This window comes from Chiroxiphia lanceolata, chromosome Z (assembly GCF_009829145.1).
Source record: "Chiroxiphia lanceolata isolate bChiLan1 chromosome Z, bChiLan1.pri, whole genome shotgun sequence".
NCBI classification, from domain to species: domain Eukaryota; kingdom Metazoa; phylum Chordata; class Aves; order Passeriformes; family Pipridae; genus Chiroxiphia; species Chiroxiphia lanceolata.
Genome location: NC_045671.1, coordinates 19,852,563 through 19,996,741, shown reverse-complemented (window position 1 = coordinate 19,996,741; position 144,179 = coordinate 19,852,563). Strand labels below are relative to the sequence as shown.

Below are 144,179 nucleotides of genomic sequence, written 5' to 3'. Positions count from 1 at the left end.
TTCTAAGCATCCCCCTATCAAATTTTAATTTAATTTAATTTCAAAGATGTATAGTACCAGACTCAGCCCTACAAAGCAGCATCAATTAATTCTGGCCAGATAAGAAGAATGGAGGTACCAAGAGGTCTGCCTCTCACAAAAAAAAAAAAAAGAAGTCTGCTTCCTGCCAGACATCACAACTTCCCAGTTGCCAAATACAAAAAGAGGGAGAGAGGTAAAATTTTAAGACAATATGGGCTGTCACTTAAGAGTATTTTTGTTATCAGTAACATCCTTCCTAGGCGTGAATTTGTATGGAGAAGACTCTATGATAGGTTTTCTTACCAGGTACTTGCCACGACAGAGCCTGGATGGTCTGTCCCTGGCACAGGTAGGCGCAGGTCCTAAAACAGTCAGCAAGGTCAAAAGCAGTGAGGTATGCTTTTCTCTTTAGAAGCCATAGATTTATTTTTAAATGTTGGAATTCCATTATGGAGACATTAAACGTTATGACTGCAGTAATATTAGAACCAGTGTCCTGAAAATCAAAATGTCCAGTAAATTATGTACTATACAAGGTATTTTCCAGCCCTTTGCACCACCCCTGAAGCCTTCTATATATTTTGTTCCCTCATTTTCATATATATTATGTTGCTCATCAGTGTGCTGTCACGTGTTGCAAACCAGTGACAGCTAGTGGTGTTCTGCTTGGAGGCAAAGATCAGACTATAAGCATGTGCTCTGTGTATTCTAGCTTGTGTATTTGAAATAAGTTTCCTTTGAAAACTGCAAACACTAATATTCTCACTTTAGGTAAATGTCTGCTGAAGTACTGCTCAGTTTGCTCAGGTATTAGGGCTCCAGTAGTGCCTGAAAATCTGAAGAAAAGGTGGTCATGGAATGAAAAAAAATAAGGATGGCTATTCAGAAAAAGCCCCCATTCCTTCCCTTAAAAAAAAATCCCTAACCTGCAAGGTCCTTAGGTCAGAGAAAGCACATGTCACTGCAGTGCATTCAGGAATATGGCTCCATAATATGTAACGGTTATCTGGACACTTGGGGCAAATTTTTAACAAGCGTAACTAAACTCCCTAGAGTCAAGGACACTAAAAGAAGGTAATTACAAGAATAGTAGGTGCTAGCTTAAAGCCCAGCTGAGCATAGCCAGACAGGTTCTTTTAGGCTTTGAGGTGTAAGGGAAACCTTGGTTGCCATAGAGCAGGCTCTAGGCTATACTTTCATGTGGAAAAGACCTTTCTGAGTGATGCGGGAAGGTAAGGGGTTGAGCAGGCCATTTTGAAGATTTCTCTGCTCCCCTTCTCTAATTAGAGAAGAATGCAAAACCTGAGCCCTCACTGGGCAGCCTCCTCATGTGAACAGCCAAGACATCTTGTCTTGCCCTTGCTGAGACACTATATTTTTCAAGGGCTAAAATCTTGATGAAAGATCCAGCTGAGGTAGCATGAAGCAGCTCAAAGATCCTGGCTTAGGACTGTCTTTCTCTGTCAGTCCTGCTTATGTTCAGTGAGAATCAATGGATCAGATGTCCAAGCACAGCCTTAGGGAGAGCGGCTACTTTGACAGCAGCCTTCACTATGAATATAATGGAAAATTATAAGTGTTGGTTAAAACTTAAGACTTTACTTCAGAGCAAGGCTTCTCAAACAGGAGTACGTGGTTTACATGATCTGGCACAGAGACTGTGGTGGTAAGTATGTACCCGAGCTACTGCTTTCTGTATACTGTTGATTGTGGTATCTAGTAGAAACATATAGGAAATTGCTTTAAAGCTGCGTCAATAGCAGGATGAAACAGCCATGTAAAAGCAAGATTGGAGTCACCAAGGGAGTTCTTGAGTATTACCTATAGCAGACCTGGTTAGCACCCTACATTTAGGAATCTACAGATTGCTCTCAGAAGACCTTGACATACTAAGGTGGATTTTTATAGGAGCCACTGTGAAGATATCTGCTTGTTTAGGGCTTGAGCAGACAGGTGCAACCTGTGATTTGATCACTTTTGGTAGTGAGCAGTTTGGTGTTAGCCAAGCCAAGCCACAACCTACTACTTTATTTTCTTCCCTCATTCTTTCCTCATATGTTTGTTCATCTACCCATTCTACGCCTATCATTAATCATAAATTCAATACCAGCCCGCCTGCTAGCTGGGAAGATTGTGCTGGTGCAGGGTTGTTTTAAAGAGCTTGTTCAATAAATCTTTATCAGGATCTGTTATTGTAATTGCCAGTTGACCCCTTTTCAAAATGCAAGAAATTTTCCTTCCCACATCAGTGTTACCTCTTAGTTGAGTGGAAAAAGAGAAGACAAAGAAAATAAAAAATCTCTACTAGCATAAGGTAGAAGGATAATTTATAGAAATGAATGGATCTACTGGAAAATACAATTCCTTCCCCACTGATGATGTTTACATTTCAAGATTTTGGAGTCAGGTTCCTCCTTCTCGTCCATCAGCCTGTTGCCTGTAGAACCATACTTCAATCACAGTCCAATAAAGTGCAAGTTTTGTCACAGGTTAAATAAAAGAGCTTTCATTAATTTACAAACTAAACCATGATATGTTTCAGTAGCTTTCAACATTTCAACATTTGCTTAAGAAAAATTTACTGCCTATATATTGGGTGTTCTATCCATACAAAAGCATATTTCAGGCTGTTAACTTTTAAAAAATAAGAGAGTGAGAAAACTTGCTAATTTCTCATCTGTGTAAGAAAAGATAAGAAAAAATATTAACGCACTGGATAATAGCTTTCTGAATAGAATTGGAAGAGTTTGCAAGAAAGGAGTCCTAGACATTGATCCTTTGTTAGAGCTGGAATGAATTAACTGAAGTCAGTGTAATACATTATTCCCAATTTTGGGAATGATATGTTTTTTAAGAAACATTTAACAAAAGCTAGATTCTGCTTTGATCTTCATGACCATGGATCTGATATAGTGTCAGTATTAGTGTTGTTTCTTGGTTGCATAAATGTCAGTGAATCAGAGTCACTGGGCAGGAATCATCTACAATCTGCCTCCCCATTTCGTAGTGACACTATAATGATAGCTGAAGAACTAGTGAAAATCAACATATGGCCTGTATAGAAAGTTGTACTTACAGTGATAAGGGAACAGACTTTGGCCTGTTCAGGACACTGGTTCAGAGAATCCCCTGGGAAACAGTCCTTTATAAGAAAGGGGTCCAGGAAGGCTGGACATACTTTAAGAAGGAAATCTTAAAGGCATAGGAGCAAGTCACCCCTATGTGCCAGAAGACTAGCCACTGAGGAAGACTGGCCTGTCTAAGCAGGGAGGTTTTGTAGAAATTCAGGGAATTTATGACCTTTGGAAGAAGGGGCAGGCAAAACAGGAAGGGTACAAGGATGTCATTAGGTCAGGTAGAGAGAAAATTAGAAAGGTGAAATGTCAGAGAGAACTCAATCTGTCCCCTGCTGTGAAAGATAATAAAAGTTGCTTTTATAAGTACATTGACAACAAAAGGAGATCCAAGGAAAATCTCCATCTTTTTTTGGACATGGAGAGGATCACTGTCACCAAGGATGAGGAAAAGACTGAGGTATTTAATGCCTTCTCTGCCTCAGTCTTTAACAGTCTTTAACCAGTCCCTTGAGCTGCTAGACAGGGACGAGGAGCAGAATAGACCCCCTGAAATCCAGGAGGAAGTAGATAGTGACCTGCTGAGTCATTTAAATGTATGGTGCTGGCTGGTATTCATCCAAGGGTACTGAGGCAGGTGGCAGAAGGTCTCGCCAAGCCACTCTCCATCATTTATCATCAGTCCTGGCTAACCAGGGAGGTCCCAGATGACTGGAGGTTGGCCAATGTGATGCCCATTCACAAGAAGGGTCAGAAGGAGGATCTGGGGAACTACAGCCTGTCAACCTGTTCAATCCCCAGCTGCCAGAACAGTGTACAACAGGTCATAAAGGAAGTCTAGGTGGGAAAGTGTTCCTCTTTACTTTCTTTCTTTGGAAAAAGATGCTTCTTTGTTGTATTTTTTTCTGCCCTAAGTACTTTCTGCTCGATACTTTTCAAGCATTTTGAAATCTCTGGTAGTTTTTATCTTTGAATTTAGAAAACCTTTGTCTGAGTAAAATCTCTGGCTAGTTAAGCCTGTTATCTAGTGAAAAATGATTAGTTTTCTTTTGATTATGGGAATGACCTTAAACAGACAATTTGACAGAGGCATGTTTTTCGAACTGTCAGTCATGTTTTCCACCATTAATCTGCTTAACAAGAAGATGAGATTTTATTTACTTGTTTTCTCGGAAGATACATGAAAAGGATTTTAGAACTTGGTTCTCCTTGAGTTTGTACTAAAACCTTCCATAGAAATTTAGAGTATTGGACAGAAACATCTTTTTGGCTTAGCCTGAACAATCAGGAAGGTAGCAAGGAACAATTTACCAATAAGGAAGGGAAAATGGTGGTTTCTTACTACAGCAAAATGTGCCCTCTGAGCTTGTTTCTGACTTCTCCCACTCCATATTAATCATGCCAGGTCTTCAGGAGAGTCGCTTTGAATTTTCCCCTGTATGAAGGAGTTTCTGGCCCCTATCTTAGGCAACATGAATTGTCTTCCTAATTCAGATTGTCCTAAATTGAGTCAAGAGAGTTAGCAACTTAGCAGTCTACAGTTTACCAAACTCTGACATCCCCGTGCAGATGCTTCTGTCTATGTGGTTCACTCATGGCTCACTCACGACCAGAGGAGGTGAGTGGGACCTCCAGGAATATGACTCATCCTGTCTTGAAGCATAAGTATAGATTACCTCAGATGAATTGCTGCCTGAGTCTGTGCTTAGACCACAGTGGTCACTTCAGATGTTTGGGATGTTTGGTCCAAATGTTGGTGTCACACCACATAAGCCCTCTGAGAGTGTTCACAAGCCTGATGTCCCTGGGGACCTGGACCCAGTGTCTCTCCCCAACCCCACAGCCCAGTACACCATTTCAGCCCACTGATAGCGAGGAAAGAGATCTGGCCACCCGCCCTGGTGAGAGCAGGGGTCTGGGGACACAGAGACTGACAAATTTACCTGTTGGGAACTGGAAGAGGATCCTGTGGCCAGGTGCTGCCATCCTGACAATACGGCCAGTGGCTGAACTGTGATGGTGAGGACCCTTCTTTCACCTGCAACCAGTGCTGCCAGCCGTCCTCAGGGTGGTAGCGGTAGCCTGACCCTGCATCTGTGGCTGCCAAGTCAGCCAGAGGATAGACACCTGTGCTGCTGCACCTCAGAGGGACTGTATTACTACCCTTGGGATGATATGACAACATAGATTCTGCAGAAAACCTGTGAATACTTAATCTGAAGAAGGAACCTGAATCTTCTTCTGTAGCCCTGTCTAAACTGCTTTCCCAGTGCCCCTTATTATTGTGGAGCTCTGGTATAACTTATTACTGCATCCCCAGTATCACACTGTGTGAAACACTCTTATATCTTACACATAAAAGGAGCCATAAAAACGTAATTATATTCTATATCTGATGTTAATATCAGATTCTTTCAGCTAATGGAGGACTTTTGCAATGCCCATTTAATTTCCCTAATGCTAACTTTCTAGACAAATTTAGCTATGGTTCAAAGGTTTTATGTGGAGTAGGATTTTTTCTTATAATTTCCTTCTTGTCGTCTCTTTTCACCTGAAGGTCTGATTCTGTAGTGCACATTATTGTCCTTGCTAGGCTAAAATAGCAAGAAGCTGAAAGAGCGATGAGGCCTCCTGTCTTCACCTTGACTCCTATTGCAGGTCTGCACTTTTTCTAAGATGGAATATTCTCGCTCCAGATGGCTGTGGACAAAGAAATACCCTTTTTCCTCAAGAGTCCATTGTGATGGAGAAATTTATTCACAGTACATTGCTTGAAATGCATTTAGCCAGTTGTTAAGTCCTGCCTTTAAGTTTATTTTAAGAATGAGGAAGTGTTTACCTACTTCATCTTGACCATCTGAGGGCAGTGTCACCTAACACTTGCTAGAAGTGATATGCCTGATCACTATATACTGTCTGCACTGCACCCACCCTCTAAGGACGTAATCCAAAACTTACAGACATCAAAAAGAGTCTTTCCACACATCTTAATTGCATCTTGAGCTTGAATATATTGCACTCACTCTCTGGGCCAATGTCTGTTGCTCTAAATCTTTAATGGCACTGAATCCAGTTTGGGGCATTCTACCTGATTCTCCCATCTTGACCTGCATCTCAATGGGACCATGGCCAACCTTCAGGTCAGAGCTCTCACAGATAATGTGACACAGACCACTGCAAAGTGCTTTTTGCATGATGCAGTTTATGCTGGGCTCTAGCATGACTGAGAAGAATATCCAGTTTTAAAGGCCTCAACTGATAAAGAATCTAGGGCAGTTTTTGATAAATTGTTCCATAGGTGATCAACCTTACTGTTAAAAAAGTCCATCTTATCTTAAACAAAAAATGTTAAAGTTCTCATTCCACCAGGTAATCAGTTAGTCTGAATAAGTTGTCCTTCACTTAATTTTGACTTTGTTGTTAGTACTAACTGTATGTTGTGGAATGCAGCAAACTATCAGACCTTCTTTTAGGTGGTTTCTATTAATTAGACGCATGCAGGTAGCTCTCTCTTTTCCTTTAATTCCATCTCAACCTGAAACAAAGACTTCTGTCTGTGGTCAAAACAGTTATTGTGGGTAGGAAGGAATGGGAATTCCTATGGAAGGGGCATCAATGAGAAAGGAAATCTGGGGCTTCTGCGATGGATAGATTCTTTCTAGATTTTCTCCTCTGGACTTCAGGTGAATAGGATAGGGATGATGGAAAAACATGGAAGACAACAGAATTGTGGTGGTTTATGTCAGCTGAGAACCTGACCTTGTGCTTATGCTTTACACTGTCTAGTTGTGATCCCCTGCCCAGTGGCACGGTTCTGTTTCAATTCACATACAGAGGCAGTGGCATAGAATAGAAGGTACATTTATGCAAAGACATACCTCATAGTCCTTCTTGTCTTGCCCAGAATACTTATGTGAACACCACATAGTTATAAGTTCTGCTTTAAACTGTGATAATAACCTTTGCAAATGTGATTTCTTCTGGTGGGAAATGGCAGCTTATATTGACTTTGAGGAGGTAACAAAAAAGATAAAGTAATAAGGCAGTACCTCTTGATCTTTTTCTAGCGACACAGATATTAAGTGGCCAAGTTCTAGATAAATGTCAAATAATCAAGGATTATTTTGACATAAATTTGTAAAAAACCCTAAAGGCTACAATGATCAGCACAGCAATCCCAGCATGTTAGGAATTTGTTCATCCCAAACCTGTTATCACCTGTGAGGGTTCCTTCTTTCATGATTCGTGCTATGAAAGCTAGGTGGTGGCAGCAAAAGCATGGTTGTAAATACAACACATTGAAATACACTCATTTAATTAAACACCAGTGTACAAAATGAGTGTTAGTGGTTGTTTAGGCACTAGTGACCAGCTCTGGGCATTAGGGGTGATTCCAAGCATGCTGGAGAACAATTTTGGAAATGTAAAAAAATTGCTGGAAATTTGCTCTCATTGCTCTCACTGCCATGATCTCCTTGCAATTACAGAGACATGGTAGCATAGCTTGCATTACTGGATTGCTGTCAGGGATGGATACATACATTTTAGGAAAGGTAGGCCAGCAAGGCAAGATGGTGGAGCTGCTCTTTATGTGAGAGAGCAACTGAAAAGTATTGAGCTCTGCCAAGGGATGGATAAAGACTGAGTCAAGAGCTTATAGGTAAGAATTAAGAGGTAGGCTAACATGAGTGACACTGCTGTGAGTGTTTGCTACAGACTGTCTGATCAGGAAGAGAAAGTCAATGAGGCCTTCAAGAGACTGCTGGAAACAGCCTCACAGTCACAAGCCCTTTTTATCATGAAGGACTTCAACCACCCATCTCGTCAAAGAGAACAACAGCTAGGCACACATAATACCAGAGGATCCTGCAGAGCACTGATGATAACATTTTGGCACAGTTGGTGGAGGAGCCAATAAGGACATATGTGCTGCCGGACCTTATACTGACAAAGGGCTAGTTGAGGATGTGAAGTTTGGGGGCAGGCTTGACTGCAGTGACCATGCAATGTGGAGCTGTCTGGGCCTCCACATCTGACCTAGCTTTGTTTCATTCTACTAGCCTCATCACTAAGTAGGCACTAATGGTACCCTCCATTGTGTCTCTTTTGGTTAGTGTTGTGGTTTAGGAATGGTACTCCCCAGTTCAGTGGCCTCACTGAGACTCTCCCAAACCAGATGCCTCTCTCTTGTTCCTCCTTCCCCTCCTCCTTCCCTCTTCAATGGAATGGAGTTAAGAATTGGAGCCACAAAAGGTGAAGATCATGATAAGAACAGAAAAGAACAATTTACTGGAAATAGCAATGAGATGAGAAAAAAAAGAGTAACAGCAACAAAACGAAAAATATACAAAATAGAGGGTGATTCACCAGCAAAAATGCTCATAGAGGACCCCAGACTCTGTGACAATGAGAACTGGCGGATGGCTTTCCTCCTTTCCCCGTATTTTTTTGACCAGAAGTCACACCCTTTGTTCTTGGAAGCCAGAGAGGGTCCCTTTCCCCTGCCTCTGGCACGTGAGGTGGTATTGAATAACATCAAAGTCCTGGCTGAAACTAGGACAATTAGACACTGATGATTTTCCCGCCTCATAACTTCTTGCTCTTCCCACCACAGCAACGATGTTCTTACCACTTGGCCTAACCTCTGGGAGATGAGAAGTCAGATGCAGTATTGGCTCAGAAACTGAAATGTTTTTAACCTCATTACCACGAGTAATGATCTATGGCAGGTGTAAAAAGGTGAAGCTGAAGAAAATCCCAGGTGATAGTACCCTTGCAGCCGATGATTTATGTTTGTTTTTTCTAAGAAAAAAAATAGAAAGAAAATTAATTATGAAACATCTTCCTAAAGGTGTTATAGGTTATAAATCCAATAGGGGAATTTTTCTTCCCCTGCTCCACTGTAAGAAAACGGTGTGAGTGGGGGAAAGGGGATCAATTAGCCTTGCAAAAGAACCTAGCTGGCCAGACCGCATTCCTAACGGATGGCCCATCAGAGGCTGGGGGGAGAGGGGAGGAGTTTTGGGAGGGAGTGGCTGACTCTTCTCAGAGGGGAGAGAGGAGACTGCAGAGTTCTCTCTCTGGGACAGAGACAGGGTCTGTGTCCGGGCATTTTTGGAGAAAAGACCTGGAAGCTGGTCTTTCTGGCTTTTTGTCCTGGTGAGGCCTGACCACTGGTCTCAATCAGCTTGCGCGCTGCCTCGTGACTCCAGCTGGGAACTACTGGGTTTTTTTCATCGGAGAGTTGTGTGCTTGCTGGGAGAGAAGGGAGGAGCCTTGAAACACCGTCATCTGAGAACAACAGTGAGTCCCGTGGGGGTGGACTGTTTTTTTTCCTTCTGCCCTTCTTCCATTGGGGGAAGGGTCTCTGTTTTCTTTTCGGTTTCTCCCACGATCCGAGACCACCCCCCAGAGCCCCCTTCCCGTGTGGTGACCGCCAGAGCCCGACAGCGCCCCCTGCAGGTCAACACAGAGAACGAACGGCAGCTCTGCACCCCCAGCGATCCAACAGCGCCCCCTGCCGACCATGATCAGAACTGCGCTGAAGGACAGAGAAGTATTCAGACCTTTATCGTTTGTTTGAAGTGGACTTTTGGGTACAGGACTATTGTCTAGTTATTTTTTTCGTGTTCTGTTACTGTTCTTGCCAACATCTTTTAATAAAGGGTTGTTATTTCTTCTGTTTTTTCCACACTTCCTCGATTAAAGCCCCTTAATTTTGAATTCACAGTTGCTGAGAGAGAGGAGTTTGGTTTGTCTCATAACTCATGCTCCTTAGCAAACATTCCAGTCTCTTCAAACTGAGACAAAAGGACATACTGAAACACTTTATGCAGAGTGCATTACCTGCACACAGAATAGGATGTGTACACCAATGTGAACCACTGTGCTCTTGGGACTTCACACCATATTATTGCCAGGTTTTCATATTGTCTGGAAGAAAAACAGAAGAATATGGAAGGACAAGTTAGACAGAGACCATTGGCACCAGACGGAGAAGGCTGAGACACTGTGCTGGAGCGAGATATGAGTGCAATATTTCTTCTGTGACCATCAGAGGGAGTTTCAAACCAAAAGTTGTGAAATGGGGTCATGAACTGGCCAGAATGAACCATGTCTTCACTCCACAGTACATGGAAAATTAAGCTAATCATATTCTGTCTTCATTGTGAGCAACCTCAGCCGTATCTTGAAAAAGGTGGAGGGGAGAAAGTGCAGAGGGAATCCAGAAGGCAAGTGGGTGTGGTTTGTATGTGCTTAGGGAAGCTGTTTCACTGCACAGGAAAGTATCTGATTGCTGACAAGGAACATAGAAAATAATTATGCTTATTTTTGAAAACCTCATCACCACTCCTCAATATTTCTTTTATCATATTTTTTTCCGCAGAACATAGTAACAATAATCTTTCCTGGACAATGGTATAGTGGTTGTGGCTTGATCTGTCACCTACTTATGTGGCAGGTGGCACTAACCAAACTATTAGGAAACAGAATCACTTTCCTGATTGGGTCAGAAGTCAAAACACAATAAACTCTATTTTTGATATTAAAGATCTTTGTTTTTATTGTTGTTTATGCACACAGTTTCCCCCTAGAATAACTTTGGCTTATTTGTCATTTCTTTTTTTTTTTTGGTTGGTACACAGGATTTGGCTATTCAGCTCTCTGATGTTCCAGCAAATAGTCAGGTATTTTTTAAAATAAATGTTCCCTTAGAGATTGCATATTTTTTCTCCTGTTGATTTCTGGATCTGGGAAACAGAAAGAGACTTCAGGAGTGGCCCAGATTTATTTTAGAAACAGAGATATGTTTGCCATTCTATTTTTTTTCTGTGTACTACAGTACTGTTTTCTTGATTTCATTCTTTAGACTTTCAGGATTACTTAAACGCTATTTTTTCTGTATCATAGAAGTCAGAATCCTTTTACTGCCAGATGACTGGTGTTTACCCATGTTACTTAGCTGGATGGTTACTAGACACTACATGTATTTAATCTATAATGTCCTAGAAAAACCTTTCTCCTCTCTCTCTCTCTGTGTCTCATTCCTCGTTCCCATGCTCATTCCTTATGCAGACTTTGCTTCTATTGGTCACTATGATGACTTTTGAAGTAGTTTGTCAATTTAAATCAAATTTGTAGTACGTCAAGAAGGAGGTTCCAGCACATTTCATGAAAGTAGAAAGTCTATTAACAGATGGCTGCACTAACAGTATTGGTCCTACTCCCATGTCCTCCTGCATGCCCTGTGCAGCTTCAAGCACAAAGAAGCTTTGCTGTCCTCAGGCCTGAATTCTGTGGTGATTCCAAGCTGGCTGAAATGTAGCAGTGATGGCCACATGCTCTGATCTGTGCTGTCAGTGCAATTGTTGTCTCCTACCTCAGGCTGTGGCTACCACAGAGGAGACGTGCTGTGCAGAGGGAAAGGAACTTTCAGGGAGAAGATGCAGAACTCCACTAGCTGGCATTGTACTAGATCTGAGGATGTCATCACTGTCTGCTGCGTCCATGCCAGCTTTCAAGCTACTGACAGATGTAGCAGAGCCTGCCTCATGGAGTGGAGTCAGTTGTCTCTAGAGAAACTGCAAGGATCATATGACATTACACAGAGCTTTTTTAAAAAGAGAATGGCAAGAGTGTCTACCCAGAAAGCTCGTCGGCACATATATGTATCAGAGAAGTGTTAGAGCCAAATTGGAGCAGAATATAATGCTCTGCATACCGTTACTATACCGTCACTGAAACACTAATACACCTTCGCTTAAGGCTCAGATGGCTAGGATGCACAAACATGAAGTGAATCTGTGCTCCTCAGTCCTTGGCATACAGTTTTGAACGGGCTTGAAGTCTCCCCATCTTCCCAGTACTTTTAAAGAAACACTCCGTGGTGTGAAGGGGCCATGCTGCATTGCACCCAGCAGCCTTTGGAAAAGGCGTCCAGAGTTCAGCACTTGTGTGTGGGGTGTAGTGCCTGCAGCCGCCAGTATGGAAGCCTTGGGTAGCAAGGTGTGCCTAGGGGTCCTATGCTTTTGGGAAGGATGGATGTATCATGCTGCTAACTTCTTGGGCTTGGAGCTGGCCAGCATAACTCGGATGCCTGGCTTTGGCACCTGACTTACACTCGGGTTTTAGGCCCCTTGGGAAGCAGTATTACTGAGGTGTCTGTGGTCCCTGCCTACCGAGTGGGCAGAGGCAGGACTCCAGACTTTGTCAGACAGGATACTCCTGGAGGCTTTCAGAAGCCATGACTTGCTTGGTCTACAGAGCATAGGTATTGACTACTCGGTTCTTCTCTCTTAAGCAATTTAAAGTTGAAGGCATGGTAGGTTAGTTGATTTTGGTGCTGCTTTATTAGTTAAAACATTTTTTTGCAGACCAGCATTTAAGTGCAAGCAGGCAGACCAGCAAGCAGAGGAGTGCCTCAACACATAGGTACACTCACAGATGAAGGCACTGCTGTAGGTTTGGGTGAAATGTGCTTTTTCATTACAGGTAATTTTCCTATCACCTCTCCTAAATCTATCCCTTAGCTGGGGTGCATGGAAGCCTTCAATGTCTTGACTTATCATGAAGTTTATTTAATAAAAGGAAGGCAGTACACACGTCTGTGGCTCCAGGTATGCTTGACAGGATGCTGGCTGCTCAGAAGGTTTTATTTAATCCTAAAGAGTAGGAAAAACTTGAAACATTTCTAGCCAATGGATTTTCTTTTTTTTTTAGATGTTATCACACCAATACGAAAAAGAGGCATTGAAAAAGCAGATATAAATAGCAGTGAGATGTGCTTATTCCTGATATTCTTGCCGAGATTTTATGATGTATTTTTTAGTCTTGATTATACACCTAAAGGTAGAAAACTGGCTAAAGCAGATTTTTTATCAATTGTGGAATGAACTTTACTTTATTTCTTTGGTCCTACTTTTGTCTTTCAGAGGAAATCAAAAAGGAAAAAAATACTTTTAGGGCCTATAATTTAGCAGATAGCCTATTGTAGTAAAATGGTCTTAATTGCTGTGGTTTCTGATATTTGGCATTCATTGCTAGAAACATTACAATTTATTTTTCATTCTGAATCCCTCTCATTAAAAAAGTCAAAACACATACTATTTCTAGTCCAGTTTTGAAAATTCATGGATACACAAATTCACATATGAAGCTAAACATCTGCTTAATTTTTTGAGTAATACCTTTTTATGAATCCCAATACTTAATATAACTACTTAATTTTAATATGCTTGTAGGTTCTGCTGTTTGATGAATACATAATGAATGAAGTCACTAGCAGACTTTTCCTGATGTTTCATGTCACCTCATGGTCAAAGAAACAAATTGACAAGGAAGTTTTAGATGGTATTTGTTTGAGGTTGGTGGACTGAATCTAGATAAAACCCGTTAGTTACTGAAAACCCAAAACCATAAACCACTTTTCAGTTTAGATTTTAGAAAATTCTAAATATCAAGGGTATATGTACTCATCTTACAGTAATATCAGTTAGTTAATGTCTGTAAAATATGTTGAAATAAAGAAGTATGAATCAAAATTTAATTATAGCAAAATTTATTTTTTAATTTTAAAAATCTTTTTTTGGGGCCAGTAGAAAAGCATGCCAAATCAAAAAGCATACCAGAACCCAGAATTAATCTTACAGAAACAATAGGTCAATGAAACAAGAGAAGAATATGGACTAAGGGCCCTCTAATCATGAAAACTAAGCAGAGGTAGACCTTGCTTCTGGAAGACAGTGATGAGGAATGTCAGAACATGAGGATCACAGAATCACAGAATATGCTGAGTTGGAAGGGACCCACAAGGATCATCCAGTCCACAGGACCATCCCCAATAGTCACACCATGTGCCTGAGAGTATCATCCAAACGCTTCTTGAACTTTGTCAAGCTTGGTGCTGTGACCACTTACCTGAGGAGCCTGTTCTAGTGTCCGACTGGGTGAAGAACCTTTTTCTATATCCAGAGTAAACCTTCCTTGACACAACTTCAGGCTATTCCCTCTGGTCCTGTCACTGGTCACCACAGAGAAGAGATCAGTGCCTGTCCCTCTTCACCTCATGAGGAGGTTGCAGACTGCAATGAGGTTTCCCCTCAGTCTCCTCTTCTCCAGGCTGAACAGACCAAGTGCCCTCATCTGCTCCTCATGCTGCTTCCCCTCAATGCTCCAACTGGCTTAAATTTTTACTGGATCTAGTATCTTCACAGTGGGTAGTACCTTCCTGTATCCTGCATTTCTCACTACATATTCAGTATACTAAAGGACTGAGTAATTTAAATAACTTCTGTGTTTTACAAAAACTCCAGTTTTCAGTCAAATATTAAATAATAAACACAAGTGGATTATAAAATATAATGCCTGTTTGTTGTTCCTCTGTGTAACAACTTACATATGATAGAGGCTCTGTGGCCAAATTCTTACTTTAGAGAGAAATATCCTCTTGAAGTGGAACATGTTCCATAGACAAAAATACCTTCCATTTTGATCTTTGGATCAATTCACTTATATTGAGAAGACAATCCCTAGATAAAGAATAACATGAATAGAGGATGTTCTTTTTGTGTATGTGTGTGTGTTTTGTTTGTTTTTTTAGTCCTACACACTGTCCTCATCTTCAATTGCACATGAAATAGCAACACTTGGGTTGATATTAGTCCAATAAACAGGTCTATCCTGACAGTAGCCTGAGGCTCCATCATGCAGAATGGAAAATGAAAGGTAAGGACAAATTCAAAGGGAATCTACGGCCCAAAGCAGGAGAAAGTTACTTAGTAAGGGTTTGTAAGTGATACAGTTCCCGAAAGTGTATAAGCATGCTAGAAAAATTATACAACCTCTGGGGCCACTGTCTTTTCAGACAAGAGCTTAAAAATTCACTTTTTGTGTCTACTTTTTGTCTCCATATCAAGTATATCTTCAGACATGAGAAATGAGTTGGAAGGGTAGAGAGTAACAGATGACATGTACTCAGTAGTGATATATAGGAGTAAAAAAATAAAGGGAGAAATACAAAGATTACAGTTAAAACCCACAATGTTAATTGGAATTGAGATACAGTGCTTTCTTTCTTGGAAAAAGAGCAATTTGTCTTCAGCTTTGGCAGAAGAGCGGCATGCATAAGAGCAAATAATATCTGAAAGTAGAACAAGCCAACATGGCATAGAATGAGAGAAATGCTTAGCTCATAATCATTAACTTCTGGCCTAGCTACTGCTTTGCATTGCCAAAAAATCAGGATTTGGAGAAGAATTATATAGGCTACAAAAAATAGTTCTGAGATGCAGCATCAGAAAATAGTTGCAACTTTATTTGCCCATGATCATTAAAATACTATAACACTAAAGAAAAAAAGAGCATCTCATTCTGGGAACCCTAAATCACAGATTTTTCTGGTAGCTACTATTTTTTGCTGCAAAAGTAGCTAATGTCTTTGTTATTCACAAACCAAGTGCCTGCTTCTGTTGGCCAATCTTTTACATCACTACCTGCCTGAACAGAAAAGCCCTGCTGTTCTTAGAAGGGAGAGAAAGTGGCTGCAGCAGCTTATAGATAACAGATCAAAAGTGTTCTGTACTCCTACCTCAGCATGAAACTGATCTACTGCGTTAAGCCATCTATTTAGCAAGATAACCTGGAATAGGCTTGATGAGGTAATGGTTTTATTAATTTCTTATAATAAATAAGATGAGGAGATGAGGCTGACTGTGGCATTCAGATATGAATATTTGACTTTACAAAATCATCTACCTTCATTTCTGGTGCAAAACCTGATGATTTTCAGTACATACAGAGGCATTACCAGATGAATTTTCCCAGTGCTTTGCAGTGAGCATGGGAAGCTCCAAACTTGCTTTTCACATGTGCCAAACAGGCTAAAGCAAGAAAAAGCTATTTCCTTCAGATTCTTCCATTTTCTCTACACTGAAGAACATTGCATGCTATCAGCATGGTCTTCTAACTCTACTGAAGATTTCTGAAGATTTGCTCGCTCTTGATCAGAAGAAGTTATAGTTTTCCTCAGTAGCTTGTCTAAAAGTTGCCACTGACACTGTTTAAAAATGGTGATCTCTTTCTTAGTTGCATTTCCATCTTAAATTTCCATCTACTAGTTTTACCTGTGCCTTTACCTTGAGCTTAAAAGGGACTCCAAGGAATCAGCATCCTCACTGTCTAAAGGAAACAGAGCAAAGCACTTTGCTTTGCTGAATGTGCAAATCAAACTCCTGAGCTTTTCCCTGGGCTGCTTTTCTTCCAGTCCTGAAATAATTTGTACGGACTCTACCTCCAAAATCTGCAAGTTTTCAGTGTATTTTTAGGAATGAGGATGGTAGAGGTGGAGAGGATTGCACTGTGAGCAAGGTTGATTGTATTAATGGCACAACAACAAGGCAGAACAAAGTTTTAAATAGCTGAAGAGAATTGAAGGTAAATTTAGACTCTGTAATAAATTCAGTAGCTAAGAGCACAAGCTGAGGAAAAGGAACTCGTGTTCCTGTAAGGGCATGGTAACTTTTAAGAGGTAAGAACTAAAAAGATATGATTATAAGACATGAACAGCATTTCTTATGCATTAGATGGGAGGAATGTTGAAAATGCTGCTACCAAATAATATAAGAGTATCCCCTTTCTCTGTCTGCAAAAATAAACTCTAATAACATTGTCCGATGTATCCAAGGATTATTTTATGGACATGTCTGCAGGTGTCTGCAGTCTCAGTTGCAGAATGGCTAACAAAAACCTGCTCGGTAACATATGTGTTTTGTTTGCTTGTGTGCTCACTTTACCCCCATCGCTTCACCACTGTGAGTTTTTCATATTGAAGGCTCCATTTGCCCCTTCACTTTACTCTTCTGATCTTCCACTGGAATGCATGTTGGAAAGCACCAAACCCAAATGCAGCTGCCCCAGGTTCCCTTGGCCTTCAAAGAGCTCAGTAGATTGCTCCTGATCATTGTTGCAGTGATTGTCAGGGATATGGCTGAGAAGCTGTGAGTGACTCTGACCTCAGTTATTCTTCTTTAATTCTGCCATCCAAAGCTCAGCAAAGTCAGATGCTGCTCTTTTGTACATAGTAAATGGGTTGTCCTCTCTAGCTGGTCTGCAGGTCCCTCCTCTGCACAGGGATTCCTTAGTCTTGGGGTTCAATGAGGGTTGGGCAGGACCACAGACAATCTCTGGCTGGGGTCACTGTGTCCTGGTGACATACTGGGAACAAGAGCTATGCACACCTCTTGGTGCCTGCCTGAGGACACCACAGTGACCTTTACTGGTGTGCAGGAGGACACACTCAGCTTCAAGGCATTCAAACCAACTTTGGGCATGCTGCAGTGACTATAGCAAGGGAAGGAACACTCCCACAGGGATAGGTTTTCCCCAAATTTTCCAAAATATATTCTGAACATATGGTTCATGCCTTATTCATGCATTAAGTTTAGAGCTGCTGAAACACAACACTTCCAGAAATGTCGTCTCATCAGCTCTGTGGGGAGGCATTTCAATTAGAACAGGGAAAAGGACTAGAGAAATGTTTAGTGAGAAGGACACATGGCAGAAATAGTTGAAGGAGAGTCATAGCCTCTTGTCCACCCTCATAGCCAGAGGAGTGGAGGAGCTGGAGTTAGTGCCACATGGGCAAGGTGGCACAACTGTGTCCTTTCTTTCTCAATAGAGACCTTCTCCCACAACAGTCAAAAACTTTAATGGTGGTAGAAAGCATGGGCACAACTAGGAAAAGCTATTAAAAAAACTAGCAAGGGAAACCAGGACTTGTCAGCATTTACTGAACAAGCTGACAGAGAAAAGCTGTTAAAGCTGTTAGGACAAAACCTAGTGCACTGCACTGCCATGCTCAGTTATGGGGTGAGGAGAAATTATGATGCTCGCTAGAGAGCCAGTGTGATAACACCTCTGGCTGCCATGCAAGTGTCCTTTCCTTCAGCTACTGCTGTGACCTGCTCTGTGGGATGTTGTTTGTGCGGTTGCTCCTCAAAAAGGTGTGTGCCTGGCAGCATTGGGAAGGTGTGGATTGCTTTCGCTTTTGGAGTGTGTCCTGTGGGTGTCTCTAAAGTGAGAGAGCAGGCAGGGAAAGAGGCAAATGGTGTACCATCCCCAAGTTGCCTGGTCCGTAGAAGGCCAAATTCCCGGATAAACATATGCTGCCTCTCCAATCCCTTCCTGGCTTCAGTGAGAGCAGACACTGTTCTCCCTCCCTCCCTCCCTCCCTCCCGGCCACAGCAGACCTGTTTCTGCAGAAAGCTTCTTCTCACAGGAGCTGCTTTTCAGAGTTCTGTACATAGCCTTGCATATCCCTCTGGAAAAGGTGACTTTCCTTGGAAATGGTGACTTTCCTTAGAAATACAGAAGGCCACCATGCACACATGCCATGCTTTGCTGCTGAGCAGAAGCACTGGGGCTTTCTATTAAAAGCTTTCATCTGTGGAAAAGCATAGTTTGCTTTCGTATTACACCCATTTTGGTTGTGACGCTAAGGAGAGGCAGAGCACACACAGAGATACTCCCAGCACTAAGGGTTAAAATTATATGGGCTGCTTGTAAATAAATACCCTTCAGTGAATAGCTATTAATAGTGCGAATGTCCTGTTTAGAGGTAACTGAACCACACTTGGAGAGGAGGACCCTGCATAATGTGGGTCTCTTTGTACATGCCAGGATCTCTGGGACTGGGACGCAGCTGGGCGTGCCTATCCTCCTGGAACTTTCTCTGGTGGCTTCTTGAGGAGACCAGCTTGTGGACCCACACTTACCACTTCCCTTACCAGGTATTGAATTTATTCTTTTCGTGTGCCCATGACCTCCCTTGACTTTGTTTCCTCTATACTTGAAGAAGAAGCTGTCCTTGGGTGGAGGCTGAGCTCCTTCACCTCTTGCCCCAAAGGCAGCAGGGTGGGCATGTACTGCCCGTTAAGCATCTCGTGGAGGGTGTGGCGGAGAATATCAGGTCAGCTTCTGTATCTGCCCAAGTTAACTGTAACATCTCCATTTGCCTTCAGTGTCTCTGCTGGCTGCCTGGACGGCACAGCCAGACAACCCTGTGAGATGGCCCAGGGTGTCCAGACCCCCAGTAGCCCTATGGGGTCCATGCCGGGGCAGCCGGGTGTGTGTGTGGGGGGCAGGGGCAGCAGGTGACCTCCTGCCCCTGAACGTCTTACAGGTGTCAGGCACCCGGCAGCTGCCCTCAGGGTCAGCCAACAGCAGGAGTCTCTTGGGCTGGCTTGCGCCTCGGGCTGTGGGATATCTGATCGGCCTTCTCATGTTTCTCTGCTGAAACTGTGCACGTGCATACCAGCTTTGGTCTCACCCGTGCTGCCTGATGGCCAGCAGCACAGAGGAGCTGCTCTGTTATCACAGACATAAACACAGAGGAGGCTGATCACTCTAGCTCCTAATTTTAATCAAAATCACATGTAGCTCTCTGCAGCCCTAAGGATGTGCTTTTTTTTTTCTTTTTAATAAATAAAAGCAGAGGTGATGTTCCTATAACAGTTCTTAGAAAAGGAAACCTAGCGAATAAGTGACAGAAACCAGGCATGTTTGCACAAAGTTGAAACCATTTTAAAATAGCACTGATCAGTTCTTGGGAATGTAATAATAAATGTGTCATCAAAACCATGGGGGAAACCCCAGAAAAAGCGATTTCTCTAATTTTATTATTTTTCTGTAGACTTTTCTAAAGAATATTCTTTTCTCTCACAGTATATTTCAGCCCTATTTTAGTCTGTTCTTTATACAGGAACTCCTAAACTACAAATACCAAATCTGTGTTGCGAAGTTCTTGAAAGACAGGACTTGATTGCTTAGTTTCTGGAGGGAGATGGCTATTTTTTCTGTAGATGACGAAATGGATCTGATTGCAGTATCATGCTTGTGGTATAAATTTTACATTCCATATTTTAATGATCTAGTGTAGTTATTTCTTATGATATAACTCCATTAGAAGTATGTTTTTTTTAAATCTTCGCAATATGGTGGAGCTGGAAGATTTAATGCAAAGGAAGTTTCATTAAAACTCACTCTAACCTTGCACCTCTGACGGAATTTCTGTTAGCTGCTGTTTCTAAAAATGACTATATCAGTAATCAAATTATGGGCAAGGCAGAAATTTATCAGTTTACTGGATCACAACTGAAATTATTTGCATAAAAAAGTGCATGTGATTGCTAGAATAATAAGAGGAGATAAAGTAATTCTTCTTGAAAAAGAAATAAAAGATATATCCTTTTAAAACTGTTTTTTAAACATGGAAGTAAAATGTTGATGTAATAATGCTAAGTCAGCCTGCTCCATCAGGGAATCTTCCCCATGTAATTATACTCAAAGGGATGGATATTAATCTATTATTCAACTGCACAAAGTTCAGTAGAATAACTGTTCTCACTAATTGCTAATGGGCAAAATTGCTGGTGCTTATAGGAGATATTCTGGTAACAGATAATTAAGCAACTAAGTAGTTGAAAATGTCAGGAGAGAAAGATGATCTTTTCACCTCACTGAGTTCATTTTTAAAACAGTGAGCTGAGCTCACTCTGCTCCATACAGCTAGCCTGCTGCTCTGCTAGGGAGATGTGCTATGGCCACCAAGCACACAGACAGAGGGCAAAATTAAGGAAATGAAGGAAAACCTGTTTTCTTGATCCACCTTTAACACCTGCTGCTCATGCTCAGGGAAGAACTTCAAATCTCCGACAAGTGTTACGTAGTCCAAATGTAGTTCTTGTTTTCATTGACTTACAGAAATCAGGCTTCAACCATCACTTGTTTGATAGCTGAGGGATGTTATTCATTTCCACAAGCCATGTCCCTGTAATATTGCATCCAGAAAACTCTCCTCTGTCTCTGTTGTCCAGATATAATCCTAGAGCCTCTCCTTTTTGAGGAGGTCCAGAGCAAGGATGAACACGCTGTTGACTCTACAGATGAGGAAAAACCACCTCTCAGCCTTTGCAACACGGATTGGAGGGAGAAGATAATTCAGTCAGTAAGTGGGGACAAGATCCTCAATATGTTATTTTGACTTCTCCACCATATTTGAAATTCATCTCTCAGTGTTCCTAGGGAGAACAAGAGAACAATTCCTGAACGCTTGGAGCCTTGGGGCAACACAGCAAACACCTGGGCCAGCAGTGTGGACCCAGACACCAGGACAAAGCAGACCCAAGCAGCACTTTGAAAGCTGAATTATCACCCCAAAGCCTCAGCACCTACTTCAAATACGTCACTCTTTTTGGGATTGAGTCCAACTGGGGGCTCCTTCTGCTCCCACTCATCCTCATCGCAGCCCCAAGAAGACTGCATATGAAACACTGGCTGCTCTCCAACTTTACAGCTTTACTGGCAGCAACAGAATGCTTTTGGTAGCTATTTCTGCACATCACGAGGATGCTCTGAACCCTTCTACCTCTCAGGTGCGAGCCTGTCCGTTTTTGCACCTCTATGTGGTGTGACCCAGCATCCCTTTGCAAGTTCCTGTAATCCAGATAGGGAAGAGTGGAAAATATTTCCCATATTTTGCTGCTGGCCACAGACAACTCTTTCTGATTGTGTGTTAATGAGTTTCTAATGAATAGCAAGGCTCCCAATGAACAGGCCTTGCATCCCTATCTCTGAGATTCTATCCCTCTGGATATCACTCAAATTCACCTCCTCCTGCAGCCCTGGCTGCCCACCCTGTGCTAATGGCAAGCTGATGCAACAAGGAGCACATGTCTGCTTAACAGTAAGTACTACAGTGAAATATGATATTGTATCAATATTTGTCTCCAGGATGGCCACAGAAATACTAGCACACCCGTGCCCAAACACTTGCGTTGTGCCACTCAGAGCTTTGCACTGGCCTTGAAATCTCAGACTGGACCACTGGATGGCATTAGTACCAAGTTGGAGTGAATTTTCCTCAAGACTATGGAAGTTAAAAGTTTTTTAAGATACAAGTTTATAAAATAGAGGAATAAATATAGGCCATTACAGATACAGTTAAAAAAAAAATCTATTTTGCTCATGTACAGCCAATTTCAAAAATCACTTAAACCTTACTAAAAAGGAGTTTTCTCCCAAAACTCCTGTCTCCAGTAATGCTTCAGCAGGACACGTGAGAGCCTGCTGGCTTAAGTCCTGCACGAAGGCAGCAGTGGGCTTTAAGTCAGATCTGTATTGATTCTCACCCGAATAAGACACGAGTGACTTTGCAGAGGTCCTCTATACAATCAGAGGTTGAATTTCTTCTATAAACAGAACTCCTAAAAACAGAACTCTTTGAAAATGTATTAATGGGTAAAGAGGATAGCCTGTAGGTCAGTGGACATAAGAACTAGACTGCAACGGGGGATGTAGGAAAAATTTAAAGAATTAGCTAAATACATATATGTTCAGTAGACCAAACAGCTCAGCAGTTGGAAACAATTTTGCTTGATTACCTACAAGACTAGGTAGAGGATTAATGAACATGCAGGATCCTCAGGATCCAGGGCAGGGCATGTTCAGGAAGCTGCAGAAGAACCCAAAAGCTGTGGGTACACCAAAAAGGGAATTCTGTGCCCACTTTGGTGTGAATGGCAAGTTGAGGTGTCTGCTATAAGGGCTTGGGCTTTTGTCATGTCTCACTGTTTATAGCCCAGAGCGGGTTTGCTGAACCAATGTCTACTGGGCTGTGACTTGTGCAGGACAGCTGAGTGAAAAACAGGCCTTGTAATTGTGTGGCTAATAAAACCCCCAAACTGTAGGAAAATCACTAGACAAAATACAAGAAAATTTGGTAATTTAGTTGAATTAATGCCCAAGTGCTAACTGACCTGTAAAAGATGTTTCAGTTTCATTTTGACATTGCTTAATGTTCTCAAAAACATTTTTTCCCATTTTAGAGAAGGGGACATCTGGATCAGTTTTTAAGTAGAGAAAAGTATTTCAAAATAAGGAGTAGAAAAGTTTTGTTCTTCAATGTCAAATGAAAATCACAGAATCATAGAATGGCCTAGGTTGGATGGGATCTTAAAGATCATCTAGTTCCAATTGCCCTGCAGAGGGCAGGGACACCTTTCACTAGACCACGTTGCTCAGAGTTCCATTCAGCCTGGCCCCAAACACTTCCAGGGATGGGTCATCCACAACATCCTCAGCCAAACTGTCCCAGTGCCTCAACATTCTCACACTAAAAAATTTTTTCCTAATATATCCTCAAAACCTTCTTTCAGTTTGAAGCCATTCCCCCTTTTCCTGTCACTACACACAAAAAGTCCCTCTTAGTCTTTCTGATAGGCTCCTTTTAAGTACTGGAAGCCTGGAATAAGTTCATGCCAAAGTCTTCTTTTCTCTACGCTGAACAATCCAAGTTCTCTCAGCCTTTCCTCATAGGAGAGGTGCTCCATTCCTCTAATCAACTTGGTGGTGCTCCTTTGGACTAGCTTCAACAGGTCCATTTCCTTCCTGTGCTGAGGACTGAGGACTCCACAGCTGGATGCAGTGCTCCAGGTGGGGTCTCACCAGAGCAGAGCAGAGGGGTGGAATCCCCTCCCTTGACCTGCTGCCCACACTGCTTTTGATGCAGCCCAGAATACAACTGGCTTTCTGGGCTGTCAGTGCACACTGCTGGGTCATGTCCAGCCTCTCATCTACCAGCACCCCTGAGTCCTTCTCAGCAGGGCTGCTCTTCATCTCTTCATCCCCCAGCCTGGATTGATAACAGAGGTTGCCCCGACCAAAGTGCAGTGCCTTGCATTTGGTCTTGTTAAACCTCATGAAACTCCCATGAGCCCACTGGATGGCATCCTGTCCTTCAGGTGTGTCAGCTGCACCACTCAGCTTGGAGTCATTTGTAAATGGTGCAGTATTTCTAAAGCAAATTCTTAAATGTTAAAACCCACAAAAATCTTGAGCTTTGATATAATTGTGCCATTTTTCTTTCTCTTGTTAATTTACAAATTATGACACAATTCTTTCAAAAATACATATTTAAGTGTTTCTCTTGTTGACAAAAAGACTCCTTCCCCTTTACTAAGAGTTACAGCCTGTGACCTGCAGCCTCACAAGTTAAGGCTCTCTGACTGGGGCTGTAGCTGGCTGGTTTCTTACCCTGACATAAAGTCACCAGTAAGCCTCATAACTCAGGGAAGTACAAAATTGGTTGAGCTACACAGCTCTAAAACCAGAGCCATTCAATGGGCTCTAATTTCACACCATTGGAGAAAAAAAAGAAGGACCTTAAAGTTAAGTAAAATCAGAAGAATCCCTCTGTAAATTGTGTCTGAGGATGTTGGAGTGAAAAGGACAGATAGCAAAGGAATATTTAAGGTAGGGAACTGAACCAGCTCTGGTAGAAGCTGGTATGGTTTTGACCTCACTGTTTTTCTTGCAGCTAAAGAAACTTAGTCATGCAGGGTCTGATCCTGAGATGCAAACAGGGTCTGGAGCCCTTGTACCCTGACCTCGGGCACTTCAGGCTCAGTTTGTTCATTGTCTTGGGCTGGGTGCTAGAGAGGTCTACTGGCTGTTCCTTGCTGCCCACAGTGTTTGACAGGCTGCTGACAAGGCAAAAGTCTCAAGCTGGCCTCTCAGGTGCTTCAGGAGTGTAGAGGCACAGAAGGCAGAACATGCTGTGGGTTGCTGTCCACATTGGCACAGGCAGCGGGAGATGGAAAGGCATGAGGGGTCCATGGGATGTGAGACCTTACCAACACCTGCTGCTGGAAAGGATCCTCCAGCAGGGAGGGCATGTAGGGGCAGATGGAACTGCTGGGAAGAGGAGTGGCAGGTTAGGGGATGGGGGAACCACTCTGCGGGGAAGCTGCAGGTTAAAGCAACCCTTCCTGTGTCCCCCCAGCACACAGGTGTTATTTTCCTGCTGTGGCACCATTTCAGCAGCTTCTGCTGCAGGGGGCTTTCTTTGTGCAGCCTGGAGAATGCATGAAACCTGCACAAGTCCTGCCTAAGGAGTTCACTCTGTTATTAATCCATCACTTGGCACCATTGGCCAAATTATGCTCTTTTTTAAACTTGCATAAAATTGAAGTAGCTCCACTAGAATCTCACCAATAATGCAGATTTATGCTCTGCTAATCAGGAACAGAGTTTGATCTTGTTGTTTTGTAGCACCATGACTGCAGTTTTACCAGTTCTTGAGAGACAGAACAAAATATTTGTATTTACTTGGTCTGAATTTTAAGTGCATTTTTCTGTGCTACCTTAACTAAAGCATCTTTCAGATGTGTAGATCTCTTAGATCAATATATTCTACTCTGCCAGTGAATTGTGACCTAATGACCTAAGATGTGTAGGACTCATGAGTTGCCAGTCTATAATAGCATTTCACCTCAGTGAATCTAGCAGCTCTCACCATGTTATATACAACATTAGTCCTGACCTTCCAAAGGACTGAGCAGCCAGTAATCCCACCTGTCTGTGGGCTGCCTTGCTGACATGCCAGCTGGTGGGTAACTTACTGTCTTGTCATGACATTCATGTTTTCCTTTGGTGAGGTATTACTGCACATCATCACCTTTTCTTGGAGAAAGGAATCACTGCCAAAAAGCCCATTAGTGTGTTTATTTGGTGAAAATATCTGGAAACCCATTTTTCCTGCTCTCGTGAATGGTTCTTTAACAAAACAAGGTGAATTTTCCCTCCTGTGGGTAGCTGTTTTGCAGCTAATGAGGTGTTACCTTGTCACAATGTCAAAGTAGCAGAAGGGGGACTTGCCACGTGGATCTCTTTGGGAACATTAAATATTAAAAGTGCTTGGACCACCAACCATAAAACTCCCTATGCAAGTAGACTGCTTGGGTCAGAAAATTCACTTGGCAAATATGGAGATAGGGACAGCAGGTGTCAAGTGCAAGTAAGGATTTTTTCTTCTTCCTAATGCTGTCTTATTCCAACTTCGCAGTCCAAAAAGAAAAGAATGAAAGAAAAAGCTTTCAATCCAAGTAGGAAAGAGATTTCCGGAAGGATTAAATGATGTCCTGACTCCCGAGTTCTGGTTATACCTCTAATCATGCCTTTGTGACAGAAACATTCGCTGTTGCGATCTTTCTAGAAAATGTGCTCCAGCTGTAGCAGACAGCCTTAAGCACCGAACACTGAAACACACCACACAAGTGAAGAACAGAGCAGAGAAATTAAAGCCCTCCACTGAATACAATTAGTTTATAACAAGAAACAAATTTGTAATTTAGTCATGGTTGAATGTTGCCTATTTTCTCTCAGCATTCACAGCTCCTTCTTTACAACTGTGCTTTTGTGGAAAGAAGAGTTGGAATTCTCCAAAGTTTTGGGAATATCCTCGCTTTATCCTGAACGCACTTATCTGCTCCCTCCATGACACAGCCTCTAATCCTGCTGTGGATGCAGCGAGAGGAAATGGGCTTCTAATTTCATAGTTGAAGTCAGAAGAGATAATATCTACTCAGTTCTCTGTGTAAAAATTGCTGTGTAACATAAGCCTCCTGGAATTCTGCTTTTGTTTCCTCAAAAGGATCAGGATGTGAAGACCCGTATGGGTGTGGATTATCCCTGTACAGGCTGAAAAACAGAATAGTGGGGTTGCTTGATACTATGTAAAATTTTAATAAGAGATGAATCACATAAAGCTTTTCGCCACATTCCCCTTTTATTCTTAATATATGCTTTAGACATATCTGTGGAATATAGGTTGTCAGTGTATGTAGGTACAGTCTGATTCATCTGACTTCTTGTAAAGATCAGGGAGGTGTTATTTAGGCAGCTGCAAGGGCAATTCTCAGAGAGTGGGAAGAAACACTTCCAATATGAGCTTTGAAGGGTTACCTCGTTTGTGCAGCATGTCCAAAGACATCAAAACCAAACTCCAGTAAGAAGCAGAGTCAAGAGAGGGTTAAGGAAGTCAGTGCTGCCTGATGTTAACATCTTTCTTTTTTTTTTCAGCTTTGTAAAAGATAAATGTTTCAGATTTCAATCTGTGGTTCCCAGCAGTGCTTTGGAAACACTGCAGTAGGCCCACAAAAATCGCTAATGCTGGGCCAAGCTGAGATAATGCGTCTCAGCAGGAGTGACATAATGTCCTAAAAGAAGACTATGATGTAATGCATATCTCACAAATCAGAGCCAATTTCCATTAGGAAGCCTTGAAGTCTAGCACTAATACTTCAGTATGCAAAACTTTGTGGGTTTAGATTTTTTTCTTTTTGTTTTTTAAGAATGACTTTGTAAGGCTTATAGCACTTATGCAGTCTGTCTCAGTTACTAGAGAAGCTTCTCTCTCATTCCGTCCTTTCTTGCAATCCAGTTGCTTACTGAAAGCCATTAAGCATTTCACCTTGGTTGAGGTGCCTGGGATATGTTAATATGAAAACTGTAATTTTTAACATTAGCATGGATGTTTATGCAGGTGAGGTATGAAGCACATATAATATATTACAGTAAATCCCCTATGCAAGGACTTATTAGACTCATTGATGTCTCATGTAAAAGTTAAGAAGTGTTTGTGCAAAGCTCAGTTTTTCTTCAGCTGGTGCAAAACCTCAGTTCTTGGTGGAGTTTGGAGTTACTCCCCTGGGTGAGCCAGATTTGGACCTGTGCAGTTTATAAACCATCACAGTTAGTTTTCCTCTCTTTTATTAATAACCATCTCCACTCCTGCTGCTCAGTGGTCCTGTGGTGCATGAGGCAGTGGGACCAGAAACCAGAGTGCTGGGAGCTGCTGCAGGCCCTATTTCCAAGCAGGGCATCTCTGAGTAAGACTGCTGGGGTCCCATACCTGCCCCAACCCCAGCCACTCACAAACTGGTGGGATGTTCTGAAGAGTCTCACTGTCCCCTTGACCTTCACGATTTGCAATAAGGAGATCACAATGATTCCCAGGCATGTAGCTGCCTCTGGAGATGTGGTCTTGCACCCTTCATACATGCTTTTGAGGCGGAGGGCAGAAGTTGCTGCTGCTGGCTGGCTCTGTTCCTTGGAGGCAGGACAAAGCCAGGAATCTGAGTCTGCAGCTAGGGGAAAGCCCCTATAGTTTCTGGCATTAGATGGGATGGCAGCAGCTCATGGATGGTAGGATGTGTCTTTGGCTACCTGTGCAGCCACATCACCCTGCAGCCGTAATGTAGCAGGGTATACCCATTCATTGTGCCTTCATCTCACTATTGTCATGTCATTGGAGCTGGACCTCACATGCCTTCGAAATACCTCTAGTTCTCCAGAACTAGTCCTAATCAGGGCTGTGCATTCAGTCCCTGGGGTGGGATCAGGGACCAGAGTAATTTCAGTCCCATCCCAGCCAAAACAGGGATCTCTGAGCCAGAACTTGTCTCCCAGGAGAAGAGAACTGTATTGCATCCCCTTGCATCAAGTCATAGTGATATTCTCAAGAATGTATCCTGTGCATCAGAGTCACTTTAAGAGAGTTTGCAGTGGAAACCATAATCTTTAAAAAAATGACCATTGAAGTAGCTCATGCATGACAGCCCTTTAATAGAGCAGGCAGCCATCAGCACGGTTTTGACTGCCATGGTCTCTGTGACAGAGAGCTGATCTGTGCTTATCAAACCATCTCATCTCAAGCAACTGAGGTATTAATATGTAACTTTGACTGGCTCTTGTAAATTTGAGGTTTACATTTTTGCTTCCCTCTGTTAAGAAATATTGGGAGTGTCAGATACTGAAGGCTTGTGTTTACTTGCCTACAAGATGCGAGGAACCTAACTTACATTCAGCAGGCAAATAAACTTGTGACCTTGTTCTAAAAATTAATAAAATACCAGCAGCACCTCAAAGGGAGGGGAAAGCGGGCATCTACTCCAGTTAGTTCAACACTGGACCTGCTTTTCATTCAGCATGGTCTGACTGCAGGTGGAGACTGCCTTCTAAAGGAGACTGACCCAAGATGCATGGCATCATTAAATTGGAAATGATGTTGGACATGCACCACAACTACACAAGTGAAAGGTGAGTTGCTGTGTCAAATTGTTTTAAAAACTCATTATCATTAATAAATACCAAGCTGTGTTACATGCACCATTTCATTAAAAGAACATAGCTAGAAGGAGAGCTTAATTATCTAGCTCTAGCAAAAAGCTCTAGGGGCGAATGGGAAATGTATAATTATTGTGCCAATATGGCACAAAATTTTCAAATTTTACACCTATATGTATATATATCCATTTTTAAAAAAGTATTTGCCACTCACTTTTAACAACGGTTACATTGTTTAAATAATTTAAATATAAGGCAAATTTAAATAAAACGGAAGCTTGAGGTTGATATGCTTAACAAAAAGAGAAGCAACTAGAAACAGACTCTTACAATGGAAAATATTGTGCAGACTTTTTAAAAGGAGGTGCCACCAGTTCTGTCTGAGGTTATAAATTACTCATTTCAGCCTTTGAATCTCACGTTTCACAGGACTGGCAGTACAATGCCTGATGGGGAATGGGCAGGTGGTGGGTGTCCCAATAGGGTGTCAGAGCACCTTGTCACAAGTAATGGTTTTGGATGGGGAGGTCTGGGTACCCCTGTCCTGGTGACACTGAGGAATTGGCTGCTGTAGCCACCACCGCTCACAGCCAGAATCCTCTCCAGCACATAGCAGAACTGAGATGCACAGTTTTCTCTCAGCTGAAGCCATCCAGAGTATTTATTTGATCACTGACATGCTGCTGAGAGTCTCCGTGTCCTCAGAGGCTCCAGTCTGTGCCAGGGATCCAGAGACATATGTTTCTCCTAGCTGTTGTACACCAGGGTTGACACACCTTCTTCACCTGCAGCTGCCTGTGCTGCAGTGTACTGCGGCTTGGGTACATTCAACTCCCACCAGAAATGCAAAATGAGAAGGTAGATTGTGAGAGCATTGCTGTGGGACTGGGAATAGGTTCTGCTTTAAGAAATTAAAGGGGTGCCCAAAGGCATCCTGAGCTGCTTCTGTCGCTGAATCCTGCCTGATCAGGACATGGTGTCTCAGGAGGCTGTGATCTGCTCAGCTCTGCCCTCAACACTACCGCCTGGAGTTGCAGTTGTGATTTATTTTTTTCTGCAAAGCTGGGGGCAGGTGAGTCACGCTGCAAAACAGCAAAGGAGTGAGAGGCCAGGCCTATACTCAACTATGCCCAGGTATACCCAGGTCTGCACTGTTTTCAGGTAGCTCCACTGGCAGCCAGAAGCTACTATTTCAGTGACCTGCAATAAGAAATAAGCAGTCATGCAACAGGCAGCCCCTCTGCAGGGGCACTGGGTACACAGAATGTTCATGTGTGAATCAATTTTGCCTCAGCAGGAAACTGCAAGCCATTGGGACAGTCACAGAAAGAGAGAGACACATTGTAGCTTGCTGAATTTACAGAGATTCTGCATGCAACGACCCAGAACTTCCAAACCTCTCTTAGGCTGACCTCTGAGGGGCTTTGGTCTCTGGGAATGGAAGGAAGGCAGGAGGGCTGCAGTGCTGCTGTTCCAGCAAGTAATGTTTAGGCAGTGCACAGGAGCAAGATGGAGTTGAAAAGGAAGAAGGATCTCCAGACAAAGCATGACTGAGGTCACAGCCTTGCCACCATCCGCATCACAGCAGGTGTGAGGAGAGGCAGGAAACAGCCCACTCCTGCACTTTAGCAACTCTCCACCTTTCTAAGAGGATACCTCTGTCATCTATTATTTTCCAACTGACTTGCTCTAAAGTCCATCCAGAGAGTTAAGAGGTACAGAGGGAGGAAACACAAGCACAGGGTGAGATGGCCCAAATTCGAACCTCCAGCTTCCCAGCCCTCCAGGTAGCGGTGACACGATTGGTATAAGCTACATGGTGCAGCAGAATTGTGCTTGGGCACAGCTAACAAAAGACAGTAGAGATTTCAGCTGCAGGAGCATTACACTGGGAGCAACTGGAAGCAATTCTTAAGGTGCCTTTAAAATTATAGCAGAGGGTGTTTTGAGTTCCCTGTGAGCAAAGATAACAGGAATCACTTTCCTTCCTGTCTCAGTTGTGTAGAGTACATGCATTTCACAACTGCTACATTAGCTAACAGGATCAGACCTATCCAGACATTTAGGTACTGACTTCCTTCTGAGTTCAATGTCGTATTGGATATACAAATAAGGAAGATCTTGACGTGTAAATTCCCTTTTGGATCTGACTTCTAGCTTTCCCATTCCAATGTTATCCCATTTGCTCTGACCTCACACCTCTGGAGATATAAAGACTCAGAAGAAGAAAAAAAATTAGATACACTCAGCCAGTGGTGCAGTTCTCCAACAGAGGTCCCACAGGTACCCCCAGAGGTAATCAGTTGCAACTCTGCAGAATGAAATCCAGCCCTGGATTATCTTAACACTAGATAAAGCCAGTGATGATTAAATAGGCCAATGTTTTTTAAAAATCCATTCACACATCCTTTACATTGAATGTCTGCATTCATGAAGACTACAGGCTCTCTATTCAGTGTGAAAAGCAATATCGTTTGTAATGCCTTCTAAATTTAATGTCATAGATATCTATTGTTCAGATACTATGGGATAAGGGGGCTCATGAGCTCTCTCTCTCCTGCTCCTCAGAATTGGAATACCTCACTCAAATGCTTTTTAACTCAGCTCCTTGCTCAGTTAGGGACAGGCTTCACTGGTCGTGGGTCTTGTAATTTCTCATCCTGTTGAATATTTCCATGAAGACCAGTTCTTTTTCCTAAGTAGATCTTGCTGTACCTTTAAAACAGGATTATATGGCCCACAGGTCTTACTACCCCTCAAAGTGGAGATGAGAGATTCAGTCAATGGGCAGTCTTGAGAGGCAAAAATGGGAAGTGCTAAAGGTAGTAACTGTTCAGGTAAAAAAGCAGGATGGCAAGACTGAGGTCTCCTCCAAGCAGTACTGCCACAAAAGTGGGACCACACAGCACATTGCTGCACCAGTGGCACAGGAAGACAGCAGGTAGCTCAAAGCAAGCACTGGAATCAGAGCTGCCAGGAATGCTGCTGTGTTGCTTTTCCTGAGTTAAGATACCCAGGCAAGGCAGTTCACCGCACTAGCACTATACTGCACCCAGAATACATTATTTTCCGTCATCTGCTAGCCCAACAGAGATTACCCTCCACCAAATAACAGCAGGCAACCTTCCTCATTGTACTGTACCAATGCCATTGAAAATTCCCTTGGCACTTTCGTAAACCCATAGCACTTCTCCACCAGGTGAGATGCTTCAATCTCTACCATGTAATGTAGCTGTTGAGATTAATTAGGTGCACAAAGCAATGGACTCACTGCCAACTGCAGGTTATCAGGATACAAGCACTACATGACTGAACAGGAGAACACTTCTGGGACAGAAGATGGCTGGCCAGGTCTATCTGGTGGTGCTGTTTTATCTGGAGTGGTAGCAGTAGCTACAAACATAAGGGATGTAGGTAAATAGGCCAACAGTACCACTGGATACTCAAAGATTGTGGTCATCCTGGGCTGGTTCGTACTGCACAAACACATTTTAGTTATAACCTGACTCTCCCTGCACTGATTAGGAGAGGTACCACCCATTGCACTAAGTTTGTAGTTGTAGATATGTTGTAGACTTCATCTCTTACCAAAATTAGTCCTATGTGGCTGACAGTACCAGCTATGTTAGTTCCTGCATGGTTCCAGGACTGCTGACATGGGGCAGTTTCACAGTGTGGCTGGGTACTGGCTGCCATGGTCTTAAACCATGCAGTGCCTCCTTAGCCAGTGTAATCTTGGTTGTTGAGTTCATGTCAGATGGGACAGGGTGAATAGGTATTTAAGTACACAAACAGGTATCTAAGGTAAAGAGGAAAAGCCAAAATGTGCTTTTGTGTTGTGCCCTCTGGAATGGGAGTGCAGACAGTCAGCACAGGGAATTCCACCTTTTTTGTGCAAACCTGTCCAAGCTTCAAGCCCTGGCTCAGTGAGGATCTGCTGGAACTACAAATGAACCTGGCTTCCCCGCAGCTCCAGCTGCAGTAAGCCCACCAGCCCGTGGCTCGTCAGGGAAGGCGGGGAGTATGGGACGACCCCCTCATTCCCCCTGCCCCACCATATTTTGATCCTCCTGCTGTGGTTATCCCTTTTCTTTGTCCCTACTGTAAGAAGTGAGTGTACAGCTACTGGCCATACGTCTCTTCTTCAGACCCAGCCACAGAGTGGGTTTCTACCAGCCGAGCTGGAGATGGGGCACTGGCAGAGACTGAAAGCAGTGGATGATATTTTGAAAGGGATTTAAAATCAGAAAGAAAACAAGCAGCTGATGCTTTGCAACAGGATGTTTGCTCATGGGAAACCCAGGTTTGTGAGTTCTGCAGCTTGCAGACCAGCTTCTTGAAACACAAGATATGAATCTTCCCTACCTTTGGCTGACTAGTGGAAATGTGAGAGTATGACTTAGAGAGGAGAGGATGGAGAGAAAAAGCTGGCTCCTCTACTTCCAAAAATTATTTGCATAAGGGTGTTTGCTTAGGTCAGTGTTAATGATCCAAGGGTTTGGATCCTTGGGTTTTGTTTTCTTTAAAATTCCCTGATTGTAAGTAATGTCTGTATGTAAGAGATGTGTACTGTCCCTCAAGTCTCTGTGCTAAGAATCCATCAGACACGGGAGGGCTGCATGCAGCAGCAATTGCCAAGAGTCTTGTTTTTGAAGATGGTCTTAAATCTCTTCTCTGCCATGCTGCAGCTTAATTTGTCTTTCACCTGAAGCTTATAACATATGTGTACTACATCTGCATGACCAAAAGACACTTGCCTATGGTGTCTGGAAGTGGGGGATAAGCCAGTACATTGCCCTCCAGCAGTAAATCAGGTCCACCAGTTGCAATAAGCAAGGAACACTATAGCCATGTCTTTTTCCAACACCTAGCAAAATGAGGTTTACTCCAAGACTGGACTCCAAGTCAGGCTTAAGTTGAAGTAATAAAATAGTAATATATAAAACCAAATAAACCTTAATGGGAATAAATCCATGACTCTGAATTTACCAATACCCAGTGTAGGTTCACAGGAGAGGATCGCATGCTTGCTGGGATTTGGTTGAAGTACCAATTTTTTCAAGCACCAGACATTTCAAGGAAACAATTTTGAGGGGAAGGAACTGAACACACAGAGGTATCTCATGGTTTATTTAGGGTAAAGGTGTGGACCGTCCACACTGAGTGTTTTATGAATAGGAGTAGTTGTCATTAGTAGTTGTCATTAGTAATTGTCATTGTCCCACAACCCAGTTAATTCAGAAAATGGGATGAATGGGATGGTGAACTCCTTTTGAGGCCAGACATTTCACCTGCAGTGATGCTGGCTGGGGCTTGCAGCTCACTCCTCCGTGAAGCTCTGGATGCCTCATATTACTTGTTGGCCCGAGAAAGGAAACAAAGAAGTCAGGCTCAACCAGACCTGAGAGATGTAAGGGGACATTGTTCAGTGGTAGCAGCTAGCAACCTTTTTTTTGGCACTGGTCCCCCAAGTCGTAGGTTCTGCTAGATCTGCTTTGCCTCTCTGGACTCTGGAAATCCCATTGGACTTGCCATCTTCTCTAGGCAATCTGCAGTCCTTCATTTATTTCATCATTTTCTGCACCCTTGCATCTATTTTGCATGTGAAGCACAGGTTGTCTTCCTCCATGCTGTTGCAGCATTTGACACAAGGAGGTCCAGACCTCTTCCGGGCTCCTGCATTACAAAAATAGAGTTTGTCCCTTCTGCTTGTTTTTGCAAACAAAAATGCGTTATACCAACTTCAGTGGAAACATGCTTCCTAAGAAATGCGGCCAAAAGGAAAGGTCTTACTGCACTTCACCAAAGTCTAGTGAAACTAATGCTTTGTTTAGGTGAGGAGTGGGTGCTCAGCAGGCAGTGGTACAGCTGTACTTTTTGTGCTTTTGGCTTCCCAAGAGGTATCCTTTGTTGACTAGATTTACCACCTACTCATAAAAGTAGGGTTTAAGTTAGGGTTTAGGTACTTCTTGCTGTGGAAGTAGCAAGCTAGTAGCAAGCTTTTGTCCTTCTCTTCCAGCACACTCCCAGCACGAAGCCAAAGCATGACTCCTGATAGAGGCAGGTTGGGGATGTTTAATGGAGAAGCCAACGTGAGACAGGAAGCTCTGGTGCAGCAGCAGCTGTGCTGGCACAGGACATTCAACAACACCACAGTGTATGTGTTCCTGGATATGGCAGGGGACATTAGGCAGCTGAGTACCTCACTAGGCAAATTGCTGAGAAAATCTATTCATGCTCCAGGACAGCTATTGAATTTTTGAAGTCTTCCCTCTACCAAATGCTTGCCCAGGGCTATAGCTGGACTACTGACAGAGAAGTAAAATGCCATATTAGCACTTCCACACAATTCAGTCAGGATGGTGTGGCAGAATGAGTGGAAGCTGCTACAATACAGCACCTTTACTTTCTGCTTATTATTCTTTGGGCAAAGGTGGATGGAGAGCTGTGCTCCTGTGCTCCCTCACTATTGAGTTTGTAAGTGCCCGGCTGGACCTCCTTTGGTCCTTTGGAGAGAGTGCACTTTCTCCTCCAGGTAAATGTTTGTCTGTTTTTCATTTAAATATTAATTTGTGCTGTCACAATGTCATATGTAATATTGCCACTCTCTGTGAGGATTAGAGTTATTAGGAGTCTCAGAATTCACTTTAATCAGTCAGTTCAATACTGCTGAGATTTACAATTTACCCTCTCCCATGCAACAGCCAGAGTTTTTGACATGCTAACAAAGTTGAAATGAGTTCCTTCATCTTAGACAAGGATAATTAATCTTCAAACACTGTTTATCTTAGCCCAAAAATCCCCAGAATTCAGAACCAAATTCATTTAAAGTCTAAATCTGCTTTAGCTAGTAACTGGTTAATCAACAGGCTTGATGTGCAATTATATGCTTTGTTCACACTCCTTAAAGTCTTAAAAAGACCATCTAATACCTATGTTGCTTTCGTTCCTATAATTAGACCATGTGACATGCAATGCTGTATGTATAGTGAACAAATTCTTTTCTAGAATAATTTCCCTGGGACTGTTTCCTACAGGTGAATTTGGTATTCTTTTTTAACTTGAAAAAAACTTTCATATGATTTCTTGGTTATTTTGGTTACCTGTGGCTAATTTAGAGATTGTGCAAAGAGTTTTATGATTTGAATCTTTGTTCTCTGCCTGTTACTGCAGAAATCTACACTTTTTTTTTTAAAAATTTCCTTCATTTGCATATGACATAGCTGTAATAGTGAAGAGATCCTTGCTCCCTCCGAATATTGATAGGATGAGGAAAATTCAAGATACTGTCATTCTTCCTGTCTTTCAGAAGAGACCAGCCACAAAATCTATTAGTTGGTGTTATTTTTCTGGACAGAAATTATCATTGCTATTAGGAATAGAAGTCTGAGGATAAATCAGATAAGGAAATTGTGGTCTCTTTAATACAGAGTTGTGGGCCATCTTTGTTTAGTGGATTCTGTCATAACGCCATTGTGGTCAGTGGTCAATGGTTTTCATATTTCTGTTCACAGGAATTTCCATCAGCTTCATGAATACGTACATACTGGTAGAGATTAATATCCTCTCTTCTTCAATAGTCTCCTTGCTGAAGCGTATTAAAGCCCAGCATTTAATTCTAAACTATTTAATCTATTTAAACATGGTTTAACTCTATGCATACCTAAATGTATTCCATCTTTCATTTTTGTTAATAACATATAGATTATAACTCCGAGAAACATTTCAACCCCTTTTCCTTCTGGTGAATGAGATGCAGGAGAGTTTGGCTGGCAACACCTTACTGATATCAGTTCTTAGAGGACAGCGGAATATCGGGTTTAGAAGTGTTTTGGCCCAAACCTCTGGATATGCATGGATACATCCTGCTATTTTGCAGTGTTCTTAAAAGTGGAGCATTTGGGTATCTGTAAAGCACTTAGGGCCTGTGGGTCCTTTCTTTTGATACCTCCTCATGAACTTCAGCAGCATGGAGGAAAAATTAAAAGGGGAGACTGCTGAAAGACTTCAGATGAGCTACACCAGATGCAAAGGGGAGGCAGCAGGGAAGCCTTTTCCCTTGTTAACAGCCAGACAGCTCTAACACACACATCTGCCCTCAGTCCCAGAAGCGTGGGGCATGTGAACTGCTTGGGGTCTGAAGGAGAGATGGAGGCCAGTGAGTGGCCTGGAGCATCAATTCCCACTGTAGGCATTAGGAGATGCTATCAATGGCCTTTCTGCATGTCCAGTAGCTCCCGCATCATGATGCCGTAAAGTGAAGCTGGTGAATTAGCTAGATGTGTCTTGGTGAAATTTCTAAATCTGTTCAATATCAGATTGAGAAATGAGCAGCAGCCTGGGGGTTGTCGTTGTTCTGAGTGTACCCCTCAGCCCAAACTCATCAGTCAGGGACTGAGTCAGCTTTCTTGGGAGAAGGACAAGGTCAGGCACACCAAAGGCACTGCCAGAAAGAGTTCTTCCCTTCGGGAAGCAACATTTTTTAAGATCTTTACCCATTAAAAAGTTTCCTAGCGATAGATTTCCAAAGGTAATGTCAAAGCACGTAATAGATCAATAAAATAATTGCAGCTACCATTTAAATCCCTGCAGCTGAAGAGGTTTCTCTCCCTCTCTACCAACCCAATGAATCCTTTTCTGACCATTTGCTATTGTATCATTATTTTTGCTAATCTGACAGTTCTTCTTGCTTACCCTCACTGCACTGTATCTCCTTGCTCCTGAATGCTAGTATATGTGGTAGCCCATGTTTCTCTCATTTACTCATCTTGCCAAAAAACATACAGAGAATTTCTCTACCTCCCCCACCTAAAGAGTTGCTCCTTCTGCCCTAGTGCTGAGTCTCATCGAAGTCCCTGGAAAAGGTGTCCCTGGGCTTGCAAGGAGCCATATTTTTAATCTTTCTCCCAAGCAGTGTCACAACTAGGAGCTCAAAGTTTTAAGCAGAGAAGCAAGTTGGCCTTTCCTAGAGGTCCCCTCTGCAGCCAGAGGATAGAAGCAAGTAAGACTCAGCAGCTCTGAGTTGCACCTCCCCAGACACACTTCTGAGGCTTCCTCTCTGAGGTGTCTTCACTCTCCAGTGGGGAGGTTACAGGTCTGTTAAGTGCAGTGAGAATGATAAGCAGAGAAAATCAATTTTAAAGCTCGGCGTACAGGAATAAATGTTTGCTCTTCTGAGCAAAAACCAGAATTTTCTGCTTGTTTATGGTACTGAAAAATGCAATACGGAGAAAGAAATACAAAGGGATTTTTTGGAAGTGTATGGCTCTACTGTGGTGCCTCTCAGCTTTACAAGCCCAAGCCCTGGGGCTGGCACTAGGCAAAGATCTCAGGACATACTTGGCTGCTTCCCTGGACTGTGAAGTGGAGCCCCAGGTAGAGCCTCTGCCTGCAAAACCCATGTGTCAACTTTCTCTTGTCCCGTTTCACCATGTGTAGCACTGGCTTTGGAATTACAGAGCTGTAAATCTGTATTTCCTTTTATTCAGTTGCCAGCTTCTGAGCCTCTATGAGTCACATTTTCAAGCTTTTTTTAATAAACACTGGGATAAAAATCATTCTTGAAATGTTCTTAAAAAGACTAAACAAAGCAAAACACAAATGACAGCTGCAGTTCTGTAATTTCCTACCTTGTGTAGAGAAATTCTAAGAATATACAACTGGAATATGTGCTAAGATCCTGGAAGATGGAGATGGCAGAGAAATTATATTTTGCTGGATTTCATGAGTATACAGTAGTCCCATTCAAGCTATTAGGAACAGAGAAGGAAGAAATATTTTGAAATTTCTGTATTGTTTCTGTAAGAAAACAGTTGAAACTAACTTGCTTTGACATTTTCATGATTTCACTTTTTAAAGAAGATATTACTGGCATGTTTCTAAGGGTGAAAACCCTTTATTCTGGCACGTAAACAAGTTGTTAAGAAGGTCAGTGGCATCTTTATGTTTATATAGCAGAAAATATTCACAAAATATTTCACTTAAGCTTTGTAAAGAGGAAAAAGGGTTTCTCTCCCTTCTTCTTTTTGAAAGGTGATATTTGGACTCAAGGACCCTTCCAGCTTGAAAAATGGTGTGCGGAGTGATCTCTCAGGAGACCTGGGATTTCATTATCCAGTTTTCACTCTGCAGCTTCACAGTCCCAGAGCAACCTAGGAAGACTTCCTTATTTTTACCTGAGGTACATCTTGCAGACACTGCAGAGCTTAAAGTTTTGTACCTACAGGACAAACGTGTTCAAATGTCCCTCATTTGTGTAGGAGGCTAAGTCTTGTAGAAGGGTACACTTTGGAGACTTAATCCCATTCCCATGCAAATAATAGAGCAAGGAGAGCTGAAACAGGACAGGTGGATATAAAACGAAACCATTCAGTGAGGGACAGGACGAAGGACCTTGACAGCCCATTACTGCTCGAGCAGATACCCAGATCCTTTGCTATGTTGGGCCCTAAACCACTCAGTAATTAAAATATTTCTGTAATATACAAGGAAGCTTGAGCTACTCAGCATTTCCCAAAGTCTCAGTTCATTCTTACCAAGGAGATACTAAATTAAAACTCCTAAGGACAGGCTATCTTTCCAGGGCTCCCTCTATTAGACAGAGACATGCTTTGAGGACAACCTTCCCTTTGCTCCTTAATGTTCCTATGTCCCACCTAGTCACAGATGGGAAGCTACAAGCTTGCAGAAATTACCCCTCTCTCCCCCAAAAAGTTGCAGCATCTTCTGATTAGCTGGCTCTTGGGTTCAGTTTGAAATCCCATTCCTTGCTTAACACTCTTCCCCACTGTATGGTAGGTCTTGGAGAGTTGGCCCCTGTTGTGCAATCTCAGTATGACTCATGCAAGCACCTCCACAGCCTTTGCCTTTGGGAGCCCTCTCCTTTAGAGTTCTGGTTCTGTGAGAGCTCATACTTCTCAAGGCTTCGGTGTTACCTTTGGAGTGACAGCTACCACAACGAACATGCTTCTGCAGCACAGCATCTCTGCAAACTTACAGTGTCCTTACAGTACACAGAAAACCTGCAGAAGAATTTGGATACAAAATAGTGAATTTAATTCTGAAAAAGAATCACCCAAAATTTCTACTTTTGACAGCCGCAGTGTCTCTAAGCCCATTTTCCTTGGAGATCCTTACACTTCTGTCATGGTTGAAATGTCTTAACCTTTAGGCTTTTGTTGGCCTCTGCACAATGATCCTCCTTAGAAGCGCAGAGGTGTTTCTGCTTAATTATACAAATATCCTTTGGAAAGTGTGCTTCTTTCCCTCACAAGTTCAGCCTCATTGTAGGTCCAAATTTGCAGATGGAGGCAAGTACCTTACAATGGTGATGACTGATAACTGAGGATTTTTTGTGTTCACAGCGTTCCCTAATGTAGGCCACTTTTCATCATCTAAAGTTGCGTGATAATGATGTCATTTTCATTACTTGAATGTTGAACCAGCAGCCACATATCACGGAGCTAAAATTACTGTTTACAGGGCAGCTAAATTGTGTTGCTAACCGTTTAAGGCAGCGTTTGCTTTGCTTTGCTTCTGGGGACAAAATGACAGTTGGACTTTCCTAAAACTCATAAAACAGGGATGAGAGTGCCAAGAATACAAATCTGCACTGTAGTCAAGGTGGGGGGGAAAAAAGGGGAGAGAAGAAAAATGAGAGAGCTATTTTTGTGTGAAGATGTGGTGACCATCAGATAAAAATGACAATGTTGTACTTGTCAGAAAATAAGTCACATTGTTGATCACCGGATAACTTTGATGTCATATTCCACAATAATTTAACTGAGATTCCATGGCAAGATTAATGGTGAAATTTTTAAAACATGCATGAAGAAGATCTTTCTTCTAATATCCATCTGTCAGACAGTCCTTATCTGGAGCTTATGTTGATTGATTATTATTGTGATTGAACTAGAACTAGAACATGACCTTTAAATAATAAAGAAAATTATGTAGATTCGAATGTGAATGGTTAAGCTTTTGGGTCTTTAGTAAACATTTTGAAAAATATTTAGGCCCTCAAATGGTTGTATATATATATGTACTCTACATTAATACATGCCTTTGCAGACTCAACCCCATTAATATGAAAAATCAGCAAGAAAAATCACCAAAATATGCTGTCTTCTCTATCACAAAAGACTGTGAATTAGGTTTAATGCATATTTCCAACATACAGGACTCACACTGGAATGAGTTGTTTATGAGATCCTATGTGATTGTAAGCAGGGCACATGTTTTGACTGAATGCAGAACAATTTGCTTTGAAAAAAGTGCTAGTTTCTAGTGTATGACATTGGATAAATGATTATACATACTTTGGAATGAATGGTGAGCGTAAATCTCACTTTGGACATCTAGTGAAATATTTGCAGCATATTTTAAACTAGCATAGTTGTGCCAATTCTTCTCTAGTTCTCACTGCCTACTTTGTGTTTTTATGGGGCACTTTGACAATGAAAGAAAGTTTGAGTGGTGCTGGTCCCTACAAGGCTGCAGCCAGCTGGAGACACCCTTTTGCTCGAGAGCCTCTATTCTGCAGCTGAAAGATGAAGAAATGCAGCAGGACTTTCAAATTTTGCCCTCTATTAATCTCCTCCGCAAATGAAGGAGGTTTACAGCACTATTGTGTGTTTGAGTCCACTGAAAATGGACTCAAAGTATTGAAAGCATCTAGGAGATCCTAACTCTTTCAAAGCATCTCATCCTGAGCAAGGTGATCAGGTCAAGTAGAAGGTGATATTCACTTCTATATTGTATTGCCTTGCACAGCTGAGCCATGGAGCATTGACAGAGGCAGATGATGGCTTAGAGGTCACAGTGTGTCTGCAAATTGATGGGTTCAAAAAACATGGATTCTGCCTTTCACGTGCCCTGACCAGCACTGCATTTCATTTGTACTCTGTCTTCTCTGTGTTTTGCTTAAAAGAGACTTTTTTTCCCTTCCCCAGAGCTATCACTAGGAAGTTTATGGAACTCAATTGCACCTGGATGAAATCCTGTACCATTATGTTAATCCCTTAATTGAAAGTCATAGCCAGATGAGAAAAATGAAACAGGAGACAGGCTTGGTCTATTAGGAACTGGATTGGTACTCCGAGAATTTGAAACAAGAATGCACTACCTCCCTATGGAATGAAGCTTCAGGTGCCTCCAAACCCACGCCTGAGGTGAGCTGAGTAAGATAGCAGACACCTTATTTTCATGTGAAATTCTGCTCCCAGCTCCTCACCTTTTTTCAGTGGCCAGTTACAAAAACAGAAGAGGAAACGGAGAGGCAGTAGAAATATTTCCCCGTTTTCTCCCCAGGAAAAAAGGCAGGAGTAATGAAAGCAGAATTCCCCCTACCTGTTTAAACTCTTGTTTCTTTCCTCAGGCACAGTGGTTTTGGCAGCACATGTTTTTTTTCCGTCCATAATAAACCCTGAAATTCTTAAAAGGTTGCATTTAAAATAAGAGATTTGTCAGTCCAACAAAATTTTAGGGAAGGGTTTACAAAATTGATAAAAATATATTTATTTCCTCTTCTTTCTCCTGGATCTTATTCAGGTTTCCTTTTTTTGCATTTTGATCTTATCTGGGCTAAGTATAAAGAAGGTGTAAAAGAGAGCAAATAAGACTTAAGGGTTTGTAAGTGAATGAGTTGCATGTAAGTGGGAGATATTGTGAAAAGCCTGATTTTCGGAAGGGAGTGTAAAGGGAATGGAGGTGGAGCCCTGACACTTCCTTTTGATCCTGGGAGCAGAGGCTGTGCAGCATATTAGATGACTTTTATGTGGGACACACGTAAAGGTGGCATAAACCAGATCCAAATGGCTGAGCTTCATAAATTCTGACATGGGTAAGGCTGTTCATGCCATTCACTCTCAACAGTTTTATAAGTCATATTTTAAGCTATTGGAATTGCTTGGAAGAATTGGACTTGAAAAATTAAGTAATGTTCAATCATTTAGGTTAAAATGGAAACCTACTTTTTAAAGTTAAATATCTAAAGACCAAAATTACATTTTGTATGCAATATGGTATGGGAAACAGGCTCTCTCAGCGTCCTCGACAGCCCAATAGGAATGAGGGTTTGGACACTTCGATGTTAGGTGTAAAATGGAACACTTTATTAACATGGCTCCTGCCTTTTATAGGGCAGGAGCAGAACTTGCTGGAACAAGGGGAGTAACTGGGGAAGAGCAAGGGTGGAGTATGCAAACTACGACCATATGGGGAGAACAAGGGGAGGAGTATATCTATGTAAGGAAGAAATGGCCATATAGGGTTGGTACTCCAATGCAGCAGCAACTGGCCAATAGAAATGCAGGGTTCAAAGGCATAGGGAAAATAAGGGAAAATAGGGGTACGATGAAAGGGAATAATATAATAACATAGTATAATAACATTAAAAAAATCCTAAAACACACTTTCTCAGAAACTGGATCCCAATAATATGGGAAAACATGAAAATAATAGTAAACAACCCTGTACAGCAATATCTGCAATTGACTTCAGAATATTGCAAATTATGTAGCTGTAACCAGGTTGTCATGAGTTTTAATGGCACAAGGAAGCATGATAGCACAGATTTATATCAAAGTCTGTTATAGCAGAGTCTTACAACAAGAGCAGAATGTATTTCTGTCATACTCAAAATGTCATCTCAGTCACAGACAAGACTGATGAGGAAAAATGATTAGATGCAGCGATTTCATTTATCTTTCTTTTCCGGAATGGGAATTTGATGATCTTCCTTTAGGTTTCAATACTTAAAACACAAATTTCCAACCACCACTGTAACACAAAGGAGATGAGCCTTCGTTTGTCTGATTTTCCTTTCATTTTTTACCCAACCACTGGAAATCAATGAATTTTTACTAGCAAAACAAAATATTTTTACTCTTGTTTTGCTCCCTGCCATAACACAGTACCACATTTCTCTGCTTAGTTATGGCCTGAACATGTGTCTCAGTTTGAAGAGACTGGAAAGTTTGCTGAAGAGGATGAGTTATGAGACAAACCAAACTCCTCTCTCTCAGCAATTGTGAATTCAAAATTAAGGGGCTTTAATCGAGGAAGTGTGGAAAAAACAGAAGAAATAACAACCCTTTATTAAGAAATATATGCATGTTGGCAAGAACAGCAATAGAACACAAAAAACCCCCCTAGGCAATAGTCCTGTACCCAAAAAGTCCCCTTCAAACAAAAGGAAAAAAAAAACCAAAAAAAGGTCTGAATGAATACTTCTCTGTCCTTTAGCGCAGTTCTAATCACGGTCGGCAGGGGGCGCTGTTGGGTCACCGGAGGTGCAGAGCCTGCAGTACCCTGTGTGACCTGCAGGGGGCGCTGTTGGGCTCTGGCGGTCACCGTGTGGGAAGGGGGGTCTGGGGGATTGGTCTTGGATTGTGGGAGAAGCCGAAAAGAAAACAGAGACCTTTCCCCCAGTGGAAGAAGGGCAGAAGGAAAAGCAGTCCACCCCCCACGGGACTCACTGTTGTTCTCAGATGACGGTGTCTCAAGGCTCCTCCTTTTCTCCCAGCGAACACAGAGACTCTCCAATGAAAACGCAGCAGGTCCGGGCTGGAGACAAAAGACAGCTCATAGGCAAGTTGAGGCCAGCAGTCAGGGCTGACCAGGACAAGAAGCCGGAAAGACAGACCTCCAGACCTTCTCTCCAAATGCCCGCACGTAGACCCCCACCTCCGTCCGAGAGAGAGAACTCTGCTGTCCGACCTCTCCCCTTCCGAGAAGAACCCAGTCACTCCCTCCCAAAGCTCCTCCCCTCTCCCCCCAGCCTCTTATGGGCCATTTGTTAGGAATGCAGTCTGACCAGGCAATACTTTTGTAAGGCTAATTGACTCCTTTCCCCCTTTCCATTCAAACTGTGTCTTTCCTACAGTGGGGGGGCAGGGGGAAGAAAAAATTCTCCTGGATTTCTAACCTATAACAATATGGAAAGAAATCCTTTCAGCCTCAGCTCTACAGATGAGAGGTTTTGTGTAAGGATCTCTGTCAGCCCGGCTCTTCTGGCTCTGCATCCTTGTCCCGCACCACTGTGAGCAGGACTGCCAAGGCCTATAGACACTACATTCCTAGAGATTTTACAGAACTTCAGAGCAGCCTTCAGACATATTGATCTGCTGTTAATACTCATTATAGTCACCAAAGAACTTCAAAGGTCCCATACCCCATATTGTCATCTTATTTCATAAAATTTTGGCAAATTTTAATGCACAAATACTATGAGTATTCCTAAAAAGACTTTACAGTCTTTTTTCTCTCACAGGTGAGATTCAGACACTGTTACTTTTCAGGAGCTTATAACTGTTATTGGCGAATTGATATCACAATTTTATTAAAACTGAAAAAACCCCAGCTGTAGTTTATGTTCTCTAGTGGGAAAAAGGGCAACAAATAACAATTTTGCTTTCCCTGTATTTGCTTATTTCAGAGCATGTGCTTTTTAATGAATTTCTTCAATTTGAATATTTGAACTAAATTGCTCTGGGTAGCAACACGCCCCCACAAACCCACACCCCAAGTCCTAAATCAAATGAATCAGATATTTAACCCAAAATCAGACGATTGCAACTAGTTGGGTTTACCTTGTAGAACTTTGTATGTGTGTTTGTTTTCCTTCCAGAAGAGAATGCACACAATCATTTGAATATTACTGGTTACCCCATTCCTAACAAGAGAAATCTTCCATCTTTTCTGAAGAGATGCTTTGCCATTATGTCCTGGATTGGGTTGTAGTAGTTGGCCTTGTGATTCCTGCATTGGCATCATAACTGCACAGGTTCTCTATTACTTACGACTCCCTAGGTAGGTGAAAACATGCCCTGTCTCCCCATTTTTCATTGACTGACATTTTGGGGGGCGCTGGGAGGAGAAATCAGCATACAATAATTCTATATGTTTTTGACATTGTTAATGAACTCAGAGCATGGGAAGTGCTTATGTCTAGCTCCTATCCAGCTTCTCCCATTTGTGTTGCATGCCATGTGCAGATTCATGAAGTGCTGGGTATCAGCCAGACAAAATGCTGTCCCATATGGTACAGATACACCGGTGGAGTTTTAGAGCAATAGAAAGGAGCTTCTATTCATCATTCATCAATGTCTTCGTGCTGTTCGGAGAGTAAACATTTACAAAAAAGTAGGAGGTTGTTATGTTCCTGTTAGCAACTACTGTACAGAAAAAGAAAATTCTGACGTGTATTGTGCAGGCTGTCAAACATTGCATGACCCTGATAGCCCTTCTCTGTTAAATTCAGACATCTACAGCCATGTGGTTCAGAACCCACAGTGGTAATAGCAGCTCGAGACCCAAAAAGGTATAAGCAAGCATTACTATCACCACAGCCACATGGCAGAGATGTAACGCATTGTAATATTCCCCCTCTATGTCATCCATGCACTGGGTTAAACACCTGTTATTGCTTCACAGATTTTGCAAACCCGACCAGGAACATCTACATCTGGTTATGTTTTTCTGAATATATTTCTTTTCAGTTATATGGCACTAAAAGCATTGCATGTCTTCATTTGATTTCATTTTGCAAATTTGATGTCCCTTTCACAATAGCCCTCATCAAAGCACAGAGAGTCCCTTCAGAGAAAAATCACCCTGACAGAGAGGCTACTTCTCAGCATGTGAGTGTCTCATTGCACAGTGAATCTCACAGAGAAGTGAAAATGCACCAGCTGGCCTATGGTCACGAATGAACCTTTCAGTGACTGGGGGAACAGGTTATTTAAGGCTCTGGGCCTACATGGATGTTCCTATGACTGTACTGATGGGCACAGGAACACTTTAGGCTCACAGTTCTGTCTCTGTACCTCAATAGCTCTCTGGCTTCCCTCTTAACATATCAGCTCTTCCAGCACCCTAGAAAAGACAGGGAGCATGTAGGCTGGGTGAGAGAAATACACAGTTTGTACAATTGAAGACTCAAGCTCAAGTCAAGAGAGGAGGAGTGCTGGCAAGCGCCTCTCTGCTCTCTGTCACCGACCTTGGGCTCACTCCTTCACTTTCAGACTCCAGGCCTTCAGAGAGCCTGCAAACCCCATTTTTTCTCCTGAGCACACAGGAGAAGACAGGTTAATGGAAAAGGTTATGGATTCATAGAATCATTAAGGTTGGAAAAGACCTGCAAGACCATCAAGTCCAACCTTTGACCAAGTACCACCATACACACATCCTTTCTGTAGAGTGTTGTCAAGATGCTGTGTTTATCACAGGTATGTGCAGTTTAGTGTATCTGGCATCTGGTATCACAGTGCTGGGAGTTTTCCCCCTTGGTTGTATGTGTTACTAGAAATTAGGCTGGAGAATTTGCATTTTTCTCCCCACACACGTGCCAGTGAAGAGCATCATTCTTTCCGCATCATTGGAAGGAGTTCTCCTTCTGCAGAGTTTTGTCTAATTCTGTACAGCATGATCAAGAGGAGATTCAAGAGGTGCTCAGGTGGATTTTTTAAAAACTTTAGGCTCCTTTGTCCAGTGATGACAACATAAAGCATATTCCTTAAACTAGACAGAGCCTCTTGTCTGGTGATACTCAGTGCAGTCAGCAATAATAGAAGCAGAGAATGTGAAATAGCAAGTGCAAGCAAGTGCTACATGATCTAAACAGGTTTGAGAGACAGGAGCATCCTCACTGCTTCAGACTCTTCTTGGTTCAGAAAAAGGCTGATAAGATAAAATTTCAAGGTAGCCAGAAAGGTTATCTAATGCTACAGCGAAAGGCCACATGGGTTAAAATTCGCAGGGGGAGAATCAGAAAGAAATTATGTAGCAGACAAAGGAGGAGTGAGAGAGATGTGCAGTACCTTGAAAGGGACACAGCTAAACTGGAATTTAATGCAGCTCAAAGAGAACAGCAGGTTAAATTACACATTCCTTTGTGCAGCAGGGTGCACAGATTTTCTGTTGATTTTAGTATGAAATGCATATATTTTTTCTATGCAGCATGTAATAAAGTCTTCAAACCAGGAAATATCCATTTTCACAAAGGCAGCAGAGGTCTGAATTCATGGTCTTCTCATAGGTAAGCTGTAAGATTTGTGAGCTTGGATAACTGGCACTGCCAGCGAAGGTCACGAAAGTGAGATCACTCTATTGTACTAGGGGATTTAAGACTCGTATCAATTATGGACTATAATACAAAATGCTCTTTCAAGACAACAGTGCTAGTAATTTTGTTTTGCTTTTTGCTGGGAGAAGGCTTTGATAGACAACAGCTTTGCGTCATGTAAGTTGCGTTCGCAGTTCCAGTTGAGTGTTATGAGAATGCTTTTTCATATAGTAGTTTTTTCTTTTAAACTTTTTACAAACTTTATATACAACAGCAGTTTTAATAATATTGCCTGGTATTATTGTGAATTTCTAAGCAACTCATTTGGTTGCACAGTTGCTTCTACCAAATGCAAACTAATGATGTCTATGTGGCTGCTAACACTGAGGATACCAGGACAAAATATCTTCAAGAATACCAGATGTTTTGTTAGGGATGGCTTCTAAACCCTCTGAAATTATAATCTAAATGCACAAGAACTGTAAATGAATAAGCCAGTAAGGAATATAATACACATAGTAAAGTACCTGACTGAGATTTAGACTGGAACATTTCGAAAGTCAGAGAACTTAGTCCAATACACATCTGGGTTTCACTTGCATACAACAGACCTATGTGGGAATGTTAGTGTTTATTTACCTGTTAAGATTATGCTTATTTGGAGTGGAGGGAAACATTCTGATTAATATATGAAACAGTACAGTCCAGACACACTGTAAAGTGTCTTCAAAGAGATCAGCTTTTGGCTGAGTGCATCATCCACTTATCTTCTCACTAGCCTCTATTTTGACTAAGAGGATGCATCCTGAGGTCCAATAGCCACAGTGAAAACAGTCTTCCTTTGTGAGCATGACTATTTATGTCAAGGAATATATTCTGTTAAAAATGCAACCTCATCAAAGGTATCTTAAAATCAGTGTCCCTCCAAATTTTATGGGGAGATGGAAGAAATCTCATTAGAATTTGTGATAAGTTTCCCAGTACACTCTTTTTAGCAACAAAAGTTTAGGGTATGGTCAATAGGATTTCTTACACCTCTGAAAATAAAAAAACCCCTCAACAAACTCTTGGCTTTCTTTTTTCACTGCAATTAATTCCGAGCCAGTGAAGGAGTCATGACTGAATGGATTCATGACTCAATAATCAGGTTTTAGAAACCTGACTCCAGCAACATAACTGAAAATAATTTTTTCTTTCAGGAGCTGAACAATGATAACAGTGAATCCATGAAGCCATCTATACCAGGCAGTTAGCCTGGAAAGACAATGTAAATTCACCGTTGATCTGTATGTACCAGTTAAACCTTCTGTTAAATCGAGGAAGTGAAGTGCTTGTGGTGCTTGTTTTCCTTCATTGCCTTCTAGGACATCAACATGTGATGACTGCAAGATGAAGAACAGACCTCTGACATGACTACTGGCCTCAGAGCAGCAGAGTGGCGTGGTGGGCCTGCAAGCTGCAGGGCTTTCACTGTCTTTTCCCCCTTTCACCTTCTCAATTTCTATTTAAAAGTTGCATGGGATTTTTTAAAGAAGTGCCCAAATTAATTAGCGCAAATCACGACACAAATCATCTGACCCAGTCAAATGCCTAAGTGAAATGGTGTATTTTTACAAATTAACCATATTTAGATGCTATTTTGAAGACCCAGGCAGCACACACACTGAGTAGTTAGGACACGCAATTTTCTGCATTTATTTTACTGTTTACCAGCCAGCCCAAATTGGTGGAAGACTGACATTTCTTCCCAGTGCCTTGTGACAGTTTATGTTCATCAGCAGTAGGTTTTAAGTGGGTATCAGTATCGAAACAGTCAATCAGTATCGTCAGTAAGTGATGGCTTTACTGCAACTTGTCCAGGCAGAGAGACTAAGACCGTGGGAATACATTGAACTGCTTAGCCCTTATCTCTTAAGTACCCAGCATAGCTTGAGGGCTGGGCCATGATGGCAGCCCAGAATTTGGGGGTTGATAGCAATAGCTGTGTTTCAAAAGCTCGTACCTCCTGGCTGGGCTAACGGTGCTGTGGGGGGCTCGGTGGCCTTACCCACAGCAGGCCAGGACTGAAGCTGGGAGCACGATGGTGTGCCCAGCTCTGCTGCCACACCAGCGGTGAGCAAGAACAACTTGATCAAAAGAGGCAATGACATTTATAAGGAAGAAAAGAAAAAAAAAAAAGTCATGTACCTGGACAGTAAAACTGCAGATGGCAGTGACATTTAAGGGAAGACATGAACTATGTCTTTCAAAACCTGATAGTCATTTGTATATGTAGGCAGGTCTGGCAAAGCAAGTAAACGTTGAGACTACATGAAAACTACTTGTGATTAAACTGATATTCCAGGCAAAATCTACAGGGAAACAGACACTTTTTTGATTCAGAGGCTGCTAACAGCACATGACTCTGGAACAATTTATGAAGTAAGAATTAAATAAAAAAGTGTCTGGACAAAGGAACCCCTAAAGCCTGCCACTCATAGAATTAATAGAGTAGGGCCTCAGGCAAAGACAAAGCAGAGGACAATTACTTCAGATTTAATAGGTAGTGTTTGCAGCTGTACAATACATTTGATAACACTGTATTGCTTGTTCTAGTTTCTGAAAAGTTTAGAACTCAGGAATAAAATACAAATGGTTATAAAGATGAGTAATATTGAAGTGAAAAGCTGTAAGTCAGCTGCAAGATCAGCTTGTAGTCACAGAGATGCACTTGTTTTCTGGCATACATGTCATTTGCAGTGTTGTTTGTCTGGCATTGGTTCCCAGCGGATTGAAGAAACTAATGTTTGAGTAACAGAATATAGGATTTTAAAAATGGTCCTTGTAGTAACTGAACAAATAAGTGAATGCTGTGAGCAGCATGACTTCATCCTTTTGCACCATTGTAAAAAATATTTCTCTAAAATAAACTATAAATGCAATAACACGATGTGGGCAACATGAACCACAAGACCATTTGAAAATCTATCACATTGATTTTAGTATCTTTTTGAACATATATATGTTTAACTAGACAATAGAATTATCCAAAGTGCTACTATAGTGTCACGGTCTTGTACAAATTGTGCTCATCAGAGTTTGAATTTAGAGGTGAAATGAGAGTGGAGGAGAAGGGAAATTCCAGCCTGTGTTACAAAGTGCATAGGCAAGCTATTTTGAGGAATTGCCTCATACATCTTTGACACATGGTAAAAAACCCCTAAAGTTATTTAACTTTTATACTTTGACAATGTTGTGGCTTAAGTTCTCACTTGTGCTATCCCCTGTGATTTGTTCAGGGGGAACATTTTTCTTCCAGACAACTTCAGCAGGAAAATACTCTTGCATTTTCATAGGAAAGTGCTGTATTAATTCTGGCTTATTAAACTGTTCCAGCAGAAGATTTCATAGCATCACAGAGATGTGAAATGTCAAACATGTGCATACTGTATCCCATCACTCTGCTAATGCCTAACTACTCCCTGTGCTATGCAAAATGTATTGTAACTCCAGGGCTTGCCATAATCACAACTGAATATCTTTTTCTGGTGTTCAGTCTCCATTTATTTCTGCTTTATGTTCTTGAACACTGGGGAAGCTAGGCAGTAGTTGTGTGTATGATGGAGATGGGAAGAGCCAGGGACAGAGCATCCCCAACCTCCTCCTCCAGGACAGAAACACCAATTTCTGCTTTCTGTTGACTTGTAAAACTCCAAGTAAACCACAAAAATGTCAACATGTTCATTATCACAGTAATTGCTTTGTCTGGGAGAAATAATTCTTTTAAATGTTAATTTCGGTGCGAAAAAAATATATACTTTGGGTCAAGCCAGATGTAATCACTTCTCTTGACAAAAGAACCAAAAAACTGGTTCATCCAGTACGCCTGTTTAAACTCTAACACACTTAAAGAGATGGCTTATTCCCCAGTGTATCTTCCCAAGCATTTTCTTGTAATCAATATTTCTTCTTTTATTCAATCCTTCATTGCCTGTGGATGAAGAGAGAGAAGATACCAGCACTTTGGATCTAACTCAAGATTTCTGTTGTTCTAGTGAATATCAGATGAACACACCTCGCAGAAATTTCAGTTCGAAGGAACTTTCAATTTTGAAAAAAATTTGAATTCAAATTGTTGCAGTTTGAAAAGGTATAATTAATGTGTCTATGAGCTGAAAGTTTCTCTGGCAGACTTATTTGACATTGATTGACTAATGCACATCTTGTAGCACATAAAATTTATTTTACTAATTAGTGAAAATGGTAACTAAATTGATGCGTTTTCAAGCATAACAACATATCACTCTCTTGTCTCAGAAAATAAAATCTTTGGAAGCTGAGATATCTTCAACAGAGCTTTGTTGTAAGTTCTTTATTTTTTGTGAAGATCTATTACTCTCAAGGACTGACAGTCAGGAGGGACAGGCACATTTATCCTGGTGTCATACCTCCTGGTATGAGAACTCCTGGATTAATACCAGCGTTTCTGTAAGGTTCAAAGGTAGCAGGTTCCTGACTTGGCTCTGTATTAATAAAATATTAAAAAGAACTTTGCTTGCAGATTGCAAGACCAGGAAGGTTTGGATGCTGTGAATGGGGATGAAGAGAGAAAGTGGGCCCCTCCCTTTCACAATGGAGCTACATCCTGGGAACAGCCATGTCACCAGGTGAAGGAATTATGGGAAGAAGTGAATAGGCTACACAGTATTAAAGAAAAGGACTCAGTGATCTTGGTGGTTTGCTTCCAACTCAGAATATTCTGCGATTCTCTCATTCTCTGACAAAGTTGAAGGAGGAGCAACTCTGTGGTCCTTGTGTTGCTTCAGAACAATGATTTGATTTTCTGGATGCTGAATGACTCTACCAAAAATTCATGAATTCTGTGGCAATTATTGTTTTCTCTGGAGACTGCTATGAGATCATCAGAAATGCTGAATGTTATGTGTGGAGATCAGAGCTGCAGGGGACAAAAAATAACTGATTTATTGGAAAACCTAATAGCCGAGTAATATGTGGGAGGAGAAGAGAGAAAGGAGATGAAGACTGCAAGGATGTTATTTTGTCATTTCAATCTCATATTTGTTTTATTTATTTTTTAATACCAATGAGACATGTCTCGGCTCTTCCCTGGGACACAACGTGACCTCCCTGGACATCCGCCCTGTGGAAGGACAAGGAGGGTGAGAGGCCACTGATTTCAAAATGTAGCATCACTTTCTCAGCCCAGGAGATCCCACATCTATGGGGAAAAAATGGAGGAAAAACTCCATCTTTTTTCCTTCCTCCTGATCCTGGGAATGTAAGCACAATGCCCGGGACTCTGGGAAATCACCCAGGCTGCAATTCTGACCTTGGGGTTCCCTTATCTCCAAGACATTTGTTTCTGTCCAGAAGATGGGGGTGTTGCAGGGAGGCCATCAGTCCTACAGGGTGTATATGTGATGCCCTTGAGTCCCCTCTTTAGGGACCCTCTGTGGCTGCCAGATACAGGTTATTTGGTCTGTTAGTGGCAGCGTGACAATTTCCTTAACTTTCCAAGTGAAATTCCTCTGTCTTCTCTCCACTCTTTCTCTTGCTCATCACATGCTGTCAACAGCTGAGACACTATGTTTTGCTGTATTTCAAGTAGTAACATTGAGATACTGTTTTTGAGTTTAGAAAAAAAGAATGTGATCCAGAAAAATATGACTATAAAACCCAGTGAAGAAAAGCAATGTTTGTGTAGTAGCAGTGGGCTCATAGGCAAGTCAGAGGTCTTTTAAAAGTAATAATAATTACATTTGATGAAAAATATATACTACCGTGGAAGGGAAGGGCGAAAAACATAGCACTTTTGTCCTTGATCCAAGAAGTTGCAAGCACAGGTGGCATCATCTAACAAGTGATGGCTGGTCCTGCCACTGGCATGGCCAGGATGAGGGAGGTGTGGGGTTTGCAGGGAGATGCCAGCGCCAGTAGCCAGAGCCAGAGGAAGCATGCTCCAGCCAGAGTGGTGTGGAAAAGACAGGAGAGGCACCAAATTAAGTTGGAGTGGTGCCATGTAGCAAACTTCACACCTGTCAAGTGGCAGCAGCATCCACTGGGCAGTATTCTGCTGACCTTGCTTCTCACCCTCCCAGGTCCTTTGGATTTGGTTGGAGGGTCCTTTGAATTTTGTATGTGATGGGGTCAGGATTTTGATTTCCAGGGTAGAGTAGCATGTTCACACCCAGACAGACTGGGTGCCTGTAAGGTAAAACATACGCAGATATTGTTCCCAAGAATGCCAAGGTAGTGGAAGAATTAAAAAAAGGTTTATGTCAGATGCAAGGACCATTTCTTAAGGAAGATGCACGCACGGGGTCCTCAGGGTAAACAGGCAATGCCTCGCCTTCTCCAAGGCTTTTTCTATCTTCTCTCTCTCCTCCCCCACCCACTCTGGCCCAAGGAGGACTTGTACGTGTCTGCAAACATGTTATCTCTCTGCATATCAGGGAGATAGCTCGCTCACAGCTTCTTCCTGCAACTTTCTCTGAAATGTAGAAGGAAGGAAAAAAAATCTAACCCGTTTCAGGAGGCATTTTACAGTCCTCCTAAGCGAAATTGAGTTCTAGCTATCTGTCAGAAATTCTTCCAAAATTGTACCTATCCCTGTAATGCCAGAGGGGTGAAGCAGAGTGGTGGCCGCGGGCACTTGTGTGGTGCCCCCTCAGGTAACTCAAAGTGAGAAAGTGCAGGGTTGTATATGCTGCTATTCTGTCAGTACCAAAGGAGCTTCGGCTTTAATTGCTGTCTTTATAGATCAGAGCAGCATTAGCTTGAACAGCTTGTCCTTTTGGTCTGTTTTAGGTGAATCAACATGTATAAGTGCTTCCTCCCACATCATGGCAGTTATTGCTTTCGCTGCATTAAAAATGGCTCCCTATTTAGCTGTGTTGTTCAGAGGGAGGATCTGCAGTCTTGTCTTGGGTGAGGATTTAGCTGAGACACCAGAATAGCAAGATCTAGCAACAGAAGAGCATTGAAAACCTTCTGCAAGATCCTACTGTCACCAGTGTGGGGGAAAAGCCATGGCTCTGGAATGGGGTAAAGTGATCACAGGGGTAGTAAGAGAAACTGAAGTTCATTCCTTGCCTCCCGCAGCTTCTCATGGCACAGTCACAAGCAGGAGATGAAATCCTGCTCTTCTGCTCTGGCTAACTAGATGATGTGTCCTGCTAGATACCGAAGAGGAATCCCGGTATGATTAAGGTTGCAACAAGTGTTAAATGATTCATAGTGAAAAAGGTGTTGGGCTTTTTATTCACTGCAGTGCAGGGAAGCCTGTGCTCTGCCAGTGGTTGCCCTAGTAGTCTTGGTTTTGCAGTAAAGAAGAAACCAGGTGTATTAAAGACCTGCCATGTGTTGAGATCTCCACTTCTGAAGTAGCAGATCCCTATCCCTTTGGTCAGTAATTTATAGAGTGAGTCCTTCCCTCCCTCAGGCGAGACATGTACAATCCCACAGTATGCACCTCTTTATCAGTCATACAACCCTCTTCATGCACAGTGGCTTTTCTAGACCCAAAACACTACCAAAAACTGCTTTGTTTTGGGTTTTTTCCCTCCTCCAGTTCTGGATCTACTGAGCTTTGATGCAAAAGTTGGACTTGGAAAGGCTGAGATGATGACAATTCTAACACCAGGTTTGGATGCATCTTCAGCAAGGATGCAGCTCTGGGCTGCCAGGCACCAGACTGGGCCCTGACAGGACCAGCCTTCGCCTTGCTGAAGACTTGGGAATGAGATCAGGCAGTGCTGTCGGCAGAGGGGCTCGGGACAAACTGCAAACGACCAATGTGATCCACAAAATGTCCGCTTTATTTACAGAAAGATACCCTTTATATACTTCTACTACACCCCAGCATGTGATTTTTCTTCTATTATTAGTTACGTGAAAGTATTCACAATGTAAACATGCCCTTTTGACCACTTCTAATTGGATTATTGGAGGTGTCCACATGAGGTGAGGATATATGTTTACCTTTTGGGACTCCACCTCAATTTTGGCACAGATCCTTCTTTGTTTCAGCTTTAGAGTCTGAAGCCATGATGATTGCGTAGCTTTTTTTACTGTCTGTGCCTGGCCTTGTCAAGGCAAGGCCTACAAAAATGCAGAGGAAATTTCTCACACAATCCTACTCTCCCGACACCGTACCTTGCACTTATGGGGGTCTCTATCTATGCAGGAAACTTCTCTATCCATTATGCTCTACAAATAAACACTGCTTATTACAAATGAGCTGCTTCCTGTCCTTTATAAGATGCAGGCAGATGAGCTGATACTCCTGTGGGAATGCCATTATGTGTTCCATTTGAAGAGTGCTTCTGCTGCTGCCTTCCTCCTGAAGCTGGCCACATCTTTATGAATAAGCAGACTTTTCACATAGTTTTGTCTTGTGACAGAGTTTTCTACACCTTCTCCAAACATGTGGGCCTTGGGTCTCAGTATACCAGACTGCCTCATTGCAAGATGAAGTGCAGCAGTTTCTGTATATATACCATAACTTTTGTGGGGTTTCCACCAACCACACTCTTCAGACAAAGGAGGCTGAAGTAGCTACTTTGCCACCATATAATACTGAGCTCTTACAGCATCATCAGTAGCACATCTCATACTAATAATGTAGAATATTGTTCTGTGGCCTAAATTAAGTCTTCCACCTTCCTTTTCCTCAAGTTATAACTGGCAAGTGATGAAAGATTGCAAAATGTCTCCCTTGAACTTTCCATCTGACCCTGCTGCTTGCCAGCAGCTGGCAGGGTTTGGAAAGTGAGGAGGCTCGGGGCCCGGGGCTGGTGGCACAGACGTGGTTGTGGCTGCAGCTGCGGTGTATTGCATGCCTTCCCTTATCCTGTGGCATGCCACAAGATGGACCATGTCAGTGCTAGCTCAGGGCAGGCTGCAGTCACAAAGCAGGTGCATGACATGCCTTTCACTCCAGCAGCGAGCACATGCCATACCCCTCACTGCTCGCTTGAGGTAGTTGTGTTCCCCTTCCACTGCAGCTTCCCTTGTGTGGGCCACAGAGACTTGTGAGTGGCATAAAAACATATACAGCTGTAAGAAAACTTGTCAGGGAGGTGCAACTCTGTGTCAGCTCTTTACTGTGTTGTATTTTTCAATCCATATTCAACCTCGCTACAGAATCATGGAATGGCCTGGGTTGTAAAGGACCTTAAAGACCATCTAGTTCCAACCCGCCAGGGACACTTTCACTAGAGCAGGTTGCACGTTTAATTTCTGAATTTTGAAATGGAATTAAGACTTTATTATAATAACCTTAAATGTACTGTAATAAATTGTGGCACCTCTTGATCTTCATGATTCTATACCCGAGATCAAACTAAAATTTAACTGCTAGGAAAAATGTTGGGAGATAAAAATACACTGCGAAAAGATCAAAGCAGTTGATAGAGAGGGCAAAATTGGACATACAGGGATAAAAAAAGCATCAGTCAGAGACTGTGACTTGGAACTATCTCAAATCTGGAACCAGTAATGTGGAGGTCCCGCAGTGGGTAAGTGAGAATGAAAAAGAGAGAGATTAAAAGGTAAATAAAAGATGGATTGAAACAAAACTGTGTGATTTTTTTTTTTCCAGTACTGCTTTCTCAGCCTCATTCCTTGAAATAGTCATTAAACAAACTTTGGCTCTGCAAAAAATTTAGAGCTCTTCAAAGACTCTTAATATATTCTGATATGTAGCTCTATATTATCTCTTTAGAAAACGGACTTTTCTAAAAAGCATCTTGTAAAAGTTAAAGTCAAGGGGACAATTCACAGTGAATAATTTATTCAGCATATTTTGTCTCATTTTTAATTCTCATGTTATCCAGGAGGCAATTATGATTACTTTGAATATGTTGGAGTTTACTCACAAAAGAGCTCTAAGGGAATTATTTTTAGACTGGATATATGACTGAATATGATACTTGCTACTTGATCTCTGTTAGCCAGTTATTATTAGAGCCAGGCAACTATTCACAGTAGAACTAGACACAACTTATTTAAAAAATGCAGTCTAATTTCTGTTTGCAAATTATCCCCAATGATGTCAGGTTTTTGTGGGATTCTTTATGTTTCACCACCTATGACCATACATGCAAACAACCAGGAAAGACCTTCAAATAATGGTAATATTTGGTATTCATTTCTTCTCATCCCAGCTTTGCGGCACTGTATCAGCTTCCTGACCAGATGATGAGAATCACATATACTCTGTTTAAATTAGTTAATTATCAGCTAATATTCATAAATGTTCAATTAATCTGCAATTTGGACAACAAAGAGAAGGCCACTTCCTGTGCAAATTCTCCTGCAAGCATTTACTGACCACTCTTCATCAACACCTTGTGAATGTCCCCATGAATATGATTTAGTTTTTGACATGTTTTCAACCATTCTCATGAAAGGAAGTTTGGATAACAAGCAGTGAATCAAAAGGTTTTGCACACAAGTGCCTCTGGTCTTCGGTGGGTCATGCTATTGTGATATGATATACAGTTATGGTTGGCTATATAGCTAATGAGATATTGTTTCTATTCCCTGGTCAGTCAGTAATGGCTTTATCTTGTTTGGGAAGCTGCAGAGGAAAGATTCTACCTGAAGACACTGCAGACTTTCCCAGCTCTGCTCCGGGGCCTTCTTGAGCCTAGTGTAAGGCTCTCATGGAGCCCTTAATCCCTGTTCATTAACTGAGGATCAGTCAGTCTGTTGGGAGAAGATCAATGTGAGTTGGAAGAAGATTAGTGTCAGCTCTGACCTATTGCCTTCAGGTGAGTCTGTGGCCTCAAGTGAGGTTCGTGAAAGCCATGTTTTTCCTCATGATCCTCAGCTTTTCTGCTATTCGTGTGTCTCCAGTATGTTTCAGAAGTAAATATTTTCTCTGGAATATCTCTTCTTATACTTCCAAAAAAAGATGAAACACATTCGGAAAAAAACTCTGCAGCTTTCAGAGCAGCAGTAAAAGCTGGCAGGAATAGATGTTTCGGCTGGGTAATACTGAGAACATCAAGGACACAGTTCTCTGTTGAAAGGAATGATGCTTGTAAGAAGGCGGTAGACTCATAAAAGTATAAAGGCACCACATACTTTATACTGGATGTCAACTCCCTTCAGATGCTGCTTGGGGTTGGCAGCAGACAATGCTTTCAGCCTCAGGTGACTCTGCAGCTGGTGTTGCCCTGCTCATGTGCAGAGAAGCTGCAGATGTCCCCACCTGACACGGCACTACTAGGCATTTCAGAAGGCTTCTCTTGTTTCTTGCCTACATGGCCAAGCTAGGTCCAGCTGTTGGAGTGGCTGCAGTAAATACCCTGCCACCAAAGAGAAACAGGTGGCTTATGCTGCGATGGGAAAGCAGAAGAAAATGCTTCCTGGCATTGGTTTAGCAGGTAAGTTTACCAAGTATTGACATTTATGGAAGTTCTGATTTGTGAAGTATATTCAGAGGTTGCACGTGCCAAATCCCCATGAGAACGAGTCAGTGCTATTACTTGCAATGGAGCAGTACCAGGGGTACGTTCACACTGTGTGTCTTCCTCAGCAGATGAGACATGGGATGGGTGTTGGTGGTCAGCATATCCACCCACAGCATCACCACCTTAACCCTCTAGACAGGTGAATAAATATGAATATGTTTAGGAAAAATATGTATTCATATATACCTTTGTTTTCTATTTAAAAAGAAACTAAGCAAGAAACTCTGAAGCCAATGAGACAGTGCTTCATTTATTAGTGTGGTTGTTTGTAAAAAGGGTGAATTTCACATGAAATACAAACAACAGTTAATGATGAGTTCAGTAAACATAAAGAAGACTTCCATTTGCCTTTGTTTCCCCCTGTGTACCCATGCTTTATATTAGGATACATCTACAATAGTTTTGTTAAGATACTTAGGTTGGGTTCTACTAATGTCATTATCACCTTTGCAGACATGTCATAGTTTGCTCTCTCTTTTATAACTTCATGAAGATCTTTACATATGTCATACTTCTTTCCCCTGGTAATTAATGGATGAAAATGAGAGAGCTTCACCTTTCTGTCCTCTGAGAAAAAAATCACAAATTTCATGGTGGGTCAGTTTTACAAACTGTTATTTCTCAAAGGGAAGCATTCTTAGTAGAACAAAAAACCCTGTCTGTTCTAAAATTACTCCAGAAAGTCAAACAGAATGATAAGCTAAATGAAGTTTTGATAGAAGCAGGTGCCTTGTCATGACAGCAGAACTTTTTAATTGCTTCTGTTGAAATAGTACTTCTATTGAAAAATTAGGTCTGTTTAAGTAAGTAGAATTATAGTAATTTCTGAGGCTAAACTGCACTTAGGGACAGGAAAATGCTTACTCCAGCCTAGTGCACATGAACATAGCAACAGTGAACATGAGGGTGGGTGGCAGGTTCTTCAGGATGGAAACTGCAGAGGAAGCTTTCTTGTGAAAGCACAGGCCAATATCCGTTCAAGGAAGCTCCTGCTTTGATGAAATTCTCATTCTTGTCACCAAAGTGTAGTTATTCAAATACTCCAAGCTAGACTGAAGTTTCAGCCCAGGAAGTGCTGCTAAGACATTCTGTGGCCAGCTGTGATGCCCCAGCCCCTTAACCCTGAGCTCCCCGTGGGACCACTGAGGGACAGGGGACAGGAACAGAAGGACGTGCGTTTGTAGTGCTGGCTGAACTTCTACTGCAATTGCACACAGCCTTATAACAAAAGGCTTGAATTCAGCTAAACCTTTATGAAAATATGAATTTGTACTTCTGGTTGATTTCTTTTAACTTTTGCCCCAGTCCCAGTGTCCCCTATGTCCTGCTACCCTTGGCTCCATGGCACAGAGAGATGAACTGGAGTCATGGGCTGAGAGATGGGGTCAGGCGATCAGTTCTCAAGGAGCTGGTTCCCAAACCAGTCCCTCCAGCTTGGGACTACCCTGTCTGTCCCAAACTGCCCCAAACTGCTGCAATACCCAAATTATTCACTGGGAGACTTTGCCTTGAGGCAACTGCAACAGCTCTATTTCTTTAATGATTTTAATGGTCAGAATTGTGCCAGGTCAAGCCATTTAACTGTGTATTTAATTAGTAATCTGTATGCATGCAACTTAAAGGCATTCAGCTGTGTTATTTTATAGGGATTAACTAAGTGGGCAGTAAATAATCTATACCGGCAATAAAAGTATTTATAGTGGTACTCTTTTTTGTTTGGTTTGGTTTTAGTTTTTTTGTGTTTTTTTTTTTTTTCTTTTTGTTTGTTTGTTTGTTTGTTTTTACTATCATTGCAGCATTGTAAGTACTGGTAGAGGTCTGCATAAGAATAGTTCTGCTCTAAGAGATGGGGGAAACGCAGTTTGAAGTTTTCTAATGTGAAGTTCATGGCCAGACAACCCAAAAAGTTATTGTCAGCTGCAGGCTTGCTATGTTAAAGAAAATAAACATGAAAGCAACTTGGCCAGTGGAAACTCATAATTTAAAGAGGAATAGGAGAAGAAATATAACCAGGAACTGGTGGATAGTAGTTCTTTGACTTGAATAAATATTAAGAGTATTTGGCTGCTAACAGTTCACAAGTTAGCACTGGCAAAGTATTTCCTGGAACGGTAAAGTTAGCCTCCCAGTCCTTCTCGGTCTGTGAGCGAACAAACCATTTTCTATGTCAGTGCCATTGAAGTGCTGAAGAGAATTATGGGACTATGATCCTGCATAGATAAAATGTGTGTTTTGAAACAGGGAAATTTTTTTGTACCTACATCACAAGGGTAGTCCCTCCTAAACAGAAGCAATGTGCTTCTTGTTAGTTTTGCACCAATGTTTTCTACGCTGTCTTTCACAATAGATTTTCAGGATAACACTAGCGGTTTATAAAGAGCACTGACCTGTGAAACAGAGGTAATAGATATTGTTAAAAATCTTGGCTTGCTCCCTTGGAGGTCATGTGGCAGGGCCAGGTAACTTTAGAAGCACAAGGAGTTGTTTAAGTGGGAAATGCAGCAATAACAACACACTGACCTGAGTGTGTAAGCCTCTGCACTATTTGGCATGTTTAGCCCAATAAATAACATCATGAGACATTGAATCCTATCATGTCATTATTCCAGCATGACCCAGATGGTCAGCCAAAGGCTGTTTACCACAATCCTGCCACCCTCTGCTCATTTGGAAAGAAACAGCATGAGATACCCTTTTTGATCACAACTTTTCAAGCAGCTCTTGACCTCTAAACTTCTCCCTCATCTTTCAGTTACATCAAGAAGGCTTGCTGCCTTCTCTCGTTTTTCCACTATTCCTGTTACAGACATCCAGACAAATATATGCCACTATCTATAAGCATACTATTTAACACAAGACTATTTTAGCTTCTGCATGGGCAGAATTTCACAGGCACCCTTCATGAATACTGCGCCTCTGGGAGGTGCCCGCAAGGAGTGAGGGCCCTGGACAGAGTGCAGACCTGCACAGAGGTGCTGCAAATCACTTCTGTCTTCCTCAGCTACTGAGAGCTCACAATGACTGCCTGCTTTGGCAGGAGGAATGGGACTTGGACCTGTGCTGTTGTGCAAGATGGATCATGTATCCATATTCTGCACAAGTCTAAAGAGAAGCTAAACAAGGATGTTGTTTCTACCCTTCAGTCATAAACTCTCCAGAAATATTCTGCTATAGGTAGGATAAAACACTAGATAAATTCAGGTCACGTTCAGCAAATCCTTCTATTCAAATAACTAATCCTGAGTAGGGAAAAGAGGATTTTTGAAAGTATGAGGTTTTTATTCTTTATTAAAAAAAAGGAAAACAGGCCTTCAGGAGTAGCTTTTCCCATTTTGAATGAAAAATATGTTTGGTGGACCAAACCATTTTCTTTGTCCTGAAATAAATGAAAACATTTGTTGGGAGTGCAAATCACTACTAATCAGCCCAAAGAGCACCTCAGGAGTATGGGTTGTGAGAGAGGCCTTCTCCCCTGCTCTCCTGCTCTTCACCTTCCTTTCTGGTTCCGTTCTCACAACTTTCTCCTCTCTTCCCAGCTGAACAATTTCCCCCATGCTTGCTCTTTTTCCCTGTTAAAAATTAATCAACTGAATAAATGTGCTGTTCTTCCAAGAGCTCATCTCTCCCTCACCATCCTGCAGTCGCTTGGCTCAGAGGGTCTCCCCGGTTGCAAGGGGGCATGGAAGCACGTAACTGCTGGGCCAGGAGGAGCACTCTGTTGTGAGCCAACTGGGATAGGAAAATGCTCTTTGACAGATCCATGGATGGGCTGCTCCACTGGTGGCTCCTAGACAAAGATTTAGACAGCTCCTTTACCCTTTTCTCCCTGGCCAAACAGATGGTCCTTCATTTGGATCTGCCAGCCTCTGGTCAATGATGAGTGAGGTCTTTTGTCCTTCTGCAAAAGATGGATCAAACCAGAAAGGATAAGAGTTTTCCACTTTCCCCAAAGCCCTTGGAAGCCCTTGCTGGCTTTCTCTGTGCTCACTCATCGCCAGACCCTGCAGGAGCTCTATTTGCTCTTCCTGAGATTGCAATTACCAGCACTCCCCTTGGCAGCTGTCTTGCCTTGCCACATTCCTTTTTGTTATGCTAATAAACTTATAACCAACTCCAGCTTCTGAGACTATAATACACCCCTTTTGATTCTCTAACCTACTCTCCGTGCATTAGGGCACATAACGGTTTGCTAAGGCCCTGGCAGAATGTCTTTAGCTGACTAACTCTAGTTGTTCCCATTAGATCCTAGCGTGCTTCTGAGGTTTGTAACTTCCACAGTAATCAAACTCCTAATCCTGAGGTTTAGTGAAGTTTGGATGGATTTGGATTTTCCTACATAATTTTTTTTTTAGGGGAGATGACAGTGCTCTTTGATGAAAGATCTTTGGATGGAAAGTCTCTGTGCTAAGTTATGAGCATGAGAAGAACATACTTTCGGTCCAACATTTTATCTATCTTTTTTTTAGTTGAAGTGTGGGTGCTGATGTCAAGATGGCAGTGTGAATGCATTAAGGGTCTGAACTTGTACTCAATACCTTGAGGGTGATGATGTGACTTATGGTTGCCGTAGTGGCATGTACAAACATGGATTTAACTTAGATCCTGCATTCCACAATGTGTCCCTCACAGAGCTGATAGCTCAAATTACATTCCCAGGGAACTGTGCTTCCTGGTGGAAACCCTTTGAAGTGTTCAAGTCTAATGGGACTCTCTCTCCTTGTAACAAAATGAGTCTTTTACATACATTGAACAAGACTATATGACTAAAAATATTGCAAGCTGCTTTTATAGCCATATTCCTCTCTCATTGCAAAGATGGTTTACCTCTGGAGTGCAGTCTTTAGCACTTGTACTGTTGTACTATGTCATGCTTTTTTTTTCTTTTTTTGTCACTGATGCAGAAGGAGCACTTGAATTTATAGCATCATATCTAAAGGTCATATATCAGCCAGCTCAGTGTATGAAGTTTGTACTGCAATATCATGTGACAGATATTATGCTATTCCACACCTAAGCAAAGCACATGTCCTATCATAAATACCTATTAAAATGGGTAAAACATAAACCAGCATGCCAGAGAGTCAGGGAATTTTGGTATGAAACATTAGGCTAGTTTCACCAACAAACACAAACAGATTGGGCAGGTGCTCACATACAAGTGTTTTTAAATTTCTTTAAAATAAAGACCTCACCCTTCCTTGCAAAATTCACCTTCAATGACGGTTGCTGATGGGGCTGTAGTTTGAAACTCACTGAGAAACAATTTGGGGATGGAGAAGGAAAAGATTCCCATGGGATGTCTAACTTTGAAGGCACGAATATCAATGAAAATTCATATGTAATTACTTTTTCATGTCAGAGAGTCAGGTCTGTGGTGACTAGTGTAAACAGCTGCACACAAGAGCATCACCTGTGAACTCATGGGAGTGAGGCTGGATGGTTTTTAGTAGCATGAGCAGGGATGAAATGGCATGGTTGGTATGGGATTTCTTTTGAAAGACACACTACTGCTGCCTCTGCACAGATTGCCAGGCTTTCCTTGGGGTTTAGTTTGTTTAACCTCTCTCTGACAGTAAATAAGACTCGGAAGTGCTTCGAGTTCTGGGATAACACAAGCTTTGCCTTTGTACAAAATGTGACACCTTTCAGTCGCCAGGAGGAGCAGATAACCAGCCAAAGCTGAAGAGCCCTTCCACAAAGCAGCTCTTTCCAGCCACCTCTCAGGATGTGAGCACCAATGTTGAGCTTATCCAGTTTTCAGGGGGTTATATTTTTTTCTTTAGGAAATCCTTTCTTTATCTCTGTCAAAAAGGAAAATGTGGGCAGTGCTGCCCTCTGAAAACAGCAAGAAGTCTTTTTCACTGTCTTCCCAATTACCCATTGCTCCCCAGTTAAATTTCACGTGAATTTAATTTATTGTGCTTGATGGCTTAACAAGAAACTATTAGTACAAGGGAATTAGCTGCATGTCATGTTTGGAAATTTGCTTTGCTGTTTTTGCTGTTTTGATCCTAATTTGCCACTTGAGTAGAGATGCTCCCTGCACCTTGACATCAAAGAGGTCTGTGTCTCCTGACTGCTGCAACTCTTCATTCAACCAGTGGAGCAAAACATTTGCCTGACAGACTACATACAGGACAAAGCTTTCTTACTGGACAACCTGTCTCCATTAAATTTACTTTAACTGCACAGCAATTTAAAAAAAAAACACAAACCAAAAAACCACAGCTAACAACAACAATATTAATAACAATAAAAATAATAATAAAACAGCAAAAAAAGGAGCTGTGAAAATGGCAGTAAAATGGTCCCAGTATGGAATCAGAAATTAGGGAGTGATTACTGTGGTTACTGTGTCCCTGCCCTCAGTAACCCCCTAACAAGCATTTAATTATTAGTGTAATGAGGGAGGAGGTAAGTTAAATTTCGAGAAAGACTCCTTTGAGTACTGGAGAAACTTTTGCCCGAATAGTCCTGCCACACCATGTAAATCAGGTGTCCAAAACTGATGTGCCCCACCAGGCACTCAGTTTTCCAGCTCTGTTTTCCACCCTTGCATGGGTGAAACTGGGCCATGCACAAGGGGTTGAGACCCCTGCCTCTTCCTGTCCTGCCCCACAGCCCCCTGGCTCTCCACAGTCCCATTTGGTATTCTGACAATGAAATTCTCTATGGCAATCATTCTGCTGATTTGTGCAGGGGATCAATTACTTCAGTCAGCAAGAACCAAGTGTCCATGTCTATGCTGGTTGTTGTACCAATTCCAGTTGGTTTTCAGTTTTTGACTGTATTTTATGCAAAAGTCAGGCTATGCTGCAGATGACATTTAGGCTTGTAGCAGTCCTCTTCTTTAGAAAATAAAAGTGTTAGCAATTCCAAAATTTTAAAACGGGGTAGTTGCAGTGGGCAGGGGATTCCAACTCAGAATATTCAGAAAGCTAAGAGAAACAAGGGAAGATAAACCGTGTTTTTATTTGATCTTCTGAGAAGCTTGACCTCTGCTTGGTCTGACATAAAGCAGCCTTGATGAATGCATACCACCTAGGTAGTCCCAGCTGAGCAATTTCTAGCACAAAGGAGGGGTGATCAGAGCAGTAAGAAGCCCCCTCTTGTAGTTTTTCCCAGCTATATTAAAGGTCTAGGGGCACCATCAACACTATGCCACCGTGTCCTGGGCCATGGATGCCGATACAGAGCAACCAACCCCCGTGTCCTGCCCTAAGGCAACAGCACCTGTGGTTTGGGCCAGCTCTACCTGTAAACTCCATGTCCCCCTGTGCTGTGGAGACACACTGAATGGAAAGGAGGTTGAGGACATGGCAGCTTTCCAAGCTGGAGAATGACCATTTTCTGCAGGGGTGGGAAGCAATACTGTTTCCCCAGTGCAGTGTAGCAGGAAACAACCCTCCCTGTGGCTCCTCCAGGCTCCAGCAGCAACGGGGACGAGGTGCTGATGGTACCGGATTTGCAGGAAGTCCACTGGGCGCAGGTGCAGGACGCTGCTGTCGGCCAGCATGACTGGCCTGGCATTCCTTTCAGCCACTGCACTCGCAGTGGGTGTCTGGAAACCATCCAAGCAACTCATGTTCTTGCAACTGGGGCCAGTATTGCCTGGGCTTGGCTTTTTGAAGGCCTGTGTTAGTGATACTCTGGCCATAAACCAAGGTGGCATGTCACCAGGAATACAGATTATGGTTTAATTTGGAAGCAAGACCTCCTCATCAGAGTGTGAGGGCTCTGCGCCCTTTCTCCTCAGCCTCCTCTCCTTGTAGGCTGAGGACACTCTCCCAGGGCACAAGTGCTGGCCAGCTTGGAGCAAGGACAGCCCTGCCTTCCCTATCAGAGGCACGGATGCTATGCGAGCACCCAAACACAGCCACTGAACAGGATTACAATGCTCCACACACTATCCAATTGCAAAAGAAGCCGCAGTTACAGCAGACCCACAGAAGAATACAACTAGAGACACCAGCAGGACCCGATGGGAGTGACGAAGTGGCACAGCCAGTCTGTGTAGCTGCAAGATCTGCAGAATGGGGCTGAAGAGCTCAGTTTCTTTTTTTAGCACCTCAAAGGAAAGCTTCAGTGAAGGTTTAAAAGAAAATAAATGAGCTTTAATATACATCTATACATATATATATTATAATATATGGTGGTATATTGCCCCATCCCTGGAAATGTTCAAAGAGAGTCTAGATGGAACTTTGAGCAGCGGAAGGTTTCCTGCTCATGACAGGCGTTGGAACTAGATGGTCTTTAATGTCCTTTCCAAAACAAACCTTTCTGCCATTCCATTTGTGGGGTGATCCTGATAAGATTAGGTGCAGCAGGAGAGAAAGCATGGGAAGGCCTGTTCGAACCCTTGTAGGGAAGAAAATTAAATCAAACATCACTGACACTGCAGACAGAGGTGAATGCATCTGTGCTGAATAGGGGGTGAAGAGCCTTGGAAGAAGGATAAAACACTGTTCCCTCCTAAAACACTGTTCCCTCCTAAAACACTTTCCCAGGCTCATGCAATGGGAACTATTTTAAAACCTTACAGTTAGTACAAACTTCTTGCTGCCAGCACCAGCTCTTGCAGAATATCCCAGGGTTCCTTTTTACCCCTCTAAGTGACAATAAAGAGAGCCTGAGATAATGATGCAGGTCAAAAAAGATAAGTTTGTTTAAACACTATTTTCACAGGCAATATACTATTTCAATGGGTAACAGCATCTAACAAACAGGAATCTGCATGAGGGTGCCCAACAACCTTGGTTTTCAACCTCTGCATGGCAAGTGATTACATGAGCAGCATTACAAATCAAAAGGGAAGACCCAGGCACACTGGAACTTGAACACTAGAACAAAATTCTGGCATTGCTACAGGCAAATCATGCACTGATCGTGCTCAGGCTGGGATTTTTTGCAAGTCTCTAATGAATAAATGGGACAAATGCAGTTTTCAGCCTTTACTTAGACAGACTAACAGAGTCATTTAAAATTCTGTGACACATGCTTAGTTAGAGCTCAGACAAATAAAATGTTGATGTAGCCAATTAATGAAATACAGCCTTAATTTTACTTGTGGGTTAAAATCACTGCAATCATAACCTGTTTGAAGTGCTTTGCTGGGTTAGGAGGTAAAACTTTGTAAGAAAATGAATGCAGATTGAATTCCAATAGCATTTTGCATAAACTTGACAAAGGTTGGAAAAGTAGCTTTTCTAAGTTAACATAAGTGCCCACAGTCTTGTGGAATGAAAGTAACACTTGGAATATCTGAGTAAGTCACTCACGAGTATTTGGAAGGTGCTTTAAGGTGCTTCCTTTCACTATTGAACGCAGCCATTTGTGTGATGAAATCTGGGAAAGTACTGAACAGAGCACAGCAACAGCACCCAGTAATTCAGGAAAGAAAATAAAAATGACAAACTGCAGAAAACCCTAAGCATTTTCGGCATATAACAGTCAAGATACGGATTTTCTTCTGGACACTTTGATTAATGGCTCTTTCTCTTGCATAAGGTGGGACCTTTTAAGGAGCACTTTTTTCTACAGAGGCTCTAACAGCATAGCTCCTCCTAATCATCTGCTGGAGTAGGATTGCAGTATTAACTTGGAAAAATACTATATACTAAATCACTAAAATGATTTTCTGGAGCAACTTGCTCTTGTTTTGGTGGTCTTCTATTCAAGTAATAGCACAGGCCACCCGTTTATGACAATAGCCTTATTTCTTTTCTCTATTAGGTTTTGTTCCTAATGTAATTGTAGTTTTGCCATCACGGCAGATTAATTTGCACTCCCAGCTCACTGGTAGAGACATTCAATTATACCACACATGAAATTCTGTTTGTGCACATCTGTCAGAGAGTGCATGTGAGGGTGTGCACATGTGAGCTATCAAGGAATCAGCCCACTTGCCTGCTTATGATTTTAATGAAAAATAAAACATCTTTAATTTGATCTTGATTTCTCTCTCAAGCTGTTTTGCAAGCTCAGATAACAGCTGCTGTTGGTCTAAAGGCCCCTATGTCCATTTTCAAACTCTTCCTGTGGACAGCAGTCTGTTTCTCGTGCTGCAGAAACATTGCCTTGCATGGCAACTTGCGTGCAGCAAGGAGGCCATGGGAAGAGGAGGCAGAAGCACAGGAACACTGCCAGAAACAGAAATCTCAAGTAGCATATGACCTCAGCACCGGTGGACAGGATCAGTAGCAGTTAGTGCTGCAGCTGCCACCTTATAACAGGATACTCTAATAGACTCTCCATTTCACTAAATGATTAGAGTATTAAAGTTGATGGAAGCCAGCAACGAAATTGCTCCATATACAATATACCCGAAATAGGCCTAATGAGGCTTCAGATTTTAATTCTGTACTTTTATTCTCTATTCTGATTGGATAGAAAAAATCTGATTTCTCCTTTTCCTGAGTTTGGATACTTATGTACGCTTTTTCTAGTGGATTAACCCCATTCTCCATCTGGAGGCCTGGGATTGCATCATATTTTCTTTGCTTTTAAAATCAGCTGGAAAATCTCCAGCACTTAATGTGGCTGTATGTCCTTGGCTTTGACATTTGGTTTCTAGTCTCCATTAATAATCAGGGTTAATTCCTTTGGTTGTCACGATGATTTGTGGGTTTTGAATTGCCCTAATTTATACAAGGCTTCTGTCTCTGCACCAGCCCCCTCATCCTATGTCTGGTACTCCAGTAGCATCTCACTCTATGCTGGGAATGTGAGAATCACATACTCAAATAGGTACCTCTCTGATTTGCTTTTCTCTCCTATGGGGAGGATGAGAACATGCAATATGTAGGCACACCAGTCACCTACCTTTTATGTCTCCTCTTCTCCAGAGCTCAGCCTTTCTCATCATCCTCCTCAAACTGGACCTCGACTTCTCAAGTGAAAACCAGAGAGATATACTGACATCATCTTTCATTGTATATGGCTGTATATGGCTTTCTTCTCATAGAATCAGAGAATGGTTTGGAAGGGCCCTTAAAGATCATCTAGCTCCAGCCCCCCTGTTGTGGACAGGGACACCTGCTAGACCAGACTGCTCAAAAGCCCCATACAACCTGACTTTGAACACTTCCAAAGATGGGGAATCCACATCATGTCTGGGCAACCTGTTACAGTGCCTCACCACCCTCACAGTCAAGAATTTCTTCCTAATATCTCACCTGAACTAACTCTTTTTTCAGTTTGAAGCCATTCCACCTTGTCCTGTCTAAAAAGTCCCTCTCCAGCCTCCTTATAGGCTTCCTTCAGGTACTGGAAGGTGCTATGAGATTTTTCTGGAGCCTTCTCTTCTCCAGGCTAAACAGCCCCAAATTTCTCATCCAGTTGTCTGATTATTTTTATGGCCCTTCTCTGGACTCACTCGAACAGGTCCATGTCTTTTCTGCACTGGGGGCTCCAGAGTCTCCACAGCTGCCTTGCATAGTCTGGGCAAAATTCGCATGATCAAGCAGCAACCTGAAGTTTTATTAAGTTTTGAACCTCCATTTTCCCCCTAAATCTCCTTCATGTGTACAAACAAACACATATCCCAGCACAACAATTACCTTGGAATGATGCAGACGTTGCCACATTAGACATGAAGAAGAAATTGGAAGGTTAAATTATACGAATTTTAGAGAGCTAGAGATATTAGGATAAATAATAGCTACAAATTACTTAAGTCTCTAAGGAGTAAGAGGGACTGTGTTGCCCTTGACAAGATGACCATTTAAAAAGTGTAGCAGAAAAACAAAAGGGAGCTGTATCATGGTAAACTGAAGAAGACAATATGGAAATACATCTTTTAGAGCTCTTTTACGTGAGATCAGATAACTGTTACAAGCTGATGTGTCACAGAGCTACTTGGAAAATGCATTGGATGGTAGATCTTCCAGATCTCCTCTGGAGGCTTCCACTGGGAGAGACATTACTACTCATTCGGCAACCCTAAAATGAAAGAGATGATAGGCTAAAAGTAAGACATAAATTCTCATATTAACTTGTCCTACTTTGTAACAGGACCTGAGAACAACTGTAAATTATTTTTAAACCCTTTTCTTCTGACAGCACCCTCTTGGGCTATGTTCTGGTATATGAAGATAGGTGCTTGGCTTTCTTCTGAGGAGAGGGCAAACTGAGGCAGTGGGGTATGGCAGGCGACCCTGCAGACTGAGATAGTGTATCTACAGAGAAATTACCAAAACCTACCTCACATCGTGATCTGTGCAACCAAATACATGCAACCAAACCAGCACTTTGAAAGCTGATGGGGTTTGCTAGGAGGGACAATCAAAAGAACCACTGTTTGCTCAGCTTCTCAGCAATGTTTTGATAAGATCCCAAAAAAGGGATACATGGAAGCAAATCACTGACCTCAAGGACAAAGGGCAAATTCTTTTGCCATTTAATATCTGGGTAAACAGTGGGAAAAGATCCCAGGGTCTGGTACTATTTATGGCGAAATATTTCAACTGAGGGGTGACACAGAGAGGTGTGGATACTTGGAGTTTAGGAGATTTAATGTACTTATGCTGAAAAAGGGGTGACTCCTTTAGTATTTCTTACATATGTGAGCAATTATATACTCCACTGAGGATGGTAGATACCATATCTAAGGATGAAATGAGAGAAGAGTGTAATTCCCCTCAAGTTAAATGACAATTGATCTGAAAATTACTATCCACAGAATCAAGGGACTATCAGATGAAGGAAAAGGCCAAGGGACAGTAAAGTTTTTGAGCAGTTTTGGCTAGCAAAAGGCATAGAGAGATGAGCAAGGAAGTGCCCCACAGCTCTGGGGGAAGTAGGACATTTGTCAATGTTTCCTAAAAGAGAAAATCAGACAGTACTAGACAAAGTCTTGACTAAAACATCAATTTTGCTTCCTCTTAGAAGCAATCTGCAGCACCCAGAATTGAGGTTAAGCATTTGGGCTAATCACTTTGGAATATCCTACTGAGCTGGGAGAATTAAATTGGTGACGGAAGTTGGCTGGGTTGCTTTAAGCAGTAGCAATACTACGCTACAATATTTTTTCCCTTCTCTTATACCCCTTAATCTCAAGCTTCCAATTTACGCTGGTCTGGAATAGCCTGTCAGCAGGAATAGAGAGGGAAAATTCTCCTTATGAAAGAGCTTGTATAGTACCATTGTCTCTGGTGGAGAATATTCCTCAGTACAGAAGGGTTTTTCCAAGTCTTTGCTCCTACATAAAACACTGTAGAAATATAGTGTTTGAAAAACTGGGCACTGTCTAAAAATTCTAGTTTAAATGGGAAACAGTTCATTAGATTATCTCCCTGATGTCCACAGCCTTGGGTGAGGCAGTGACTGAGCACTGAGCACACTTTACTTGAGGAAAGGGAAATGACCAAACAAGGAATTATTAGTGCTTTTGAAAGCAAGAACTACATGTGTTTTCTGTGAACTTTAATTGGGAAAAGGGACAAATGAATGCCTTGCCAGAGATGAATGCAGAAAGTCCCATCATGGTTTAACTATGCAAGGATATCTGGGAAATGACAAAAAAAATCCCCAAATGTCAAACCAGAGGTACATGTGTAAGGGCTGGTCTGCCCAAAGGCAAAAATATCTCTTTTTTTTTTTTTTTTCCTCTGACTACTTACACAGGTTTTATAAGATGTTTATTTGTCTATTCAATAAATGAGTACATTCTCATGGAGTGCACAGTATTTATGCAACTGCCTCAGAGCCAAAGACACTTTCCCAATAGGCAATGGCTATCAGGAGATCTAGGGCAGTTTTAAAATTGTCATATGTCTCTTCAGCAGATATTCCAATCCTTTGGCTGCACAGATTGAAAACAGCAGAATTTGTCCCAAGAGATGCAGACTGCTCTTTCTCATCTCACCCCTCAAAGAAACATTTTCATTCCGTAATCAACAGATCAAATTGGAGTGGTCTCTGGGTAACTGACCGTAGATAAGCTATTGCTACTTAATTGTTTAAAGCATATATTATGCAAAATGCACCAGTTTGATTTTGAGCAATGGCAGAACTGGCTTTTCTAAAGCAGAAGAGAACTTTTGCCTGAAGTTCAGGCTGGTTTCGAGTGAGACTGTGAAAAAGTTGAATTTGTTTTCCACTCCAGTTTCTGATTGGTGATACTACATGCTTTCATAAGCTCTAGATATTGAGATATCTATTTTTATCACTTAATGAATTAAACTCTCCAAACGTCTTGAGAAAAGCCTCAGAGCTGCTAGACTTATTGTTCTCCTTTGTCATCAACTATTTGGTATTTTCTGTCTTATAAACCAGAGTTTTAAGTTCCTGGCACATGCAAGGAAGAAAATACAAACAGAAAGAAGCAGCAGCCCTGTCAAAGAGCTATTGTTTCAGAGATTCCTTCTTTACTTTCTTGTCCTTGGATACATGATGGAGAACCAAAGGCTGATTTTGCCAAATTTGCCCAAGACCAGGTGATAAGAGAAGGCCGCATAAGCAGTCCTGTAACATTTACTCTTGTTCTTCACTAGTACTTAATATTTTAGATTATAAATAGCATCTTGCCCTGTGATAGCCTAACATACAGCTGGGTACTCCCCAGGAGCTTATAGTTAAGATCACTAGAAGCCTCTGCTACAGAAAGCCTAAATTATTGCCTCTGAGGTCAGCGGGAGAGGAGTTCATGGAGCTTCTACAGCTGTTTTGGGAAGGGCTCCTCTTGACAAGTCCCAGTTCAGGGGACACAGTGGTCCCCTCCTGGGAGGGCATTGCCTCTGAAATGTGTATCTCCTGCTCTGATATTTTTCTAAGATGACTTGAAAACCAAAGGATGGTAGTGTTATAGTTGAGGTAGCTTGGGCTGAAAATTTGGGGCAGGGAGACCTAGCAAGACAATTATATTGCAGCGATAGGTTTGCATGTAACTGGCTTTGGGCTCCAAACTTAGCTTTTACTAGGTTCTCTTGTCTCCCTCCCTCATTAATAGTAGAGAACTGGGTAGGTGTCCCTCAGCTGGGGGTTTCCTGGCCTTTTCCCAAAACCATGTGGGAAGATGTGAAGGGAAAGGTAGGCTTTCCTCCAGGTAGAGCCTGGGCTGGTAGAGACTGTACCTGAATAACTGCAAACCCCTGTGCCATCCCCACTGCTCTTGGCCCAGGCTTCTCTGGGTTACCTTTGCTTTCTACTTCACCTGCCTGTGCTTTATGCATGTAGAGAAAACTCCTGGGAAGCCCCACAGGGAAACAAGGCAGTCCCCATGCTGGAAGGATTTTCCTTCTTTGGCTCTGTAGCACTGCTGCTCCCAGCACCTGAAGTCACAGTTCCCCCTCGTCCCTCCACGAAGCCTGCAAATAGGCATTCTCCAGACCTCATCACGCACTGAAACTCAGTTGAAGAGCTTTGGATAATTTAAACAGAGACATCTTTTATGGGAGTTAATATGCAACAGAAAGCAAGCCATGCATGCAGTTGTGTTTTAGTCAGGCTCTCCCACCTTGTCCTGGTCCAGGCTGTCTGCCTTGCAGACAGCACCCTCAGCCAGCCACCCTGTCTACAGGCAGCAGGGACTGCCATGATGTGCAGTGGCTACATCCCATCAGATGCTACTCTTCATGGACTAGAAAACCTAGGAAGACAAAGGCTCCCCCCCCCTTAAATGCCTGTGTGTCCCATCTACAGTGAGCGCAGTTCCTGGACATGCTGCAGGGGGTAGTCTAGGCTATTCCCAAAAGTGGGCTCAAACTGGACATCTCTGTTTTGTGGAGATGGGCATTTGTGAGCTGTGCTGTGGGGACCAGAGAATGGCCCAATTTATTAATTGTGTTTATTTATTAATTGTGTTTATTTATTCATTATTTTCCTTTTTTAATACCAACGTAGGTATAGGGACTAGAAGAGCCCTGTGAGGTCGTTTCAAAACAGGCTGCCTGCATCTGGGGTGGAGCAATTTGTGCAGGCAAGAGGGGAGACTTCATAAACTACAGATCTTGGAGGTTTTGTGCTGACAAAGAAAGAGGTAGACAGATCCCACTGCCGTTGCTGTGGGAGCAAGGAGTGTAGCACGGCTGGATTATCTGGGGGAGACTGGGTGGAATTTTCCTAAGAGTTAGGCAGTATAACACGTCAGGACAGCAGATGACTGGAGGCAAACGATTCATTGTGCTAAGTACCGTAAAGCCAAGAAAACAGATGTCCTGGCTGGACTGAGGACAGAACAACACATTGTATTAAATAGATATATCAATAGGATAATGAATATTTTGTTCAGATTATTGAAAAGTTGCTTTTTAATTTTACATCCTAAAACATTATAACTAGATAAATCATGAAAACCTCTAGTAATAGTTACCAAAGTCCTTTCTGAGACTGAAATATTAACAGCATGAAAACTTTTAGTCTAAACATAGTGAGATTATTAGCCAGTCCTGTAAAGCTGATTTATACCCATACATTTCCATTGATATCAGTGGGAAAGAATGGATCTGAGTAAATTGAATATGTGGCCCTGTGGCTTTTTATTGATGTGCAAAACAAAAGGCTAAATTTAAAGTTAATACTGACTGAAAGAAGAGCCTATTTTCTGTTGTTACTTGTAGAGAAAGTGTCATATCCCTAGGGAAGTAATGTAATATTTGTGCTGATGATTTTACTCCAAAGCCTGATGAGCCTGCTATGCACATGGATGTAGTGTGGCCCGGCAAGCTTCCAGCCCCACTAAAGATTATGAGGTTGCACGTGCCCTCTGCTAAACACCACCTCGTTGGCACAGAAGGGTTTTGTGAAGATGCAGCTATAGGTGTCCTCCAAGCCACAGAGAGCAAGGTAGCGATTTGTAGGGCAAACAAAGCTATGTAGACATGGCCTAGGTCTCCTTCAGGTAGCCAGTAAGGGGTCCGCTTGGCGTCTACAACAGGAAGAGTTAGTGAGACTCTGTGGGGATATTCAAATCTGCATTCTTCTGGAAAGTATTCAAGATACACACAAGCATTAGCTGCAAACCAAATGTCATTCACCCATTAAAAATTAGAGAACGTGTTTTCTCTAGGTGTTTTCCCGAAGAATCCCAGTTGACCAAGGAGGCAGTGGAATCCTGGCTTGTATCAGCAATAGTGTGGCTGGCAGGACCAGGGCAGTGACTGTCCCACTGTAGTTGGCACTGATGAGGCCACACCTTGTGTCCTGCATTCAGTTTTGGGCCTCTCACCACAAAAAAGACATTGAGGTGCTGAGACGTGTCCAGAGAAGGGTCTGGAGTACAAGTCTGATGAAGAGTGGCTGAAGGAGCTGTGGGGGTTTAATCTGGAGAAAAGGAGGCTCAGGGAAGACCTTATCAACCTCTACAACTATCTGAAAGGAGGTTGTAGCCAGGTGGAGGGTCTCTCTCTTCTCCTAGGTAACAAGTGATGAGACAAGAGGAAATGGCCTCAAGTTACGTCAGAAGAGGGTCTAATTGGAAAACCAGGCTGCTCAGGGAAGTGTCTGACTCACATCCCTAGAGCTTTTTAAAAGATGTGTAGATGTGGCACTTATAATCTTGGTCAAGTAGTGGACTTGACAGTGCTGAGTTAACGGTTTGATGATCTCAAAGGTCTTTTTCAACCTAAACAATTCTGTGATTCTCTGGCTCTATTTACATCCTACCAAATACCTGGAAATCTACCTTTTTGTGGTACCATCATGTGCTTAAGTCCTTTGTTCCAGAACCTTCTCTACTACTGTAGTGCTCAGCTCTTCCAATCAAGGTACAGATCTCTCCTGGATAGGCCACCAAAGCCTTCTTTTACTCCTTTGAAACTATCAAGCAGTGTCAGAGCGGTGGTGCACTAAAGGTTTTGGTCATATATGTAAAGCTTTTGAGGTAGTTTTCTAAGCAAAAAGCCATTGTGAATTGGTCTGAGTTATCCACTTTAGACTAAGCCTGCCCTTGTGCGCTTACCTTTGACTTTCCCTAAGGAAAGAAGTACATACACCCCCACACCCTTCTTATTTTTAAGTAGCAAGCAGCCACAATGCTCCTCATGTTGTGAGCATTATTGCTACCACATGTTCTAATGAGAGCACAAGAAAGAAATGCAAGCCTGTGAAGCTTGCTTTTGTCTTGCATAGATAGCTACTTCAATGGCACAGCACATCCTGACTCTAGTCTTCTCTGCTCTGCTCACGTTGATACATTACTGCATAACTGGTAGATCTGTCTGAATATGGGATGATGACTGTGCTCTTTCTCTGGTCAAAAGCTGGAGTCAAAATAATGTAGTGATAGCAATCTTAAAAAATAAAAATAAAAGGAAGAAATGTAGATGATCAAGTTTTGGGAGGGTGTGTGCAGGACGTAATGATAGTTAAAGAAGATTGCCAATTAATCACTCTCCATAATATTCCCGAAAGTGTCTTACCAAGGCATTAATTTTGATCTTTACAAGCTGAACAACGACTGCAGCATGAATTTGACATTGCACCTCCAAAGGAGCAGCCCATTCCGGGAGTTAAAGATCCTTCTGTTTATCCTTTCTGTGAAGTTTTGCTCCATTTCATCTGTGCAGTGCGCTATATGCTCTGCTGGAAAAAAAAAGTAAAATAAGAGGGAGGAAAAAATGTCACTGTTAGTATCAGGGGTTGTTTTTTTCGCTTGAAAAGGAATCTTTGCCCTTTTAATGACTTAGTATGTGTTATGAATCCCACCCTCTCGACAGACCATTCAGGCTTCAAAAAAGGAGCTGCAGCTCTTAATGGAACAAGGACAACTTGTCAAAAGCCTTCCCTGTCCAGGAGAAGCCCATCACTTGTAACTGCCTCAAGGTATTGGGTTAACTGCTATCTTGTTATTATTGTCAACTGCACTGTCTGATAATCAGACCAGTTGAGATAAGCCAGTCTGCTGAACAGACAGAACACAGTGAAATCCCACTTCGGGAGAGATTATAGCAAAGCAGGGCATTCTTTCAAATAAAAATCTCCAAATGGAATACTGGCAACTGTAGGGAATTTGACTGGCAATACCCAAGACGGTCTGACCATTAGCGTCATACGATATTGTTTTCTACCTTTCTCAAATGTTTCTGAATGTGACTGCCAACCCCTCTCCTGCAAGGTGAGTGGTTGCCACCAGTATTTGGAAAATCAGGGTCTGTCAATAACAAGCCATTTTAATACCCTTGCAGACTAAAGCACAGACACCATGCAGAAGCCCAAGTTCCAGTGGCCCAAAATAGCACAAAGATTTTGGGTTAGGATTGGCATCACTCAGGCTGCACACTACAGCTAATGCATCTGGGGAGCTGATTTATGCTGAATATTCAGGAGTGCTTTGCTGCCATTTGAAATGCTCAGGTAAGGGATCAGGTTTCTGAGAGAGCTCATACAGGGTTATGTAGTGCCTCTCAAAATCTTTCTGAAATATGTGGGACACAAAATGTGGGGCAGGATGTGTGGTAGGATAGTGGCAGGATGTGGGGCAGGATAGTGGCAACTTGAGGGGATTTGGAGTAAACAATATGTGAGGACCTGGACCTATTTCTTCCATTATTGTTTTAAAAAAATTCTGCCTGTGACAAAACGGGACATTGCTTCCAAAATAAATAACACTTCAAAGGCAGGCAAAAAAAAGGCACTCTCAGCCACAAATCTACTTAATTTCTTTGTGCTTAGGGAATAAAATCTTTTCCCAGCAGGACCCATCACATTATCGTGGAAACTATTTCTATCAGTTGGAGTACCCTTTCTTACATCCACTGTAGTGAGTGGGGAAAAGATGAAGAGCAGCACTAGACTCTCCTCCTGGCCTTGCTGTGCCTACAGACACCTCCTTGTATGCTGTAGGATTAGGCAGGTTGGAGCCATTCAGGCTCCTCTTTTGTTCATGCCTCCCTCTGGTGGTCTTCTCTCACCTTTGAAGCCTACCTGGGTACAGCCTACCCAGACTCTTAAGAAAAAAACAAAACCCAAATGCTTAATAATTTTACCACTGCACTCATTGACCTTGCTATTCTGAAGTGGTGGGTCTAGCAGAAGACAGGCTAAATGGATTGCAGCAGCTCCCTGTGTAGATATACCTGCAGCTCCCACATGTAGATTTCCTCACTACCCTTTTTATGTGTTCCATTCAGTCTATGATGAAATTCAGGTGCCTATGAAGGTGATGGAGAACTGTTCTGTGCTCCTAGTGGCCTTGGCTTCCTGACCATCAGCCATACAGGTGGTCAGCACAGCTGGCAAACGTTTGCATTAGTTTCCATCTTCATGTGGCTTAGCTGTCTGAGGCAGCTGCTAGTCCTGGTGTCCTGAAAGCCCTGTCCATGCTGGTGTCACTGCATGTGGTTTTCACTGTGCAATTGCTCTGCTGCAGTTAGACACCTGCAGTCAGAAACATCTAAACTACTCTTACAGAATCACAGAATATGCTGAGTTGCATGGGACCCACAAGGATCATCAAGTCCAATTCTTAGCCATGCACAGGACCATCCCCAAGAGTCACATCATGTGCCTGAGAGTATCATCCAAATGTTTCATGAATTCTGTCACCTTGGTCCTGTAACCACTTCCCTGGGGAGCCTCTTTTAGTGCCCAACCAACCTCTGGGTGGATGAAGAGCCTTTTCCTAATATCCAAACTAAACCTCCCCTGACACAGCGTCAGGCCATTCCCTTGGGTCCTGTCACTGGTTACCACAGAGAAGAGATCACTGTCTATCTACTCTCTTCCCCTCACAAGGATGTTGTAGAATGCAATGAGGTCTCCCCTCAGTCTCCTCATGTCCAGGCTGAACAGACCAAGTGAACTCAGCAGCTTCTCATACGGCTTCTCCTCAAGGCCCTTCACCATCTTCGTTGCTCTCCTTTGGATGCTCTCTAACAGTTTAATATCTTTCCTGTGATGTGGTGCCCAAAACTGCACACAATATTCAAGGTGAGGCTGCACTAGTGCAGAGCAGAGCAGGAAAATCCCCTCCCTCGACTGGCTGGTGATGATTTGCCTGATGCCCCCCAGGACACGGTTGGCCCTCCTGGCTGCCAGGGCACTGCTGACATCGAGCAGGACCCCCAGGTCCCTTTCAGCACTACTTTCCAGCATCTCATTCCTCAGTCTCTAAGTACATCCAGGGTTGCCCTATCCCACATGCAGAATCCAGCACTTGCCCTTGTTCAGCTTTGTATGGTTGATGATTGCCCAGTCCTCTAATTTATTGAGGTCCCTCTGCAGGGCTTCCCTGCCTTTGAGGAAGTCAACAGCTTCTCCCAGTCTTGCAACATCTGCAAACTTGCTTAGTATCCCTTCCAGTCCTGTGTCCAAGTCATTTATGAAGATGTTGAAGAGCACAGGGCCCAAGATGGAGCCCTGTGGAACCCCACTTGTGACAGGTCACCAGTCTGATGTCACTCTGTTCACTATTACCCTCTGTGCTCAACTCATGAGTCAACTGCTCACCCACCACATGGTGTGTTTATCCAACTGTGAGCTGAACATTTTATCCAGAAGGATCCTGTGAGAGGCAGTATCAAAATCTTTACTGAAATCCAGAAAGATTACATCAACTGGCTTCCCCTGATCAACCAGGTAGGTTACCTTGTCATAGAAGGAAATCAGGTTTGATAAGCAGGACTTTCCTCTGATGCGGCCGTGCTGGTTGTGGCCAATGATTGTGTTGTATTTCAGGTGTTTTACTTTACAAAATAATCTCCTCTGCAACCTTACCAGGCACTGAAGTGAGACTAATAGGCCTGTAGTTTCGGCGGTCCTCCTTCTTGTCCTTCTTGAAAGTCAGGACAACATTTCACCAGCTTCCAGTCGGCTGGGACCCCTCCTCCTCAAGGCACCAAATTCGGGATGCTAAAATTCTTCTGGACCAGCTGTGAACAAGAAAATTTTAGCTGGTAACAAAGGACTTCTTTCCATGTAAGCCATTACTGTAAAAGATTAAACTCCCACCTACTCTGTGTCCAGCCTATTGCATTTCTTGCAGACTAAATCCAGTGATGAACCCAGAATACTTTGGCATATGAAAGCCTGTGAAAGGGAATGTTCTTGCTACTCCCTGGGACTGATGGTTTGGCAAGGAGTAAATTCCCCTCCCAGGGAACAGGGGATTTTACTCTACTGTCTTTACTTATGATGCTTTAAGCCCCTAATGGTTTTTTATTTTTCTAATATTGGTAAGCCTTGTAAGTTTTATAAGTAAGTTTTGAAAGCAGAAACCCTCCCTCCTTTGTCCCTTGTCCCTTACCCTTTTCCCTCTAGCACCCTTGTTTACACATTCCTTAACCCTCTTACCCCATTCTGTGCTACCCATATCAATCCTACTTCTGAATACAGCAGAAATGTTTAGTCTCTTGTCAAGGCAAGGCCTAGATTGTTGGCAGAACAGCATATCAAGGCCTAAACCACAGAATACAGTCAAGAATTAGGTAACTATGTACCCTCTGTGCTCTGATGATGGTGAAGATGGGATGAATGGGGGGTCTCGAAATACACCCCAGACCCATTTTAAGGGGGTGGACCCGGGGCAGACCAGAGTAAAGGCCACAGGGTGGACACATCTGGGATTGGATGGATGGTATTATAAAATGTAACCTCTCAGGCATGGCGGGCTCATGTCTTGTAACATCTTAGCCTTGGCAAAATAAACCCTTTCTTATCTCACCCCTAATTAACTGCTCTGGAGATTTTTTTCAGCATCTAAATCCCACGGCAACACTTAGGAAGAAGCGCAAAAAATGTTGAAGATATATGTGGAGATAAATTGCAGAGTAAATACGAGATAGAAAGAGAAAGCTTGGGAGAAGGCACTACTTGACTGGGATGTTGCAACAGTCAGAAGAGTGAGATAACAGGCATGTGGGTGTGCAAGTGGGTAGGCACATGCATATGCATGTATATGTTACACATGTCTAGTTTCTTGACTTTAACCCCTTCACCTGGAAATAAGTCAGAGATTTTGCTTGTGCTTTATGCAAATATTTTGTCTGGCGTCTCATTGCCATCTAGCCTGTGTGAGCTTTTTTGTGGTAATGTAGACCCAAGCAGGTATGATCAGGTCTTGTTCATGGGTGTGTATGTCCAATGTGTTGTGCCACTAAGCACCACTGCTGCCAACATAGTGAAGGGCAGTGGGTGCTGGACATGCAGTGATTTCAGTGCCAGTGTCTGAAATGAGGGAAGATTAATTACTTCCACAGCTTGAAAATATTAACTTAATTCTGAGGTGCTGCTGATTTGCCCGTGTAAGGGAGCTGTGCTCAGTCTGTGTAGTATGACATAGTGTAGGGTGAAACAGTGCAAAGAAACAACATGAATGCTTCCTTCTGCACCCACCTGGGTCATTTGTCATCTGGGGCTGCACTGTCAGAGCACTCAGCAGCATGCCAGGAGGAAATGTACCCAAGCAACAACCCCTTGCAAGCATGAAAAAGTGATTTGCAGCTCCGAATGGCAAACTTTAGTCTGCTAGATAGACCCTTTCTGATCTGGTTGCTAGAGGGTGTATTGCTTCTTTGTGGTCAGGAAGGACAGTCAGTACGTTACACTGTGGCTGGACACGGGAAAGAGATATGTCTGTTTATGAGTATAGCTGCTCTGGTTCCCCACTAACAGATCTAGGTGGCCCTGCTGCTCCCAGGCAATTGCAAAAGGACAGGGACTGAGCACACCTTCCCATTCTGGGTGTTTCTGAGGCCTTGGTTTTATTAGTAATGAGAAGAAAAAGCATGTTGTCTTCTCAAATGACATAAAGCAATTGGGTTAGTTCGAAAAACGTTCAAACCTCTATCTTATCTCATCTTGCAGCTCCTTCTGCCCCTATTTTATTATCTGTTTCGTGCAGACAGAGTGGAATTAAAAGAGAAAAATAATTGGTTAGTGTAATGATCTTACTTAAACCCAGGTGGCTGAGAGCTAAGTATGAACCTCTGCATTTGAAATACTTGTGATTTTGTCTAGATCAAGTGGCAAGGGGCCGCTTCGGATCTGATGGACCAGGCCTTCATCACAGCATGTTTCATGGTGCAAATCAGTTTCGTGCCATTTATTCCTCTCTGCTCTAGAAGTTGGAGATCTGGTCCGTTCTCCCCAGGGACAGAGCTGAGGAATGAAGAAAGAAAAAAGTTGAAGACACAGCCACACTGAAGTCACTACACAGGGCTGGAATTCCATGCAGCTCTGCAATGGGTGCCACGAGCTCCCCTGCTGCAGCGTGGGTACTGAGGGCATCAGCCTCACTTGACACGAGCCATCTTCCATGTGATTTGGAAACACTGAGGTTCACTGGAACATGGTATCTCTTGATCTCTGTGCAACTGGAATTGCCCCCACTGAGCCAAATTCACGTATGGCGTTTAGTATTCAGATTGCCAGCATTGAGGTTACATAAAAATCCTTTTCCATTAAGAGACAGAAATGCAGTTTTTGACCTTTTCTTTTCCTCAGAACAGGAAGCCGAGTTACTAATTTTAAGTGCAAATATACATTATCCACTGCTAACTGGGGACTGAGACAAAGAAAGCAAATGTGAGAGACAACCAGGCCCTGTGTTCAGCAAGTGCAAAGCCACTCCTTTCTCACAAATGAGGATGAACTTGCTTTTGATATTTGGATATTGAAAAGACTTTAGTACAATAAAGATTGTAAAAATTAATAATCTCAACCCTCTGGTACTGAGTTTACTTGCAATACTTCCTGGATTTTTTAGCCTGGCCATTTTACGTAGGATCAACATGCTTTTTTCTTGAAGTACAGGCAAGCTCTTCTACTCTTTTATGAGCAGGTAGAGACAAACAGTAACAAACATAGCTGTCTGTTGAAGAAATTATTTCAAATGGGCCTGGAGTCTTGTGACACAAGTAGCACAAGCAATGCAGTATTTGCAAATTACAAAAGAGCCCCCCTTGCAAATTAGAAACAGGTAATTATTTCTTCCACCATTTGCATTAAAGATGATTCATTGTGCCACTTGCATGTGATGAAACAAATGATCTACAGACTGGCTCCAGGAAACCTTTTTTTTTTTAGTCCTTTTCAGAGTGTTAACTTTTTACCATTTTATTTCATAAATTCTCCAATACATATTAAATCTGATGAAAAGTATAATCAGCATTTCCAGAAGTCACAATTTTGAATACTCAGCTTCTAGGTATACAGTCAGATTTTCAGAGGTAATTCTATTTTAACATGAGTCTGAACTCATGAACTTGAACACAAGATGCACAGTTGTGGACACCAGAAGATTTTGGAGAAGAGTGGATGATAAAAAGGAGAAGAAGGTTAGAATCCTGCCATCTCTTGGTACAGCCTTAGGTGTGCTTCTGTCTGCTTTGATACCTAGCTGGAGTTTGATGAGTTTACCAGCCAATAACAAGAAAACATCCCCTGGGTCCCTCTGGAAGGGCTATGCCATAGGGGTAGTTGGGGTCTTGGCCAGCCCTGTGCCTTGTCCAGCAATGTGGGATGGTCAGAACAAAAGGTGAGAAATGTGTTTGGCTTAAACATGCTTCCTGGTGCACTTTCTTAAAGGAGTACGGGCATTTAAACTGACATCTAAATTTGGACATTCAGAGTCAGTCAGCACCTAGGTCCCGGGTATTTTTCTCACTTATACTTTTGACTGTGGAGCCTCTCCAAGATTTTCTTTGTTTTATCATGTTGCTCTATCATCAACACTTTCATCCTGATGAGGGCTGTTGAGGAATGGGGAAAGGATGGTCAGACTGACCACAGTGATGGCGCTTCAGTTCTACTGCAAGTACCAGGAAATGGTCTCTCTTGCCAGCTGGATGCCACCAATGTAATACTGGTAGAGAAAAAGCAAATTAACTGTTTGTATAATAAAAGTAGATATTATACTCATTACTGCATAAGTAGTTGATGATTAACTGTGCCACAAATGCAGAGATTAAGACTAGGCTGCTTTAAGGGATTTCTGGAACAGGCTTTAAGGGAAGCTAGTGGACTTCCTTCATCCTGGTGCAGAGATGGAGCAAATACCACTTGGGAGATGAAGCCAACTCTGAGTAGACCAAACTGGAGCCACAAAGGACACAGGAAAGCTCTCCAGATTTGCTGATATAAGATACTAGCAAAAGGAAATTCATTCGAAGAAAGCACAGCTTTTTTATCTCACTAAAATGTTTTTCTGTGTCCTTTCGAGGAGTGCAATCAGCAGGCCTCCACTTCCAATGTGTTGTGGAGTGGAGTTATGGACCAATTTTTTGTCTGGATCTGAGCAGCAGGAGTCTAAATGCTCTCAATGCCTGTTTCAAATGAATTGTAATAGTCTTAAACATTTGACTAGATACTGAAACCAAAGGATAGACATTGATTTCCATTGGATACCTTTGTATGAGTGTTAGATGTCTTCACAACTCTAAAGAATGAACGAAGCAAAAACAGAAAAAAAAATCAAGGTGAAAGCATGTTTAAATTCTCTTGGAATATTTTTATTTCAATGCCTCTACTGATTTTCCAGAGAGACTAGAAATTATTTAAGAATTCTTCATTCTGACAAGGCTGGACTGTCCTCTCAGCTGAGCTATGTTCTTTGTGGAGAAAAAAGAGAGAGAGTAGGAGGGGATGTTTTAATGCTTTAGTGGACAAGAAGAAATTAGGTCAGCATGAGATTGGTGGTCTGTTTTACACTGGACTCTGACGTATTCCTGTCCCCCTGTGATGGCTGCGCATTACTAAAATGACGACTCTGTGCTGGAGGGAAATCTTGTCCCTCAAGGATTCCATTTTACAGGAAAAGAAATTATTTTCCACATTGCTATTTCTGTCATCTAGATAGATAAACAAGGTGTTTTAAGTAGCTGTTTTTTACCCATAGCCCATTGCCCTCACGTTCCTCTAGACCTGAGAAAGCCCTGTTAATCTTTCTACAAAAATTTTGTGGGTAATTATTTATTCCTCAGCGTTGTTTCCTTACATGTGCCGCAATCAATCCAGAAGCAAAACCTCTGCATGAGAAAAAGTTTCAGCACTTAGTCCTACCTTTTGTCCTTGCTCAACATCAAAATTCCAAAGGTTATAATTTACTACAAAATGAAGTTCTTTGGAATTTAAGAATGCCTTTATATGAAATATTCTACTAGGAAAAGGCCCCAATGTCTTATTTTGATCAAGCCAAGACATCTTGATCTGACTTCTTTATTGCTTAACTTTTACGTAAAAACATAACACAACATAAATCATATGGGTCTATCACGTAAAAGGTATAACTATTTTTCCATTAAAAACTATAAGCAGTGACCAAGTAATTTCTTTATTGTCTTTTTTATTTTATCAGATCAGTGTTTTCTGAGGGAAAAGAAAATCAACTGGAAAATTTGCAACCAGTATCACTAGAAATGATATTTGTGCTGTCATGTTCATCTCCTTTGAGACCAGTGGTCTGATTATTCATAGACAGGGATGTATGACAGTGAATATGCCCTTATGTAAGTCAACAATTCCAGCTATTTCAGAATAATAAATAAGGTTTACAAACCCTTATTTAACATAGGCATGAAATCTGAAGCTAACAGAAGCTAGTCAGAATATAAAACTGCACAGACTATGGTGACTATGATAAACATTGCTAGTGTGGCTTGTCCACAAAACGGGCTACAAAGGTTTTGTTAGATGGAGAAGCATGAAACAGCACAGTACATTGAGGCAAAACTTCCTGGGGTGCCCATCGTAGCCTGGGTGTTGGAAACCTCTCAGACACATCCAGACAGAGTGGGCAGCAAACCTTTGCCTACCCTGGGACAGCTTTACAGGGCTCCCTTTCTGGTGTTGTGGGAGATAAGGAGTATATACACCCTGCTACCACAGAACCCACTTGGTTTGGCTGCCCTTGTGCCAGGGAGTGTGTGCATGAACCAAGAGCTTAGAGTTGCTGACCTTTTGGTTTAAACTGAAACTCAACTTAGACCTGTAAAATGTGTCTGCTAAAACACTGTTTCAATCAATGTAGATTGAGGTGTATTAAATAACATGGAAACAGTACATTTGCATCAGTTTCAACATGAAAGCAAGAAATTGGAAGAGCTGTCCCAGCAGAAAAACTCACTTTGAGGGAGATGTATCTGCTGCTGAATCCCATCCCACGCTCATTGTTAATCACCCCTGTATAGGGATAGTGTAGATACTGTGTAGACTGTTCCCCACTGGAGTAGTGAGACTGTTCCCCAGAGGAGCAGTGTGAGCACTGGTGGCAGCTCGAGCTCATGAGCTAGGGGCTGGACATCTTTCAGGATGCTGTTTACAGTCATGCTGAAAGTATCTCACAGGACTGATCTGAGAGAAAGCCGGGCTACTCTGCAGGTCCAAATCCTCGGTCTGTGCCCCACCGGTTCATCCTGTGATTCAAGTCCCATGCAGATGAGGTGTGAGGATGAAAAGCACATTTCTACCCAGTGTCAGAGGCACAGAGCACAGTGGAAGCATTGCCCTCATACCCTGTATGAACCTCATGCAGACTGTGAAGCAGACTAGTCCTGAGCTGATGTCAAGCTTGCAAGGGTAAGTTACTCTTTCACAAGGTTTTTTTTAACAAATGTGTGTGGGTAAAACAAGTATGTTCCAGTTCAGAGCTTCACAGCCCTGTGAAGGTGATTGATTTGAGGCAAGGGACTAGCAAAACCGATTTAGTGTTTTAAACTCCAGGACCAATGAGGGCTGATTATTATAGACAGACGCAGTCACAAATGCCTTTACAAATCTCAGCAGTTACAATTATTTGATTACAAATTTCCTGTCTGGCTACAAGGCATGAAGGGCAGTAATATATTTATATATATCCATACAAACTATACATATGTATGTGAAAACCCTTTACCTAGGAAGAATCAGCCTTTTGCTTCCTAATATACCTGAGTACCAGTTTCCCTGACTGAGTGAAAAAACAGTTTTGTTCTTGAAGGCAACAGAAATCTGGACCATACTATGTACTGAGAACTATGACTGAAGGATGATGAGAAGACCAGGAATGCTTTTGTATGCCAATGCCTCAGTCTTGTTCTGACAGCTTTATACCTAGACCTGATGTTCTACTTGTTTGCCATGACCATCTGATGGTGGGCAGGATGGCAGGGCTGCTTTATGACTGTAGGAGAGAAACTTCTTTCCTAAATCAGACCGTTGTGTTGTGGCAGAAAGTGATCCTACATCAGTCTCTAAAATATGTCTGGAGTATGTGTATATTCATTACTCCACTTCAGTAACTTTCTCAATTCCTCCCCCCTTTACATTGCTTCCATATCCTGGGACAGACTTCAATGGTGACATAAACAAAATTCTTATTAATCAAGGCCAAATGTCAAGTTTTCCATTGTAAGACTAGAAATAAATTACATGAAAGGACAATGTAAATAACAGCACTCTATATGGAAATTGGGTAGTTTTCTAGAGCCTGGGTTCTGCTATGCACCCAAAAGTGAAGCCCTGGGACAGGAATGCAGCACCAGCTGAGTGTTTGCTTCGCTTTCTGGAAGTAAAGCTGGGTGAGCGCTCTGTGCCACATCCCTTCTGGCTATAACATGTGTCAGTATATGAGTCATAGGCCACCGATGTCACAGGGCCACTTATACTCTTTCTTACCTTTAAGTATCCACTTCCTCCTCTTCTCCTGAACTACTGCTGCACTATAAAATTTCACTTCCTTCCCCTGCCCACATTTACTGGGGCTACTGTACTTTTAGGTAAAAATACAAATATCGTAGACTCGTAGAAAGTGGGCTGCTTGGGTGATTAAGGACTTCTGTCTCTGGCTCATTTCTGTCAGCTTGCTGTTTAGTTACTGCTGTCCAATGGGCCATTTAAACCTTGTGCCTGTTGAGTTTACATACACATCATACTAAATAGTGAAGATAATATAAAAAGACTTAACTATACCTGTGTCCTAAGACCATTGTGATATACAGCCTATGTGCTACCAGCCTCCTAGAGAGGTCACACAAGGCACATTGACAATACTCATGACATACTTGTTAGAATATTGTTACTATTAAGAGATGGGCAAAAAAGATCAAAGTAGACATTCTTCAACTGAAAAATTACACTCTGGTATCTTTAGATAAAATATGTGAAATATGTCTATTTCAATAAGCTTGCACTTAGAGAAAGGAAAATTAATAGGTTGGATTAATTTTTGGCCTTATCAGAACAGAATAGTTTCCATATTTTCTTTTTTTTTATTACTTAGCTTTGAATTACCATGTTAAAAATTATAAAAGTTTGTGTTAACTATATTTTCGTGGAATTCAAGTCTTGCCAAAGAAAGGTAACAATCTTGTTTGACATGATTATGGGTCTGGTTGACACAGGTGACTGTATTGATAGAATAGTTAACATCTTCAAGGCATCTTCCTGGACAATTTGATCAAAACACTTGAATTATGAAAAAGTCAACCTACTGATTTATCTCAAAGTGCAATTGTCACTGAGGAAGTATCAAAGATGACATATCAGCCATATAAGGTTGATTCTGGTCAGGTTCCTCATATATGTGTTCATGGTCATAAAGTGTTTTGTAATTCATATACAAATAATATCTTGTCCTGGAGTCATCATCAAACTACGAACAACAAATGGTCCAGGTATTGGCATTAAGAGGAACACATTGAGATGTTTAACTGCACACCTAGGTCATTATTCTTGAAGGATAAAATTCTGGATTGAGGCTGGTATGACTTCATGTTTGCAGGAGGATTTTTTTAATGAATTGTTGTGTGAGTCTGCATCTAAAGCAGCAGCATGACTCTGTACACATGTGAGTCAGATGAGAGGGTAAAGGACCTGGCAAGGAAGTTTTAAATTTGGTGTGACAAAACTGCTTCCCAAAAGAATGGCTGTGAGCCCCTCCAACAGCTACAGCAAAAGGGTCTTCTGTAGATTGTAAGAGCACAGTATGACCTGTAGATCTAGTTTCATTTTGTATAATTTTTTCTCTTTTATTAAAAAAAAAGGAAGAAAAGGAGCAGAAATTACCTTAAGTTTCACTGTATGATTTTTTTTTTTTGCTAAATATGGCATCAATTACAGTACATGTTGTCTGTAACTTTTGCATAATAGCATCTGCACACACTAGAGGGGCATGGAATGAAGTTCCCTGGCTCTTGTGTGGGCAGCAATGAAGGTCCTTTACTGATACAGTCCTGAGATAAGAGTAATTGTAATGACCTACTTCTAACTGGGATAGAGTCATCACTGCCATTCTTAGTGACATTTCAGTTTAAGGAACTCATTTGCACTTGTTGCTTCTATATCTCAAATAGCTCCTTCATATTTATATATGGAAAATATGTCATCCAAAAGAAGTGCTGCCTACTCTCCAAAGAACTGTTCTAAAATTTCTGAAAGAATGATTAAGGAGTAGCAAACAGGCAATCTTTCACTTTTTTCTTCTCTAGAGGTTCCTCATTAAAACCTGGATAATCAGAGGAAGACCAAATCCCCACTGTAACTAAGCCATATGCATTAGCTTTACACAATGGACACACACATGCACAGTCCAGTTGCAGAGTCAGCTTTTTTCTGCCTTATATTTGTGCAAGATCATCCTCTGCCTTTGGATATATAACTGTGCTTTCCATATTCTTTATTAAGAGACACGGATATGAATCTCTTCAGTAATCTTCGTTACCAAATCCCCGGCTTCTAGGTTTTGTTTCGAAAATCTACCTTCATCAAGATGGCAACAGTGCCATCAGTACTGGTACCTGGACCTTCTCTAATCTTGTCCCTGTCATCATAGAGATTTACTAGTTTCATAGTCAGATATTTTCTTTGGAGGTTTGTGTCCCAAAGCATTGGGTCTTCCAGTGATCTGTAAACTGAAAACAGTTGTTGGAGATGATAGAGTCACCAGTTGGAGCAAAGCTGTTTCATTTTCATCCCTCTCATAGCTCTCAAGCTATTCTTTCTTTGTATTGAATCTTTCAATTCATGTGACTGGAACCAACAAAATACTGTCTATAAAAAGAACACCATCTTGTTACTTTTGCATGAAAGCTTACTATCCAATGATTGCCATGAGGTAGTCAGGAGGAACTAACAACATTTACACTGGCAGGCCTTGAAACATTCTCCCACAATTGAATGCTTATCTTGGAGACCACAGCTCTTCCCTGGCTTACCCAAACCTGTCTGTTTACACAATAAAATTACAGATCTTCTTAATTTCTCTTTCTTTCAACACAAGGTGTTTTAATTACCAGTAGATAATTTTATAGTTGGTACAGTTGTGCAGAAACATCGCAGGAGCTTCACTTTCTACTGTCAAGGCAGGGGACACAAAGGTCCAGACCTGCTTCCCCAAGGCAGTACTGCCATAGAGGTATCAGTCAACAGTAGGAGAACTGCAATCCACAGCTTAGGAGCTCAGGAGCTGGGACCCTGATGACCTCCAAGCCCGATGTACAATACACAGGCCTTGCACCTAATATCTTCTTCATAGCTGGGAACAAAAGCCTCAGAGGTACTGCTAATGCCTACCTGTAAGGAGGTAACTGTAATGAGTCTATTCCCTATGAACTACTCGTTAAAGCAGGGTCAGCTCTGGTGTTTCATGCAGGTATCTCACGGAGGAGACTTATGACAGACACTGGATACTTGAAAACTATGGCTGTAATAATCACATCTCTACTTGGTGATGCTCGACTGAAATTTTGTGACTGGGGAGATGGAAGCACCACAGGATACATGGATAACTAGACACCAAAACCACCACTGTTCTTGGGACACTGAAGTTTTTCCTGGACTGAGAGAAAGCAGGGCTTGCAGGGCTTAGTTTTGTAGAAGATCAGTGAAGGAAGGTATCACCAGGAAAAAGAGCCCGGCTGGTTGTATTAAAGAAGACATGACATCTTGCAAACAGGGAACTGGCACTGGATTAAAAAGTGACACAAGTACCTGAAATTTTCTCCTGGGACCAGATTAACTGGGCTGAACTAGTGCAGGTAAAAGTGAGATTTTTTTCATAGGCAATGTGAAAAATGATCCATGCCTGTGTTCAGTGCTTGCAGTCCTTAATTTACCGGAAAACTCAAGACCTGAAGTGTGGCAGCTTCCAAATGCCTGAGCACCTGGGATGTTTCCAGTGACTGTCTTGACCAGATGTCCAGGAGCACAGATCCAGATCCAGAAAAGGCTCACGATGAAGTTTCTTGTGTGTAGCAATGCACAGCTGCATCTGAAGGGTTCATGGAGAGAATCCTGGAGAATGAACACCTTCTGTCAAGCATTATGAGATGGCATGATGGGTGCTGAGCAGTTTGAGTTTTGGACAAGAAAGACTTGAAGAACTTGCGAGAGCAGCATCAGTATGTGCACTGCAGCTCTGTCCTGCAAAGTGTTCTAAAGAAAATTTGCTGCTGGCCCACAGAACATTGTTGTATGTCAAGGGTAAACACAAGAACAACAGTTGGCTGTGAGAGGGAAGCAACAGTACCTTCACCCAGAGCTCTCATGCAACTGATTGCACGAAATGCTGTCCCTTCCCTCCAGCTGTACAGCTGCTGCACGAGAGGAAGCCAATAAAATATTATCTCAGACATTTAGACAATTTGAGGTTGTGCTCTACCCACTCAGGATTCAGTCACAGATCTCAGTCATTAGGAGGAACAAGGTCAAATGCATCAGCTGAGCTACAATAAAGAGGTATGTTTTTCCTCATCATAGAAGGTGGTAGTTTAAACACCACAGAATCCCAGAATCCCAGAATGTGCTGAGTTGGAAGGCACCCACAAGGATCACTGAGTCCAACTCCTGACCCTGCACAGGACAGCCCCAAGAGCCAAACCACATGCCTGAGAGTATCACCCAAACAACTTCTTGAACTCTGTCAGGCTTGGTTCTGTGACCATGTTTATGGGGGACCTGTTCCAGCACCCCACCACCCTCTCAGCGAAGAGCCTTTTTCTACTATCTAACCTAAACTTTCCCTGACACAACTTCAAACCGTTCCCTTGGGTCCTGCCACTGGTCACCATAGAGAAGAGATCAATATCTGCCACTCTGCTTCTCCTCAGAAGTTGTGGACTGCAATGAGGTCTCCCCTCAGTCTCCTCCAGGCTGAAAGACCAAGTGACTTCAGCTGCTTCTCATAGGGTTTTCTCTCAAGGCCCTTCACCATCTTCATTGCCCTCCTTTGGATGCTCTCTAACAGCTTAATATCTTTCCTATATTGTGGCACCCAAAACTGCCACAATATTCAAGGTGAGGCTGCACTAGTGAAGAGCGGAGTGGGACAATCCTCTCCGTCAGCTGGCTGGCGATGCTTTGTCTGATGCCCCCCAGGACACGGTTGGCCCTCCTGGCTGCCAGGGCACTGCTGACTCATATTCAACTTGCCATCGACCAGGACTCCCAGGTCTGTTTCAGTGGCACTGCTTTCCAGCATCTCATTCCCCAGCCTGTACATAGATCCAGGGCTGCTCCATCCCATGTGCAGAATCTTCCCCTCATTAAACTTCGTATGGTTGGTGATCAGTGAAAAGCATCTGACCCATGCATTTGAGGCTAGAAATGTCTGTGCTTATACTGTACTTCAGTTGGTGCAGAAGAACTTCTGCAGCACAGGAGCTCAGCTGCACCTGAGATGCCTCCTACCTAAGTGGGTAACTCCATGACGGGGGCAGCCATCAAAGAGATCATAAATAAAAGACCAAGCTATAAAAATGTCATTCTGTCACTGCTGCACATCTGTGTGGGAAGCTACGTTGTGCAGCAGGGAAAGAAGAGAAGTTGGCTTTTAGGGGCACTGAGGGGCTTCCTATATGGAAGATGTCACAGAAATCGGTTCTCAGCTGCAGCTGGGAAGCAGGTGGCTGCGGAGTTCAAGTAGAATGGAGCAGCAGCTTTAGTGTCCACTCATAAAGGTGGGTTAGTGTTTATGACCTTTCACCTTGTCATAACTGTTACTTCACTTGATAAACATATTTGTAACTTGTGACTACTGCAGGCTAGTCAAAAACTGTGAATTGTAGAGAGCACACCTTGTTATCTCAGATGTGCTGCTACACACAAGATAAGAGCCTTAACTAGTGATGTTCTTTCTTTTTATTTACTTTTACTAGAGCATCAGTCGCAGAATACTATTATCAGCTTTATCCCTATGACATACTATTGAAGCAAGGACTCTACAATGTGTATGAGATATGACCTTCGAAAGTCACAGAAAAGAAGGTCACATGCCCATATTTGGGGAGGGGAGTCCAGCCCACCTGATGCAGACATTATTTATTTCCTTTGGTTTTATGCACGAACATACAGCAGCCCTATCTAAATAACCTGAGTATGCTGTTCATCTACAAAGAGAAATGACTAAACACCTCAAAGGTTGTCCAGAGAGTCCTCAGGCAGAACCATCAATCTTCTGAAGGTCCATTAGACATTAGATATGGTTGTTCTATCCCAATGCTATGTTCTTTTCTGGATTGTCCCTAAAGAATGATGTTGGATTAAGAGTAGAACTGTCAGAAGGGTCATGATATTTAGGATGGACCATTTTCATCAGAACAGTGTTGTTGCTTGTCTTCTCCTTCTCTGGCACCTAACTTGGTTAAGGTACCGCAGTCACACAGGTGTCAAGACCTGTGCAGTGTGAAAAGGATGTGGTGCCTCTTTCAAAATTGTCAACATCTACTGCAGCGGAAAATGATTAGAAAATAGAAATAATTTTTCCACCAGCTGTGATTTTGTGCATGTGTGTGTGTGTATTTGTATAAACAAGAGCCATTCTGATCTGCAGAGGTCCCTTAAAGTAAAATCACCACCCCTTGTCGAGGTTATTAGCAGGCTATTGTCTTTTTTTGTTGAAAGAGAGTTGATGAGTAATGACTACTATAACTTTCTCGATTGAGGCATTTACTCAACTCTTTGTAGTTTAATTGATTTCTTGTTTCATTAATTCTTTGGATCAAGGCTTGTGCAGATCACAACTTGTAATGGGCACCTTTTTGGTTTTGGTTTGGGTTTTTTTTGGTTGCTTTTTTTTTTCTTTTACTTTGTGTGTGTGAGTTTTTTTCTCTACTATTCTTTTTGCCAACTTAACAGCTACTTGCTAACCATTTTTTTATCAAGATCTTTAAATTCATCTTACTCCTTGGTTCCTGCTTAAGGTCATGTTACCTAATTGCGTTAACTGAAATTCTTTTAGTAAGTTCTGTTTCTTCAGGTTTTTTAACAAACATGATACTGGTTCTTCAAGCAAATTATCTTCTTCAATGTAATTTTGCTATATTTTCTTCCCGTGTGATACACTGAAGAGCAAAAATAACTCTTGACGGGCTTTAATCTCCAATTCTACCTACGGTATGAAGTCCAGGTGTAGCAAAGTACATTTATAAAGACACTCCACAGCTATTAAAATTTCATGTAACTTGTCATGAAAATTAAGGCTTAAAGTCTGCAACAGCAGATGAAACAAGTTTCTACCAATAAATTTGAGTTTTTTCAGCGTCTTCTTTCCTGACGCACTTGCTAAGAAGCAGAATTAGTCTGTAGGGGTATGCAAACTTCACCTGATCTTCCTTGCTTTTCTTCTCAGTTCAGTCGTAACCCTACCCTTGAATCTTGCCTGGGGCAAAGAAAATTTGAACAATTCTATGATGAACAATTCTGCCTATAACCACTCTTGATATCTGATAAAGTTTGAGTCTGAGTTTTTAGCTGAGGAGTGGCAAACATGGCAGCAAAACGTAATGAATGGGTTAAGTTGACACCTAAACATCATTATATTTGAGATTTGTGGTTTGAAACCTGTTGTGAACCCCCTGCTAACTGGGAACAGCTGGACAGATTGATTAGTAGCTTATTTTCTTGCAGTGCTCCAGTGCTTTTGATGTTGAGACAGGGGCAAACAAAATTCTCCATTTGTTTATTACTTAGTTCTAATAGCCTTTTAAACTTGATAATTGGCAAGTATCTTATTTTAGAGGCAAAAATTCAGCAGTCTTTCCTAGATGAAACACTGTTATTATCTTGAACATTCTAAGTGCAGTAAGGAACAAAGTATAGGTATGGTTCATAGAGTAAGCTGAATCAGAGAGCAAGTATATTAAAAATACCCCTTGAATAATGATGCTTCCAGTCAGGAGTCAAACACTGACTACCAGATGGTGTCAGGAAACAATGGGCACTAAACTTTCAGCTTTACAGTTTAGCTCTCTAACCTGGGAGAGCGTTTCAAACAAATGTACACTGCATTTAACCCCTTCTTATCATGCCATATAGGGTCATCCTGAATATTTAAAATAACTTTTGTCAGGTGAGAAGCAAAAAAACCAGGGTCACTCTTGCAATTTCTGCTTGTTGTCCATTTATTGACCAGTGGTTTCTGCCTTTGGGGATGGAGTATGTACAAGGCAGAGTAGGTAGGCATTTTGTATTTGCACTGCCCCAAATAATTATGAGGAATAAAATCGCTGAAATGGATAGTGCTGTGAACATTTGCAACTCTTGTGGGAGTGTTTTCCATAGCATGATTTAGTCTTATATTGCATTCCACATCAGTTAGGGTAACTTTTACTTTTCCAATATGTCTGCTTCCAATGTGGAAAAGTATTCCAGAAAAATATGGTTTGTCTGATGGCTTTATCTCCCTCCTATGCCACACTTGCCAGGACAGCTGACTGGTTTACAATAGATTTAAATAAGTCCTGCCTACAGAGCCATCATAGCTGCTGGAGACACTGTTTGTGGTTATGATGCTGGTCTCCTCCCAACCCTTACACCTGCTGAAGCTCTGCTTTGCAGGAAGTGGTAGGACATCCATCTGCCAATGGGAAGCAGTGAATGAATTCCTCTTTTTGCTTTGCTATCCACAGGGCTTTTGCTTTCCCTAATAAAAAGCCATTATCTCAATCCATGAGTCTCCTCACCCTCTGTTCTCTCCCCATCTTGTTGGAGAAGGGAGTGACAGAGTGTCTGGGTATCTGGGATTTTTGCTGTTTGCCAGGAACCATCTATGTAGTGGTGGTGGTTTTTTTCCTATATGTGGTTATTGACACATCAAGATCTCAGAAGTCATATTACTTCATGCAATGATATATAATGGAGCAGACAGCATGTACTGAAACATGTGGAAAACTACTTTCAGCTATTTTGTCCAGGGAGTAATCGGTAGGCTTATTTAGCATTGCAAAACTGTTAACATCAAAAATAGTTTATACATGGTGGTCCACTTTTTAATCCAGTAATTTCAGAGGAGAGAATCTAAATTTCAAATATACAGCAAGAACAGATCATTCAAGCTGTGAATATTTTATTTCAATTAAAATATTTCTTCTCCCTTTGATTGTTGAAATGTACTGGGGCTGTGGGAGAGAGAGAAAAGGACTTTTCAGATTCTCCCTTCTTGTAAGTATCTTACAGATTAAATATTTTGGTGATTTTTTCTTTATTTAATCTTAATTACAGTAGACCTGCCAGGTACATATGTCCGAAATTTCCCTACAGAGATTTATTGCCTGTCACCCACACTCACTCAGCTCACATTAGCCATCATTTTGTCACTGCCCCACAAACCCATACACCGTTTTGTGAGGACCAGACCACTCACAAAGTACTGCCAATTGCATAAAGCCATCAGATCTACAGAAAATCCTTCTGAGTCCTAAGAAACACAGCTTTTCAGATGATTTCCCTATTCACAAGTACTTCAGTTGTAACTGGCCATTCTGACATTTGCAGAGAAGTGAGTGGTGGTAAGGATGACCATCTGGTTCCTCAGTACTCATGACACTAAAAGCTAAAGCACGGGAGTGCTTGTGGAAAGTGAGTGCGAAAGTCAGAGGTAACTGAATATACATGAATTTTCAAACACTAACAAGATTTCAGACATTCTCTTTTCCTCTGTGTGAGCTTGTGATGCTAGTAAAGCAAGAGCCAGTGAATGTCCTGATCTCTGGGAACTGCAGCTTAACTGAGAGTGATGGAAATTCAACTGCTGCTTCTTAGAAACTTACGCAAAAAAATTTATTTTCCTTTCTGTTCAGAAACACATGCTCAAATTTCCTCTAACATGTGAATCCTAACTTAAATATTTTTGTTATAATTTTTTTTCTTTTTAAATCATGTATCTTTTCTTTGCATACGTGCTTTGTTGCATAGGAGTATGTATATACAACTACTGACTTGTGAAGAAATATAGAAGTAAAGCAATAAAAGTTTTAAAATCTTCACTTAACAAGATAATTGCATTCCAAACAAATTCTATCTTGAAAATGTTATTTGAAAGATTATAAAATTTTTTTTTTGAAGCTGTTTTCGCCCTGCTGAACTTTCCTAGAATTTAAGTATTTTATGGGAAAAAAATGACATTTTCAAAACCTTTTAGACAAAAAGCCTCAGAGCTTTTTATCAGTTGTACCTGATAAGTTCACTAGACAGTATGAAATAGTGTTTTCTAATTTCTCTGATCATCCTATGATCAAGGGGTAATTCAGGTTGGTTTCTGCTCATATAAAGTGTAATAAAATATTTGCTTTCCTTGTCATTCAGAGTACCGTTGGTACTTGATGTGGGAGTTCTGCATTATTATTATTTTTATTATTATCAAGAAGCTACCTATATTTAATGAGCAGTCAGCAAAACACACACACATACTTGCGGATGGAGTGCTTTTGTCTTTGAGCTGGAGTGACTTGGGCTTTGAATTCTCACCTAGTTAGGCTGAGCTGCCTTACACATGACAAAATCTTGGCTGTCAAGAAGACAGTGGTTTTTAGATGACAGTTGAAACCATTTACAAAACATGCATTTTAAGTGTGGTGCAGCAGTAAAGTCTCGTGGAAGAAAAATTTTCTTAAAATTATTTTTTGGATGATATTCCATGTCTTTTACCAATGGTTGAATAGCTATCGTGTTCGAACAACGTTGCAAGTATTTTTCATATTTCCATTTTTAACTTCTGTATTCTCACTTTACTATTGGCTGTAATTAGAATTGCTCTTTTAAAAAGTTTGCATATGAAAAATATTAGAGAAGTCCACCTGGACGCTTATCTGGATTCTACTGCCAGTTGTTTGTAACTTAACCCTGTAGAGGATGATTTTGGTTGCAAAGAGTATTGTTGGAAAATACTACCAAATTCAGTGAGTCAAGGACAATATCTACTCCATCCTGTATGTTAGAGCTGTAGTGGCCTTGCTGTGCGTCTCAGTCTGAGGAGACTGGAATGTTTGCTAAAGAGGATGAGTTATGAGATAGACCAAACTCCTCTCTCAGCAATTGTAAATTCAAAATTAAGGGGCTTTAATCGAGGAATTGTGGGGGAAAACCAGAAGAAATAACCACCTTTTATTAAAAGATATATGTATGTTAGCAAAAACAGTAACAGAACACAAAACAACCCTACACAGTGGTCCTAGAAGAAAAAAAAATAGGTCTGGATGAATACTTCTCTGTCCTTTAGAGCAGTCCTAATCGTGGCCTGCAGTTCTCTGTTGTTGGGCAGAGGGTGCTGTTGGGCTCCGGTGGTCACCACGCGGGGAGAGGGGTCTGGGGGGGGGCGGTCCCGGACTGCGGGAGAAGCCGAGAAGGAAATGGGGGACCCTTCCCTCATTGGGAGGAAGGGGTAAGGAAAAACAGTTCACACCCCCCACAACAGGACTCACTGTGGTTCTCAGTTGATGGCGCCCCAAAAAGCTCCTCCTTTTCTCCCAGCGAGCACAGAGACTCTCCAATGAAAGCGAAGCAGGTCTGGGCTGGAGACAAAAAAACAGCTCGCAGGCAAGTTGAAGCCAGCAGTCAGGGTTGAACAAGACGGCAAGCCAGACAAACAGGCTTCCAGGCCTTCTCTCCAAATGCCTGCACGCAGACACCCGTCTCCGTCCAAGAGAGCTCCGTGGGCTGCCCCTCTCCCCTCAGAACAGAGCCAGCCTCTCCTCTCTCCCCACCTCTCTGATGGTCCATCAGCGAGGAATGCAGTCTGGCGAGCTAATTCCTTTGTAAGGCTAATTACCTCCCTTCTCCCTTCCCTATTTGAAACTCTGTTTCTCTTACAGGGAAGCAGGGAAAGAAAAAATTCCTCTCTCAGATTTATAACCTATAACACTGTGATTTCCAGCCAGTCACCATTCGGCCAATAAACGTATAAAAATACAATTAAGAAACAGTTCTCTGTATATTAATTTATACCTTCTCGCGTTTCCTAACAAAATTGCTTATTCTTAAAAATCCACAAGATTTGTGTGCTGTGAATTTCATGACTGAATATTTTGGGTTTCTTCCTCCCTCCTTCCCCCGCTTCTGTCTGGGTTGGTTGGTTGGTTGGTTGTTTTTTGTTTGTTGTTTGTGTGTGTTTGATTTTTGTTTTGATGTGTCTTTGCTTAGGGTTTTTGTTTGTTTAATTTTTATCCAAGTTTCATATTTTACAAATAAAAGATCATAAAATGATGATACAGTAACAAGCAGTCCATTCATAGGAGTGTAAAGCTGTGAATGGACCAACGGTTTTCTGATACCAAAATTTCTCAATTACAAAATGTACAAGTAAAATAAAGAGCACAATTTGAATGTTTGCCCACATGGCACAAAGTGCTTAGGATGATGCTGTATTTGTAAACAGTATATTATGTAGATTGGAACGATACAAAGCAATACAATTAGTGATAGTGTGACCTTTTACAGCTTAAGCTCAAAAGTAGCAGAAGGAACTTCGCCAATAGAGAGCATTTAGCTATCTCTACTTTGTTACTGTTTTCTAGCATTATCTAGATGCATGTGTCTTCTCTGTATTGCAGTTGAATTTGTGTGTCTGAAGCCTTTCAACAGAGAGATTGCCCTCTCTCAGCTCAGTGACATCATACATATGTCCTCAGTAATATAAGTTTAACCATCAAGATACTGATTTGGGAAACCACCAAGCTGGGCATCATTAAAATAGCATTTGCCACTTCACAGTGACTGCAGTAATGCAGTATCTCCTCTGGCGCCCTGTGCATCAGAGAACAGCATTGCTGCCTTAGTATCCTTCCTGTGATGAAAGTTGTTAAGGTGTCTGCTGCAGGTAGCAATGGTGTTGCATGCAATACTTACTTCTCTTATCTTATTTCTTATCAGCCTAGGCTAAGATGTGGGTTCTGCCAGAAACAAGGGGAAAGCAATTAAAAAAAACCTACTCACTTCACACAAGAAAAGTATTTATAATTTAAAAATCAAAACTAACAAGTAACATGTGACCAAGATCTCAGTTTTTTCTCTCTTTTATATGATAAAGTGCTCTGACACATTCTCATTATTCTGCTAAACTATCTCAATAATGACTCAGAAAATTCCATCTGCACTTCCCACCCAGTAGCTGAGTTTTACTACAAGTCCCTTAAGAAGTAAAATTTTCCAGGTAGGCTTTTCTTAAAAAAACGTTACTGTACTTGCATTTGAATATCTTGTACTTACTTTGTTTTAAAATGTAGTGGTTGGCACATACAGTTTGTGGTTCTGAACAATATCCTCCAACATAACAAATACAGCCAAGAGTGTAGCGTCAGAAAATGGCTCATTGAGGGCAGGAGCCTGCTTTAATCATCATGGGAGAAAGGCAGCTTGCTGTGTAGCATTGGATAGCCTTCAGGTACAGCTACTGAGCAGCTCTCAATGCTGTGAGTGAAACAATGGGAAGAAATTAGATGGGGGATTACAGGAAAGTAAAGAGCAGGGGATGGGAAGCGGCACCAGGAGAGTCTGTGGCTAGTGTCATGTTTAGTCATGCTGTGTCAATCACCTGGATTTTTTTAAATTTAATCAAGTTCCAGAAAGCCTGAACAGTTAGCTGGTTAAGCAGTAGTTCTGCTGAACCACCCCAGCACCACCTGGAAGTGCAGAGGAGGTTAATGAGCACCTTTGGTTCCAAAGGGGCAGGAATCAAGATGAGTAAGGGAGGAAATCATGAACTCATGGAGCAGACTCATTAGAGAGCCAGGAAAAGGAAAGCTCTCATCCTGGAAATTCCTGGCTGAACACAGAGTGGGACAGCTTTTTGCTGACTTCCCAGGACAAGAAGACCATATATATACATTGTCTTGAGGAATATTTCCATCCCATTTGTCACACATATATGTTCAAAGCAAGAATAGCTAAACTTTTTTCCCAATAAAGGCATTAGCTTGTGAGGGACTGGGGACTCTGTGTTTTCAAGGGGAATGAAGGATACCAGAGGCCCTTCTCCATGGGTTCCTATGGACCTTGGTCCCTCCAGCACTGCCATTATACTAGCTGGCTACTGACCTTCTTTGAGTCATGGACCAACTAATTCCTCTCCAGAGGAAACCCAGAGTTGATGAATATAATCACAAAATGGTAAGGGGTTGGAATGGACCTTAAAAATCATCTAGTCCCATAGACAGGGACACCTCCCACTAGAACAGGTTGCTCCAGTGAACCTAGATTTGAACACTGCCAGGACTGGGGCATCGGCCTCACTGGGTAACCTGTTCCAACATTTAACGACTCTCACAGTGAAAAATTTCTTCCTAATATCTAACCTAATTTCCCCCTCTTTCAACCTGTATCCATTACTCCTTGTCCTTTCACTATATAAGAGTCCCTTTCTGGCTTCCCCATATACCCCCTTCAGATACTGAAGGGTTTTTATGAGGTCTCCACAAAACATTCTCTTCTCCAGGCTGAACAGCTCCAATTTTCTCAGCCAATGAGAATGTGAAGCTGTACAAGGGTTCATTGCTCAGCTTGCCAGTCTTTCAACACTGTCTACCTACCTACCTACCTACCATGGGCTCCCCCACATCCCATGCATGCATGACACAGTGCTGCTTTCCTGAGACAGAAACACTTCTTGCAGGTTGTCAAGGCTCTTTCTTTTAAATGCATCTGTCTTATCTTAAACTGGTACCCTAACAACAGCTAGCATGTTGCAGGGGCACAGAGGGCCAAGCTTGGGCTGAAGAGATCAAAGGCATCCCAGATGCCCTCAAGACTCTATGGACCAGGCAGCTCCCACAAGATGGTACAGCCAGCTTGGCACAACAAAGTACGACTAATGTGCTGAGCTGCGACAACTAACTTGTATTCCAGAAGTTTAATGAAGCATTTTCCAAGGCCAGAGATGCCACTAAAAGGTTTGGTACATCTTTACATAAATGTGCAAGCAGTACTGAGTCTGTGGTGAGGAGGTCTTCACTGTCCCACCTTTCCAGAACTGTGTTCAATGTCCCTCCTGTCTGGGCCTTGGGCTCTGTCTTGAGCCCAATAGATCAGGAAGCCCAGTTGCCACCTCCATGTCCTCAGCACTAAAGATGAGGAACTAGAGGAATGGCTACCTCACCCTGGATCCTTATCCCTCATGACTCTGATGAGATGGTGTTACAGAGAGTGATCAAATCTCTGGGTGCAAATGAACTGATGCTGGGTGAGCCAGGCGTGGGGGTTATTTGTTGCTAGGGCAGCTACACATGTATAGGTGACAATAGGCACTTGCCTCCCATCTGAGAAGCAGTTTTCCTGAATGGTCCCTGTGACTGAGCTTGTATAAACCATTTAGCACTCTCCTGCTATGGCCCAGTGACTGCAGCATGGACATGGAGCTTATCAGCAGCCCCTCCCCAAAAACCCTGACTGTGTCAGAGTAGCATCATAAACATCTATCACCTGTGTGACCACAATGTATTTTTTCAATCTTTATATCCGTTAAGTCTTATATCCATTAAGGTTCCATTAAGTGTGATGCCTGTTCTATGGGAGTGACTTTTAAACGTGTTGCTCCAATTGGACTCCCAGTTCCCAGCCAGGCACCTTAGAGGTGGCCTTCCATCCTACTAAATTTTGCATCCTAGGTTGGCAATCTCACATGGTTAGTCCCAACAGTAACAGACACTGGTGTACACAACCCCAAACCTTCCCTATACAGGGGAAAGACAACCAGAGGTTGCAATCAAAACTGAGGGGTTTTTAGCAAGTGTGGCTGTGTTAGGGATAGCTAAAAGCAGGTGAGGTTTGCAGATGTGGAAGCCAGAGCTATGCCCAATGTGGTGGTACTCCTCATCCAGGCCTGTCCCATCTCAGTTGAGCCATCTCAGTCTGAGGCCATCCCAGTGAAAGGGCTCTGCCATCATGTTCCAAGAAGTTGTGGATGCAAGTGAGGCAGGAAATGGTCAAACATTAGCTTTGCCAGGGAGCAAGGATGAAGGTGTGCTGCCTCGTTTTGGTGTGCTCTGTTGTGGCCCTGCACAGAGTGCAGCACAGATGAGGAGTGAAGCTCACGGGCACATTGGTGAATGAATATGAAGGGCTCTGCGACTGCGACCCTGACAAGGTTTGTTCTGAGTTTTACTGCAGTCTCTCTGCTCCAGGGAGAGTGTTAGCATGAGTCATTCCTCACCAGCTGATGGGAGGTTCCCTTCACGGATCATAAAGGCTGCATAGATGTAGCCTAAATGTCTCTGTAATCATCAGAACTCAACTGTCAGGTACTGCTATTGCTCCTGGCTTGACATTTGACAGGGTATGTTCTTCTGCCCTGATTTTCCAATAAATTTGAACATATTTTTGCTGGCAGGTAGACAAGCAAATGATAGTGTTGTCCAGGGAGAAAGTCATGACTAAATCTTACTGGAATTCACAAAATTTGCATCCTCCTACTCAGTTCACTTTGCAGCTCTTTGTCACACACATACTCTGAGCTTACTGAATACAAAGAATGTGTGGAAAGAAGGAAGAGAGAGTGGTCACCACATCACCTTCTTTCACCTGCTGCTGAGCACCTCCTCAGAAGGGCCCAAGGACAGGAGGTGCTTACAACTGGAAAGCCTGTGGATCCAGGGTGGACCACACATCAAAGGCAAGACCCTGTAGCTGGCTGGGTCAACTGCTACCCAGGCAAATATCCTCATCCCTGATGGTCTGAAAGAAAGCCTCTCTCATCAAGATCTTGGCTTGCTGCTTTGCAATATGGGAATGACAATTTTCCTTCACACTAATTGTTTGAAAGAACAGTGTAAACTGCTAAGATTGGGACAATGTTCACAAGTCAATAAATCCTCAATTTTTCCCTGAAAATCTTTAATCAAAAAAACTCCTTCCTGCCAACTCTGCTATCGATCAACATCAAATCAATACTGTCAAATAATCCCTCCAAATTCATGTTTCTCTGTTAAATATGGGTTTGACCATTTCCCATTTTATAACAAAAAATGCACACCAAGACTGCTGTAAATAAAATCTGTTTGATTTAGATTGACCTGAGGTGCTCTATCACTTTTGGGGGAGAGGCCATGTTTTGTAGCATCATTATAGGTAGGTAGAGGAGGAGGAGAACCAGGAGGCAGCCAGAAAAAAGGTCTGCACTAAATGTACTGGAAGTTACATTCTGGTCTTCTGGGTTTGCTGGAGTAGAAGAGGGAGTCTCAGGAGCTTTTAGCAGTTTGAGTGGAAATGCATGAAAACTCTTTTTTTAACAAATGCTTCCTTATTTCATCTGTTAATTAATAAGTGATGTTACCTAGGTGTTAATTAAAGCAAAACAACCCCTACAATGACAGATCTGTGAAAAAGGATGTCTTCAAATCCCATCACTCCCACCTGTTCATACTGAGCTGGTTTTGCCCTACATAATGTCACCATTTCATTCTCACCTCTTCACTCATTCTGGCCTCCCTAAACTTCAGGATTTTCTAGCTTGCATTTCTAATGAAAAAGAAATGGAAATTCTGAGGAGAAGGGACAGTCTTTTGCTATCCATCAGAACAGAGCTTTGCTGGGTCATGGGGATCCTGATCCAGAAGCAGAACCTGTAACTATCATGCCATTGGCAATGACGTGAAGGGTAAGAAGAGTCACCCTTGTCTCTGGGCTAGAAATATTATGGTACAGAGTCTCATCATGGTGCTGTGCACCACCCTCATGTCTGCAGTGCTGAAGTGCTCTCAGCAGTCAGTGTCACAAGGCAATCAGCCTCTCCTCACTGTGGTCTCTATCCCATGGGTGCTGAAAAATAACCACTTAACAGATGACTAAATATTGTCTTTTATTCTTGCTTTACAGCCACAGGTCTAAGAAGCTACATCTCAGCTCCTACAGGGAGGACTTACATTCAAGGCCTTCATAAAAATTCCATTACATTCTAAAGCAAAAGAAATGTTGTTATTTTCAGTCCTACTCTTTCTCACTGTGAAAAGTCGGATTTGTTGACATGCAAAAAGGCAAACATGAATGATATACACTTGTTGATTATTCCTTTGTTCACTTTCACTTTTGTTGGAAATACTCCTATAGTGCTACATTTTTAGTCTCAAAAATGTTTGTTCCCAAATCTGATATGAACTTCATCTTTGTCCAGACAATGACATTAATATTCCTCCTCTTCAGTTCAACATAATATGGTATACTTTCATTTCCAAACACTTAAATGACCTTTCACTTCTGTCTTGAAAATCTTTTTAAAGTGAAGCTATAGCTTTTTCTGGAACATTAGCTTTCCATCTAAACCCTAGTCTAAGACCAGCTGTGGCCTTTCCGTGAGGCTTCTCCTTTTCTGTGCAGTCTTTTTGGTCTCCAGCAGTGAAAAAAAAGCTGTTTGAATAAAACTGTAAGTTTCTTAGATTGGTCTCATAGGCAGGCCTTCAATGGCTAAGTAAGGTAGTTCTTCAGTGTGCTGACTTCATCCCTTCAGGGTTTTTCCAGCTGCTCAGGTGCTTGGTACACTCTCTCTTTCCTTTTTCTGATGCGATGGAGCCTATGTTATTGAAAAACTCCATTGATGATTTACTAATTAGCCATTATTACCAGAACTGGTCTGACCTTATCTACTTTCAGTACTGCCCTTACTGACTCTGTTCCTCCAGAGCATTCTCACCTATTCCCATGCAGAATGCACACAGAGGAGCTTGTTTGGGTTATGAGTCAGAAGATAAGCCTGTCTCCCAGCCTCCAGCAACAGCTCCTGAGGCTTAACTGTAATTTCCAATATTCTTTACAGTAATTGTTATTTTCTTCACAAGGTAGTTTGAGGGATCAGTATCTAAAAGCAGTAGAGATATTATTAAAATTTGCCCCATGTTTGCAGTCTGGGCTATAGACTATATGAAATATTTTACAGGCACAGGAATGTCCTGAATATCAATGTGCTTTTCCCTCATGTTGAGCATAGGGTGAATGTCAAGAGTCTCCAACACAAACTAAACAGTGTTAGGAGGCTAAGTAAGGTTTCTTCCATCATGTACCTCTTTCTCTGACAAGGATGATGGAGGTTGGTGGGAAGCTGTTCTACCTTCTACTTCACGAGCAGCCATGCCGACAGTGTCATGACACAAATAATGAAAATAACATTAACTTAAACCAAGCACTAGCCAACACAGGAAACCTCTCTGTTGTAGTGGGTAGCTGTACACTGCAGTCTCCCACAAACATTCTTATTTGCTCACCAGCCTCTGGTGCTGTGTAGGAAGCCTGCCCAAGGGAGTTGGTTCACTAGAAACCAGCATGGTTACACCAGATTACAGTCGGGTTTGTCTGAAAGGCTAGGGCTGCTGTCAGAAGCCAAGAAGTTCAGACTGATGCCTCGGAGGTTTTGATTTTTTTTTTTTATTTTTAACTTTTTATAGATTTTAGAAGTAGATATGTAGTGGATGTAGATTTTAATGTATCGTTATTTCCGGTAGAAGTAACTACAGCAGCACATAACTCAGGTATCATTTCCACGCTGAGGTTTCTACCAGCATGGTTAACATGCATTCTTTTACTGTCTCACTGTATTATGTCTCTTACCAGTATTTTCCAGTAAAAGTAGCAGCAGTAGCATAACAGTTGCACATACCAAACTCTGTCCCATATCAATCCCTCAAAATTCTGTTAGTTGTTTAGTCTTCTTTTCAAGGTGGTATTGCAGAAAACACCCTAACATCTGCACCAGGAGATGTAAACATGGGCAAAAGTGACCTTCTAGTCCAGAACTTTGGAGGGCCTCTAAGGACTCAGTGTGCTCCGAGGAGGAGGAAGATGATGAAAGAGGGGTCCCAAACTCCCCCAGATTCAATTCCTGAGGGGGTGTGCTGGGGGCCGTAATGGGACAGAACTGGGGGTTGGTCAAAGGAGGTTGGATGGACATCATTATAAAATCGTAGAACCTGTGTCCAAACGTGCACACTGTGGTTTGTATTCCTGTGGGCCAAGCACTCATTAAAGCTTCTGCTCTTCTTATCATATCTCTATAATAAATTGGCCTGGAGTCTTTTTTCTCCTCAGTCTTTTAGGCAACAGATCAAGAAGAAAATGTGTGCTATCAGAAAAGTCGTGGGCAGAGCACATGAGAGACTCCCAGTATTTGGAGGTTTCAGACAGGTAAAAGAGCAAAGTGTTTCTTTGAGAGGCTCTGTTGAGTTGTTCATTCCATAAAACCTGTCTTATTTCTTCACATCCCCGAACCTGCTGCTTTAGTGGACCAGCAGCACCCTGGGTTCAGGGCCAAAGCAGGAGGAATTGCATGTTTTTAAACAGTTACTTAAAACCTGCAGTTTAGGAATGTCACATCACATATGCGTAGCAGCATGGCAACCTTAACATTTTGCTACCCAGATGAAAGGGAGGAGGAATTCCCTGCGTGGAATATGACTACATCATATGTGAATATGACTACATCACTCTAATCGCAACATGTTTTATCACAGATATTTGGAAAAGAATTTCTGTAAAACATATTTTTGCACTGGGAATGAACAATTTTCAAAATGGGAACCATTTCTTACAGAAGGTTCACTGGCTTTTGCCAGCCAGATGCACTTTATACTGGCTTTTTTATTATTTTTAGCATATTTTTAAGCATAATGCATATTACTTCTAACAGAACACTATAGATAAATCTGTTGTGGCATGTTGTCTCCAGTATTTGTAATACAGACCATGGAGACAGCTTGTACATGGACAATACTGTAGCAAAGAGGCAAAACTGTTTTCTTGTGAGGCATTGTTAAATATTGACAGTATAAAAGAACCCAGTTTTGAGCAGGTTGGATCATATTGTAGTGTTTGCAACAACACCTGTAATTTTCCCTATAAATTTTGTCCTAAGAGAAGATGTTGCAGTCATTATCCACCCCTTTATAAAGCTATAGCAATTTGGCACTCAGTCCCTCAGGTGAAGGAGAAGGAGGTCTGTGGTCTTTACTTAGCTATATCCATTTTTTGGGAAAGTACCGCTGACAATGATAGAAGGCTTCCCAATAGAGTACATAAATCAGGGACAGGAAAAATGCTCCAAAGCATTCCCAACATTGAAAGTAATCTTCCTCAAACAAGGAATACACTCTTGTGGTTGTGACCAATATCCTGTTTCCAAGCAGATGCTCTTTAAAAGGGATGGAACAACTAGAAGATTGCAAGAGGCTAGCTCAAAAAAAAAAAAAAAAAGTGAAATTCAGAACTAGCTATAGTATTAGCATGGTCATCATGCAGGCCATCACCTGCATCAGTGGCATCCAGCAATGACAGATTAGGAGGCTCCATCCAAGATCTTAAAAATCCTCAAAAAAGACAACCGACTCTTCAAAGACATAAACCAATAATCAGTCTTTTGAGTGTGAGTACTCACCAAGGAAGAGAACAAAAGACAAAACAAATCATAATGCAGGAAAAAAGACTGACTTAAGCAAAGAGCAACTATAAAAGTTGAATCTAGATTCATGACCAGAACGGTCAAAGAAAAATGACCCAAGTAGCCATATAACTCCACAAAGACTTGGGCAAGTCTAGTGAACAATCTTCTATTAAGACAGAGTAAAGACATGATAGGCAAAGAGGCTTCTGCCAGAAAACATAATGGCATTGTAGCGTATGTAAACAGGGAAAGCATGCCCCAATACAGTGGATACAAACTGCGGAGAGAATGCTCTGAACGCTACGAGGAGAAGTGTACAAAAAAGGAAAACAAAGGAAAACAACCACAGAAACAAGCAGGGGTCCGAGGAGTGAAGACTTGCACACACAAGAGCTCAGTGCAGCACAAAAGAAACTACAAACCACAAAACACAAAAATGAGCAGAAGATGTCTGTAGAACTTGGTGTGCTAGCAGATGCAAGAAAAGGGTCAAAACTATGGGTAAACTAGAACCACAGAATAGTTAGGGTTGGAAAGGTTCTCTGGAGACCATATAGTCCAGCCCCCCTGCCAAGGCAGGGTCACCTAGAGCAGGTTACCCAGGAACATGTCTAGATGGGTTCTGAATGTCTCCAGAGACAGAGACTCCACAACCTCCCTGGGCAGCCTGTTCCAGTGCTCTGCCACCCTCAATGTAAAGAAGTTCTTCCTCATATTGAATGGAACTTCTTATGCTTTAGTTTGTGGCCATTGCTCCCTTGTCCTGTTGCTGGGCACCACTGAAAAGGGTCTGGTACCATCCTCTTGGTACCTGCCCTTGAGATATTTATATGCATTAATGAGATCCCCTCTCAGTTTTCTCTTCTCTAGACTAAACAGGTCCAGCTCCCACAGTTTCTTCTCAAAAGCAGAGCATACAGAAAGAGGAAGACTGGGATCTCAGGTAGAGGAAAAAGAGAAAAAAAATCTCCACTTTTATTAAAATATATTACCCTAGCAAACTCAAATCCAAAAGAAATATTCTTCTCGTAGACAAGTGGTAAACTGAACGTATAGCAGAAGGAATTAAATCTGTTCCATCAAGGCAGTCAGAAGGTTAGTAAATGACTGTTGTGTTTTGGGGGATTTTTATGGACAAGAATGCCTTCCAGACCTCTCACGTGTGATCATAGATAAAACAGTTTGGTTATTATAGGAGCTGACTCCTAGAAAATCAATTCCATTACACAAATAAAACAACTAACAATGGGAGCCACAAAGAGAGTGGAAAAGCAGATTGTATTGTCACAGAAGCCAACCGTTGGATGAGTAGCATGATACTTCCTTAGAAATCAGGTAAGCTGTTTGCCAGAGACCCTTAATGCTTCAAACAAAGCACTAAAAAGAGCTCAACATCAAAGATCCTCAAAAGGACACATATAAACTGAGTTGAAAACAGCAAAACATGTTGGCAGCCAGTGCCAACAATGGATATTAATAAATGACATTGAAGCTACTTCACCATATTTGGGATGTCAGTAGATTGATAGAAATGGAAAAGAATGACTTTTGGGGTAAAAATTAAGGACAACTTCCAGTGTTACCAGAAAAATGTATAAGCAAGATTTCTAGGAAGTTGAATCATAGCAGATGATGTTCTGGCAGTACAGATTCAATAGCTAGGGGAACATTGATGAAAATCGTGATAGAAATCTCCGCTGTCTTCTGTGAAATTTGTTTCCTTTAATCCTCTGTTTTTCTGTTCTTTTTGGGGGAAAATTAGGAGAGGAAACAATTATTTTTGCTAAGGATAGGCTAAAAAAAAAGTATCAATGGGAGCAGTGCCTATGAAGGAGAGTCAGGCCATATGATATTGCCCTAAGCACTCTCTCAGCCTGAACTATTGCAGCCTGGGGGACATCCTACCTTAGATGGGCCTCTGACTATTTGTTTTTCCCTGGGTACTTGTCCAGCGTCCCCTTAAGCCCCTGTTAACCTTCAGTAGTTACTGCTTTGTCACTCTCTTGTTTTATGCTTGTACGCTAAGCACTGTCAGCTTCCTTAAGGTTTTGCTTGATTTCTCTGTGTGGAGAGTTATAAACCAGCCTTTTCAGTAAAGAAAGTCCTTAAAGTGGCACAAGGCTCATGGTCTGCAGCTACATTAATATATAGGAAAGTCCTTGTTGAAGACAAGAAAAATAAAATATTTTAGATTTTTCATTTTATCACATCATTATATCAGCACCATCACTTCTAATTTAGATCCTGTACCCACTAAAGATAGTTTTAAATCTTTATATACTGAACAGAAATTTACATTCAACAGGATGTATAATTAAATGACATTAACATTTTTCTCATTAATTTCTTCAGTGCTCCTGGACATAAGTCTCAGACTGCATTTTTCTGAGATTGCCTGAACATTATCTAATGTGGAAGTATCTGTTTGTACTGACCACCATTTATTATCTGTAGGCATACAAAGCTCATTCCTAAGTCTACCCATAGGAAGCTCTAATAACTCTAGTGATAGCCAGAGTGGGTGTGGGCTGAGCAAGGCTGGTCGGCAGGGTGTGCTCTTCCCCATACTACCTCATCTGCCACCACCTGTGCCTCTTCTCCACAGGTAGGTTTTAGAATAGAGTTTGGACCAGAGGGAAGATGGGCCCGGCATGAAGCGTTAAAAAGTTAAAAAGCCAGAACTTGACGAGGAACATCAAAGTGATTGGGAGAGATTCAAAGCCTGGAGAGACTTATACAGAGCCTGAAGGAGCTAATAATTTACGGACTTTCATGTTATTTCCCAGTTTTGTATCATGTTCAATGTACCCCCACATATATTCCTGTGTTAATGCCTTTGGTTTGTATTGTTCAGGTCTTGTCTGGACTTGCCCTCACATTTTCCCATCAAAAGTTGTTTACCACCTTGTCCTCTCCTGCTTTCCCGTTCATCCCACACTCATTAGCTGACGGGTGCCTCAGTGCGGAGTGAGCTCCCATTGGTCCCCTTCCCCTAGATATTCCCAAGTTCCTCCCACCTTTCCCTCATTCCCCAATCCCATATTCTCCTGAGATGTCAATCTCATGCTCCACCTCAGTTACTAGACCTCCCCTTACCCTAACCCTATATAAGTCCTTGTTCTCCTTCAATAAAGTGGGCATTGCACCCTGACCTTCTACCATGTCAGAACCCTCTGTGCAGTGTTGTGTCCCTATTCCTTTCTCCTTTGGGCTGTGGCAAGAACTGGCTGCCGTTGCAGACATGGGGCATTGAATTGAGTTTATGAGATATTAATAACTATACCGGGGCACAATTTTTTTCTCAACTTGTGGGAATTTTTAGTCCTTTACAATTTTTCTCTATCTCATATCAAGGCAGAGAGTTGAAATACCAGAAGCCAAGTCAAATCCTCTTCCTCTCCTGCCTTCTGCATTATGTTTTTCAAAGGTCCTTCACTGTTATTTTACCTTTTTTTTTTATTTCTGGAAGGAAGTCATATGTCATCTATGATCTGCTATCCCCTTCCCACTGCCCTCCAAAAGGCACCCTCTTGGCAGTAAACACCCACATCTCTGACTGTGCCCTCTCACCACCTCCCTAAAAACATTATTGCTAAGGTGGTATAGGGGTACTCAACACTTTCCCTCTAACTGCTACTATAGTACCTAAGCAGCATGATACAGCAAATGGTTAAATTTTTTACTTAAAAACCACTTAAACGGGATGCTTCAAATGTAAAGAATCTTTTCCATACATTTCAGGGCAGGAGAGCCTTCCACTGGGTATATTGTTATAAACATTAATTTTGGATAAAACTCTGTTTTGATGTCTGCCTTTCTTCCAGGTAAAATGCAATGAAACTCCAGAACATACCTTTGTGAGAGAGAAGTAGTAGCTTAGCTTTTGCACCCTATGACACAACCGATTGTAGAGGGAACTGACCTCATTTTCCAATGCTGATTACTCTAGCAGGTCTAAATGAGGTTTAGCATTTTTGAAGGTCAAACCTCGTTATCAGAGACTCAAGCACAGATCCTGGATTTATCTTCAAATGTGTTTGTGCCCAGTGTTTCCCTACAAACACTTACAGGAAGAGCCTTCACCAAGATGGCAGTGGAAATGGCTGAAATACTGTTGGTTTTTTTCAGACTATGGCTATGTTATGAAGGGATCTGTACTGCCATAAACTTCTCAGGGCACCTTTTGGATTTTTCTGGAGTCTGGTATGCCTTTCCTCTATTTATCTCCTTTATTGACTTCCTTTGATTACTTTTTCCAGCTGATTTTCTTGAATTTAAATTAACTTTGTTGAATTCCTTAATGCTCTATCTCTTCATAGAAAAAAGGGATAAACCCATTACTTCTTGTTTTCATCACCAAAGTAGTTAGTACTGTCATGTCTGTAGTGGGCTTATACCTACTCTATTAAAGCAAGATGCAGTGTCCCTTCAAAGACACAGAGTAGTTTTATTCAAAAGATGTGTATTAAGCATAACAGCTCCTGACATACGCTCTCTTTGCTCGTACTGCTAATGCTGGATGGTATATACACCTGAAAGTATACAAATATTTAACATCAGTGAGGAATGTCATACCATCCAAGTGGGAGGGTGTATCATTTAGTTGTGATTGAATGACATTCCCTTAATATGTTGCCTTCTTTTTCATTGCTCATTTGCATCTGAGGCAGATTGTAAGGGAATCCCCCCTTTTTCCTCAAAGAAAGTTGTCTTCCTCTTCAAGAATGCTTTCGTGCATTGCTACCTCTGCCATGTCTTTGTACTGCTGTGACATCTACAAACCCTGGTCAAGGCCCGTGACACTCTGGTTCTTGGGCCAGATAAGAGTATCAAATCCATGTACCTTATTTCTTTGCTCTCATTATGTCTCTGTTAATGACAGAATACAGCAGTCAAGACTCCTAGGCTGCAACTTCTCTTGCCCCAGCAATGGCAGCAGTAAGAGTCAGCTAATATTATTATTGTAGGACCTGGCAGTCTTTTGTTGCACACTGGGAACCACAGTGCCAAGCAGTGAGCAAGCGCAGAGCAAAGGCACTTTCCCCTTTCGGGAACTGCAGCAGCGCAGAAAGAGGAGGGCTTGGACAGATGAAAGAGCACTGGGAAGCAGTAGGAGGGCACTGGCTAAACAGACAGTATTCATAGTCAGAACAGCACATAGGCAACCTGTCAGGTTGTCCATGGACAACTTCAAAAATGGCAAAACCAGCTGTACCTCCACAAGTTGCCTTCTGATTCTTCCTCAGCCATCACTTGAGTATACAAAGATCAACCAGCAAGTAGAAACAGAACCAAAAGTCCATTCCTGTGGATGCTGTTGGGAACAACTGAGCAGGGCTGGTACTCAGGGATGTCCTGAGCAACCTGAAGCCCCAGGTACCTTTTCACCATGAACCCCACTCAAGAAATATCCCAGAGAAAATAACCGTCATCCTAAAAAGTCTTCTGGGCACCTGAGTTGACAGCTATCAGGGATGGACAATGCCCTAGAAAGTTTTGTCAGTGACACCTGGAATAGCAGAACAAATAAGGACTTTATTCATTGATGTTTGTTCTGTGAAATCTCACACTGATGCAACTTTTGGCAAATGCATAGATGAGTCAATCCACTTTTACTTCAGGTAAATAGCATTTATTTATTTATTTTCCATGCCTGCAAATTAGAAGAATGAATCTGCTTTCTTGTTTAGCCCTGTATGATAGGGCAAAATCGACACAGTTAAGTTTTTGAGCCAACTCTATTTCTGCAAGAAGTCCTAGAAGACTGAAACTGCAACATGAGATGGGCAAAAGGGACGACAACAAAATAAAAAAATACAGTAACTGGAGATTCAATAAAAAATCTGCTTAACACAAAACGACTTTGTGCAATGTTTCTGATACCTTGGCTTAGTGCTGTGGCTTAGCAGGCAGCATGGGAAAGCACTTAGCCTTGCATGCCTAGCTCTGGCACAGATCAGTCCTTCATGTAAAGAAATCCCTGGAAGAAGTTCAAAGAGGAGTGATGGCAAAGACAAGGCAATGGGGTCCCTTTGCCAGACATGCTGTCCTGGCAGATCCCAGCAGGGACAAAAAGTGTGCATAGCACAGATAAATAGCATACTGTGTCACTTGCACTGCAGGGTAGGTGTAAAACAGCATGTTCCAGCGTCTTCCAGCTCCTCCACTGTCTTCAAGATCAATGAGGGAGTATCAGAATTCAACATGAGGGTGCTGCACATCCCCTAGCAGCGATGCATTTCAAACACAAAAGGGAGCTCTGTTTGTATGCAGGGCTGCTGGGCTGACTGCAGCAGTACATGCTCTCATCTACTAACTCAGTCTTCAGCAGATTTTTGTTTGCTCAGAACTATTTAACTGCCATTTTTAAATCTCACACTCACAAGATTTCAGCAATTGAAAATACTTTACACCATTTTCATCTCCCTGCTTCCTTTCTATGTTGAAAGAACAGATACCTCATATCCATTATTGAACACTGGAGACAAGAATGGAATCAAAAACCAGAGAAGCTAAACCTAAATAAAATATACTTAACACTATTTCTGTTACAGTCTTGCATAGCTCAGAAAGATCCAGTCAAAATTGCCCTGTGATACCCAAATTATACTCTCTAGTGTTTAGAAATCAGAAGTTAAGGAAGATCTTTGGCAGTGTTTTGTCAGCAGATAAGCTGGCTAAATATTAACTTCTTTTTTTGCAATCCCTAATCAGAGGTTTCCATTCATACAGCTGCTCTGTACTCTGAACCTTGAGTTAATGTGTCTCTGTTTTACAGGAAAGCTTTGCTCATGTTGCTTTTGGGCTCTGCAGACTTCACAATGTGACCTCCTTCTGCCAAGTTGGGAGGCAACCTAACGATGCCTTTGCTTAGGTCATGTTAGTTGGTGAGTTCACATCAGGTCCAATGCTTAGCCTGTTAGGAATGGCTTGTGGATTCCAAATTAAGTGCACCATTCTGCAAATCGAATTTTACTGATTGAGAGGAAGTATGATTTGGAAATTCACATAAAATAGACAAAAATATTTCCAAATCCCTGTATAGAAGTGAAGCAAGTCTGAATAAATTATTTTCCTGGAAAAGCAGACCCAGCCAGCAGAGTATCTAGAAGTTATCAAGAGTCTTCTTCCATGAAAAAATCAAATAGAAAATCTGACATTTTGGTGTTTCTAGATAGTATATCAATGTGATCTGTTTTTTTCATTAAATAAGACAGAGACACTAGTTCAATGTTGTTATTTTAAAGTGTTAAGTATTAATAAGGAAATAGAGATAAGGGGCACAGTAGCAGCAGAAGTGCTAGATTTGAACTATGAAGACAATTTTAATTTTGGTATGTTAGAGTGTTTTGTGATTTTTCAGCAGTGTGGAACAGATGCAATTGAACTGGTTGTGGGACATATGTACTGTTCAAGGGTTAGAGCAGCTCATGGTTGGCTCTCTGGTCTGTTGTGGAGTCTGGTCAGCATAATGGGTTGAGCAAAACTGCAGGATCTGAAGGAGAAGCAGCATCTAATAATATTGTCTGTCCATCCTGGCCTGCCTGAATTCTGGGAATGTTTTGTGGGCTGTGCTGGGCCACACAATGGAGCCATGTTCCCTCTTCCTCTGCTAGATTCTGCAGCTCTGGGACTTGCTGAGCTGCAATGAGAACTTGGGGCAAGTCTTGCTTTCAGTGTCTTGGATATCTGACCCTCATGTTGAAGTGTGCCTCTGCAGACTTAGCCTGTCTCTTCTGTGTCCTGAGAACCTAGTTTTGTAATGTTTTTCCTCAACTCCTCTTAGACATTTAATTTTCCAGGCAAGAAATATAGCTAGTTCAAAATTCAGTGAACAATCCCTATCCTACACAACAATTCATCTCATACTTAAACTGTAACTTTAGCACTGACCTGAAGGGGATGTGAGCATATACCCAACTTGCTGTCCTTGCTAAATTATTTTCCTGAGCAAGGACTGACAGAAGGATCAATCCTGAGCTGAACTGGGGCCTTTTCATATTTTATTTCTTAGAACTCAACTGTTTTTTGATGTTGTTCAGCCTAAAAAAAAAAAGCAACAGCACAACAGTACTGCAAGAATTTATTTTAGAACATAAGAAAAAATGCATTTTTTATATTCTGCCATAACTCAGTAGCAATTGAAGGGATAAAGCTCACTAAAATAATTTATGTCCAGAAAGCAGAGATGAACATTTTCAACTCAAAAAGTGAATGATTTTTTGACTCACAAAACGTGAGAACTCAAGGGTGATAACTGAGGCTGCCCTGTGGTCTTATTGCAGCCTTCACGCAAAAACTCCTGGATAAATTAACTCTCCTCACATGCAGTCTAAGGCAGTGAAGCCTCTGTAGAGGTCCTTGCAGTACTGCAAAGCAATCTGGTGAACATAAGATTAGGAGTTACATTTATTCTTCCAGTTGTGCAGCTCCAAGCACACATTGACATTAGAAAAGCAAGGGACAGTAGCAGAGTACAGGGTCAAATGCAGCCATACATTAAGAATGCAACACTACTGATTACATTAGCTTTGGATTTGAGTGCAGATAAAGGTACCATTTTCTGATTGCATTACAGCTGTGGCCAGGACAAGCTCTCCAGCAGCTCTCAGCAACCACAATTCTAGCCTGAGGACATAAATTTTAGGCTCATGCAATGAGGAACAGTAACACAGAAGCTTTCCCTCTCTCTCCACATCCTTTGTGTATGCACCATACTGTTGAGGCACAGTGTTGCTTACAAGTATTGCTGCAGTATTGCTTACAAGCTGTTTGTAAGTGTATGGACCCCTACTCCTGTTTCAGGCACAAATCCTAATAGAAAAATCTCAGTCCTGTGGGTGTAGGAGGCAGCAGAGCCTTGATATGGAGCCCACCTCTGTCCTGCTGCCCTGCTCAGTTGCCTTTCCAGCCCTACATGCCACCTCTCCTTAGGCTTTTTCCAGGGGTACTGAAGTCATCCAATATCCCTTCTGTCCTGATCCTACTAAAAGCAGTTATCTCCTGAGCATTCTTCCCTTATGGACCCATAGAAAGTCTACCTACAGCCTATTTCCCCTCACCTAGGTGGATTTGCTTCTCTCTAGGATCTTTCTCATTTAAGAGACTGAGGAAGTAATTTCTTCCTAAGAAACTGTATACAGCTTGACTCATAAATCCCCTGTGACTCACTGCCCTCATGAGCACATTTATTTTACCATTTTTAGTGTCAGCTACAATCTACATTTTGTTTACGTGTGTCTCAGGATTTCCGACATATTGAAGCAAAACCTGATAACTTCTTAGGATAAAGCAGTATAATCTGATTTTTTTTTTAGTGTCTCAAGAATAGTAATCATACATTACTCTGCAGTAAAACCATTATATAATGACGCATTTGTGGAAGAAAAATTCCCATGATCCTAATGGTAAAGGGATGACCCATTTTAGCTGCCTATCACTTCCACATGAAGCAGAAGGGCATGGCCACATTGATCAAAACTACCTCTTCCAGGAAGGCTGGTGAGAAAAAGTAGCCCATGGATGGACCCTGGTTTGCTTGAATAACATTCAGTATGGATGGGCTTCATCATTATGAATATATATATCTGTTTAGATTTACCTCTGTGGTCACTGAGAGATAGCAGAAGCATATAGTATCCTGTGCAATTACAGACTTTGTCTTTCTCTGTGTGGGAGGAGGTAGCACAGCTTTCATTAAACATCTTTTTATCTCGCACGAAGAACCATATATAACTGATCAATAAACTGGAAAGCAAAATATCTTCTATTCAAATTAATAAAACTTGAACTGAAGTATAAGCAGAAAGGGTCAGACTGTGATGTCCTTGTGGTCAGAGAACAGCACTAAATGCGGTGTGATGGAGGCAAACAGCAAAGGCAAGGGAGCTAAGGCATTAGACAGTGTCATTAAAGCACCAATGTGAGGCAAAATCACAAAAAACAGAATGAAAGAAGGACAAGGGATGAGGAGAAATCTGATGAAGTATTGTCAGGGTTGTATGGAACTGGGTGGGTTTTCCTCTGCAGAAGTGTGTGAGAAATGTTTGGTGATATTCAGTGTCTTGATACACTGACCCCCAGCTCTCAGTGGATTTTCACGAAGCTTCCACATTTCAGATGAACACATCTGAAGCTATATATGTTGCTATGTATGTATGTTATATACAGTTATAGGGTATATGCCGGAGAGCATTTAATACATACTATCTACTTTAGGGTGGCCAGAATAACCTATAGAAAAACAGCAGTGATCTTTTAGGACTTTCAGTCAGCTGAGTAAGCCATTAAAGGTAATGCTCTTGTAGCACATGGGGGAAGAATGCAGCTTCTCAAGACTGAAGTGGCTCTGCAACTCTTATTTTCATTGCCACTGTCCCAGTTTCTACCAGCTTATCTGATTTGTGCCTCTCTCAAGGCAACCATTGGTGATGATGTGAAGAGCAGCACTGTGAGGTGTTGAGTTGGCTGTACTTTCAGAGGATAGCAAGATTTTGGTTTTTGGTTTTTTGTTTTTTTTTTTTTTTTCAATTTCCTTCTTTTGGCTTATGGGTATGATTTATATCTGGATTTACTTTTATGTAGGGGGCAATTATTCATTTCCTTTCTGCATGAAAACTTTTATCTACTCATTTGTGGCTGCTTTCCCCTTCAGGTTTGCTGTTTCGTATTCAATAGGTCCTAACAATTATAGTTAAAACTGTCCATTGCTGCTCAGCAGTTAGAACACTATGGACACTAGAAATAGATGCAAGATTCAGTGCTGGTGGTGGAAGGGAGCTGAACAAACAATGCCAATAATCCCCTACTTGCTGCTGTATGGGCCAAATACACACAAGGACAGGCAGGACTGTGTCCGAAGTTGCATCTCATCCTCGATCTGTGTCTTCCTGCGCAGAAGGCCTTAGGGTGATTATTTGCAGAATTTGATAAGCCTTCATTTGTTTGAGGAACTATTCTCTTTAACCAAGAGAATATGTTAAGACAGAATATACCCAGTACAAAAACAGTAAACGCTGCTAATCTGCCCTGTGCTTATTTTACACCAAACTGACTACCTTTATTTTATATGTCAAAGTTGGACATCCTCCCAGCTCATATGCACATCCAGCAACTGCCAGTATTGCCCCTGAAAGTGACTGATTCATTGAGAATTCTTTTGAAATCTAGTCTCACAAGCTTTGTGCTTTGCCACAAAGCATAAACTCCAATTTATCTACATGACTATGCACAACTGCAAGTATAATTACCTCTGACAAAAATAACCTCCTAGCACCCAGCCCCAGCTTTTAACTCTATAGCCATTTCTGAAGTGTGAGCCATATGTACTTACAGTTCTGCTGACAAAAGATGGGGTTTGGAGGTCAGTGTGTTCTTCTGTGTAAACAGTGTACACAACTCAAAAGAGCTGAACACTTTACCCTTTCCTAAGACAAAGTCCCCAAGTGAAAAGAGCAAACAAAAGACATAAAAAGACAGATCTGGGACATTCAACTGAGATTGAATTTGCCTCTCATCATTCCATAAGCATGCCCTGTTCTCATAAGCCTATGGAAAGAATTTATGGACACCAAAGATTTGGGGTGATAGACTTGGTGACCTGAAAAATGTGGTTAGTGGTAAGGTATTTGCATTGTACAAAATGAATCTTCACATTCATGCAATGCATCTCTCTATTCTGCTTCTTACAATGCCTTTCACAAAACTTGCGTTTGCAGAATCTCTCAGCAAGAACAGGAATGCTCTTATTTCCACAGATGAGGAAATTGCATCACAGAGAAGTCAAATGATTTTCCTTCAGTCACGCGAAGTCAGAAACAAACTACAGGAGAATCTGATTCATTTCCCTGTCTAGAACCCTCAGATGACAGTTGCCAGGGATGAAGAATAGGAAGATCATAACACCACTGTTTCTGATGTTTGTAACCATTGTTAACAAAATGTGAACCATCATTATGAAATGGTTGTGCCAGTCTCAGTCCTTCTTGGTGCTGGCAGCAGCACTGCAATCCTCTGTGCCTTTCTGAAACCATGCAATTTTTGTCCCTCTTCTTACTCTCTAAGGACTTATGCCACAAGGTCTGTGGATGTATTTCCTATTTTTGATAAATCTTTTTGTGAGTGATCTTAAAGGATAATGAATGTGATCAAATCTAACTCCCTGTATATGTGCTTCCAGAACCTTTCACAAGTTAAAATGACTGAATGCTAACTCCTGACAAAGACCAAGATCTGACTAACCAAGTTCTTAGATAAACTTAGAAGGAGACTACACAGATTGTCATCTTTCTTTCCCAGAGTGCTCAATTTGAGTCAGATTTAAAACAAAGAAAGTGGGAGGAAGTACAGAAAAGAGTCCCAAATCCATGATCTAAATAAGGAAATAAAGTGAAATGAGTAGAGCAAGGAGTTTTTAATACTGCAGGGATCCAGTTCTTTAAGTACAAAGAAGTTTAATTGATTTTAAAATATTTAAACTAGGAAATCTACTGTAGGAAATATTTCAGATAAATCATTGCACTAAAAAAAGAGTATTACCACAAATGTGCATGAAAGAAAGCTAGAATGATTCAAACCCAGGATGGTGATGCATTCATAATAGGCTCTCTGTTATTTTCTGGGCCAATACTTCCTACAATTTTCTGGATCCAGTGTTTTTCTAATTCTGTTGGCAACTGTACTGTAAGCATAAGGAGTAGGCATGGTGGGTGAGTGGGCTATGAAAATGACAGAGGTAGACTGGTGTTCAGGGAGGTATCAGCACATGAAATAGCCTCAGCAACTAGAGCACTTGCCAGAGGAAAGCATCACCTCCCAGACAGAGAAGAGACAGGGGAGAACATTGCAGGGACACCAGTGTTTTCCTTGGATGAGCTGACCAGAACTGTGCTAAGTTCTGCGCATCCAGGTGTTGATAGATACCAAATTTTCACATCAAAGAAAGATGAGTTTGGGCCTTACAAGCTCAACTCCTGTCTTTCATTCGGACATTAGGAGTTCTCTTTCTTACTCATTCTTGTTTTTCTTTCTCTGGCTTATGATTTCAGAGAGAGAGAGAGCAGTGCCATTTAGGGTTCAGAAACTCCAGTTTTTGAAACTCATAACAACTCCCCATTACTTCTAAGAGAACAAAATTAGACCACTTATCTTGTACTCAATGGGAGTAGATTATAGAGCCAGAAGACAGTTTGGGGAGCTGCAAGAAACCCTTTTTGGCTCTATGCACTTGACATTGATTGACTGCTTCCCAGATTCTGCAGAAATAGTTCTGCACGTTCAGAACAGAAATGGTCATGGTATGAGAGGATGACGAGAGGATCACTCTTTCCACCAAGGAGGGGATGTTCATTTCCAGGGTGCATAAGCTCCCCAGAGAACAGAGTCACCCTTCAGAAGAGCCACAGCAAGGGTCAGCAAGTCTAGTTTGGATATGACAGTTTGCATTCTGAGGATCCTGGCTCTTTCATTTTCAGGACATGCTCTCTTCTCCTCTTCATGTTTTACTTTCTTTTCTCATTGAGAGGGGTAGGAAGAAAAATATCTGGACATGGTTGGATTGTAAATAATGCCATTATTTCATACATGCACACCAGAAAAAGAAACTTACTTGGAGTCCCAAGCCAGTAAAAGGAGCATAATGCTATATCTTTGTGCCTTGGAACATTTGGTGGAAAATCATCCCAAGAAAGTGCAACTTTCCTGGAGGAAGTATTTTCTTCCCTCTCTCAACTTCCTTTAAGTTCTAGTCTTTAGACTATAAGCAAAAAGGCTTTCAAAGAAGCACAAAATAAATCATGAAATCATAGGATGGTTTGAGTCAGAAGAGATCTTAAGGACCATTTAATTCCAAATCCCCTGCCATGGTTAGGAATACCACCCACTAGACCGGGTTAAATGAGAAATAACTCACCAGTCAAATATAATGCCTTTTGTATTGTAGTCTCTGTATGCAGGAGCCTTCTTTGCTTGCTAAAATTCTCTCCTGGTTTCAGCTATTTTGAGGTATATGCAGAATGATTTAGTCATCTACATTTCCCTGAACTTTTTTTTTTGCCACTCTGTGGCACATCTGCTGCATGGTGAGACTGTGAAGAGCAGTTGGCACAAGTGGAATGAGTCTCTTGTGTGTTGCCCTAGGATTGTTTCTGTTTGCCTGCTTCCAGATGTGGGGTGTTAAATGCATTTTGGGGTTGCCATTAGATGTTAAAACCTCAAAACTCACAGCTCTTCAGATGAATCTAACGCTCATCTAACACTCAGTGTTTAGCTCAGGCAAACAGCCTGAACAGTCTGAACCAGACACTTTGCTGAATTATCATCTATCCTGATGCTGCAGGAGCAAACTTCTTTGTCATAGAGGCTGTTGTGAGGTTGGTTGCTCTTCTGCAGTGTTTGTACTCAGGTATTTTTTATTACTTCCCTTTGGTGTTTGCTCAAAGTTCACCCTCTTCCTGTTATTTTGGTTTTAATCAGAATTGATCTCTTTCAAAAGTTTCTTCTCCCACCCCTTGAACAATTTCTGAATGGAATTGTGTACCAAATCCCATTAGCAAGAACAGGTCTTGTTTAACAAACTACAGGTAGATGCTAACTTCTGTTTCTGAATATGTTACAATACAATGACTTAGTCTCAGAGGTTTTCCAGTGGTCAAAAGATTTAAAAGAAAATATTTCTCTAGTTACTTCATAATCCTATTACTCAGAAGTACTTTGGAGCCAAGTATAATTTATAGGATCAATCAGTTCTGAAAAATTTTCCCTGGAGATGCCAAGCTCTGGTTTTGAAGAACCACCTTCCTCACGGCAGTGCTAACAAACTCCATCAGTAATGCTGTTCATAGGTATTTTTCATTAGCTGTGACAGGAATTCATTTGACTACACATGATTACTGATTTCTTTCAGCACTTCTCTGATATTAGCCTCTGTTAATGTGCTGAAATCTGGAAGAAGGGGAAACATATCCTTTCATGTGCCTTTGGTGTTGCTTCCCACATGGAAAGGCCTTCTGCAGTGCCAAGGACACCTGACACACGTGTCTACCAGTCTCTGACATTGTATAAAGCTGATTTCTGGAGAGAATGGGAAGCGCTCAGGGCTGACAAGCAGATGCAGAGCTGGGGACAGTGGATTTGCATAAGAATTTGGCTGCTACAAAGGCAGCACTGAAACGACTCCCTGCCTTTGACACATCCATTTTAGAGGATCTGGGGAACATTTTGATTGTATCTGAATCTGATAATCTTTTCCATGCCTTCTGTTTTATTTTGCTTTTTCATGTTTAAAACTCTTTTCTTCTACAGGAATGGCTAGGGGACAGCTTACACTCCAGTGATAGCAGTCCTTGTTGGTATTTAGCTATAATCAGCTTTTAGGCACTCAAAGGAAGGGGCAACATTCCCACAATGTACACTTCATCTGTGAAGCAATGAAGGGATTTGTGGTAGGCTGAAGGTGGAAGAAGAAGTTAACAGAGAATTATTACTCTGTTGAATTCTAAGGTACAGTGGAATAGGGCTATATCATACATCATTCATACATTCTCCATGTAGTATAAAGTGCCCTAAATGTCTCTGTGTTTCTCTTCTTATTGGGAAGTATGTAAAGAAAAACAGCAAATCATTAAAAGAGGCTTTGTGCACTAAATAAATAACAAAAAAAGGGGGGAAAAAAAGGAAAAATCTAACACACTATAAATGTTTTGCAATAAACCTAATTAATTCTTTAGTGTCATGCATTGATGTGTGAGGTTCTCAGCTTATCTGCTGTTAGGAGATTTTATGCTGCCTGACTCAACATTATGAATGCCAACCCTTTCCCACTACTCAGAGGAAGGTTGGTTACCTTCTTGTTCAAGTAGATACACACAACAAGCTTTTTGGTTTGGCTGGATACAAAGGTGCTTCAGTCTTCCTATTCTTAACTGAAAAGAGTTACACACAAACTCTGAGAGTTTAATGAAAAAATAAAGGATGGGGGGACAGACACACTTTGTAAATGAGACTTGGATTTTACCCAAAAGAATACAAGTCTTGAGAGCATCCAAACAGAAAATCTGTACAAGCACACTGATTACCACCAATGAGTTTGTGTTTTTATAAACACAGTCTTTAATATACCCTTCACTATAGAGTAGCTTCACATGAATATCCCTCATTCTACTTTCCTGTGCTTTTGTAGCAGAGGCTCTAGTTATCTGTGCTAATGCAGTAATTCATAGTTCATGTCTCTTGGGCCTAAAGCCACAGGCGCTAAAGCCACCAAAACACAATTCCTCCCTTCTGCTTGGCCCAAATACACTGCTTTCCCAAATCATCAGAAAGACTAGCTCAGTCTTCTTTCAGGAGTCTGGTCTTTGGACTGTTCATCCTGTATCCTCTTTCCCTGCTGCAGCACTTTGCTTCCTGCAATGCAGGTGAGTTAAAGACGATCTATCTCAGTGAGCCAGTGTAACCAGTACCGGATACCTTACTCAATAAACAGTAGCTGCCAATAAGCTGATGCACCTCTTGACTTGTGAAAGATTCATTCCTTCAATGTCATACATTTTAGACAGAAGACGTTTTTTAAAATTAAGTAACTAAAATGTAATAATTTCATAATGAAATTTCATTCAGAAATAGTGATATCCTTAGGAGACTTGTGGCTCTTAACCAGGCACATGACAGCAAGAAAACCCAAATAACATCTTTGATAGCAAAGAGGGTAACTGATCACAGAATTCAGTGGAAAGGTGAAGCAGCCTGAGTGTTATCAGGCAGAGAAATTAAAGTGTGAAATATTCATAACTGATAAGGAGTTGGCGATTAGAGATTTGCCCTGTTCCTCCAGCGCCTCACTACTCTTTAGAGGAGTAATGGTTTGAACGGGAGCTCCTGAGAAGAAAGAAATTAATGAGCAAAACTTATCTCTGAAAGAATGTAGGTAGCTTAGACAGAGGGGTGAGGACTTAGCATACAATGGGAAGAGGGAAAGATGCCCCTTCCACACTGGGTTTAGTTGCCACAGTGCTCTGCCTGAGCCGGGCTGGGTGTGCAATGCAGTAATACAGGTGAAAGAGCTAGTGAAGAAGTGGTCTGTAGACTGCTGTAGTCAAAGGCTTTAGAAGAGCAACTTGAAATGAATATGTAAGCAGGAGAGGCAGTTTCTGGAAGGAAACCACAAATACAGAAGGAGCACTGGAGAAAGAAATGGAAAAGGCATGTCTCCATCAGCACTGGAATAGTAAATGATCATGCAATGAGCTCTGAATAAAGACCATATTTGGCTTTGTCACCAGCTTCTGTGTGTGATGACAGCAAAGTCATTTCACTTTTCCTGTGTTTTTTTTCTCCCTCCCGCTATGGAAAAGTCTCTTGCTCAAGGTTTGCTTGTTTTCTAGTTCTGGCCAAGACAGCATTAATTTTTTGCAGTAGCTGGGAGGGTCAGTGGCCAGGACCCAAAGGTTATTCTGTATTACTTCATGTTATTACTGGGACAGGGGAAAGGAACTCTTGTTTCCGGGGAGAAGATGTTCCTTCCAGGCAAAAAAGCGCGGTGGAGGGAGCCATCTGCTATTGTCTATTATTGGTGACATTTGTGAATAGTTTCTTTTCTTTTTATTATTAATATTGTTGCTGTTACTGTTTGTTTCCTTATTTCATTGCTGTTTCCAGTAAATTGTTCTTATCTCAACCTGTGATTTTTTTGTGCCTCCAATTGGACAGGGGGAGGGGAGCGGCATGTGGTTTGTAGAGTCTCGAGGGGGCAATGAATTGGGGAGTACCATTTCTAAACCACAACAATATGGTTCCAGCATGGGAGGGCCTTAGGTTTCCTGGGGCCTTCAGGCACCATGGCAACAAAATATTACCTAACTGTAACTGAAAGCGTAGGAAGGAGGCCAGGTCCAAGCACAGATCTGGAAAATGAAAGTAGTTCAGAAGTAAAGTACAAAATGTCCACAACCTTTTCTAGGCAGGAGGAGTGCTCACTGGCTCTGAAATCTCTGGATCTCCTTCTTTCACCCATCCTTTCCCTCTTGTCATTCCTCTTCTATTGTGCCTTCATTTTATAGCAATCTGTAGACATTTAGCAGCTAAAATCTACATATGTCATTCTCAACTATAGCTTGAACATTGCTACAAAATGCCTTTCTAGCCCTGTTTCCATGGAAATGGAAGCTAGCAGAATGACAATAAAATAGGAGAAAATCATCAAGAGAGCAGTTGAATACCTTTATCCGCTGCTTAGTAATAGCAAGAAGGCAAATGCTTTCTATCTAGAGTGATTTCCAATGGTGCACCTCAAAATGCTTTCCAAGTGTAACTGCAGTTAGCCTCAAAACATCCCTGAGGTAAACAGTACACCCATTTCCTAATGGACAAATGGACTTTTTAGGCTCCCTTCCCAGGTAGGTGTAGAGTCCTTGTTTCAGGCTGGGCCTTGCAGACACTGCATAACAGTGTCATATAGCATGTGACATGACTATGTTAATATGCTCAGGAATAGACCCCAGGACTGTCTACCTCATCAAATCACTTTTCCCCAAGAACAATCTTCTTTCTAGGTTGTGAAAGGAAGTAAAATGGCCTTTGCTGGCGTCCTAGGAATAAAAATTCAAATGAATTACCATAAAAAATAACAACAAATGAATACCTGACTTTTATTCGCACCTCCATTCTTGGTAAAAAAAAAATAGACCAGGGAATAGCAAAGCCTTTCAAGTACTTTTAAAACAATTGCTTATTACCTGACCTTTTTTCTCCCATTTCCATGGAAACTGAGTAGAAAAAATGCAATAGAATGGGACAGAGGACAGTTATGCCAAGTGCATATAATCATTCTCACTAATAGTTCTCATTTCAATTTCATGTTAGGTGCATTTTAAGGAAGGAGAAACCTAAAATCTGGTAGTTATCTAGAGGTGGATCTCCTTTTTCTTATTATTCATATCACAGTAAACTTTACTGCATTGATGTGAGAGTGACTGAGCACTGGAACAAGCTTTTCAGAGAGGCTGTGGAGTCTCCTTCCCTGGAGATATTCAAAGTTACCTGGTCACAATCCTGAATAAAGTGTTCTAGGTGATCCCACTTGGGCAGGAAGGTGGGCCTAGATGACTTCCAGCGGTTCCTTCCAACTTGAATTCTGTGATTCTCGGATTGATAAGTCTCTTCAGCTTGGTTGTTGATTGCACCAAACTTTGCCTTGTAATCCTATAGCACAAATATGTTAGAATAGGTACAAATGAACACCATAGCCTTAAAACAAGCCTTAGACACATCAAAAATGAATCTGTCTAACTATCTGTGTATATGCATATAGAGTGTAGTGGGCTTCTGATCCTCGATAACCCTGGCTCCAAAACCCTAATGGTTGACCTCTGGTTTTTCCTGATGTTCTTTGCCAGAAGCTCCAGGCAAGACCAGCTCCCCAGCTGCAGTATAGGGGATATTTTGCACAGTTGGTCCTACCTAAACAGACCCAAGAGCTACTACATGGGCTACCTCCTGTTTAACCTGCTCAAAGGCCTGTTGTTGCTCCAGGCCCCACTCAAAATGGTTCTTCTTCCAGGTCACTCGATAGAAGGCCCTCACAAGCCTACTGTAACCTGCAATGTGCATCCTCCAGAAACTCACAAGACCTAGGAAAGCTTTTGTTTCCTTCTTGTTAGGTGGTGGAGACATAGTTGGTATTTTGTTTGCAGCAGCCATTGGCATGTAACAGTGTCCATCCTGCCATTTTATTCCCAAGAACTGGATCTCCTGTGCAGGTCCTTTTATTTTATTTTATGGCAAAATCAGCTTTCAGAAGAATTTGGATTATTTTCTTCCCTTTCTCAAAAACTTCTTCTGCTGTCTTACCCCACACAATGATATCATCCACATATTGTAGGTGTTCTGGAGCTTCTCACTATTCCAATGCAGTATGGATCAGTCCATGACAGATGATCAGGTTGTGTTTCCACGCCTGGGGTTGATTTCAGGTATGCTGGACACCAGTCCAAGTGAAGGCAAACTCTGGCCTGCACTCTGTTGCCAGAGGGATTAAGGAAAATGCATTGGCAATATCAATTGTGGCACCATTTGTCTGCTTTTGACTCCAGCTCATATTGACATTCCAGCATGTCCAGTACAGCAGCACTCAGAGGCGACGTGGCTTCATTCAGGCCACAGCAGTCCACTGTCAGCGTCCGTGCTCCATTAGACTTTCACACTAGCCATATGGGGCTGTTGAAGGGTGAGTGGGTCTTGCTGAGAACTCCTTGCTTCTTCAGTTGATGAATTAGTTCACCGATGGGAGTTTCAGAGTCTCGGTTGGTGAGATATTGCTGTCAGTGCACTGTTCTGGTGCCAATTGGCTCTTGCTGGTCTTCAACTTGCAGCAATCCCATGATGAAAGGATCTTCTAAAAGGCCAGGCAGGGTAGATAATTGTTTGATCTTCTCTGTATTTACACTAGTTACACCAAAAGTCCCCTGACATCCCTTTGGATATCGAGACCATGTTGCTGAGAACACAGCTGCGTTAGGCAGGGCACGTCTCCAGGATGGAGGGCTACTGCCTCCCTAAGATTGTGCTTTATGGCAAACTTGCCACTGGCTGCTGCAAGAAAGGAGCCCCGAAGAGGAAATACGAGGACTCCCTGAAACAATACCTCAGTTTTGGCCATATTGATCTACTCTGACCTCCAGTCAGGAGACATGAAGACACACTATTCATAACGCTGCTGCTTCTTTTGAGAAGACACAGAGATTCATTCTTGAGGAGAAAAGACAACACAGAAAGAACCGTGTCTTGCCAATACTGCCTAAGGAGACTTTGTGCTGTGCATTTTGCAACTGGACTTGTCTATCTCGCATTGGCCTTTTTAGCCATCAGCGTGCTTGTAGCAAGCGTGGGTAGGATCCTTCTCAAATCTTCATTCACGAAGCCTAGCCATGATGACCCCTTTGGATATTTGAAGTACCCCCTCCTGAGGCAGTTAACATCAAGGATACAAGGGGCCTTTGGGCCAGTCACAATGGGTGCTTTTTCTACTTGTCCCCTGTTAAACTCACTTCAGCCTCTAATACAAACAACTCCTGGTATCCCCCTGTCACTCCTGAGATCCAGATGGGTTCTGCATTCCTGTATCTTGCTGGCAACAGTATGCGCTGTGCACCAGTATCTACTAAAGCTCTATACCTCTGTGGATTTAATGGTCTGGTATTCTTGCCTTCAATGAAAATTCATGTATGCATCAACACAACCATGGGAGGCAGCAGGCTTTGGATTTAGGTTCCTGGAGTGGAAGGCTCCCAGCTTTCTCCTTTCTTTGACAGAGAGATGAGGACAAAATGGAAACTTTTTTATTTTGTGTCACTAACAGAAGTAATGACAAAAAATTCCAGAGCAATCTGTAATACACGGCTGTAATATTTTACAGATCAAGTTGACATTAGGAAAATGGAAGGAAAACACTTCCAGAGCCTTTTGCTATCATTCTAGCATTGAGGTGGTCCTGTATGTGCATGAGGGACATGTCTTCATGGTTTGACTGTTGCAAAGGTCTGTCTGGGCTCAGTTTGTCCATGGGCATCATTTTGCAAGTTAAATCAGTCAGGAATTTCCCAATGACACGCTCCTAAATGAGATATATCCTCCAGAAAAGCCTCCAATCTTGTTCAGAAGGAGGAGGGGAATGTGGGCTGTCAGGGTTTAACGCAACTGAAAAGAGCTCACTATCAGGAAAGAGTCTTGGAGCAAGAAGCCTGTGTAACCTTAAACAAGAATTTCATAAGACGTCTTAATTCTTTGTTACAATTGCTTCAGAGCAACTTCAGACTCTTTTCTGTCCTATGGATCATTCAGTCGGAAAACAGAGAAAAAAATGCCCTGAGGCCAGTAACCTCTGAAGGCTGAAGCAGGTCACAGAGTACAATCACTCTTGCAACACAGTCATTAGGAAAATGAAAACAAAGAGTAAACGAGAGGGAATCATGGGCTGCTTATGGATATTCTGGAAGCAGACAAATAGGCTGACTTAATTGGATAAGTTATTAACCATGAATTATTCTTTCCACTTGCATGATTAAAAAGTCTGTTTATTCTTGTAGCCATTTTGTATTTCTTCATGGATCTCATAGGTAAATGCAGAACTGGTTACTTAAGTAAGGGATTTTGATAAAGGAACTAGGTAAACGAGTCACCTTGATTACAGTGGCTTCCTGCCCAAGGGCATTTGCCACAGATTACATTACACAAAGAAATAATTCAGATGTGACTCTGAAACAACCACATGACTAGCTCTGAAACTTTATTAGAAACCTTGGTAAGTATTTACATGTACAATTAGAAGTCTGTATCTCATTTTGGCCTAAATAGAGTCAGTTCAATTCTCCTTGAACTTTACTTCAAAAAAGTTGAGTTTAGATCAAGTAAAACAGATGTATCTTTATCCATAAAGCTAAGATGTTTTGGCAAGATTGATCTAAACTGTTGAGAGCTGCTAAGTGACGATGTCCTTTCAGTCCAGCAAAGGAAAGCAGGAACTGACTTACTCACTGGCTAATTTATTTATCTTCAGCTATTGCACAGAGAGAGAATTGTTGTCCTGGGAGAGCCCTACCTTTCTGATGTTAGGAAACAGTTAGAGAAAGGTTGGTCAAAAAAAAAAAATTGTACAGCATTAAAATTCAGCTCCTCTTTGAACTGTTTAGAGAAGTTCTGCTTCCTGCCCCATCTAACTTTTCAGTAAAGTGAGATCACAGCAAATCGGACACTTTTTTTGCCTGTAAGCTGAGTCACCCAGAGCAGTTTGTTTCTTCCGAGAGAGAGTCGTTTGCTTCTGAGAGAGGGAGAATAAAGCTCTACTCTTTGCCTGATTGCCACGGTCATCTGTCCCCATCCTGCTAGACCTGCCTGTGCCTCTGTGAGGGCATGACTCACATACTTTCTGAAGAGAAACATCTCTTCAGATCCAGGTTGTGCCTAAGGGTCTCCACATGGCCTTTTTAGCTTGCACAGCTCATGTTAGTCCTCCTTCCATTATCACAACTCTCCTCTGCATGGGTTTCCTTTTTTTGTTGTAGCCCACATTGAATGCAGAATTGACAGTGTAAGTCCCACCACCAATAGTGCCTGGATTTTTATTTGCTTACCAAAATACTTCGGGTCTGGTACCAGAAATTCTTCATGTAGGAGAGATGAAGATAAGTGACTGATTATAGCTACTGTGCTTTCCAGCCTCCCCACTCCTCGCCCTGTGCCTATATTTCTGTTAAACACTTCTTGTTTCATAGCAGTTCTTTCCTGGTCACTTGTCCCTCAGTTGCCTTAGGAGGAAGGCGCAGGGAGGAAGGCTGATATTCTCTTTTAGGAGTTTCTTCCCCCTTACTCTTAGTTAATGCACAGATGCAAGGCTTACTTTCAGAACTAGACAGTGGTGCCTCTGCTCTGTTTTAGGGGAATGTGAGCTGTGTCCAGCTCAGGGCTAGTCCTGTGGGGAAAGGGTGCCCTGAAGTGGGTCCTGTGCCACAGAATGAGGCTGCTCTTGGCCTACTAAGTCATTCTACGCTTGTGCCTTACACATATTTTTGGGAATGAGGGGCAGGTCTCTTTCTTCGAAGATTCTCAAAGTTCTGACTTTCTTGCAGTGACCTGGAATTAATACACCAAAACAGCAAAGAAGGCATACAGTGAAGTGAGGTCTGGTAAAACTGAAGGTATTTTTCTTGACTCTCTTTTGGGAGTCCTGTGGTTTGTTTACTGGAAATCTTTTGGGTATGTTGAAGAGGGAGCTGGCCACTTCCAGAGACAGTTCTGCACATCCCTGGATCTCAGGAGCTGTTCTCAGAGCTGCCTCTTTGTTCCAAAGAGCAGCTTAGTTCTAGTTCCTTCACAGTGCTGTGACTCCAGATTGACGTGGTGTGGTGTTCAGTGGCACTGTTGGGAAGTGGCACCAGGGGTGCCCCAGGTATGCCACACTCAGAGATCACAGCTATCAGACACTATGATGAATATGGGTGTGGGGCCACCCATCTACTTGGAGACCTAAAGCTGCAGCTTTTGTCTTTCCTGCTTATGAGTTTGGGAATGTAACCTTGGAAATGCACTTCAATTTTGCAAATATTACCTTTTGCTTTCAAATGTTCTTCAGGAATCTTATCAGCAATGTTGAACAGTCTTTGCATTGAGCTAAATTCCAAAATAGCAATTTAGTTGGGTTGTGACTCAGAAGATCTGGCTTCTGTTCAATACTCTGCTACCAAGATCATCCGCAAATGTAAGCAGACCCTTTCTTCTGGTTGTACTGCAGTTGGGTAAACTAACAGCAAAGTAGGGGGATTTAATCAGCTAATATTTTTCTTGTCCAGATGCAGAAATTATCATGGCCCCGTAACATGTCGTAATGTAGTGAATGAAAAACACAGATAAGGTCTGCAAAGCTTCAGCATAGCACCTGAGAGCAGAGAAAAGGAAGAAACAACATTCCAGAAAATTCCATCCAGTTCTGCAGCTGCCTGGAGCCTCTTGAAATGTTTGAGCATTTATCAGGTTAGGCTGATATTTCAGTTCATTTACCAAAAAAAGCAAATATGTGTGTATGTATTTATAAATATAGTTGTACAGTTATGTAGTTATAATTATACATGTAGGTTACAGTTTAAAGATAGTTTAAAGTTCAATAGTTTCTATGCATATATATAACTCTCCACATGCATAACTGGAGAATCATACACACTCTTAGATGTATATACTTTTTTCTGTTTTAAAGAAAGAGTGAAGACTGCTCCTATGTAACAAGAGGTTCTGCTAAAAAAAAGAAAACCAGATCCAAAATCAGCTCAAGCCTAACTCTCTGCCTTTCTAAATGCGGTAGAAATCAACAAATATATTCCAAATACATCGGAGAGACAGCAGGCCAATGATATAGTCTTCATTGACCTAGAAAATCAGGCCAAAAATCAAGCAGGGCATTTCGAAGATTTCTGTAGTGCTCATACTCTATCACTTTAATAAACAGAAATAATTATTTTAAAATGTTCTTACAGAAAAATTGTTTTATCATTCTGTTCCCCTTTTTACACTCTGATTTCTCTAGCTTCTTTAATGTGGTTTTCAGGCTTGCCCCCAGTTTTCTAACCCTTTACTATCTGCTGTTGAAAACAGCTCATAAAAGATCCAGTCAAAAGTTGGTATAGCCTCAGACTCAGGTTACTGACATGTTGGATCAGCTCCTCCAGTCTTATCTTGGTCTGTAGTAATTTTGAAATTAAGATTGTCCACCTGGCTGATCTGTTACCACACTCATCCTTTGAGCTGACTATGTCTAGCTTCTTAGCTGACTTTACCTCTTTCCACATTTTAGTGGATGTCTCTGTCCTGAGTTCCTCAGCAATTGTTGTGTCTACATGAGTGTCCTCAGTCCGTGAGCCATTGTTGCATCCAAGTCATTGGCCTGTAGCTTGGCCCCAAAACTGACACCTCAGTTTTGGAAAGACTGCCTGATGCAGGACTCAACTTTAAATGAACAACACATCGGTTGTCTTTCAGCCAATACCTACAGGTTCCCATTTCTTGTGACTTCTCAACCACAGGAAAAAAGGTTCTCTTGAAACCTCACCCTGACATGAGTTCCCTTCCTTTCCTCTCTCAGCTCCACATCTGTGACCCTCATTATCAAACACGGTTTAATCTTCTAGGGTTTCTTGAGCAGCAGCTGTATTTTCAGGAATAGGGGAAGTCCTCGCAGCTTTCTGATGTGACCATTCATTAAACCCCATGTACTGTCACTGCTTATATTTTAGGTGGTTGCTTACATGCTGTGCATTCACTGGCTTTTTTCCACATCTATATGCTGTTGTAGGAGCCCTTGTGCATCTTGCCCTTCCTGTTCCTCTTCTCTCCATCTCCTCCAATATCATGCCTCAACTTCAGTGAACACTGTCTAATGACAGAAAGCATAAAAGTTACAAATATTTACAAAAACCACCGTATACTGAGGAACTGAAAAGTCCAAGCACTTAACTTATTTTTCCTGTACTGTATTTCTTTAGGTCTTTCTACTGTTCAAATTACTTTTGTAAGCATATATGGATGAAGCTAGCTTTTTCCTTCTGGTTTTGCATCTCGTTGATCATGGTTGATTGTGTTAAACAATAACATAATAAGTTGGTTTTGTACATATTAGGATAAAACAAAGTTAAACTGTGCTGGCCTGAAGGAAGCATGATGATTTTTGAAGCTTACTGGTAGTCTCTTATCCAAGTCATTAATTGATCAAAACCATCAGAATAAATGAATTTTCAGGTTTTGTGCATTTCTCAGTGCTTCGGTAGCTATCCGGTCAACTGCAGAAAACAAACTTTTCCTGAGGGTATTTAGTTGCATAAGAAACCTATTAACCCATCAGCATGCGGGCTGGGCTAAGGCAAAACAGTCTCATTTTTGAAAGTATGTGTTTCTCCTCCTGACTGTGCTACTAGTTCTGTATCTGACAATTTTTTTTAATCCAGTCACAAGGGAAAAACCAAACAAGGATATTTTTGCCTCTCTTCTATTCAGTGCTGTGAATTACTGTGCTATAATACTGATCCTCTTTTTCACAAGAAATCAGTTACTCCGATTCTGCTTGTAAGCACATATGGAGTTAGGAAAAATCCAGTGATCTCTAGATTCAGTTACGGCCACTCCTATTATGTTTTGGTGGTGTTAGAGTGTAGTTCAGTCTCTCTCTTATTTAGCAACTAGTCCTGCGGGGGAAAATTTCACAAAGAAAGGCATGTTTGAAATATTGCATGATATTAAATGGATTTAGGTTCACAATATTTTGTGAAATTAAGAATATCAGATCAGATTATGTAGATAGAGAATGAGCAAGGAGACATAAGCATGGTTTAACTTAGTGAAACACCTTGAAATTTCTCAATCACTGGGTAGCATAACACTCAATGGAATCAGCATGCTGTTGAAGGTTAATTTTAGCAGTGCAACCTTAGCCTAAATACACCCTCCCTGCTGCTGTAATCTGTATTGGTTGACCACAGATTCTTCAAAGAAGATGAAACACTGTTCCCTCCCGAATTTCACGTTTATTAAAAGATTTCATTTTCTCCTGTGCAGTGTTTGCATTGCAACACAAATCAGCAGCTTGCTTTGACCCTGACACCATTTTATAGGTTTAATAATAATAAATATATGTCCTAAAATAGTTTCTGCAGGTTACAGCAATCAATCAAAATTCAGAGAGCCTTAAACCATTAATGTCATCGGCAATGATCCAGCACCCTGGGAATCCATCTAAATCAGCCATTATTACTGAAAATGCTCCTTAAGATAAAGGTAGTATTTGGGAGCATAAATTGCAGTTCTATTTTTATCAGCCACTGAGGGGTGATTTTCATGGTGATTTTTTTTGTATCTGTTTAGAACAAAACAAAGAACAATTCCTTCTTTTGCCTCATGCAGCTCTTTTGGTTATCAAAATAATAAAAAAACAGAAGCCATTACATAGCAGATTGCTTTACCAAAGTGAAACTGAAGTATTTGTTGTGTAAAGGCATCTCTGGATTTTTTGAAGGAAAAGGAAAGAGCTGCTGTTATAACCCCTTATTGTATTTCATGTTGAGACATTTCTAGTTCAAGGCAATGCTTCTAAGAGAAGCTGGGCCCACTTTATAAGACTACATATATATATGGGTTTGGTAATTTCATACTATGAAGTTTTGTGATGTGGAAAAATAATGAAAGAGTTCAGGACAAAGAATTTCTTCGCTGAGAGATACATCTACAATTTTTGGCTCGGGATTTTCTGTAGACACCCATTATCAGAATACCTGAAAACCTGTCATGTAAAATCAATGGCAATAGTGCAACATTGTAGAACTCAGATACCTCTTTCTTTTAGGGGTAAAACTCTCTTCACTTTTTGGTTTGTGTGTAGATGTTTTTAAATAGTTTTCTTCTACCCGTTTTAACGTTACTTTTTTAATATTATTTTTTACTTGGCTGATTCAATTTAAGGATGCAAGTGAAAAGAAGGGCCACATGCTCTGGAGTAGGGTCTTTTGAAAGTGTCTAAACTGTGTCCTGCTGACAGTTTTCCCTGATGTGCTCTGACAGCTTGCTCCCACCCAGCTGTGAGCACTCAACATATCTCAGACACATCAATGCAGGCTCTGTGATCAGCATTGTGCTGAGAACAGCTATCATTTCATAAAGACTAGATCTCCATCACTAGTGGGAATGGATTCAAGGTACCATTGAAGACTAGGCTGGGCTCACAGGTTTGCTAGATGCCAGCTGATCACCTGGAACTTAAAAGCAATGGGCAGTGCTGAGGCAGTCCAGCAGTCTCCATCTTCAGCAATCAGTATCTCAGCAGAGATCCAGCCAGATAGCTATAGAACATGATAGCAAACTCAAAGTCAAAATGTTTAAGTCATATTGCTAGAGACAGGATTGTAAAACAGCTAGTCAGCCTGTCCCTAACACAAGACATCTCTGAAAAGGGAATAACCTTTTATTTCCCCCATGACCTAATTCATCCACAGGTGCAGCTACACTGTTCCATTGTTCCTGACTTGAACTTTCCCCCAAAACAGAGGAAACATGGACTGCATGGGCTATTTTGAATCTTTATACCTACAAAAGAAAGTAAAAGAACACAGATAAAATCCTGAGTCAAAAAGCATGTTGTATGAAACTCACTGAAAAGCAGCCTAAATTTTTATCTAATTCAAAAAAATATATCTACAGAGAGGTTTTCAACCTCCCATTTCACACTGAAAAGTGGAATATGCAAGGCAATAATATTATGTTTCCCTGCTTGTGACAAGCACTCTAGTCCCACTTGGTGGCTCCCTGTTTTTTGCAACAGCTTTAATTCCCTGATAAGAGACTAGCTGCAGTTTTGCACTCGAAATATGACATTGGCATTGTTGTCTGATAATGATTCAAACCAAGCTTCAAAGTGTCTAGGGAAAACGGTTCCCACACTGGTTCATTTCCAGTGAAAAATCTCTAAACTCTGCTGGTCCCACAAGAAACATGACAAGTTACTTGAACCTAGATTATAGCTTGTGGGGTCTATGCACTAGAGTGAGACAGTTGTAAGCGAAAACCAAAAAAATATTGTTCTTTCTCATCTGTTCTGTGAGTTAATGGAGGAATAATCTACGAATATCATAACCTAAGGAGCATACAGCTAAATCACCTTCTCTTGTTCTCCCCTTAATCTTGTATTTCCTAAAATGATACACGTGACCTTTTACAACTTTTAAATTTGATAGCAGTATCTTTTAAAAACAGACAGGCAATCATGACCTTGACAATGTCAAATAATTTCATCTACCATTATATGCCAGTTCTTCTCACTTAACTGATTTGCATTTGGGACTGCAGCTCTCCCTGAGCTAGGTGGCTGCTAATGGGGCCTGTTGCTGTGGTTTGTGATGCAATGAGCTATAAATGCAACCTTTTATTTTAGCTTTTACTATGCAAGTGAAATCATTTACAGTAAAAGTGTTTGGGTGACAAAGCCCAACAATTGAATGATGTAGCCTGTTCTATATCTGAAACTCTGCTACAGGATTTGCAGTTAAAGGATGGAGATGGAGACCAAAAAAGCTCGGAGTTCATGACTTAGGAGGTGTACAGCTGCTATTTTAATGGAGTAGCAGAACAAGAAGCAAAGTTTTTAGTTGGTTCTTTCTGAGGAAAGTTTCCTAGATATACTGAATGAATTTGTTTGGCTGATGAGGAAAGGCACATGAGAAGGAGTTTGTGAGACTCCCCGGTGTCACGATTTTTTGGCTGGTCGAGGCTCTATCTCGGGGCTGCTACCCATGTGACAGGACAAATGCATGTTTCTCTGGATTATTCCTCTATTGCATCTCCGTATGTAACATCCATCAGGCTGTATAGGTATTACTTCAGCTCTAACTAGTGTTTGTGAGATCGGTGTGTAAAGTCGTGCTGTGGTGTAGGAATGAGCCAGTCAACGATAAAATCCATGTACCTGGGCAGTTACAGAGCTCAAGGATGTGCCAGATAATGACCTAATCCTCAACTGAGGACAAAACTATCTTTTTCCTGAGTTGCATTTTATCTTCAGCAGAACAAGCAAAGGCTAATGAAACACTTATACTCTCCAAACAGGTTTTGGAAGATTGAAATCCCTGGTAGGTCTTGGGAAGAACATTTGACCTCTGAACAGGTAACTCTTCACAAAGTATCGCTGCCTCAAAGGAGTGTTATCTTATCTGAAAAAAGTGCTACTTTGCACTGAGTTGTATTTCTATGCAATCTAAACAGGAAGAGAGTATTTCAGAACTGGGATGTCTAGTGTGTGTTGACTGTCTGTGCTTATGAACATTTACTCTTTTGCTTAATATTTGAGCTTCCCATTCTGACTGTCTGGTTCTGGAAATCTGAGGGGTTTGATCTGTGAACTCTCACATTTCACCTCCTCTGCAGATTGAGACATTGATACTAGCACAGCAAGGTAGAAAAGACAGCAGGATCACCTGAGTATGCTATATGGTTATACTCTATATGGCATAGACAGTCCTTCTGGCAACTAACTCCATCCCAGAGGTTTCTAACTGTTTTGGTTCTTTTAAGGAGCAGCCTTGATTCTGTTACATTACACTCTGGTGAAACTACTTAAAGGAGATTTGTTGAATCAGTGTCAGTGTTTATACTACAGTACATAAATTAGATCATAATCTTACAAATACGTACATGTATTCAAAAGAGAGTTTTGAATTGCACTTAGTTAACCATATGCATAAAATGTCTCTGAGAGTCTTAATTATGAGCTTTAATTGTTGAATGTATTTCATCCTGTTCTGCATTTTCACAGATTTGTACCACAAAGAAATGAGTGGAAAACTCATAGTAGTGTGACTTTCCTAGAGGTTAATGAATACAAATTACTGTGAAAGACCTAGCATAAAAGTATGTGTGTCTTCCTAAATAAACCAGTCATGATCTTTCTGACTTTAGATCAGTTCAATCTTAGCAGATTTCAGCTATCTCATTTCCAAGTTTCACACTCCAGAAGACTCAAAATCATTCTGTTCCTTCAAGTAGCTTTGGGGGTGTCCCAGTACCATTTAGAAGTTATACCAAAAGGTACCGTTTCCCATCAAGTACACAGCACAGCCTGATGACTATTGAAGGTAAAGGAGCTCCTCAGGAACTTCAAGTACCCTCAGAAGGAGAAGTTAAGGGTGTGAGGTCTTGAGGGACTTGAAATAAAGAGTACAGATCAGAAATGGTACTGGGCTACCCGACAAATATTACTGTATAGAGGAACTAAGCCTTTCAGATCTGCTAGAGCTACAAGATAAAGCAGTTCAGCCTCCACGTTTGTAGTCTGTGTTAAAGAGAAAATTGGAATGTGGGCAAAAAGGTAAGTATAGTCATACAAAAATGTACATAGACGAAAACTTCAAAAATTCTGGAGGCTTTTCTGCTCCCAATCTGCAAACCTAAATCACTTCCTCAGTGAGCTGGTTCTCCCTATATTTGGTTCAATCCTTCTGATTATTTTCTTACTGGATGAGGGCCAGAGAGGAAAAGCAATAGATGGAGACAGGTTGGTGATATGGGTGTAGTGGGTTGACCCTGGCCAGATGCCAGGTACCCACTAAAGCTGCTTTCTCACTCTCCCTCTGCAACTGGACAGAGGAGAGAGAAAAAAAAAAACAACCAGCTAAGGATTCATGAGTTGAGATAACAGCTGGGAGAGGTCACTTACTGATCACCTTCATGGGCAAAACAGACTCAAAATGGGGATAGTACTTAAATTTATTACTAACAGAATAAGAGCCAAAGAGTGAGAAATAAAACAGTCTTAAAAACACCTTCATCTCCCCCTCCCTTCCTTCCATGTTCTCCCTCCTTCCCCCCAGCAGTGCAGGGGGAATGGGGGTTGAGGTCAGTTGTTGTTTCTGCCGCTGCTCAGAGAGAGGAGTCCTTCCCCTGCTCCCGTGTGGTCCCTTCCATGGGAGACAGTCCTTGACAGACCTCTCTGGTGTAAGTCCATCCCTTGAGCAGCAGTTCTTCCCAAACTGCTGTCCTGTGGGTCACTCCTCCATGGGGTGCAGTCCTTCACGAATGAGCTGTACTGATGTGGGTTCCCCACAGGGGACACAAGTCCTACTCGGGAAAAACCTGCTCCAATGTGGGCTTTCCTGTCCACGGGCTGCAGGTCTCTGGCAGGACCCTGCTCCGTCTTGGGCCTCCCATGGTGTCACAACCTCCTTCATGCATCCACCTGCTCCAGTATGGGCTTCTCCATGGGCTGTGGGCGGGTCTCTGCACCCTGATGTTCCTCCATGGGCTGCAGGGGCACAGCTGCTCCACCATGGTCTGCACCACAGGCTGCAGGGCCTCAGCTCCAATGCCTGGAGCACCTCCTCCCCCTCCTTCTGCACTGATCTCAGTGTCTACCTTCTTCCTATGATCTCACTCCACTCTTCCCTGGCTGGAATTCGTTCTGTACAACAATCTTCTTTTCTTAAATATGTTATCACAGAGGAGTTACTATCACTCCTAATTGGCTCGGCCTTGGCCAGTGGCAGGAAGTCCATCCTGGAGCTGGCTGGCATTGGCTCCATGGGACAGGGGAAGCTTCTAGCAGCTTCCAGCAGAAGCCACCCCTGTAGCCCCCACCACTACCAAAACCCAGCCACAGAAACCCACTACAATGGGAGAGAGCAGTTCTTACACTATTGGCTTTATTAGGGGGTAGACTGAAAGCTCAATGCTTACTGCTTATTGCTGTCGAGGCTATTTCTGAAGCTGAAGATGAAGGGAAAGATTATTATTATTTTAGTTGTTACTCTGCCGAACATTGGAGAGGGGCAATTTAACAATCTCCAAACTGCCCATGAGGAAGTGTTGTTTCTCTCCAGATTTTCAAGGGAATAGGCAGGCTATCTTGTGTCTGTTTTTCCAGAGCTCCAAGTGATAGGGAAATTAAATACAGTGGGATTACAGTCCTTTTCCATAAAAAATCAATAAGAACTTGCATTAAAAAATTGTTAAAAATGTCTCTCAGTCTTTCGTTTCTGTGTAGATATATGGTGTCATTCCCATAGGGTCAAGGTGGAGTCTGGGTGGAAGAAGAGAAAGTACAAAACAATCTTGTCTGCACAGTTCTAGAGTAATGGTCCATAATTAGAAAATATTTTAAGTGTTTCAGCTTGATGTTGTGGTGAGGATCAGTATACTCAAGGCCTAATGAGGCCTACAGAACAGATTGGTCATAAGAGAGAAGCAACTTTCATCATCCCTTTTTTCATCCACATTATTCCTTATATAATGGGAAGAAACATCAAGGACATAGAGCTTTGAAGTGTCTAACAGAGACAAGTTTTTCTTCTTTGAGATGAAATGTCAAGTGGAAGTGTCTGTATTGCGGATGACAGTTTGTGAGTGCAGTGAGGAAGCAGAGAGCTGACAACTGTGTACTGGAGGGTTTCTGAAAACTAGCTGTGGTTTTGAGTCACTAATTGTATATTAAAACTCTGCTTGGCCTGACATTATATGCAGCTCTTAACAGAAATGTAGCAAAGAAATATATCCAATCCAGTGTTTCCTCTTTTAGGGCTTGCCAACTGTTGTGTAACTCCCAGCGGTGATGAACTTCTTTGAATCCCAAGAAGTTAAAAGGATCAGGAGATGCTCAGCACCTCTTCTCTATGAGGACTTAGTCAACAGGTTTACTGCAAATCAGGTCCCAGGGCAGTGCTGGTAGGGAAGTGTAAATTTACTGGTGGGCAGAGGCTGAAAGGGCTATAATCCCCCTGATCAACATCAGTTTGGGTGGGCTCAGATGCAGTCCCGAGACAGTGTAGCAGTTTGGCTTTGTGTAACAGAGAGCTGGACTTGGCTCGACAAGGAGCATCTGATTGAAATGCCATCCATCCATGGTGATCCTATGAATGTCAGCTACGAAACAACGGTTTTCCATGATTTTCTACACTGCAGCACTAAAAAGAACATTGTTCTTCACTGGTTGTCCAAAAATATGGTTAAGTTCAGGACTAGAAACCTTACTAGGCAGAGCAAAGAGCAAGTATCTTTTGCACCACACCTATACCACAGTTACGATAACATTCACAACCATTCAG

General features: G+C 41.8%; 2 long non-coding RNA genes across 5 annotated transcripts; one reads left to right on the top strand and one right to left on the bottom strand.

The window, feature by feature from the left end:
- Positions 1-28,740: 28,740 nt before the first annotated feature.
- LOC116780882 lies at positions 28,741-51,306 on the top strand. Of its 3 annotated transcripts, XR_004354690.1 has the most exons (4): positions 30,660-30,797; positions 42,005-42,223; positions 45,682-45,863; positions 49,317-51,306. It is a non-coding gene; the product is annotated as an uncharacterized LOC116780882 (long non-coding RNA). The 3 variants fall into 3 exon arrangements; XR_004354689.1 differs by lacking the exons at positions 30,660-30,797; positions 42,005-42,223 and adding an exon at positions 28,741-29,027; XR_004354691.1 differs by lacking the exons at positions 30,660-30,797; positions 42,005-42,223; positions 45,682-45,863 and adding an exon at positions 28,741-29,027.
- An 8,540-nt stretch (positions 51,307-59,846) lies between these two features.
- On the bottom strand, positions 59,847-115,534 carry LOC116780883. Of its 2 annotated transcripts, none has more exons than XR_004354692.1 (3): positions 115,289-115,534; positions 81,123-81,406; positions 59,847-63,495 (listed from the first exon to the last, which is right to left on the bottom strand). It is a non-coding gene; the product is annotated as an uncharacterized LOC116780883 (long non-coding RNA). The 2 variants fall into 2 exon arrangements; XR_004354693.1 differs by having other exon boundaries at positions 81,252-81,406.
- Between the last annotated feature and the right edge of the window lie 28,645 nt (positions 115,535-144,179).